The 110,376-nt window shown below is 43.5% G+C and overlaps 5 protein-coding genes across 8 annotated transcripts in view; 3 read left to right on the top strand and 2 right to left on the bottom strand.

Moving 5' to 3' along the window:
- Window positions 1-7,929: 7,929 nt before the first annotated feature.
- On the bottom strand, window positions 7,930-11,387 carry LOC121538341 (G-protein coupled receptor 37-like 1). The gene is made up of 2 exons (XM_041846240.2): window positions 10,464-11,387; window positions 7,930-9,631 (listed from the first exon to the last, which is right to left on the bottom strand). Exons 1-2 carry the CDS (start codon window positions 11,130-11,132, stop codon window positions 8,801-8,803), a joined length of 1,500 nt encoding a protein of 499 aa, XP_041702174.2. The 5' UTR covers window positions 11,133-11,387; the 3' UTR covers window positions 7,930-8,800.
- A 9,198-nt stretch (window positions 11,388-20,585) lies between these two features.
- LOC121538342 (inositol 1,4,5-trisphosphate receptor type 3) lies at window positions 20,586-80,625 on the top strand. The gene is made up of 58 exons (XM_041846241.2): window positions 20,586-21,018; window positions 44,940-45,010; window positions 46,090-46,211; window positions 46,300-46,386; window positions 48,118-48,276; window positions 48,825-48,923; window positions 49,271-49,354; window positions 49,519-49,665; window positions 49,842-49,937; window positions 50,054-50,113; window positions 50,240-50,379; window positions 50,540-50,639; window positions 50,717-50,877; window positions 51,097-51,238; window positions 51,785-51,946; window positions 52,080-52,252; window positions 52,342-52,461; window positions 52,593-52,781; window positions 52,982-53,233; window positions 53,354-53,498; window positions 53,667-53,811; window positions 53,976-54,172; window positions 54,297-54,417; window positions 54,523-54,577; window positions 54,671-54,836; window positions 55,035-55,205; window positions 55,310-55,384; window positions 57,247-57,366; window positions 57,706-57,828; window positions 58,070-58,270; window positions 58,544-58,795; window positions 58,986-59,111; window positions 59,193-59,318; window positions 59,502-59,622; window positions 59,805-59,986; window positions 60,229-60,377; window positions 60,664-60,772; window positions 70,943-71,033; window positions 71,107-71,282; window positions 71,382-71,544; window positions 71,746-71,942; window positions 72,134-72,334; window positions 72,504-72,614; window positions 72,791-72,886; window positions 73,042-73,143; window positions 73,267-73,350; window positions 75,829-75,939; window positions 76,256-76,448; window positions 76,579-76,698; window positions 76,821-76,993; window positions 77,179-77,343; window positions 77,546-77,735; window positions 78,117-78,218; window positions 78,421-78,539; window positions 78,731-78,896; window positions 78,972-79,132; window positions 79,316-79,477; window positions 79,757-80,625. The coding sequence occupies exons 1-58, from the start codon at window positions 20,927-20,929 to the stop codon at window positions 79,874-79,876; spliced, it is 8,043 nt and encodes a 2,680-aa protein (XP_041702175.1). The 5' UTR covers window positions 20,586-20,926; the 3' UTR covers window positions 79,877-80,625.
- Window positions 80,626-81,718: 1,093 nt separating this feature from the next.
- Window positions 81,719-84,360, bottom strand: LOC121538343 (sorting nexin-21-like). Its single transcript, XM_041846243.1, has 4 exons — window positions 84,250-84,360; window positions 83,367-83,649; window positions 82,909-83,066; window positions 81,719-82,818 (listed from the first exon to the last, which is right to left on the bottom strand). Exons 2-4 carry the CDS (start codon window positions 83,635-83,637, stop codon window positions 82,048-82,050), a joined length of 1,200 nt encoding a protein of 399 aa, XP_041702177.1. The 5' UTR covers window positions 83,638-83,649; window positions 84,250-84,360; the 3' UTR covers window positions 81,719-82,047.
- Window positions 84,361-93,761: 9,401 nt separating this feature from the next.
- Window positions 93,762-100,475, top strand: LOC121538344 (deoxyribonuclease gamma). 3 transcript variants are annotated; one of them, XM_041846246.2, is made up of 10 exons: window positions 93,798-93,932; window positions 94,853-94,876; window positions 95,023-95,183; window positions 97,656-97,756; window positions 98,030-98,119; window positions 98,449-98,561; window positions 98,639-98,751; window positions 98,928-99,085; window positions 99,220-99,316; window positions 99,501-100,475. In XM_041846246.2, the coding sequence occupies exons 3-10, from the start codon at window positions 95,037-95,039 to the stop codon at window positions 99,651-99,653; spliced, it is 972 nt and encodes a 323-aa protein (XP_041702180.2). In that variant the 5' UTR covers window positions 93,798-93,932; window positions 94,853-94,876; window positions 95,023-95,036; the 3' UTR covers window positions 99,654-100,475. The 3 variants fall into 3 exon arrangements, with proteins under 3 accessions (XP_041702178.2, XP_041702180.2, XP_041702179.2); XM_041846244.2 differs by lacking the exon at window positions 94,853-94,876 and having other exon boundaries at window positions 93,762-93,864; XM_041846245.2 differs by lacking the exon at window positions 94,853-94,876 and having other exon boundaries at window positions 93,801-93,932.
- Window positions 100,476-105,018: 4,543 nt separating this feature from the next.
- Window positions 105,019-110,376, top strand: part of LOC121538345 (minor histocompatibility antigen H13) — an 11,763-nt gene continuing 6,405 nt past the window's right edge. Inside the window, exons 1-7 of one of the 2 annotated variants that reach the window (XM_041846247.2) lie at window positions 105,019-105,384; window positions 106,374-106,409; window positions 107,147-107,245; window positions 107,565-107,647; window positions 107,758-107,846; window positions 107,966-108,051; window positions 108,551-108,676. In XM_041846247.2, coding sequence (XP_041702181.1) covers window positions 105,157-105,384; window positions 106,374-106,409; window positions 107,147-107,245; window positions 107,565-107,647; window positions 107,758-107,846; window positions 107,966-108,051; window positions 108,551-108,676 — 747 coding nt within the window. In that variant the 5' untranslated portion in view covers window positions 105,019-105,156. The remainder of the gene's footprint in view (window positions 105,385-106,373; window positions 106,410-107,146; window positions 107,246-107,564; window positions 107,648-107,757; window positions 107,847-107,965; window positions 108,052-108,550; window positions 108,677-110,376) is intronic. The other variant, XM_041846248.2, reaches the window with a different exon arrangement.

Raw genomic sequence — 110,376 nt, 5'->3', positions numbered from 1 at the left:
ATTTAGTCAGCCACCAATTGTGCAAGTTCTCCCACTTAAAAAGATGAGAGAGGCCTGGAATTTTCATCATAGGTACACGTCAACTATGACAGACAAATTGAGATTTTTTTTCCAGAAAATCACATTGTAGGATTTTTAATGAATTTATTTGCAAATTATGGTGGAAAATAAGTATTTAGTCACCTACAAACAAGCAAGATTTCTGGCTCTCACAGACCTGTAACTTCTTCTTTAAGAGGCTCCTCTGTCCTCCACTCGTTACCTGTATTAATGGCACCTGTTTGAACTTGTTATCAGTATAAAAGACACCTGTCCACAACCTCAAACAGTCACACTCCAAACTCCACTATGGCCAAGACCAAAGAGCTGTCAAAGGACACCAGAAACAAAATGGTAGACCTGCACCAGGCTGGGAAGACTAAATCTGCAAAAGGTAAGCAGCTTGGTTTGAAGAAATCAACTGTGGGAGCAATTATTAGGAAATGGAAGACATACAAGACCACTGATAATCTCCCTCGATCTGGGGCTCCACGCAAGATCTCACCCCGTGGGGTCAAAATGATCACAAGAACGGTGAGCAAAAATCCCAGAACCACACAGGGGGACCTAGTGAATGACCTGCAGAGAGCTGGGACCAAAGTAACAAAGCCTACCATCAGTAACACACTACGCCACCAGGGACTCAAATCCTGCAGTGCCAGACGTGTCCCCCTGCTTAAGCCAATACATGTCCAGGCCCGTCTGAAGTTTGCTAGAGTGCATTTGGATGATCCAGAAGAGGATTGGGAGAATGTCATATGGTCAGATGAAACCAAAATAGAACTTTTTGGTAAAAACTCAACTCGTCGTGTTTGGAGGACAAAGAATGCTGAGTTGCATCCAAAGAACACCATACCTACTGTGAAGTATGGGGGTGGAAACATCATGCTTTGGGACTGTTTTTCTGCAAAGGGACCAGGACGACTGATCCGTGTAAAGGAAAGAATGAATGGGGCCATGTATCGTGAGATTTTGAGTGAAAACCTCCTTCCATCAGCAAGGGCATTGAAGATGAAACGTGGCTGGGTCTTTCAGCATGACAATGATCCCAAACACACCACCCGGGCAATGAAGGAGTGGCTTCGTAAGAAGCATTTCAAGGTCCTCGAGTGGCCTAGCCAGTCTCCAGATCTCAACCCCATAGAAAATCTTTGGAGGGAGTTGAAAGTCTGTGTTGCCCAGCGACAGCCCCAAAACATAACTGCTCTAGAGGAGATCTGCATGGAGGAATGGGCCAAAATACCAGCAACAGTGTGTGAAAACCTTGTGAAGACTTACAGAAAACGTTTGACCTGTGTCATTGCCAACAAAGGGTATATAACAAAGTATTGAGAAACTTTTGTTATTGACCAAATACTTATTTTCCACCATAATTTGCAAATAAATTCATTAAAAATCCTACAATGTGATTTTCTGGATTTTTTTTCTCATTTTGTCTGTCATAGTTGACGTGTACCTATGATGAAAATTACAGGCCTCTCTCATCTTTTTAAGTGGGAGAACTTGCACAATTGGTGGCTGACTAAATACTTTTTTCCCCCACTGTATGTACCTTTTTTGAAGGGGGATCATTACACCATTTGATTCAAATACTTGGAGTGTGCACAAGTATCTCCATTTCTAATTTTTTAAAGGCTAATGGTAGGTGTTGTTAAAGAGTACCCGCGATGTAATCTCTAATGTCAATATACAGTGGGGAGAACAAGTATTTGATACACTGCCGATTTTGCAGGTTTTCCTACTTACAAAGCATGTAGAGGTCTGTAATTTTTATCATAGGAACACTTCAACTGTGAGAGACGGAATCTAAAACAAAAAATCCAGAAAATCACATTGTATGATTTTTAAGTAATTAATTTGCATTTTATTGCATGACATAAATATTTGATCACCTACCAACCAGTAAGAATTCCGGCTCTCACAGACCTGTTAGTTTTTCTTTAAGAAGCCCTCCTGTTCTCCACTCATTACCTGTATTAACTGCACCTGTTTGAACTCGTTACCTGTATAAAAGACACCTGTCCACACACTCAATCAAACAGACTCCAACCTCTCCACAATGGCCAAGACCAGAGAGCTGTGTAAGGACATCAGGGATAAAATTGTAGACCTGCACAAGGCTGGAATGGGCTACAGGACAATAGGCAAGCAGCTTGGTGAGAAGGCAACAACTGGAAGAAAATGGAAGAAGTTCAAGATGACAGTCAATCACCCGCGGTCTGGGGCTCCATGCAAGATCTCACCTCGTGGGGCATCAATGATCATGAGGAAGGTGAGGGATCAGCCCAGAACTACACGGCAGATCCTGGTCAATGACCTGAAGAGAGCTGGGACCACAGTCTCAAAGAAAACCATTAGTAACGCACTACGCCGTCATGGATTAAAATCCTGCAGCGCACGCAAGGTCCCCCTGCTCAAGCCAGCGCATGTCCAGGCCCGTCTGAAGTTTGCCAATGACCATCTGGATGATCCAGAGGAGGAATGGGAGAAGGTCATGTGGTCTGATGAGACAAAAATAGAGCTTTTGGTCTAAAATCCACTCGCCGTGTTTGGAGGAAGAAGAAGGATGAGTACAACCCCAAGAACACCATTCCAACCATGAAGCATGGAGGTGGAAACATCATTCTTTGGGGATGCTTTTCTGCAAAGGGGACAGGACGACTGCACCGTATTGGGGGGAGGATGGATGGGGCCATGTATCGCGAGATCTTGGCCAACAACCTCCTTCCCTCAGTAAGAGCATTGAAGATGGGTTGTGGCTGGGTCTTTCAGCATGACAACGACCCGAAACACACAGCCAGGGCAACTAAGGAGTGGCTCCGTAAGAAGCATCTCAAGGTCCTGGAGTGGCCTAGCCAGTCTCCAGACCTGAACCCAATAGAAAATCTTTGGAGGGAGCTGAAAGTCTGTATTGCCCAGCAACAACCCCGAAACCTGAAGGATCTGGAGAAGGTCTGTATGGAGGAGTGGGCCAAAATCCCTGCTGCAGTGTGTGCAAACCTGGTCAAGACCTACAGGAAACGTATGATCTCTGTAATTGCAAACAAAGGTTTCTGTACCAAATATTAAGTTCTGCTTTTCTAATGTATCAAATACTTATGTCATGCAATAAAATGCAAATTAATTACTTAAAAATCATACAATGTGATTTTCTGGATTTTTTGTTTTAGATTCCGTCTCTCACAGTTGAAGTGTACCTATGATACAAATTACAGACCTCTACATGCTTTGTAAGTAGGAAAACCTTCAAAATCGGCAGTGTATCAAATACTTGTTCTCCCCACTGTATATCTATATATACATTTGCGTTATATGTCATCTTCTCTATCTGTTGTGCTGACACTCTTCTGTTACTTTAGAAACAGCAGCCAGGTTCATTAAACTAAGCAACATGGCCAGTTACATTTTCATTAGCCATGTCAATGTTCAAGCAATATCTGCAACACATGGTTTACAAACAAAATATATATTTATTGATTTTTGTATATTCTTTCCCCTTTCTTACCATTGAATTATATCATCATGTAATAGCTAATTTCTACCCAGTAATGTACAGATACTACTTGGTCAGTTTTTGTCTCATCACGAGTCATGAATAACCCATTATAAAATGTAAAATCTGTTATTCTGTGGCTGTTGATAAAGAAGTCCACTAGATAAATTGAGATTCTACAGGTGCCAGCCATATGAACTAACGATGAAGGCTTCTATCTAATTTTGTATAAACTAAACTTACATGTCTATGAATTATTTTGCATCCTACATGGCCAACATTACCTAAGTAATTGTTGATTATTGACAACAGCAACAAAATATCTTTACTTATTTGTTTGCATGCTTGGGCATAAGTATTTGTGGGACCTTTGAGAATGAACTATAAATGGTTATTTTTATGGCAAATAATAGTAAATACTGTATCTGTGTTAACATGTTTGTACATTATTGTTTCAATTAAGTTGATGGTTGTGTTTTTAATAGGACATGCTTGTGTATGATACTAACTAAAAACAATGGTGAAAACAACTTTATACATGGTCTGCAGAATTCATATGGTTATTGTTGCCAAACAGTATAGCATCTCACTGTGGCTTTGGGTTGTTGGGATGATGGTCGGTGCTTTACATGTGGTGTTGTCTGTCTGTTTCATGTGTATGAAAGAGTCAATGTGGGAGAAAGTTAGTGTTTCTGTTGCTCTCATTAAAGGTCCATGCCACGGCACTCTTCACAACATGAGGAAAAGTGCCTCTCATTTCTAATCACTTCAGTCAATGAGGAAAATAGCAGTACCTCCGCCAACTTTTACCTCATGTATGTGTGTGTAAAGGATTTCCTTAAGGGAAGATCCAAGCCTACCTACATGAAGCTTGTGAACAGCAGGGGGCAGTAGCTTCCCAGTTGCAGGTCCTTTCTGGTTGATTGAGAGTAGACTAAGGCAGTCAATCCCTCTAAAACTATTCTGAACACATACATGGTCTACATTTGTATGTGTGTGGTCTAAACTACTTCAGATCTTGTTGCCATAGTGTTATAATGAGTATTCGGAGGGCAATTTGCTAATGATAGAAGGACGTTTAGCAGGATTCATGGTTAATAACCTCAGGACTGTCACTTGGAGATTATCCACTTCTGCAGTATTTATTTAGCCTAGCAGCATGGTGAGCAGGCTACTAGTGGTTAAGGCGGCAGGTAGCTTAGTGGTTAAGAGCGTTGTGCCAGTAACCGAAAGGTCGCTGGTTCTAATCCCCGAGCCAACTAGGTGAAAAATCTGTCGATGTGCCCTTGAGCAAGGCACTTAACCCTAATTGCTCCTGTAAGTCGCTCTGGATAAGAGCGTCTGCTAAATAATGTAAATGTAAATGTAATACTATGTTGTATCATTGTATTAGTTATGTCTGTTGCACACAATGCTGCCCTGTGGAAAACTAATACCACTGACTAGCACTTTTAGTTTCAAATAATAGATTTTAGAGATCTGTTGTTATTGTGTATTTTTTCTCTGTATATTTAATTATGCAAAAATGACCATTTTAGATTTAATCAAACGCTGGTATGGAAGAGGGATTTGTAAACCAATAACTCTATACCTAAAACAGCAGGCAGGCTCTAACGTGCGTACACTACACAATTAAGGGGAGCGCTTTCTCCCCCCATAACACAATCTTTCTCACCCCCTTTCCCAGAACTGATTTTCAACAAGTCGGTAAAGCCTTTGTGTATGGCAAATCTCAGCACCAATGTGGTAAATAAATTGGAGGGCTTCCCAACCACCCAGACCCCAAAGAGGGGAGAGATTGTGGGGACCAGAGAGGTACTATGGAAGCGGTGATCTCAGAACGGGCCAGACTAAAGCTGAAAAGAAGTTACTTCCCTCTCTACTCTCCTTCCTCTCTGGGTTTAACCGCCATTGGCCATGAATACGAACGAGTTGTGACAAGTTCTGTTTGTGTCCCTCCTTGGCATCACAGCACACTATAATGAGGCTGACCAGGACTTGCTGTCCAGAGAAAACAAGGTGGTCCGGTGGCTATAGAAGCCTGGGGTCCGGAGCGGACCGGTGTGTGTGTGTGTGTATGGACGTTGGTGCTCGGGATCCGCGCCAACCTCTGATTCAGATCAGTTTGTGTTTCTCGGAGGGCCAAGGCTCTCTGTCAGGCCTCTGCCATGACAACAGGGGTGAATAGTTTTGAGAGCTCCCCCCCCACCATCGTCAGTATTCCCACAGAACAAAACAAACATTGTTCCCGCATTAGGGGGAGGTGAGGCAGCTCTGTGTTCATAAGTGGGGACATTCAGGTCATATTAGTCTGCGTTCACTGAGCCAACCCAAAGAGGACATGCACCATGAGAGTGTCTGAGACAGCCATGAGAGCCATTCACAGTCTGAAAACAATCAAGCACTCTCATATACACCTTTCAAACCAAGACGTTTTGCTGCCAACTTTAGCATGCCGCCAACTTTGTGCCAACTTTTCCTTATATCTGAAAGGTATTGCCGGCAACAAAGCTTGTATGTTTATTTCCGCCAACCGACCTAGTCATGATTGCGATAATATGTTTAAAACTCCTCAGTATAAATGTCCCCTATCATCTTACCTGCTTTGGCACGTATTAAACCATGACCATTTTATTGTTCTTCTCCTTCCTCAACTTGTCATTGTCATTATGAAAAAGTATAATCAAAACGGCAGTCTGGCCAAAATAGCAACGTTACCTGCTCTATTTTTTGCAACGGTCACAACAACAAGGTAAAAGTTGAAAGTCTCTTCCTCAATTGCCATGTAAGTAATGTCTATATAAAAGGTGAATGCCCACAAGAAAGAGGTAAAGATGGGGCTGTTTGAAAGGGGATCATATGAACATTGCCCAATTGTTTTTACAGGCAACATACTGCGAATCCTATGTGAAATAAGTATTACAGTATTACAAGCTTGCACACAAATAGCACACACTGGCAGTGGCAGAAAATAGGTCCATTTAAATTTCTGCACTCTTGTCTTTTGTGTTTCACAAATATAATACCAATGATTTCTCCACAATTACTTCATGCTTAGCATTTCATGTTTGCAGTAATGTGACAATGCAGGGGAAAACTGAAATAGTTTCGTATTCAGCCATGTACTTATCAATCAAATGAGCCAAGATCTCGGGCTTGTACAAGTACATAATATGTTCTGATCTATGTTGATACCTTCTATCCTATTTCTGCTTGTGATGCCAGCTTGGTATGTCATCATGTACAGTCAACTTTTCATCCTGGAAGGACTCATTCTATTTATTCACCTGTTGCAGTGCTTCATAAACCGTCCCTCTCCCTCAGTCCTTGTATATTAGTGGACTGGCGTTGGATGTTGTGACAGGGGCTGTCTGTTGATTTGTGTTGGTGGCTTCATTAAGGAAACAGAGAGTGGACTGTTAACTGTGCAGTCATTAGTGGCCAGGGGAGCTGAAGAGCTCTGTGCTCACTGCTAATGAGGCTCCAGCACCTCTCTCTCTCTCTCACAGTCATCTGCCCAGGCCCTGACAGCCTCTGAACAGGCTCCAAGACCCAGGGAGAGAAACTCTAAAGAGGTCAACCCCCCGAAAAAATACCCTCCTCTGTCTAACCCCTTCAATCAGTGCATCTTTTAAGGAACCAGACTGTCTCAGCAGATTCACACTGACTTCTAAGTCAATCACCATTGGTTATTGGTAGGCCCTATTGGCTTACAGGTGATCGTTTGACATGCTTTCCAATCAGGTTTGCTTGAGTTTCATTGTATGTTGGAAAAAAATATTACAGAATCCTGGTGTCTGTGCTGTGGCGGTGATCTCTGATTGAACCTACCCCATCCATCAGAAAATGATCATGTCACCAAGCCCTTGTCCATCTCCATTTTTAAAAAAGTGAAATTAAACAAATTAGAAACATTTCTATATCATTCATTTTCTTTCTAACTTTCACCACAACGTTAGAGAACATGCAGCAGCACCCCATTTTGATTTGGACAGTTAAAACCCCCTGTTTCCAGGGGAACCAGACAGGGTGAGAAAACGGTGGAAAGCCTGCCTGGCTTTGGCCAGTCTGCAATACACGTGAATTTTGGGACGGTAACCTGGCAACTCAACTGTAGTCACAGGGCATTGATATTCAGAGTGTAGGGTTCCATCGGCCCCTGGAGAACAATGATACCCTTATGAGAGCAGCTCTGCTGCTGTCCAAAGCCTGAATTAGTGAGAGGAAAAATATGCTCCAGCTCAGAGGGAGGACCCCATTATTGAGTTTCAGAGGGTCAATGGGATGCTCAGTCAACCACTAATCCCCCAAAATCCCTTCAGCTGGTTGAGCAATCAGTTACACATTTTTAAACTAACTTTTTTGAAGTCTCTCTAGGAGAAAAATGACAAGCGGTGATCAATTATAAACCTTTATTGGATAAATTAACATCACTACAGCCGGTGGATTTACATCTCAGAACATTTTTTTTCTCTTATTCACAAAATTATGTCTGACTTCCCTCTTAACCTTCTAATAACCTTGACCTCTGTACAGTGACTTTTCATGATTATCTGGTCAAATATTTTTTTATTATTCACAGCACTTTGATTTGATGGAAATTACTATGGCTGAACCATCTCTCTTCATTATTAATAAAACTCAAAGTAATAATGTATACAATGACACAGGATGGCTAAAGATGAAGTAGCTCCATCTGGAGTTTGGGGGGGGTGGGGGGTGAAGAAAATCTTGTCTGTGTTGGCTAGAGAGCAAACACACATTGATTAACAGATATGTAAATAGGCTGTGACATCAAAAATAATTATCTCAGTGCCCCACACTCTGGGGCTCCAAGGGAATGTTAGTTAGTCAAAGCTATCATAATAATCTAACATAATACTCAGTTTATCTTCATCTAATAATCCTTAGAATAAAAACATTGGGGTGACAATTCTACAAAGATATTAAATGGAGCTCTTCTCCTAATCTGCACTTAGTCAGTCTTAAAACTGGATGGGTGTGGTCTCTATTTGGAGAGACATTACAGACTTTAAGGATACAGAGAAGGTGGCACTGACAATGGTCCCAGTCCTCTGACTAATAACAATGAAAAGGTGTGTCCATGGAGAGATCCAGCATCTGATCCCTGTGTGGTGTGCCTGGGGAGGAAAGTGGGGTGAGGTTGAGGTTGGAATGTTCACTGCTGAAAGGTGAGTTGCTTTGTTACCACATCTAATCAGGTTAGGTGATAGGATGGGGGAAAAAAGGCAGGCAGGAGAAGCCAGTTCAGCTGATCGACAGGATGGTGGAGCTGTCCTTGGCTTTGTCAAAGAAGATGGAGGAGGACATCTCGTTGGTGCTCTTGAGTTTGGCCTCAGTGCCAGGGGAAGAGGAGCTGCCGGGTTGGCACTCCTCACAGCAGCAGCAGCAGCAGTCCATGAAGGCCTGGCCCAGGGACTTACAGAGGCACAGCAGCAGCAGCGGCGTCACCGACGACTTGAAGAACAAGAAGAACTGGTTGATGAGGGCCAGCAAGGTGGCAGTGTTTTCAGAGATGGGCATGGCGGTATATGCCAGAACGATGTTGCACGCGTTCTCTGGCAGGGCGCAGACACCGTAGACCACGGCCAGGGCCATCACGGTGCAGTTGAGCTGGCGCTCCACCTGTTGGTTGTGTTGTATCTTCTGCTTCTTGGAGGGGGAGCGCTCCTCCAGACGCTCAGGGATACTGTCATGGGACACGTGGCAGGTGGCCAGCTGGCACAGCAGGGTGAAGACCACGGGCAGGCAGAAGTAGCAGCCAAAGTACCACCACATGCGGCACTCGTGGTAGTTGATGACCAGGGCGTAGATGGACTCTGGAAGGTTGGTGGTGGGGTTCATGGTGCAGGAGTCCATCAAGGCCCCCGTGGCTGGAGACACGGCCTGGCTGAGCTGCCATAGCAGCAGCTCTGGGGCCGCCAGCACCATGGAACCCACCCAGATGACCAGCAGCTTGGCCAGGACGGACTGGCAGCGCTCTATCCGTCGGGTCTTGGGCTGGGAGCTAGTGGTAGCATTGAAGCGGTCGATACCCAGGGCACACAGGCTGAAGGAAGTCACCCCTAGGGAAGTCACCTGGAGGGTTAAATGAAGTTAAACTTGTTAGCAATGCTAGAATTTTCATGGCGTGCTGTTGCTTCTGCAAAATCATTACTACAGATGCTTATTTTTGTATGACAGTTGTGATCTTTTGACCTACAAATGTGGATGGAATGAGAGAAATGTTTTCACACCTTGCACACACCATTTATTAACAGCATGGTTTTATAGCAGAATGTCACTGGAACTAGAAATATCCCCTTAAGACTATGAACCAATCACTCACAAATGACCCATCCCAGAGAACAGATCAAAGAGAGGAGAGTATTTCATTGGACATTTCAATTAGAGAACAGTTTCAATATGGAAGCAGTCTTTCCAACCTGTTACATTAGCTTTAGAGATATAAAATTATGAGTTTGTATCGTAGTTTGACAAGATACAATTGTACATAAAATGCATGGCTTACATACAACTATGTCATTTGTTGTTTATTAGCAAACAATAATCAGTTAATAAACTTTGGATAACCATACAATTGTACTATAAATATTACATTGGTAAAAGTTTTAAACATTTACAACATTTTACATTTCACAATACTATGTGGCCCATAAACATTATTCAACCCATAAGCTTATTTTACTGGCTGATTTGCAACAATGTCATAAATCAGAGTAAATATCTAATAATGACATTGTCAAAAGAACAAGAAAATAAATGGAGGGTTGTTTTAGGCAACAACATGTACTAAACTTGTCATTGGGGACTCAGAATCATAGCCATGTTCATTAATCATTTTCATACAAGGCCACATTGATTCCACCATGGCGAAAGGGGAGGGGTGTGGTAAGGGAATCAAACCCACCTCCATATATGGTACCACTCTGCATGAGATGTCCCCCAGCAGCCTCTTATTGGTGAGCTCATTGAAGACCACCACAGGTAAACAGAAGCAGAGCACCAGGAAATCCCAGAAAGCCAGGCTGGCCAGGATGTAGTTCCAGGCACTCCTCATGTAGTAGTTGTGCCAGACAATGCACATCACAGCCAGGTTCCCTATAATCCCCACAGCGAACACCACCAGAGACAGGAACATGACAGCGTAGGCAGTGTAGGAGCTGTCAGTCACTGGGTACAGAGGGTTGTGGATGTGGGTGATGCCCCTCTCTGTGGTGCTGGTATTGCCCTGGTCCCCATCTGTGTTGGCCCCAGTGGCTCCAGTGTCTAGGGTTGAGTTAGAGAACTGGGTGGCTCTGGGTGTGGTGAAGAACTCATTCTCATAAGACTGTGAGAAGGTAGACTGAGGTTCACCTGCGTCTGTGTCCTTGATCTCTGCGGCCCGTGGTGCTCTCTTGTGCTGCTTGTCAAATTGCAGTTGTTTTACATCCTCATCGCCATAACCATGGCTTTGAATGACTTGAATGTCGAGATTTGACATATCCTTTTCAACAGATGCACTGTTTGTCTGTGGAATTTTTTTTGCATCGGAAGCCCACACAGTCAATAGTATCACCAATGAAATAAAGGGAATCATCGTGAGATGAGTAGCCTGAAAAGTGGCTTTTCTTTCAATTCGAAAACTTGCCAGCTTTGATCACTGCAGGAGACGTGGTAAAAATGAGGCCCCTCAGCAGAAGTTCATTTAGGAGAGGAGAAGAAGGTGCCAATCCGTGGTGGGATGCTGAAGCTTGGGGAACTCTCTCTCTGCGTCCTGTGGCTGCAGTCCCATAGGCACGTCTGTGAGTCTGTTAACAAGTACACTGCCTGCTCAGACATGGGTAGCTGGTCCCTTTGAAAAGGGAAAGACAACAGGCGAACCCCGTCTGTTTTTCTCTGTGGACCCCCAAAAGTGCCCTCTGCTGGTAAAAATACTTGGACCTATCAGTTGCAGTTTCATGCTTTTCCTTTAGGGGGCAGTATCTATCTAAAAAGTACATCAATCCTCAATCCCTAAGATTCCCATTCATTTCAATATCACTTTGTGGTGGAATCCCTCAGAGAATAAAATGTCATGCAAACAATGTGTTATCCAATGTGTTATCCAAAGGTGCCGTATATTTTGATAGTATAGGAAGCGTGTCCTGTTTCAAAATGCACATGAACAGTTCAGCTCCCCCTACTATACCTACAACAGTATCAACAGGAAATGCCCATAGGAAAGGTGGAGTTATTTACTTAATCTACAATCAGTTGGAATGTGGGTTAGGGATTAAGGTTAGAGGTTAGGTGTTAAGGTTAGGGTTAGAGGTTAAGGTTATGGTTAGGGTCTGAGATACTGTATATAATGACGAGATGGTGTCCGTCCTAACAATGGGAGGCGTTGTCCCAAAGGCGGAAAGACTGGCCACTTGGTCTTGGTCTGCTTGGTCTGCTTGATAACCAGACCAATATAAGCAGACCAAGTGGGGATTTTTTGTATTCTCGCGTGGACATATTTTGACGGGGGTAGACCCTCTAGCTTCACCTCTTCCTCTCTGTTACGGTTAGGGGATGGGTTAGCTAACATGCTAATTAGTTGCAAAATAGAAAAAAATTAGTAAGTAGTTGCAAAGTTGCTAATTAGCTAAAATGCTAAAATTGTCCATGATGTGATTCGAACATGCAACCTTTGGTCTGCTAGACATTCGCTTTATACGCCCACCCATCCTTCCCGTAACCTTCTGTATTATGTAACCATTGCAAATGTAACACATCCTACTAATTGGAGGGACATACATTTAAATGTACTATGTTACGTCTTTGAGGACAGGCTGCACATTCCCACTGCACTCAATGCTTGAAGCAGTATGATCATTCCTTGTTTGTAAAGAGGGAGGTGATGGGATGAGTCTTTATCTCTCTGTAAATAAATGGGTGAGCAGGTTCCACAGTAAACGTGACTTCCTAAGCCTCAGATACTGTATGTTTCTAGTGTCCATTGAGGCAGAGAGCATATTTTACAGTTGACAAAGTATAAACACCTTTCATGAAGGGGGGTATGGAACTCACTGTCAAGCCCAAAATGTTACCTAGTAGGCTATAATTGTCTCTTCTGTTCCAAATTGACAAAAATATGTTGGTATTTTCACTCTTACATCTGTGTTGGCCGATATATTTTATAATATAGTTTCTCTTGTACCTATATATGGTGGTCATTGGCTGCGGGGGCAAGACCGAGGCTTTTTCATGGGTCATCTGTGGCAAGGACCCCAGAGAGGCTAAGTTTTGGGGTCAGACTGAAATGCGTAATGCTATGCCCTAATGAGGCAGTCTGCGTGTCTCCCCAGCAGGAGAGGCCTTTTATGGTTGCTGTGCCAATAGAGAACTAAGAACGTGGTCACTGCAGGGCAGACACATCTATGCACAAGAAAAATCTCTAAAAAAAACGGTTCACCTTTGGATATAAAGAGATGGCCTCGCTTAACTGTGCTATGTAAAATAAACTTACCAAAATTAAAAGGATTTAAAACGCATTACATATCAAAATTCTAAATCTGGAGCACTGGTGATAAGGTCTCAAGTCAGTTACATACATAAACACAGATCTAGTTTATTTTGTTTAGTTTCATAGTCGAAGCCCTCATACATCTATAGTTTTGAATGCAGTGCATCAAATCACAATAGCAAAAGTTAACTCCCAGGTGTACTAATAATGACATTGTGTAGAAAACAATGGGTCTCACTTTTGAGTGACCCAAACATAACCTCAGTGATTCCAAAGTCGCTGACTCCAGGTGAACAATCAGCTAGTTCCTTCCTTTTCTCGCATTGGTTGTTTTAACAGTCAACTGCCCCTCTGTAACACATGAAATACATGCTGTGGAATGTCTCCCACCCATTCTCTCTCTCTCTCTCTCTCTCTCTCTCTCTCTCTCTCTCTCTCTCTCTCTCTCTCTCTCTCTCTCTCTCTCTCTCTCTCTCTCTCTCTCTCTCTCTCTCTCTCTCTCTCTCTCTCTCTCTCTCTCTCTCTCTCTCTCTCTCTCTCTCTCTCTCTCTCTCTCTCTCTCTCTCTCTCTCTCTCTCTCCAATTCAAGGGCTTTATTGGCATGGGAAATATATGTTAACATTGCCAAAGCAAGTGAAGTAGATAGTAAACAAAAGTGAAATAAACAATAAAAATTACCAGTAAACATTACACTCAGAAGTTCCAAAAAAACAAAGACATTTTAAATGTCATATTATGTATATATACAGTGTTGTAACAATGTGCAAATAGTTAAAGTACAAATGGGAAAATAAATAAACATAAATATGGGTTGTATTTACAATAATATAATAAAATAATATGCCATTTAGCAGACGCTTTTATCCAAAGCGACTTACAGTCATGCGTGCATACATTTTTGTGTATGGGTGGTCCCGGGGATCAAACCCACTACCTTGGCGTTACAAGCGCCGTGCTCTACCAGCTGAGCTACAGAGGACCACAATGGTGTTTGTTCTTCACTGGTTGCCCTTATCTTGTGGCAACAGGTCACAAATATTGCTGCTGTGATGTCACACTGTGGCATTTCACCCAGTAGATATGGGAGTTTATCAAAATTGGGTTTGTTTTCAAATTCTTTGTGGATCTGTGGAATCTGAGGGAAATATGTGTCTCTAATTGTGATGAGTGTGATAGAAGGAGTCAGGCACAGGAGGGTAATCACCGAATGCAGAGTTTATTCCGTTGTACACAAATACCGCTGGTTAGCGACAAGGCACAGGGGAAAATCTACCCTGGCAATACAAGGTAACGGTAGCTCCAACAATAACAGGCACAGGGGAAATATCTACCCCGGCAATAATATGGTACGAGTAGCTCCACCGAGCTACACTACTCTCACAAATAAACAATCACTCACAAGGAATGATGAATAATGGAGCGGCAGTGGCTAGTAAGCCGGTGACGATGAACGCCGAAGCCTGCCCGAACAAGGATGGGAGGCAGCCTCAGCGGAAGTCATGACAGTACCCCCCCCCCCCACCTTGACGCGCAGCTCCAGCAGCGCGCTGACCCTAGCCTCGGGGACGGCCAGGAGGACGCGGAGCAGGGCGAGCCGGATGGCGACGGTGCAAATCCCGCAACAGGGAGGGATCGAGGATATCCCTCACCGGGACCCAGCACCGTTCCTCCGGACCGTACCCCTCCCACTCCACGAGGTACTGAAGGCCCCCCACCCGATGCCTCAAATCCAGGATGGAACGGACAGAGTATGCCGGGGCCCCCTCGATGTCCAGAGGAGGTGGAGGAACCTCCCGCACCTCAGACTCCTGGAGCGGACCAACCACCACCGGCCTGAGGAGAGACACATGAAACGAGGGGTTAATATGGTAATCAGGGGGAAGTAATAACCTATAAGTGACCTCGTTGATTCTCCTCAGGACATTGAACGGCCCCACAAACCGTGGGCTCAGCTTCTGGCAGGGCAGGCGGAGGGGCAGATTCCGGGTCGAGAGCCAGACCCGATCCCCCGGTACGAAGACCGGGGCCTCACTGCGGTGACGGTCAGCGTTGGCCTTCTAACGACACACGGCGCGCTGGAGGTGAACGTGGGCAGCGCACTGTATGACCGATACCTGGGTGAACAGAGGAGGGTGACGTGTGTCCAGAAGATCAGATGATCACGGATAAGAACAGGCACGTACCGCAGTCCACTGGACACTGAGGTGGAGATGGATCTGTGTGTAATGCCTTCCCTATATCTGTGTCCATCGCCCATACTACCGGCGCCACAATGCAGGAGGCCAGGAGTATGGGGGTGTTGTCTCTGGGCCTCTCCTCTGTGTCATACAGCCGGGACAGTGCGTCTGCCTTCACGTTCTTCTAACCCAGAATGTATGACAGTGTAAAATCAAACCGGGTGAAGAATAGGGCCCACCTGGCCTGGTGAGGATTCAGCCTCCTTGCTGCACGGATGTACTCCAGGTTACGGTGGTCCGTCCAGACGAGGAAAGGGTGTTTCGCCCCTTCGAGCAAATGCCTCCACATGGTCAAAGCTCAGACAACAGCCAACAGCTCCCGATCACCAACGTCGTAGTTCTGCTCCGCCGGGCTGAGCTTCTTAGAGAGGAAGGCACAGGGGCGGAGCTTGGGTGGCGTGCCCGAGCATTGGGATAGGACAGCGCCTATCCCTACCTCGGACGCATCCACCTCCAGTACGAACGGTAGTGATGGATCGTGGTGGGCCAGTACCAGGGCTGAGGTGAACAGACCCCGCAGTCTCCTGAAGGCCAGGTCAGCCTCAGCAGACCAGACGAGCCGGGACGGCCCACCCTTCAACAGGGATGTAATGGGAGCTGCGACCTTGCCAAAGCCCCGGATAAACCTCAGATAGTAGTTGGCAAAGCCAAGGAAGAGCTGCACCTCCTTAACCGTGGTTGGAGTCGGCCAATTACGCACGGCTGAAATGTGATCTCCTCCATCTCCACACCTGACGTGGTAATGTCGTATCCGAGGAAGGAGACGGACTGCTGGAAAAACATACACTTCTCTGCCTTGGCATAAAGGTCATTTTCCAACAGTCGGGCCAGCACTTTGCGAACCAGGGACACATGCTCGGTGGGCGTAGCGGAATACACCAGGATGTTATCGATATAGACCACCACACCGCGACCAAGCATGTCCCGAAACACCTCGTTCACAAAGGACTGGAAGACGGATGGAGCATTCATCAAACCGTAGGGCATCACCAGGTATTCATAATGCCCCGTGGTTGTGCTGAATGCTGTCTTCCACTCATCCCCCTCCCAAACACGCACCAGGTTGTATGCACTCCTGAGATCTAGTTTAGTGAAGAAGCACGCCCCATGCATTGACTCAATCACTGAAGGAATGAGGGGAAGAGGATAACTCAATCTTATCGTTTCCTTGTTCAGTGATCGATAATCAATGCACGGGCGCAGACCACCGTCTTTCTTCTTCACAAAGAAGAAACTCGAGGAGGCGGGTGAAGTGGAGGGACGTATATACCCCTGGCTCAGGGACTCTGTGATGTATGTTTCCATAGCCTCCGTTTCAGCCTGTGACAGGGAGTACACATGACTCCTGGGAGGTACAGTGTCTACCCGAAGGTTTATCGCGCAATCCCCCGCCCGATGAGGTGGTAATTTAGTCGCTCGCGTCTTTGAAAACGCGTGCACCAAATCGAGGTATTCGGGGGAAATGCGCACGGTGGAGGTACCGTCTGGAATTTCCACCGTGGTTGCACCAACGGAAACACCTAGACACCTACCCTGACACTCTCGCGACCACCCTGTGAGAACCCTCTGCGGCCATGAGAAGGAGGGGTTGTGGAGTGCTAGCCAGGGGATACCTAATACCACAGGGAAAGCAGGAGACTCAATAATCGAAAAAGTAACCTGCTCACAATGAGTCTCCTGGGTGATCATGGTGACTGGTACAGTGACTTCCTTTACAAACCCGGACCCTAATGGTCGACTATCAAGTGCTCTGATGGGGAGTGGAATGGATAGGGGAACCAATGAAATGCCTTGACGGCGTGAGAATGCCCCATCCATAAAGTTCCCAGCTGCGTCTGAATCGACTAGCGCCTTACACTGGGGAACTACCATGTGATCGGGAAAGTGGATAGGTAGGGTACAGTGCGCAGCAGAGGGCTCTGAACGAGTGTGGATGTTCGATACCTGGGGTGATGCGAGAGTGCCCTGCCTTTCCGCCTCCAGGCCCAAAAGAGCATTGACTATGACGTGTGGTGTACTGTCCCTTCGTGCCACCAGAGTGGCACTGTCGTCCTCCGCTCTCTCGGACGGCGGCTCCACCCAGCTCCATCAGCTCGGGATCCGAGTCGTCCGGGGTGGAAACGGGCAGACCCCTACCAGAACGTCCTCTGGCTGCCAGCAGGTTATCCAAACGGATGGCCATGTCCACCAGTTTCGTGAAAGACAACATGGTGTTCCGGCAGGCTAGCTCCCGTTGGACGTCCTCCCGCAGATGGCACCGGAAATGGTCGATCAGGGCCCGCTCGTTCCACCCGGACCCCGCTGCCAGAGTCCGAAACTCCAACGCGAAGTCCTGCGCGGTCCTCGTCCCCTGCCTCAGGTGGACCAGCCGCTCGCCCGCCTCTCGACCCTCGGGCGGGTGATCGAAGACCGCCCGAAAGAGGCGCGAACTCCCTGTAGTCCTCCAACGCAGCTCCTCCTTCGTTCCAAACCGCGTTGGCCCACTCACTCCAGGGCTTTCCCTGAGAGGCAGGAAACGAGGACGGACAACTTCTTCCGCTCCGATGGCGCCGGCCTGATGCTGGAGAAGTAAAGCTCCAGTTGGAGGAGGAATCCTTGGCAGAGAGCCGCCGTCCCGTCGAACGCCCGTGGTCGGGATATCTGGATCCCTCCGGGTGCTGGGGTGTAGGTGGCTGGATCCGGTTGGCCAGCTGGTCTCCACAGATCGGGTCCTCTCCTCTCCAGGCGTTGGACGACCTGAAGAACCCGATCCCCCAAGCTGGCCAGCATCGTGGAATGCTCCTGGACCCGTGCCACGACTCCAGGCATGCGCTCTTCTCCCGCTGACTCCATAGCGGGTGGGTGATTCTGTGATGAGTGTGATAGAAGGAGTCAGGCGCAGGAGGGTAATCACCGAATGCAGAGTATATTCCGTCGTACACAAATAGCACTGGATAGCGACAAGCGAAACAGGCACAGGGGAAAATCTACCCTGGCAATACAAGGTAATGGTAGCTCCAACAATAACAGGCACAGGGGAATGTTCCCCAGGTCCAGTGGACCTCTATGGGCCTCACACTCCTTCATTGGGCCTTTCTCTCCATCACTATGGAGACAAGACTGAGGAACCTTGAAATGCAAATGGTCACCATGGACACATTCACATGGGCCAAGAAAAATAATCAAATTCGCTGCCTGGTGTACAGGTATGGCCCAGCCCGGGACATCAATGTTAAGGGAGTTAAAGGCAGTCAGTTACAATGGCCTTTCAATGCCAGCGCTAACCAGAGGAATCATGGAGAAAATACAGAGGGTCTTCTGGCTGGCATTACAGCGTGGAAAATGTTCCTGGTCGAGAAAGCAAATCAAAAGGATCGCACATTTTTGTGAGACGGCCTAACTGCCTTGTGAAATCAATATTTCATGAAAAATCTAAAAGGAAAGAACTGCATGTTTATAGAGTTTTATTTTGAGCAGACTGCAAGAAAGTACTTCAGATAAGGTTGGAAAACTATTGTTGTGTGAAGTGATAAGTTAACTGGCACATTGTTAGAAATGTCATTTTCTCAAACACTGACCTTTTGAATGGCCAGATGAGACGTCAACCGATTAGAGCTTCCCTCTAGAAAACCATGAAAGAGAGGCTATATTTGGATGAAATAGGCTTACATATTGTGCTGTGTGAGGAAAGCAGCAAGACGTCTCTTACAACAACTTGGCTCAGCCTCAAATTGTTTCACGCATTGACTGCAACAGGAAGTCCAGGCCGAAGGCAGAACATGATTTGCCAGCCACTATATGAGTTGTCAACAATCAACACAACCCCAGAGGCTGTAACGTGTTTGCTACATCAGCCTAAATGTTGTTCAATACTTTATCATGCTTTTACTAAAGCAAATTATGAAGATGTAGTAACCGAGAACCGTAGATGGTAAACTATGGTAAGAGAGTGACATCTGGAATAGTAAACCTCCAGCAGATCATGGCAACAGGTTGAGATTCAGATTAAAATTGTCAAAGACTCCAGCCACCCTAGTCATAGACTGTTCTCTCTGCTACAGCACGGCAAGCGGTACCGGAGCGCCAAGTCTAGGTCCAAAAGGCTTCTCAACAGCTTCTACCCCCAAGCCATAAGACTCCTGAACAGCTAATCATGGCTACCCAGACAATTTGCACTGCCCCCCCACCCCCACCCCGTCCCCCTTTTTTACTCTGCTGCTACTCTGTTTATTATTTATGCATAGTCACTTTAACTCTACCCACATGTACATATTACCTCAATTACCTCGACTAGTCGGTGCCCCCGCACATTGACTCTGCACCGCTACCCCCCTGTATATAGCCTCCCTACTGTTATTTTATTTTACTGCTGCTCTTTAGTTCTTTGCTTTTATTGTTTTTGCTTAACACTTTTTTTTATTTGTTTTACTTTGCATTGTTGGTTAATGGCTTGTAAGTAAGCATTTCACTGTAATGTCTACACCTGTTGTATTCGGCGGCATGTGGCAAATACGATTTGATTTGATTTGATCCTTTTAAATAATTCCAGTTAAACAGGATTAGTCACTATAGGCTGTATAAAAGAGAAAAGAAAAGGCAAATGTCTGAATCCCACTACATCACTCTCTCATAGACAGTAGCCTAGTGCAGCAGTGATCTTAAAGAGATACTTCGGGATTTTGGTAATGAAGCCCCGTATCTTCTTTCCCAGAGTCAGATGAACTCGTGGATACCATTTTAACTAGCGTTAGCGCTGTTGCTAAATGGTGTTAGCACAATGACTGGAAGTCTATGGTAACTGCTAGCATACTTCCAGTAATGCGCTAACGCTAGTTAGCGGTGGCTCGCGAAACTACGTCTTAACATTCCTTCATACTGGATGCAGTGACATAAAAATGGTATCCATGAGTTCATCTGACTCTTAAGAAGAAGATAAAAGGCTTTAATTAATTGCCAAAATCCTGAAGTATCCATTTAACCCCCTACAAATATTGCTGTTCATAGGAAACTCAATAAATTAAATGTCAATGTTATCTCATAATTATGGTTTATTCGTTTAATGGTTTAAATTATGGTTTATTGACAGGATTTCAATACTTTGACTGATAATGGCTCTATATGATCACGTAGGCCTAATCATGTTCACTGAATAAAAACGTGAATGTTGACTCTGACACCCTTGCACCCTACATCATTTTACCAATTCTCAGTGCATTATTGTATGTAGGAAAGAGAGTGTATGAAGGGGTGTGTGGATCTTTCTCGTGTACTTTCTAATCTACACTGTCAGAACAGGCTACTGCTGCTCACTAAAGGAGTTATCATCATCACACACTTCCTGGTTCTAATGCTTTCTGTCTTCAGGTGCAGTGTCAACATGAGGATTTCGCTGACACATTTTGACTTTCTCTGCTTTCATTTACATTGGGTTATCATTGCTCATTTTCGGGTTTAAACTTTATTTAATAGAACATAGAAAACGATTATTTGAATGAACTACATTGTCCTCCTCGATGCATTACAACAAAATCTAAAGTAGCTCGAATGAGGGTTCTTAGCCCTCGGTGAGGAAGAGCAACATTCGATACGCGTAGCACTCCAAGAAGTTGTTGCAGTCAAGTGGAGAAGACAGAAGGGGGACAAAGTTTGTATTTCAGTTTATCATTTTCAAGGGGAAAGACACCTAAGATGTCGGATTCAATGTCCAGCTTTTTGCACATTGGGGACATCGTTTCCCTTTACGCAGAGGGCTCTGTCAATGGTTTTATAAGTACACTTGGGTAAGTATTTGCATGTCCCTACAAACACTTTTGTACTACCTTGCCTGTGGTTAATCCTAAACAAGTGTACAGCCTTGTCATTTTGACAGATTATAATATACATGTACCTTCATGTCAACATACCGGTAACTACTCCATCCGTTGTCCTTACTCTGACTTCGAGACTCATATCCCCTTCATACACAAGCAAAATCCCACTAATTTACCATGCCTGCTTTTTTATACCAGCCTTTTCGTATATCTGAAAGGGGCAGGGGGTAAATAACATGGTAAATTAAAAGCCACCTAAAGAGCTAGTAAATTAAATACAGGTATTGGGTCTGTGTGAATGGTTCTCTGCTTTTTTGCAGGTAAATTCATTAACACTTCCAAAGTTTAACACCTCCCTAATTTGAAATGTAAACAGCCACCACGGTTTAACAACACCCCAACAGCTACAATTGCCAGTTACCCACTGATATGTATAAAAGTGGTATACCTTCAATAAAATAAGGGGCTGATTGAAAGGTGGTCATATAAGCAATCTCGCTGACACTTCTTGTAGCCTCTGTGTCAAGTTCTGTGCTGAGAGAGAGAGAGATTTGATTTAGGCTTCGCTCATGTTTACTCAGTCAGCACAGTAAGCTATTGTAACAGTTTCAGCCATATCAGATAGTCATTAGATACTTCTGAGATTTAGAGTGTCTCTCAAGGAGACCCTCATTTATTTAATCAGCTAATGACAAAATAAGGTAGACCCTGCCTCAGTATGGCTAAAGTGGGCCGTGGAGTCTCAGTTCCACAGTATTAATGGTGGATGACTGATCTTTAGATAGTCTATAACCATATGCAAACATCTGTTCTCTAGAAAATAATTTTTGTTCAGAGAGCTCATTGTTGAGCTGTATTTCACAATGCAATGCATTTGAGTAGCTCAATTATGAGCAGAGTTGCACTATGTTGTTGTTGATGAATACTGTCGTTACACCTGATTTTGTGTATATCTCAAATAGTGCTGCATTTCCTCAATAGTCAGAGACATGTAAAGGTTGAAAACATATCTTAGACCTTATTGGTTTAACACTGATCTTTCTCTGTCAGTGAAAGGTGTGAAAACATGGCTGCACTATTTACAACTTTGTCTCTAGACAGCTATATACACTGAGTGTACAAAACATTAGGAACACCTTCCTAAAATTGAGTTGCACCCCCCTTTACCCTCAGAACAGCCTCAATTCGTCGGGGCATGGACTCTACAAGGTGCTAAGCATTCCACATGGATGCTGACCCATGTTGACTCCAATGCTTCCCACAGATGTGTCAAGTTGACTGGTAGGGTCCTCTGTAGCTCAGTTGGTAGAGCATGGCGCTTGCAACGCCAGGGTTGTGGGTTCGTTTCCCAAGGGGGGCCAGTATGAAAATGTCTGCACTCAATAACTGTAAGTCGCTCTGGATAAGAGCGTCTGCTAAATGACGTAAATGTTAAATGTAATGTCCTTTGGGTGGTGGACCATTCTTGATACACACAGGAAACTGTTGAGATTGAAAAACCCATTAGAGTTGCAGTTTCTAATGTTTTGTACACTCAGTGTATTTTTGCCTGACAGTGGTCTATGTTGTTGTTTATGTTCACATATAGGCTACACTGCAGCCCACCTCCCCCCATCCCAACTCTACTTGATCATTTGCATAAATGAAAATACTGTAGTAGGGATTATGGCAGGAAAAGGAAATGATGCCAGTGTGTCCTTTGTAGATTTCCAACGGAGTGGTGCTCATGTCACTTGGGACTTAATAGCTCTCTATTCATAGTGCTTCCTGTGGTTTCCCCAGTTGCTGCTGGAGCAGGAGCAGCATTGTATGTGGTCTGACGCCCTCTGTGCCCACCTGGCAGTGCCCGCCGCACCCAGACCTGTCCTGCCAGGCTCAGCAACTGATACAGTTCCAGGTCGGCCTTTGATGCCTGTTCAAACAGCTTCTTGAGAAGTCACCTCTTAGCGACACTTAGATAATTAACTTCATACTGTTCAAAGTAGGATACAAGTGTCTGGCTGAGTCATATTTGTAACAATATGGAGTCAATGTTTAACTTATTTATAATCTGTGGAGACAATTGATTCCTTCTGATGGAATGATGGTGAAATGGATAGTAGCCTATAAGTGTGGCTCTAAAATGTAAAATCGGATCGTAGCCCTAGTTTGCATGAATTTAAATACTGGGAATGACTTCCTTTACTTGTCTGTCGAGGACACACATTTGACTGTCTAACAACATAGGGCTGCCTATTATAAATCTGTAGGTCGGCTAAAGCCGCTTTAAGTGTGGTTTACTGCATAACACATTATGCCTGTTAGGGCTGGGAAATCGAGAGCTTGGGACTATAAGGTGGGGTGGGTGGGGGGCTAGCTGACTAGTGGTGGCTAGTCAGCAGCCTGATGGTCTGGGGGTAGAAGCTATTGGCCAGTCTGTTAGTTTTAGCCATGATGCTCCTGTACTGAGTGATGGAAGCGGGGAGAACCGGCCATGGCTCAGATGGCTGAGGTCCTTGATGATCATCTTGGCCTTCCTGCGACACCTGGTGTTGTAGGTGTCCTGGAGGGCAGGCAGTGTGCACCCAATGGTGCGTTCAACTGAGCATACCACCCTCTGTAGTGCCTTGCGGACAGCGGTGGTGGAGTTGTCATACCAGGCTGTGATGCAGCCCGACCGTATGCTCTCCATGGTGCTCTTGTAGAACACTGTGAGGGCCCTCGGGGACAGGACGAATTTCTTCAGCCTCCTGAGGTTAAAGAGTTGCGAACTTGATGATGGAGTTGGGACTGTGTGAGGTCACTCAGTCGTGGGTATACAGGGAGTACAGGAGGGGACTGAGGACGCACCCTTGTGGGGCCCCCGTGTTGATGATCAGTGTGGAGGAGGTAATGTTGCCTACCTTCACCACCTGGGGGAGGCTCGTCAGGAAGCCCAGGTCCCAGTTGCATAGGGAGGAGTTCAGTCCCAAGGCTGAGAGCTTTGTGGTGAGCATAGAGGGCACTATGGTATTGAAGGCCGAGCTGTAGTCGATGAACAGCATCCTCACATATGCATTCCTCTTGTCCAGGTGAGGGAGGGCAGTGTGCAGTGCAATGGCGATTGCGTCGTCTGTGGATCTGTCGGGGCAGTAGGCGAATTGGAAAGGGTCAAGTGTGTCGAGGAGGTGATGTAGTCTTTGACTAGCCTCTCTAAGCACTTCATGATGACAGAAGTGAGTGCAACGGGTCGGTAGTCATCCAGTTCAGTTACTTTCCCTTTGTTGGGCACGGGGATGGTAGTGGACATCTTGAAGCAGGTGGGGATAACGGCTTGAGCTAGAGAGAGAGCATTTCAGAAAACACAACAGCTAGCTGGTCTGCACATGCACTGAGGGCGCGGCTAGGGATGCTGTCTGGGCCGGCAGCCTTGCGAGGGTTAACACGTTTGAATTACTTGCATACGTCTTCCGTGGAGACTGTAAGCACTTAGCCCTCGTTGTCCTCAGGGGCTCTCCTCGGCAGCTCAGAGTCGTTTTGCTCGAAGCATGAGAATAAGGTGTCCGCGGTGTGACTGGCTTTCTTTTTGTAATCCGTGATAGTTAGAAGCCCCTGCCACATACGCTTCATATCCGACCCGCTTAATTGCTCCTCCACTTTTTCCCTATACTTGTCTCGCATTCTTGATCGATCTGCGTAGGTCGTATTTGTACTGTTTAACCATACAATTGTCTCCGGTCACCTTGCCTTGTTTATAAGTAGCATCTCTCGCCTTCAGTTTCCCGACAAGGCTGCCATCAATCCACGGTTTTTGATTCGGATACGTTTTGAAAGACACCATCGGTATCACATCATCCATGCATTTTTTTAATGAATACGGTGATTGAGTAGGCGTATTCATTGATGTTACCCTCAGAGGCGACCCGGAACATATTCCAGTCCACATGATGAAAACAATCTTGGAGCATGGATTCTGATTGGTCAGGTCTGTACAACGCTGGTCTGACCAATCAGAATCCATGCTCCAAGATTGTTTTCATCATGTGGACTGGAATATGCTCCGGGTCGCCTCTGAGGGTAACATCAATGAATACACCTACTCAATCACCGTATTCATAAAAAATATGCATGGATGATGTGATAAGTCTTGGTTTGTAGGCGGGGAGGAGCAAAATGGAGTCATGGTCAGATTTGCCGAAAGGAGGACGGGAGATGGCCTTATACCCTTTTCCTTAGGGTGCTTTTTAGTTGTTCAGTTTTTGTTATAATTTAGTTTTTTATCCTCTTATGTTTGTTGTGTAGTAAATATTTCAATTTTTATTTATTGTATTTCATAGCTTTTTCTTGTGAAGCACATTGCGTTGCATTCCATGTCTGAAATGTGCTGTATAAATAAAGCTTGATTTAATAAATAAAGCATGATTAGGCGTGTAGCAGTGGTCAAGCATAGAATCTCCGTGGGTTGGACAGTCAATGTGTTGATAGATATTCGGGAGCACTGTTCTCAAATTACTTTTGTTAAAGTCCCCCGCGACGATGAACGCTGCGCTTTATCTGTGTACACGGTGTCCAGTTTGTTCAGGGTCCAATAAAGATCTTTGAGAGCATTTTTGGTGTTGGCTTGGGGTGGGATGTACACAGCCGTGGTGATAATCCCTGAGAACTCTATCATAAAGTAAAAAGAGAGACATTTGATGACCAAGTATTCCAAGCAGAAGCTCGTAAGATGCTGTACGTTTCCCCCGTCGCACCACTTGTTATTGGTCATAAAGCAGAGCCCTCCGCCTTTTTTCTTGCAAGAGAGAGCCCTCTTCCTATCCGCTCAATGAACTGTAAAACCAACTGGTTGTACATCATCCGTTTTGATGTCGGAGGAAAGCCAGGTTTCAGAAAAACAGAGTATGTTGAAGAATCTGATGTCCCTCTGGAAGGAGATCCTCACTCTGAGTTCGTCAAGTTTATTCACTAATGATTGAACATTGACGAGTAGTATGCTCGGTAATGGAGGACGGGTTGCCCGGCGTCTCAATCTCACTAAGCCCCCCCACGTCTGCCTCTCCGTCTGCGTCTTCGTTTACTACTCTCCGGTAGGACTCCCAGGAAACCCGGCGCCTCACTGAAGAAGCTTGACCATTGTTCCGCCGTCTCCGGGAATTGGGGAAATTCGGGTGGACGGTGGGTACCCAGCGATTCATATTCCAAAAGTTCTACCCGGGTGTTTGAAGTAATGCACGAAACAAACTGGGTAAGAAAATTTGAGAAAAACAGTAGAATAAAACAGTAGAAAAAGTAGAAACCTGCAATGTTTTGTAGGAGCTCGAGGTGAGGCGCCATCCGTCCGCGCCATCTATGCGCCACCACGATACTTAGGTGCTGATACGATATGTATTGCGATTCTTACGACTCTATATGTATTGTGATTCGATATTGCGATTCGATGTTCCAAATATATTGCAATGTCTGCTGCAGAGGGACAAAAGAGAGCCATGAGAAAAGAGTTTTGATCGGTCATGGAAATAAAAATTCTGAAAAGAAATTGTCTCACTTTTTAAAAAGAAGATGGAGAACAAGCTATGAGCTATGTGCAGGTAAAGCCAACTAGTGCAAAAATAATATTGCTATACTGTCAAAAATAATATTGCGTTATACGTCAAAAATATATCCCTATGTAACTGTATCGATTTTTTCCCCCATCACTAATGCCTGTAATGACAAAAGAAGGATGAATGAGTTGTAACTATTTTGATACCATCTCTGCGTCTATGCTTCTTGAGTTACATACACATGTGAGAACACAGTGCAGTTCTCTGTGTTATGAATGAAATAATCAGGGACCTGACATAGGTTTCTAAGGTGTCACAGACCTGAAAACCTCAAACATACAACTGGTGCAGCCTTGACAAAGCCCTGATTTTCTGTTGTGTGGTGTTTTACTTCAGGCCTGCTCTCTTCTTGTGAGGTCTGCTGCATTCAATCACACATAAGAGATGCTTTGCATTCTCAGTCTCAGGTAAAGCACTGCCACCCACTGATGGTAGCCTAGTCAAATCATACACCACTGATGGTATTCACACTACAATTTAAATATATAAAAAGATCTTGCAAACATGTTTTTTTGTACATTGTGTCTATCATGTTCAATTGTAATTAGTATGCTTTGTTTAGGCCTAATTGATTGAACAAACCGTTTTGTACACTACCGGTCAAAAGTTTTAGAACACCTACACATTCAAGGGTTTTTCTTTACTTTTACTATTTTCTACATTGTAGAAAGACATCAAAACTATGAAATAACACATATGGAATCATGTAGTAACCAAAAAAGTGTTAAACAAATCAAAATATATTTTATATTTGAGATTCTTCAAATAGCCACCCTTTGCCTTGATGACAGCTTTGCACACTCTTGGCATTCTCTCAACCAGCTTCACCTGGAATGCTTTTCCAACAGTCTTGAAGGAGTTCCCACATTTGCTGAGCACTTGTTGGCTGCTTTTCCTTCACTCTGTGGTCCGACTCATCCCAAACCATCTCAATTTGGTTGAGGTCAGGGGATTGTGGAGGCCAGGTCATCTGATGCAGCACTCCATCACTCTCCTTCTTGGTACAATAGCCCTTACACAGCCTGAAGGTGTGTTGGGTCATTGTCCTGTTGAAAAACAAATGATAGTCCCACTGGTCTAATGTCCATTGCTCGTGTTTCTTGGCCCAAGCAAGTCTCTTCTTCTTATTGGTGTCCTTTAGTAGTGGTTTTCTTTGCAGCAATTCGACCATGAAGGCCTGATTCACACAGTCTCCACTGAACAGTTGATGTTGAGATGTGTCTGTGACTTGAACTCTGTGAAGCATTTATTTAGGCTGCATTTTCTGAGGCTGGTAACTCTAATGACCTTATCCTCTGCAGCAGAGGTAACTCTGGGTCTTCCATTCCTGTGGCGGTCCTCATGACAGCCAGTTTCATCATAGCGCTTGAAAGTGTTTACGACTGCACTTGAAGAAACATTCAAAGTTCTTGATATTTTCCGTATTGACTGACCTTCATGTCTTAAAGTAATGATGGACTGTCATTTCTCTTTGCTTATTTGAGCTGTTCTTGCCATAATATGGACTTGGTCTTTTACCAAATAGGGCTATCTTCTGTATACCCCCCTACCTTGTCACAACACAACTGATTGGCTCAAACACATTAATTTGTGGAATTTCTTTCCTTCTTAACTTTTAAGAAGGCACACCTGTTAATTGAAATGCATTCCAGGTGACTACCTCATGAAGCTGGTTGAGAGAATGCCAAGAGTGTGCAAAGCTGTCATCAAGGCAAAGGATGGCTATTTGAAGAATCTCAAATATAAATTATATTATGATTTGTTTAACACCTTTTTTGGTTACTACATGATTCCATATGTGTTATTTAATAGTTTTAATGTCTTCACTATTATTCTACAATGTAGAAAATAGTACAAATATAGAAAAACCCTTGAATGAGTAGGTGTTCTAAAACTTTTGACCAGTAGTGTACATATATACAGTTGAAGTCGGAAGTGGTAGCTCAATTGGTAGAGCTTGGCGCTTGTAACGCCAGGGTAGTGGGTTCGTTCCCCGGGACCACCCATACGTAAAAATGTATGCACACATGACTGTAAGTCGCTTTGGATAAAAGCGTCTGCTAAATGGCATATTATTATTATCTTAGCCAAATACATTTAAACTCAGTTTTTCACAATTCCTGACATTTAATCCTAGTAAAAATTGGATCACCACTTTATTTTAAGAATGTGAAATGTCAGAATAATAGTAGAGAGTGATTTATTTCAGCTTTTATTTATTTCATCACATTCCCAGTGGGTCAGAAGTTTACATACACTCAATTAGTATTTGGTAGCAATGCCTTTAAATTGTTTAACTTGGGTCAAACGTTTCAGGTAGTCTTCCACAAGCTTCCCACAATAAGCTGGGTGAATTTTGGCCCATTCCTCCTGACAGAGCTGGTGTAATTGAGTCAGGTTTGTAGGCCTCCTTGCTCGCACATGCTTTTTCAGTTCTGCCCACAAATTTTCTATAGGATTGAGGTCAGGGCTTTGTGATGGCCACTCCAATACCTTGACTTTGTTGTCCTTAAGCCATTTTGCCACAACTTTGGAAGTATGCTTGGGGTCATTGTCCATTTGGAAGACCCATTTGCGACCAAGCTTTAACTTCCTGACTGATGTCTTGAGATGTTGCTTCAATATATCCACATAATTTTCCTTCCTCATGATGCCATCTATTTTGTGAAGTGCACCAGTCCCTCCTGCAGCAAAGCACCCCTACAGCATGACGCTGCCACCCCCGTGCTTCACGGTTGGGATGGTGTTCTTCGGCTTGCAAGCGTCCCCCTTTTTCCTGCAAACATAACGATGGTCATTATGGCCAAACAGTTCTATTTTTGTTTCATCAGACCAGAGGACATTTCTCCAAAAAGTATGATCTTTGTCCCCATGTGCAGCTGCAAACCGTAGTCTGGCTTTTTTATGGCGGTTTTGGAGCAGTGGCTTCTTCCTTGCTGAGCGGCCTTTCAGGTTATGTCGATATAGGACTCGTTTTACTGTGGATATACAGTGAGGGAAAAAAGTATTTGATCCCCTGCTGATTTTGTACGTTTGCCCACTGACAATGAAATTATCAGTCTATAATTTTAATGGTAGGTTTATTTGAACAGTGAGAGACAGAATAACAACAAAAAAAATCCAGAAAAACGCATGTCAAAAATGTTATAAATTGATTTGCATTTTAATGAGGGAAATAAGTATTTTACCCCCTCTCAATCAGAAAGATTTCTGGCTCCCAGGTGTGTTTTATACAGATAACGAGCTGAGATTAGAGCACATTCTTAAAGGGAGTGCTCCTAATCTCAGTTTGTTACCTGTATAAAAGAGACCTGTCCACTGAAGCAATCAATCAATCAGATTCCAAACTCTCCACCATGGCCAAGACCAAAGAGCTCTCCAAGGATGTCAGGGACAAGATTGTAGACCTACACAAGGCTGGAATGGGCTACAAGACCATCGCCAAGCAGCTTGGTGAGAAGGTGACAACAGTTGGTGCGATTATTCGCAAATGGAAGAAACACAAAATAACTGTCAATCTCCCTCGGCCTGGGGCTCCATGCAAGATCTCACCTTGTGGAGTTGCAATGATCATGAGAATGGTGAGGAATCAGCCCAGAACTACACGGGAGGATCTTGTCAATGATCTCAAGGAAGCTGGGACCATAGTCACCAAGAAAACAATTGGTAACACACTACGCCGTAAAGGACTGAAATCCTGCAGCGCCCGCAAGGTCCCCCTGCTCAAGAAAGCACATATACATGGCCGTCTGAAGTTTGCCAATGAATATCTGAATGATTCAGAGGAGAACTAGGTGAAAGTGTTGTGGTCAGATGAGACCAAAATGGAGCTCTTTGGCATCAACTCAACTCGCCGTGTTTGGAGGAGGAGGAATGCTGCCTATGACCCCAAGAACACCATCCCCACCGTCAAACATGGAGGTGGAAACATTATGCTTTGGGGGTGTTTTTCTGCTAAGGGGACAGGACAACTTCACCGCATCAAAGGGACGATGGACGGGGCCATGTACCGTCAAATCTTGGGTGAGAACCTCCTTCCCTCAGCCAGGGCATTGAAAATGGGTCATGGAGGGTATTCCAGCATGACAACGACCCAAAACGCACGGCCAAGGCAACAAAGGAGTGGCTCAAAAGAAGCACATTAAGGTCCTGGAGTGGCCTAGCCAGTCTCCAGATCTTAATCCCATAGAAAATCTGTGGAGGGAGCTGAAGGTTCGAGTTGCCAAACGTCAGCCTCGAAACCTTAATGACTTGGAAAAGATCTGCAAAGAGGAGTGGAACAAAATCCCTCCTGAGATGTGTGCAAACCTGGTGGCCAACTACAAGAAACGTCTGACCTCTGTGATTGCCAACAAGGGTTTTGCCACCAAGTACTAAGTCATGTTTTGCAGAGGGGTCAAATACTTATTTCCCTCATTAAAATGCAAATCAATTTATAACATTTTTGACATGCATTTTTCTGGATTTTTTTGTTGTTATTCTGTCTCTCACTGTTAAAATAAACCTACCATAACAATTATAGACTGATCGTGTCTTTGTCAGTGGGCAAACGTACAAAATCAGCAGGGGATCAAATACTTTTTTCCCTCACTGTAGACACTTTTATACCTGTTTCCTCCAGCATCTTCACAAGGTCCTTTGCTGTTGTTCTGGGATTGATTTGCACTTTTCGCACCAAAGTACGTTCATCTCTAGGAGACAGAACGCGTCTCCTTCCTGAGCGGTATGATGGCTGCGTGGTCCCATGGTGTTTATACTTGTGGAGGTCTTGGCTGATTTCTTTTGATTTTCCCATGATGTCAAGCAAAGAGGCACTGAGTTTGAAGGTAGGCCTTGAAATACATCCACAGGTACACCTCCAATTGACTCAAATTATGTCAATTAGCCTTATCAGAAGCTTCTAAAGCCATGACATCATTTTCTGGAATTTTCCAAGCTGTTTAAAGGCACAGTCAACTTAGTGTATGTAAACTTCTGACCCACTGGAATTGTGATACAGTGAATTATAATTGAAATAATCTGTCTGTAAACAATTGTTGGAAAAATTACTTGTGTCATGCACAAAGTAGATGTCCTAACCGACTTGCCAAAACTATAGTTTGTTAACAAGACATTTGTGTGGAGGGGTTGAAAAACTAGTTTTAATGACTCCAACCTAAGTGTATGTAAACTTCCGACTTCAACTGTAATGTTGTGTTTTTTTGGTGTGGTTGTATCTTAGTTTTCCAACCTCACCTGCACACCTTTTTTTTAACCTTGATTTTATCTACACTGTTTTGTCTTTCACTTGTCTTCTTTTGTGCAAATTAATTAAATGACCCTAAAGTGACTCGAAAAAAAAATACATTCCTGAGGCTGAGTGATTCATGTGCAATGCAAATGACAAGGGGAACAAAAACAAATTCAGTACCAGGTGGAACACTACAGACTCTAGCCAAAGTAATGAGTCAATAATAGGTAGAAAACACCCCTACCTGGCTGCTAGGTAACTCTCATTTATTATGTGGAGGGGGATATAGGGACATTAACTGTAGACAACCCTCTGCATGCTAACATAATTATACAGACAGATGGTAAAGATGTAGGATTAGCTTGGCCTTTCAGACAGGCTTTTTTTAAAGCATTAACCCTTTTTGCATATTTCCACAGCATTGTGTGAGCCTGGCCTGCCTTGTGTGTATCATCTACAGTCATGGAACTACAGTGGGGAGAACAAGTATTTGATACACTGCCGATTTTGCAGGTTTTCCTACTTACAAAGCATGTAGAGGTCTGTCATTTTTATCATAGGTACACTTCAACTGTGAGAGATGGAATCTAAAACAAAAATCCAGAAAATTATATTGTATGATTTTTAAGTAATACATTTGCATTTTATTGCATGACATAAGTATTTGATCACCTACCAACCAGTAAGAATTCCGGCTCTCACAGACCTGTTAGTTTTTCTTTAAGAAGCCCTCCTGTTCTCCACTCATTACCTGTATTAACTGCACCTGTTTGAACTCGTTACCTGTATAAAAGACACCTGTCCACACACTCAATCAAACAGACTCCAACCTCTCCACAATGGCCAAGACCAGAGAGCTGTGTAAGGACATCAGGGATAAAATTGTAGACCTGCACAAGGCTGGGATGGGCTACAGGACAATAGGCAAGCAGCTTGGTGAGAAGGCAACAACTGTTGGCGCAATTATTAGAAAATGGAAGAAGTTCAAGATGACGGTCAATCACCCTCGGTCTGGGGCTCCATGCAAGAGCTCACCTCGTGGGGTATCAATGATCATGAGGAAGGTGAGGGATCAGCCCAGAACTACACGGCAGGACCTTGTCAATGACCTGAAGAGAGCTGGGACCACAGTCTCAATGAAAACCATTAGTAACACACTACGCCGTCATGGATTAAAATCCTGCAGCGCACGCAAGGTCCCCCTGCTCAAGCCAGCGCATGTCCAGGCCCGTCTGAAGTTTGCCAATGACCATCTGGATGATCCAGAGGAGGAATGGGAGAAGGTCATGTGGTCTGATGAGACAAAAATAGAGCTTTTTGGTCCGAACTCCACTCGCCGTGTTTGGAGGAAGAAGAAGGGTGAGTACAACCCCAAGAACACCATCCCAGCCGTGAAGCATGGAGGTGGAAACATCATTCTTTGGGGATGCTTTTCTGCAAAGGGGACAAGACGACTGCACCGTATTGAGGGGAGGATGGATGGGGCCATGTATCGCGAGATCTTGGCCAACAACCTCCTTCCCTCAGTAAGAGCATTGAAGATGGAGTCGTGGCTGGGTCTTCCAGCATGACAACGACCGAAAACACACAGCCAGGGCAACTAAGGAGTGGCTCCGTAGAAGCATCTCAAGGTCCTGGAGTGGCCTAGCCAGTCTCCAGACCTGAACCCAATAGAAAATCTTTGGAGGGAGCTGAAAGTCCGTATTGCCCAGCGACAGCCCCGAAACCTGAAGGATCTGGAGAAGGTCTGTATGGAGGAGTGGGCCAAAATCCCTGCTGCAGTGTGTGCAAACCTGGTCAAGACCTACAGGAAACGTATGATCTCTGTAATTGCAAAGAACGGTTTCTGTACCAAATATTAAGTTCTGCTTTTCTGATGTATCAAATACTTATGTCATGCAATAAAATGCAAATTAATTACTTAAAAATCATACAATGTGATTTTCTGGATTTTTGTTTTAGATTCCGTCTCTCACAGTTGAAGTGTACCTATGATAAAAATGACAGACCTCTACATGCTTTGTAATTAGGAAAACCTGCAAAATCGGCAGTGTATCAAATACCTGTTCTCCCCACTGTACCAATTATAATAGGCTATACAGTAGATTACCACAAATGGGCGATTCCACGCCAGCAGGAGCGGAAATATTTTTGGTTTCTCCGATTGTTTTGGCAATTCTCACATAAAAACTTCATTGCGAGGAAAGATGTTTGAAATGCTTTTTACATTTTTACAAACCATTTTAGTGAAAATCATGATGAAAGTGGCCAGTTTAGGCCCATTTTAGACTGAGTGTACAAAACATTAGGAACACCGTCCTATTGAGTTGCATCCCCTTTTGCCCTCAGAACAGTCTCAATCTGTCGGGGCATGGACTCTACAAGGTGCCGAAAGCGTTCCACAGGGATGCTGGCCCATGTTGACTCCAATGCTGCCCACAGCTGTGTCAAGTTGTCTGGATGTCCTTTGGGTGGTGGACCATTCTTGATACACATGGGAAACTGTTGAGCGTGAAAAACCCAGCAGCGGTGCAGTTCTTGACACACTCAAACCGGTGTGCCTGGCACGTATTACCATACCCCGTTAAAAAAGGCACTTAAATCTTTTGTCTTGCTCATTCACCCTCTGAATGGCACACATACACAATCCATGTCTCAAGGCTTAAAAATCCTTCTTTAACCTGTCTCGTCCTCTTCATCTATGCTGATCAATAAGGGATGCTAGCTTTCACCTGGTCAGTCTATGTCATGGAAAGAGCAGGTGTTCCTAATGTTTTGTACACTCAGTGTATGCTTCACGTAAGACCCTATGATCTGTGAACCGTACAGACAACATCTTGGTGTCATTATACTCCTTATAGTTTGCTCTAAAATATGGAGTATGTCTTCATTTATTCAACATAAAAAAATACCCTTTTTGATTTAGTTCATTTTAAGACATATTGTTTGGAACAATATTCTCTAAAAGCACATCAAATTTCCAGAGTCGGCTTTCTGCTAATTCTGTGTGGGCTCTCTGATAATTCATACTAAAGGTATGATACATTTTATGAGCACCAGCATCACAGTGAATGGGAAAATTCTAAGGGAACTGCTGGTGACTTGCTGAATGTGAAATCCTTAAGGAGGGCTCTGATTGGTTAATGACCTATAATGTACATTTCTATGTATAAAATGGTCATATCATTAAAGTACCAGAGAGCCCACTCTGGAAATTTGACGTGTTTGAAGAGTAACTTTATATTGTTTCAAGCCATATGTCTAAAAATAAGCTAAATCAAAAAGGGTCGTTTTGAATAAATGAATGTGAAAATGTGTATTTCAGAATCTATACATACTCCAAGATGTTGTCTTTATCATGTACAGTTCACAGATCAACCGAGTTAAGAAGGAAGCCTGTATCTTTATAGTGACTGGGTGGATTGATACACCATACAAAGTGTGATTTATAACTTCACCATGCTCAAAGGGATATTCAATGTCTGACAAAATGTGGAAAAAGTCAAGGGGTGTGAATACTTTCTGAAGGCACTGTAGTATAATTCAAACTCTCTTTGGCCTGATAAGATGCTAAGAATTTACTTTAAAGTGGACAGATGTGACTGCCTAATGAAGGTATACCCTGAGTCTTCAGGGAGACAGTAATTAGGCTCATTTGATTTCAGATGTGTATATAGCATTCTGAGCTGCTGTGGATGGTAGTTTCTATTGATTAATTTTGTTTACTGACAGCTTGTGGAAATCCATAGCAGTGAGGGAGGTTAAATAAGGAAATAATAAGGAAACCAAGACGAGTAAATACAGACTACCATGATCATGGCTTTTAATACACTCTGGGTCAGACATGTCTTTCACCGTTTCTTTCTGAATCAAATCAAGTGACAAAACTGTCCTTTTGAGGCCATGTGTAATTTGATAAAATGGCATGGTAATACAATCCAATCTGCTTTATTGATGTCATTTTGGGACACGGTTCTCTTTATCCTGCTTCATCACTGCACTCAACAATATATGGATAACAAGAGAACTGGAATAATGTAACTCAATAATGTTTATTAAATTGGGTTGTTTTGGCTGTAATCCTGGAACCCAGAACCAAATCTCACATGCACGGTGACCATCTACAGTACCTTGCAAAAGTATTCATCCCCCTTGGCGTTTTTCCTATTTTGTTGCAATACAACCTGTAATTTAAATGGATTTTTATTTGGATTTCATATAATGGACATACACAAAATAGTCCAAATTGGTGAAGTGAAATTAAAAATAACTTGTTTAAAAAAATTCAAAAAAATAAATAACGGAAAAGTGGTGCGTGCATACAGTGAGGGGGAAAAAAGTATTTAGTCAACCACCAATTGTGCAAGTTTTCCCACTTATAAAGATGAGAGAGGCCTGTAATTTTCATCATAGGTACACGTCAACTATGACAGACAAAATAAGAGAAAAAAAATTAGGAAAATCACATTGTAGGCTTTTTAATGAATTTTTATTTGCAAATTATGGTGGAAAATAAGTATTTGGTCAATAACAAAAGTTTCTCAATACTTTGTTGTATACCCTTTGTTGGCAATGACACAGGTCAAACGTTTTCTGTAAGTCTTCACAAGGTTTTCACACACTGTTGCTGGTATTTTGGCCCATTCCTCCATGCAGATCTCCTCTAGAGCAGTGATGTTTTGGGGCTGTCGCTGGGCAACACGGACTTTCAACTCCCTCCAAAGATTTTCTATGGGGTTGAGATCTGGAGACTGGCTAGGCCACTCCAGGACCTTGAAATGCTTCTTACGAAGCCACTCCTTCGTTGCCCGGGCGGTGTGTTTGGGATCATTGTCATGCTGAAAGACCCAGCCACGTTTCATCTTCAATGCCCTTGCTGATGGAAGGAGGTTTTCACTCAAAATCTCACGATACATGGCCCCATTAATTCTTTCCTTTACACGGATCAGTCGTCCTGGTCCCTTTGCAGAAAAACAGCCCCAAAGCATGATGTTTCCACCCCCATGCTTCACAGTAGGTATGGTGTTCTTTGGATGCAACTCGGCATTCTTTATCCTCCAAACACGACGAGTTGAGTTTTTACCAAAAAGTTATATTTTGGTTTCATCTGACCATATGACATTCTCCCAATCCTCTTCTGGATCATCCAAATGCACTCTAGCAAACTTCAGACGGGCCTGGACATGTACTGGCTTAAGCAGGGGGACACGTCTGGCACTGCAGGATTTGAGTCCCTGGCGGCGTAGTGTGTTACTGATGGTAGGCTTTGTTACTTTGGTCCCAGCTCTCTGCAGGTCATTCACTAGGTCCCCCCGTGTGGTTCTGGGATTTTTGCTCACCGTTCTTGTGATCATTTTGACCCCACGGGGTGAGATCTTGCGTGGAGCCCCAGATCGAGGGACATTATCAGTGGTCTTGTATGTCTTCCATTTCCTAATAATTGCTCCCACAGTTGATTTCTTCAAACCAAGCTGCTTACCTATTGCAGATTCAGTCTTCCCAGCCTGGTGCAGGTCTACAATTTTGTTTCTGGTGTCCTTTGACAGCTCTTTGGTCTTGGCCATAGTGGAGTTTGGAGTGTGACTGTTTGAGGTTGTGGACAGGTGTCTTTTATACTGATAACAAGTTCAAACAGGTGCCATTAATACAGGTAACGAGTGGAGGACAGAGGAGCCTCTTAAAGAAGAAGTTACAGGTCTGTGAGAGCCAGAAATATTGCTTGTTTGTAGGTGACCAAATACTTATTTTCCACCATATTTTGCAAATAAATTCATTAAAAATCCTACAATGTGATTTTCAGGATTTCTTTTTTTCTCAATTTGTCTGTCATAGTTGACGTGTACCTATGATGAGAATTACAGGCCTCTCTCATCTTTTTAAGTGGGAGAACATGCAAAATTTGTGGCTGACTAAATACATTTTTTCCCCACTGTATTTGATCCCCTGCTGATTTTGTACGTTTGCCCACTGACAAAGAAATGATCAGTCTATAATTTTAATGGTAGGTTTATTTGAACAGTGAGAGACAGAATAACAACAACAAAAATCCAGAAAAACACATGTTATAAATTGATTTGCATTTTAATGAGGGAAATAAGTATTTGACCCCCTCTCAATCAGAAAGATTTCTGGATCCCAGGTGTCTTTTATACAGGTAACGAGCTGAGATTAGGAGCACACTCTTAAAGGGAGTGCTCCTAATCTTAGCTTGTTACCTGTATAAAAGACACCTGTCCACAGAAGCAATCAATCAATCAGATTCCAAACTCTCCACCATGGCCAAGACCAAAGAGCTCTCCGAGGATGTCAGGGACAAGATTGTAGACCTACACAAGGCTGGAATGGGCTACAAGACCATCGCCAAGCAGCTTGGTGAGAAGGTGACAACAGTTGGTGCGATTATTCGCAAATGGAAGAAACACAAAAGAACTGTCAATCTCCCTCGGCCTGGGGCTCCATGCAAGATCTCATCTCGTGGAGTTGCAATGATCATGAGAACGGTGAGGAATCAGCCCAGAACTACACGGGAGGATCTTGTCAATGATCTCAAGGCAGCTGGTACCATAGTCACCAAGAAAACAATTGGTAACAGACTACGCCGTGAAGGACTGAAATCATGCAGCGCCTGCAAGGTCCCCCTGCTCAAGAAAGCACATATACAGGCCCGTCTGAAGTTTGCCAATGAACATCTGAATGATTCAGAAGAGAACTGGGTGAAAGTGTTGTGGTCAGATGAGACCAAAATCGAGCTCTTTGGCATCAACTCAACTCGCCGTGTTTGGAGGAGGAGGAATGCTGCCTATGACCCCAAGAACACCATCCCCACCATAAAACATGGAGGTGGAAGCATTATGCTTTGGGGGTGTTTTTCTGCTAAGGGGACAGGACAACTTCACCGCATCAAAGGGACGATGGACGGGGCCATGTACCGTCAAATCTTGGGTGAGAACCTCCTTCCCTCTGCCAGGGCATTGAAAATGGGTCATGGATGGGTATTCCAGCATGACAATGACCCAAAACACACGGCAACAAAGGAGTGGCTCAAGAAGAAGCACATTAAGGTCCTGGAGTGGCCTAGCCAGTCTCCAGACCTTAATCCCATAGAAAATCTGTGGAGGGAGCTGAAGGTTCGAGTTGCCAAACGTCAGGCTCGAAACCTTAATGACTTGGAGAAGATCTGCAAAGAGGAGTGGGACAAAATCCCTCCTGAGATGTGTGTAAACCTGGTGGCCAACTACAAGAAACCTCTGACCTCTGTGATTGCTAACAAGGGTTTTGCCACCAAGTACTAAGTCATGTTTTGCAGAGGGGTCAAATACTTATTTCCCTCATTAAAATGCAAATCAATTTATAACATTTTTGACATGCGTTTTTCCGGATTGTTTTGTTGTTATTCTGTCTCTCACTGTTCAAATAAACCTACCATTAAAATTATAGACTGATCATATCTTTGTCAGTTGGCAAATGTACAAAATCAGCAGGGGATCAAATACTTTTTTCCCTCACTGTAAGTTAACTGGCACATTGTTAGAAATGTCATTTTCTCAAACACTGACCTTTTGAATGGCCAGATGAGACGTCAACCGATTAGAGCTTCCCTCTAGAAAACCATGAAAGAGAGGCTATATTTGGATTAAATAGGCTTACATATTGTGCTGTGTGAGGAAAGCAGCAAGACGTCTCTTACAACAACTTGGCTCAGCCTCAAATTTTATCACGCATTGACTGCAACAGGAAGTCCAGGCCGAAGGCAGAACATGATTTGCCAGCCACTATATGAGTTGTCAACAATCAACACAACCCCAGAGGCTGTAACGTGTTTGCTACATCAGCCTAAATGTTGTTCAATACTTTATCATGCTTTTACTAAAGCAAATAATGAAGATGTAGTATCCGAGAACCGTAGATGGTAAACTATGGTAAGAGAGTGACATCTGGAATAGTAAACCTCCAGCAGAGCATGGCAACAGGTTGAGATTCAGATTAAAATTGTCAAAGACTCCAGCCACCCTAGTCATAGACTGTTCTCTCTGCTACAGCATGGCAAGCGGTACCGGAGCGCCAAGTCTAGGTCCAAAAGGCTTCTCAACAGCTTCTACCCCAAGCCATAAGACTCCTGAACAGCTAATCATGGCTACCTGGACAATTTGCACTGCCCCCCCCACCCCCACCCCGTCCCCCTTTTTTACTCTGCTGCTACTCTGTTTATTATTTATGCATAGTCACTTTAAGTGTGCAATCTAAGTGTCACATGATCTGTCACATGATCTCAGTATATATACACCTGTTCTGAAAGGCCCCAGAGTCTGCAACACCACTAAGCAAGGGGCACCACCAAGCAAGCGGCACCATGAAGACCAATGAACTCTCCAAACAGGTCAGGAACAAAGTTGTGGAGCAGTACAGATCAGGGTTGGGTTATAAAAAAATATCAGAAACTTTGAACATCCCACGGAGCACCATTAAATCCATTATTAAAAAATTGAAAGAATATGGCACCACAACAAACCTGCCAAGAGAGGGCCGCCCACCAAAACTCATGGACCAGGCAAGGAGGGCATTAATCAGAGAGGCAACAAAGAGACCAAAGATAACCCTGAAGGAGCTGCAAAGCTCCACAGCAAAAAATGCCAAAAATGCCAAGGGGGGTGAATACTTTCGCAAGCCACTGTATGTAACAGCCTGTCCAATGACTTTGGAAATACTGTTGTCTACATACTAGTGCTGAGCAATTAGTGCTTTTTGAGGTCGGTTAGGTTTTGGTTCGATTATTAAGAAATAATCACGGTTTTCGATTTGGGTTTAGATTATTTGGGTTGAATGCTGTAACAACACAGAATGAAAAAAGTAATAAAAGTCCCATGATGGTAGTGACTGCCCATTACTGCTTATCAATATTTGCAGTGTTGACCCTTCTTTTTCAAGACCTCTGCAATTCGCCCTGGCATGCTGTCAATTAACTTCTGGGCCACATCCTGACTGATGGCAGCCCATTCTTGCATAATCAATGCTTGGAGTTTGTACGAAGTTGTGTTTTTTTTTTGTCCACCCGCCTCTTGAGGATCGACCACAAGTTCTCAATGGGATTAAGGTCTGGGGTGTTTCCTGGCCATGGACCCAAAATGTCAATGTTTTGTTCCCCGAGCCACTTAGTTATCACTTTTGCCTTATGGCAAGGTGCTCCATCATGCTGGAAAAGGCATTGGTCGTCACCAAACTGTTCTTGGATGGTTGGGAGAAGTTGCTCTCAGAGGATGTGCTGGTAACATTCTTTATTCATGGCTGTGTTCTTAGGCAAAATTGTGAGTGAGCCCACTCCCTTGGCTGAGAAGCAACCCCACACATGAATGGTCTCAGGATGCTTTACTGTTGGCATGACACAGGACTGATGGTAGCGCTCACCTTGTCTTCTCCGGACAAGATGTTTTCCGGATGCCCCAAACAATCGGAAAGGGGATTCATCTGAGAAAATGACTTTACCCCAGTCCTCAGCAGTCCAATCCCTATACCTTTTGCAGAATATCAGTCTGTCTCTGATGTTTTTCCTGGAGAGAAGTGGCTTCTTTGCTGCCCTTCTTGACACCAGGCCATCCTCCAAAAGTTTTCGCCTCACTGTGCGTGCAGATGCACTCACATCTGCCTGCTGCCATTCCTGAGTAAGCTCTGCACTGGTGGTGCCCCGATCCCGCAGCTGAATCAACTTTGGGAGACGGTCCTGGCGCTTGCTGGACTTTCTTGGGCGCCCTGACGCCTTCTTCACAACAATTTAACCTCTCTCCTTGAAGTTCTTGATGATCCGATAAATGGTTGATTTAGGTCCAATCTTACTAGCAGCAATATCCTTGCCTGTGAAGCCCTTTTGTGCAAAGCAATGATGACAGCACGTGTTTCCTTGCAGGTAACCATGGTTAACAGAGGAAGAACAATGATTTCAAGCACCACCCTCCTTTTAAAACTTACAGTCTGTTATTCTAACTCAATCAGCATGACAGAGTGATCTCCAGCCTTGTCCTCGTCAACACTCTCACCTGTGTTAACGAGAGAATCACTGACATGATGGCAGCTGGTCCATTTGTGGCAGGGCTGAAATGCAGTGGAAATGTTTTTTGGGGGATTAAGTTCATTTTCATGGCAAAGAGGGACTTTGCAAGTAATTGCAATTCATCTGATCACTCTTCATGACATTCTGGAGTATATGCAAAATGCCATCATCAAAACTGAGGCAGCAGACTTTGTGAAAATGTGTATTTGTGTCATTCTCAAAACTTTTGACCACGACTGTACTGCCAAATTCTCTAAAACGACATTGGAGGCAGCTTTATGGTAGAGAAATGAACACTCAATTCTCTGGCAACAGCTCTGGTGGACATTCCTGCAGTAGGCATGCCAATTGCACGCTCCCTCAAAACTGTGTTGTCTGACAAAACTGCACATTTTATAGTGGCCTTTTATTGTCCCCAGCACAAAGTGCACCTGTGAAATGATCATGCTGTTTAATCAGCTTCTTGATATGCCACACCTGTCAGGTGAATGGATTATCTTGGCAAACGAGGAATGTTCACTAATGGATGTAAACATATTTGTGCACAACATTTGAGAGAAATAAGCTTTTTGTGCGTATGGAAAAATTCTGGGATCTTTTATTTCAGCTCATGAAACATGGGACCAACATTTTGCGTTTATATTTTTGTTCAGTATAGTTAATAACCACGTTTTATGCACTAAACTATGTAGAATATTGGCCTGTTGGAAACTACAACTCCATACTACATCGCACAGTTCAGGCTGGATCTGATTTATCTCTAGAGAAACTGTTCATTTTGCGCATTGAGCTCACAGAGAAAACTAAAACTAAATGGAATTCAAATAATTGGACCAAGGTAGGTAAATTAGTTGTTTAAAAAACGAATAATAACAGAAATGTTGGTTCATCGTTCAGCACTACTACATACCTTATGTCATATCAGGAAATGACATATGCTTTGTGGACAGGCTATTGGTAAAATATAAACAACTCTAGTGTTCAGGCTACATGGTCATAATACCATGTCAACAATTTTTTAGCAAAGAAAAAATTACTGCCTTCAGAAAGTATTCACACCCCTCGACTTGTTCAACATTTTGTTGTGTAACAAAGTGGGATTAAAATTGATTTATTTGTAATTTTATTCTCAATGATTTACACAAATACTCTGTCATAGTGGGAGAAAAACTAACATTTGTAAAAAAAGAAAAGAAAACTAAGACTAATATCTAGATTACATAAGTATTCAACTCCTTGAGTCAATACATGTTAGAATCACCTTTGGCAGCGATTTAAAGTATTTCTGGGTAAGTTTCTAAGACCTTTGCACACCTGGATTGTACAATATTTGCACATTCTTTTTAAAATTCTTCAAGCTCTGTCAAGTTGGTCATTGATCATTGCTAGACAGCCATTTTCAAGTCTTGCCACAGATTTTCAAGCGACTAAGTCAAAACTGTAACTAGGCCACTCAGGAACCATGCTTGAAAATATGAAGAGTGGTACTCAGTGATGTGTTGTGTTGGATTTGCCCCAAACATAACGCTTTGTATTCAGGACATAATGTTTATTTCTTTGCCAGTTTTACTTGAGTGCCTTATTGCATACAGGATGCATGTTTTGCAATATGTTTTATTCTGTACAGACTTCCTTCTTTTCACTCTGTCATTAAGGTTAATATTGTGGAGTAACTACAATGTTGTTGATCCATCCTCAGTTTTCTCCTATCACAGCCATTAAACTCTGATCAAATGTAACTGTTTAAGTCACCATTGGACTCATGGTGAAATCCTTGAGCGGTTTCCTTCCTCTCCGGCAACAAGTTAGGAAGGACGCCTGTGTCTTTGTAGTAATTGGGTGTATTGATACACCATCCAAAGTGTAATTAATAACTTTGCCATGCTTAAAGAGATATTCAATGTCTGTTTTTTTAAATCTACCAATAGGTGCCCTTCTTTGCAAGGCATTGGAAAACCTACTTGTGGTTGAATCTGTGTTTGAAATTCACTGCTCGGCTGAGGGACCTTACAGATAATTGTGTATGTGGTGTACACAGATCATGTTAAACACTATTATTGCACACAGAGTGAGTCCATGCAACTTCTTATTATGTCACATTTTTACTCCTGTACTTATTTAGGCTTGCCATAACAAAGGGGTTCAATACTTATTGACTCAAGACATTTCAGCTTTTCATTTTGTATTTTTTTGTAAATATTTTGAAAACATAATTCCACTTTGACATTATGGGGTATTGTGTGTAAGCCAGTGATACAACATTTCAATTTAATGAATTTTTTATTCAGGCTGTAACACAACAAAATGTGGAAAAAGTCAAGGGGTGTGAACACTTTCTGAAGGCACTGTATGTTCCATAGATTAGAACGAGACCTTTTGAGAGAAATCACAAAATTGAGTTCTACGTATATTAAATCAACGTGTTTATGCTATTCACTCTGCACTCTGTTCATGTAAATGTTAAGGATCTGATGATCTTTATTACAATGCAACCCTATGTCACTAACACTCACAGTGGCTCATGATAAATAGCTGCTGAAGTCGGACCATAATGAGACATGGAGCAAATCCAAGTGGAAATCAATGTAGAAGGTTTCTAAATTGTCGCCACCGCTGCAAAAAGGATGATGTTATTTTTTTCAAATGTATATATTTCTGCCAAGATGTGCTTTTAAAAGGATAGTCATTGGCTCAATGACTAGAAGTCTATGGGAACAGCTAGCATGTCATTGTGCTAATGGTAGTAGCAATGTCCCACCCTTGCCACCACTGCTGAAAACACATCCTAGGGGAAACACTGCATATGTTGCCATATGTATACCAGGAGTATTCAAATCTTACCCTACGAGGTCCGGTTTTCTGTTCTACCTGATAATTAATTGCACCCACCTGGTGTCCCAGGTCTAATTCAGTGCCTGATTAGAGGGGAAGTATGAAACAAAGCAATGGAACTGGCTTCAAGGTCCATATTAGAATTTGAGGGCTGTATACAAACACTGCAGTGCAATTATTTGACTAACTGTTGATATGATCTGCTTTGTGTTGTTTTTCTCCCCAGGTTGGTGGATGACCGATGTGTGGTAGAACCAGCTGCAGGGGACCTGGACTATCCCCCCAAGAAGTTCAGAGGTCAGATGAGTATTAAATTATTTATTTAGGCCTACAACGTAAAGTGTGTGCAGGTGCTTGTGTGTGTGTCTTTGTCGGAGTGTCATGTATGTGTGTGCATGCATGTATACTTCCCTGTGTGTTTGTGAGTGATTGCTCATGCAATGCATGTTATTGTGTGTCTGCTTCTGCCTCTGTGTGTCAATGACTGTGGCATATGGGGAATGTACTGTTCTCTGCCCACTCTGCCTGATATTGGCACCAGAGAGAACAGACTCCAAGTCAGAGAGCAGCCAAACACCCAGAACATTTTCCGCTGGCTGGCCTCTGAAGGGGGCCGAAACCCACACTTCACATTCAGAGTATTTCTGATCAAAGGTTAATTGATGTCCTACTCTTGGATCTTAGTTTAAACAGAAAAGTTGACAATCTACATAAATGTATGTTGACCCAAAAGTCTCAGCAACAGTGTCATAGTCTAATTACACTCTAATTGTTTCCCATGTAATGATTTTATATGAATAGTATTCTGTCAGTTGTTTACATGATTTCCCTATATAAAGATTTATCCTGCCACACATTGACTTGATCAAAGAAGCAATTTCAATATTTGCCGAGGGGTGAGTGACATGGACATTTTAAAGATGTTTGTCGTTTTGGTGGCGCTAGAAGCTTCCTGCCAGGCCTGTGTGGCAGATAACAACTACTGTACTCACAAGGTACACTGACAGCCAGCTGATAAAGTCCTTCATCTCCAGTATTAGGCTCCTTTAAAAACAGGATATCCCTCTGAGGATAGGAAGTTAATATTGACCAGACGCCCAGATCCACTCTCTCCTGTGGTGGGTGTGGAGCAAATTACTAACCGCTTTTTAACAAGGACATTTTTATTTTTATGTGGAAGCGATATATACTTGCTCAGACAGTGACCCAGCACTGCAGCCATCTTGGTATAGTAATCAATCTGCGATAAGTGCAACACTAGCTCTCCCCCCCATAATACAGGTATTTAAGTTCGGAACCAAAACATCTATTACACTGAATACTCACCAGTCCCCTGAATAGCAATCTTGACCCTTTACCACACTCTTTTGTCTCAGACTGCCTCTTCAAAGTGTGTCCCATGAACCGCTACTCTGCACAGAAACAGTTCTGGAAAGCCAAGCAGGCCAAGCACGAGAAGGACAAGATCGCTGATGTTGTGCTACTTCAGAAACTACAGGTAAAAGATACTACCAAGGATCATACCACTAGGTTAGATGCAGTACACTGGACTGACACTGATGCAACCTTTTCCTTGTTCTCCACAGCATGCTTCTAACCTGGAACAGAAACAGAATGAGACAGAAAACAAGAAAGTCCACGGAGATGTAGTAAAATATGGCACTGTCATTCAGGTAAGGTCTGAGTTCCCAGCAGCACTGTTTAGGTAAGCAGACCCTCAGGTGTTCAACAGCTTACGCTTCTTACTACTCTGGTGAATGGAATTACTGTAAATCTGTTGTGATGTCATGGGATTAGGGCGCTATCAATTAATAGCTGGTCTTGTACCTGAGGCGATGCTTGAGCACACCTGCACATTCTTAGTGTGAAGAGTCTGCAGAGCACCAAACAGAATGGGTCTGGTAAGGGATTGAGGTTTGAGCACACCTGCACAGTATCGGTCAGGGATGGGTCCCAGAACACCTGTGTTTTAATCACTTGCAGTAAGTATGCAGCATCACTCACTTAATGGGAGTTATTGACTTCCGAGTTACAGGGATTGGTGTGATAGTCAGTCAGGTGATTCACAATCCAATCTTCCTGATCATGACTGCTAATAGCTGGTTCATAACGGCATGTTTCTGCATGTCATCCCTGTATGGAAACCTAGACAGTCAGTGTGTCAGGTTGTCATTACCATAGCCAGGTGAAGTCAGATTTTCCTCTAGGTGTGTTCATATTCTAAAGAGATTCTAAGTGTTGAGAGATAAGACTGCAAAGATTTCCCAGTGATCCCTGCCGCTGGGCATTCCACATGAAATGCCTTTTTTACTACCATGTTGTAAACAACATAATGCAAGAGTGTGTCAAATCATATGTAGCAAAGCCTAAATTACTGCATATATAGTACTAGTCTGTATCAAACCAAGAACAATAATATTTGTCTGAACTTGAATGATAACATATTTAAGAGTTTTGTTAATTTCATAGATAGGCAACAGTTGATAGTCATCATCAGACATCTCTAACCCCTGTTTTCATCACAGAAGGCGCAATGAAGAAAATTTGATTTAATGATTCACAGGAAAATGTACAGAACCGTGTTCAATATGGCATGAGAAATGGATGTATTGACTGAGGTCTAGGGGCCAGGATTCCCACTCACTGGACCTGTACCTGGTCAATATTGACTCTGAAGTCTTATCTTAACACAAACAGAAAGGGCTGTGCACTTACAGAACCATGGGACATAAAGTTAAGGGTTAATGTTAAGAGCCCTCCCTTTTCCGGGCAGACATTATAGGTGTGGTTCCTTGTGACTCACCTGTGTAGTGTAGAGTTCCTCCTGATTCAGACAGGCTGAGTTGGGAGAGGGAGGGGAAGGGTTGTAGACAAAGTGGGTGTCTCTCTCTCTCTCTCAGGAGATCAATAACTGTAATCTGTTAATGGCTGTGCATGTGCACACAGCACACCAATGACAAGCATACAATACAGTACAACTAACCTAGTGAGTCACTTTATCTTCCAGGAAGTAAGTCCTACTGTATAGCTTCCTCAGGTCTCCCCCAGTCCTTTATTCTCCTTAATATCCTCTTAGCATAAGCTTTAGTGAAGAAAGAAGTGCTATTTTCCATTCATTCTCTCTCTTTGAAATGAGAAAAATGTCTGTAGAACATAATCATCTCTGAATGATAACAGCAGGGGGATCCTCTCTGTTGATGCATGGTTTTAGTACTATTCATCTTGGTCTTCCAGCCATGCTTTCTTAAGTGGTTCCCTTCCTGGCTGGCTCGTTCCCATTGTTGAATGGGATAGTGAGCTATTCTAGCTACCACCATAACAGCACAGACACAATATGAAAGTGAGCGAGTGCAGGTTTAACAGTGGCCTGTTTTTCTGTGTGTGTGATGTGCCCTGGCTGGCAGCTCCTGCATATGAAGAGTAATAAATACCTGACTGTGAATAAGCGTCTGCCTGCCCTGCTGGAGAAGAATGCCATGCGGGTCACCCTGGACGGGACGGGGAATGAGGGCTCCTGGATGTTCATCCAACCCTTCTGGAAGCTAAGGGCCAACGGAGACAATGTAACTCACCTAACTCATATTACAGCACATACTCAACTGACATTAATGCACAGTTGCATTCAATCACATACACACATTCACTAATGCATGCAAACTCACAAATCTCAGACAATCTATTGTTAAAGGGGCAATCTGCAGTTGCTACATCCATTTTTGGACTAATGAATTAATGATATGTACCCATTTGATTATTGAAGAATATAGCTTATAAATGCCTCATAAGCTTAGTTCAACTGTCATATCCTATCAGAACCCATAATATAAGCTTATATCAACTCCAAGGTTTGTAAACAAAGTAAATATAAACAAACACTATATAGCCTCAAAACATGGTTAAAACAATACGTTTGATAACATGGATGGCCAATCCTTGCATCCATAGCTCTGTCTATGGATTTGAGAGTGGTTACATTTCTCCAACCCCATCCCTCAGCTTTTTACCGAAACGGGTGGGGAGACGGCATTATTGTTTCAACTGCTTATTTCCGCTTTAATTCTTGTGCTTCTTGTGGAATTGTTGTTGTGCTTATTTCTATGTTCTTCTGCAGGTAGTGGTAGGAGATAAAGTTATCCTGAATCCAGTGAATGCAGGCCAGCCTCTACATGCCAGTAACTATGAGCTCTCCGACCACGCTGGATGCAAAGAGGTAAGAGAATCATAACCACACTGTCTGATTAATCCATGACAAAATCTGTCTGGAAGAGTGAGGCTTCTGACTGTGTCACTTCCCAATTGCAAAGAACCAACGGTTGTTACTGCCAGTAATGATAAAAAGCTTTACTGTTAATCTCATAAACCCCACCTATTTCTACAATTTATCTTCTTAAAATTTGATTTTAACCCTAACCGTAACCAAACTTCTAACCTTATGCCTAACCCTAACCTTAAACCTCATGCATTTTGACGATATGGCGAATATTGACTTAGCAGCTTGCCCATCTAGTGGGAACAGGTGTGCTGTGCTGAAGCTGATGTATGTGTGTCCCTCTGTAGGTTAACTCTGTGAACTGCAATACTAGCTGGAAAATCAACCTGTTCATGATGTTCAGTGACCACAAGGATGAAGTCTTGAAAGGAGTAAGTCTCCTTTAACATTGATGTGTATAATACTGTATCTGTCACTATTTATATCATTGTGATTGATTCTTCATCACTTTCACACCCTAACCCTATCACAATAATAGCATTATAACCTCAAGCTTTAGATGGTTTGATATCTCTTTGCTGGTGTGTCTGGTCAGGGGGATGTAGTGCGGTTGTTCCATGCGGAGCAGGAGAAGTTCCTGACCTGTGATGAGTACAAGGTCAAGCTGCATGTGTTCCTCCGAACCACCCTGCGCCAGTCTGCTACCTCTGCCACCAGCTCCAATGCCCTGTGGGAAGTGGAGGTTGGTACACACACGCACAGACACACACACACACAAGCACGCAAACCTACACACGCACGCACACACACATTATTGGCTTTATCCTAGTATAGTTTCAATATGCTCTGTTGTACAGGAGCTAAATGGCCTAAGGTATGATGATTGAGGTTTGTTTCGATGATGTGATGTGTTCCAAGGTGGTGCATCATGATCCATGTCGAGGAGGGGCTGGACATTGGAACAGTCTGTATCGCTTTAAACACCTTGCCACAGGGAACTATCTTGCAGCTGAGGTAACATTATAAAGTATTGGACCATGGATATTGGTCACCACGGTGCTCTGGTTATTACACGGTCTGCATTGATGCAGAGTCATTTTAGAGCACATGTGTTGTTGTGGTTGCTTTAGGAAAATCCGGGTTATAAAGGTGACAGCGTTGAAATCCAGACTTCGGTGAGTGAAGATACGGTACGCATACTTTTTTTGACCTCCCAGTACTTCTGTCTAGTTAGTCTAACTCATGTCAGTGTAATGCTGTCATTCTGATGACAGTCAATGTGCTAAACCCTAACCCTTGACCCCTGCCCTCTGTAGCTGGACAGTAGAGGAAAACTAAAGATTTTGGGTGAGAGGATAAAGTACAAGCTGGTGGCTGTGCCTCATGGGAATGACATTGCCTCCTTGTTTGAGCTAGACCCCACCACTCTGCAGAAAACAGACTCCTTTGTGCCAAGGTACTGTACTGTAGCATTTCAACTCACTATCAGCCTCAACCCATCTGCACAGACTGTACAATACAGTATATACAACTGTATATAGCTATTTATAAAGCAGTAAAGACTTGACCTACAGTATGTTTCACTGGCTCTCTATTGTAAACTTTCTTCCTCTCAGGAATTCATATGTGCGCCTCAGACACCTATGCACCAACACATGGATCCAGAGTACCAACGTGCCCATAGATATCGATGAGGAGAGACCAATCCGGCTCATGGTAAGAACCATGTCACTTGATTTACTGTGACACTGAGATCAGTCAGACTCAGTATATCTGTTATATCCTTTTTTCAGCTGGGCACCTGCCCTACCAAGGAGGATAAGGAGGCCTTTGCCATCGTGTCAGTGCCAGTGATGGAGATCCGGGACCTGGACTTTGCCAATGATGCCAGTTTCATGTTGAGCACCATAGTGGACAGGTTCAATGAGGGCTTTATCAGTCCCAATGACAGAAGGTAAAGTATCTGCAAAAAAGGCCCCAAATGAATCTATGAAATCAAACTACTACTAAAAAGCCAAACTTTTCCCCTGTGAGCTCTATGTTATACTTGATTAAAGCCAGCTGTTTTACAGCTGATACTATAATCCAGTCAATGGCGTAGGTCCCTGGCCAGACCCAATGGGCCAGACCAGTAACAGCTGTGTCCGACCGTGTCCTGTGTTTGACCCTGCAGGTTTGCCATTAAGCTGCTGGAGGACCTGGTGTTCTTCGTGGTGGACACGCCCAACAGTGGCCAGGTTGTGCTGGATGTGGCGATGACCAAGGCCAACCGCGAGAGACAGAAACTCATGAGGGAGCAAAACATCCTCAAACAGGTCAGAAGATCCACTTTAAACAAGCCTCCCTAAACATCTGGGTTGCATTAGACCAAGGATGAGCAACTTTGATGGGGAATGGGGCCCAAAATAATTCTACTCATTTTGCCATGGGGCGGAGATAAAAATTTGCTGTTTTACAGCAAATTTCCTGCAATTCTATACATTTTGCCATAGGGTGAAGGCAAATGCAGTTTTTGATATGATAACTGATGATTAATGGGCCCCACCCCGGTCAGTAATTCGACCTTGCTTACTACAAGTTTAGATAGCTGGCCACTAGACTAACGTATCAATAAATAAATAAATAGCTGGCATGGGCTAATTGAGTGACTGCTAATGCACAGACAATTTTCAAAATTGCGCCTTGTGTATTCTATTATTCTAACTCTCAACAGTAAGTTGAGACCCCGACTGAGTCGCCCCCCCCCCACGGGCCGCCTGCATTAGACTGATGATGACATATAGGTTTATCATTTCTTGTCATTATATCCATGTTGTCACATGTTCCCTTGAATAGTTCTCTATTATTTTGTCCCTCCAAAGATCTTTGGGATCCTGAAGGCCCCTTTCAAAGATAAAGGGACAGAGGGCCCATTGCTGCGATTGGAGGAGCTGTCAGACCAGAAGAATTCCCCCTACCAGTACATGTTCCGTCTCTGTTACCGGGTGCTGCGACACTCACAGGAAGACTACCGCAAGAACCAGGTACACCACATTGTCTCGCATACTTTTTTCCTTCCATATTCCTGTCCCCCTGTCCATTATCCAAACTGAACTATTGATTCCTGGGCCTTCTTTACTGCCACGACACATTAGTCTCACTCTTTTGCCCCATCAGGAGCACATAGCCAAGCAGTTCGGGGTGATGCAGTCTCAGATTGGCTATGACATCCTGGCTGAGGACACCATCACTGCTCTGCTGCACAACAACCGCAAGCTGCTGGAGAAGCACATCACCAAGACGGAGGTGGAGACCTTCGTTAGCCTGGTCCGCAAGAACAGGGAACCCAGGTGAGGAGAGAGACCGCCTGACTATATAATATCTATGTACATTCGAAACTGTTGTGGTGTAACTCAAACATTGGCCTGTATCTCCTCAGGTTTCTGGACTACCTGTCAGATCTGTGTGTGTCCAACAACATGGCCATTCCTGTCACTCAGGAGCTGATCTGTAAGTGTGTGCTGGATCCCAGGAACCAAGACATCCTCATAAAGACTGAGTGAGTGGTACTTCCCTTTTACTAAACACGTGCACACACACTTACCTAAACATACATATTACTATACATGCAATGGCCTCTGTATGTGTGTATGCATGATGTAATGTGTGTGCCTATGTTTGTCCATGTAGACGGCGTGTGGCCAAAGAGATTCCCAGTGCCACTGAATACATGGGCATGGAGGAGTATGCTGACGATGATGAGGTGTGGCTGGTCTGGACTGACAAGACCAATGAGAAGCAAGAGAAGGGCATCAGACAGCTAGCCCAGGAGGCCAGACAGGGGAACGCTCATGACGAGAACGTGCTCACGTACTACAGGTGTATACTCATCAATGACGTAACATCAGTATCCTTATCATTTCCTAGAAATGGGAATGTACTGTAACTAAAGGTCCCATGCACAAGTTATCTTTTAAAAAGTAAATTCTACTGATCTGAAATGTTTAAACCATGATGACCTACTTTGATGACATTTTGTCTATGCTTCATTCACTAACCTTCCCCTTTTATTATGGTAGGTACCAGCTGAAGCTGTATGCACGGATGTGTCTGGACCGCCAGTACCTGGCCATAGATGAGATCTCCAAGCAGCTGGATGTGGAGCTCATCTTCCTGTGCATGATGGACGAGACACTACCCTTTGACCTGCGCGCCTCTTTCTGCAGACTGATGCTGCATGCGCACGTCGACCGAGACCCCCAGGAGCTGGTCACGCCCGTCAAGTTCGCCCGTCTCTGGACAGAGATCCCCACTTCCATCACAATTAAAGAGTATGACTTCAAACAGTTTTCCCAGATTTTGTTTTGCGCATAATGTCATTTTATTGTAACAATGAGATCTAACTGGTTGTGGTTGTATTTCTATATTTCTATATCTCTTCCCTTTCTCAGTTATGACTCCAACATGGATGACTCGCGGGACAATAAGAAGAACAAGTTTGCCAACACCATGGTGTTCATGGAGGAGTACCTCAACAACGTTCTCAATGATGACTTGCCTTTCGCTGACGAGGAAAAGAACAAACTGACCTATGAGGTATCAATTCTGTCTTTTCTCATTCCTATTTCTACTTACAGTACTGTGAATACCTCAAGAACGCTGCTGCCTATATTTGGTAATGCGACGAGAACTCTCTGGCTCTCTACCACTTGGCCGGAGAAGCCCTGATAGAATGATAACTGATAGAATGTTTTGTCCCCTCAGGTAGTGAGCTTGGCCAGACACCTCATCTACTTTGGCTTCTACAGTTTCTTTGAGCTGCTAAGGTTGACACGGACCCTTCTGGGAATCATCGACTGCATCCCCAACCCTTCACTCATCAACCCCATGTTCCAGGACGATGGCAGTGGTAAGATAATGAGAAACACCTCTACTCTGCATTTAACATTATTATGAGAGAACTACCACACAGCACCATTTTATAAAACAAACCAGCACAACAGACGTTCAGATTCAGGTTTCTCATGGTTTTCACCATTGTAGCAATGATGCCACTCCCACTCTGTCTGTTAGGGAAGAACATGAAGCGTTCCATCCATGGTGTTGGCCAGATTATGTCCACCATGGTACTGAGCAGGAAACAGTCCATGTTTGGAGGTCCAGGCCGGAGTGCTTCCAACATAGAGGGCCAGAACCGCAGCAAGGACAGCATCGACAAACAGGACGTCACTGTCATGGACACCAAGCTGAAAATACTGGAAATTCTGCAGGTTAGAGCTTACTAGAACCCAGTACATCTCATGAAATGAGGCAGAGATGTGACATAGCACTGTTGAGTTTATCCTTGTGAAATATTAGAGCCATTCATGTTCTTTATCTCTTGTTGATATGCAGTTTATCCTGAATGTCCGCTTGGACTATCGGCTCTCCTTCCTGCTTTCTGTCTTCAAGAAGGAGTTTGTTGATGTTTATCCCATGGCAGATGCCGATGCTACAACATCAATGGAGCAAACAGGTAGTGCAGTGCCCATTTAAGGGACCCATTGCTCTCCACTAACCATGCCTTATACAGTATTAATCTCTCCATCTAAATACAACATTCTTAACTCTCTTTCAACAGCCACCATCAACCTGCAGCACATAGGAGAGCAGGCAGAGGCCATGTTTGGTGTGGGGTAGGTTCAGTACAGGGTTGTAGTCCCTCACCAGCACATGTTATGGTGTTTCCCCATGTGTTATGATAACCTGTGACTGTGTCCTCCTGTCAGGAAGGGGAACAGTATTCTGGAGGTGGATGATGAGGGAGGTCGTATGTTCCTGAGGGTGCTGATCCATCTCACCATGCATGACTACCCTCCTCTGGTCTCTGGAGCTCTACAGCTGCTCTTCAAACACTTCAGCCAGAGACAGGAGGTGTTGCACACATTCAAACAGGTAAGGAGACACAACTATCTGCAATCACTGATGGCAAACAAAGGCACGGCCAATAATGACCTGCACTCCAACTTGGTACAGTATCTGCTATTCCCTTTCTTATACAGTATCTATATATATTATTTATATCTTTGTTTTCTGGTCTCTCTCATTCACCGTCTCTCTGAAATACTCTCTCTGTCTTCATGTTGGCTTCAGGTCCAGTTGCTGATCTCGGGCCAGGATGTTGATAACTACAAGCTGATAAAGAGCGACCTTGACCATCTCCGCACCACGGTGGAGAAGTCTGAGCTCTGGGTGGACAAGAAGAGCAGCTCTGGAGGAGGGGAGGGGAAGAAAGACAAGAAGGACAAAAAAGAGAATGTAGAGGTGAGGGTGAGATACGCCTTCTCCATCGATGATAAGAAAGTGTGTAATAACGTGTAGTAGCTACAAACTACTTCTTACTAACAGTACTTCTGATTTCCTTTTAGATGGCCTCAGAGGATGCGACCCCCAAGAAAGAGAAGTCTGAAAAGAGCAATGAGAACTACCAGAAAGTCAAAGATGTGTGTTAGCATGTCCCATAGGCACTGTTTTTGTGTCTATATATATATATATATATATATACACAGGTGCAGCTCAATAAATTAGAATATTGTGGAAAAGTTAAGTAACTTCAATAATTCAATTGACAAAATGAAACTCATATATATCGTGGATTAATTACACAAAAAGTGAAATAGTTCAAGCCTGTATTTGTTTTAATCTTGATGATTACGGCTTACAGCTCATGAAAACCCCAAATTAAGTATCTCAGAAAATTAGAATATTGTGAAAAAGTTCAATATTGTAGACTCAAGGTGTCACACTCTAATCAGCTAACTAACTCAAAACACCTGCAAAGGTTTCCTGAGCCTTTAAATGGTCTCTCAGTCCAGTTCAGTAGGCTTCACAATCATGGGGAAGACTGATGACTTGACAGTTGTGCAGAAGACAGTCATCAACACCCTCCACAAGGAGGGAAAACCTCAAAAGATCATTGCTAAAGAAGCTGGCTGTTCACAGAGTGCTGTATCCAAGCATATTCATGGAAAGTCGAGTGGAAGGAAGAAGTGTTGTAGGAAAAGGTGCACAAGCAACAGGGATAACCGGAGCCTTGAGAGGATTGTCAAGCAAAGGCCATTCAAAAATGTGGGGGAGCTTCACAAGGAGTGGACTGAGGCAGGAGTCAGTGCATCAAGAGGCACCACACACAGACGTATCCAGGAAATGGGCTACAACTGTCGCATTCCTCGTGTCTAGCCACTCCTGAACCAGAGGCAACGTCAGAAGTGTCTTACCTGGGCTAAGGAGAAAAATAACTGGTCTGTCGCTCAGTGGTCCAAAGTCCTCTTTTCAGATTAAAGTAAATGTTGCATTTCATTTGGCAATCAAGGTCCCAGAGTCTGGAGGAAGAGTGGAGAGGCACAGAATCCAAGTTGCTTGAAGTCCAGTGTGAAGTTTCCACAGTCAGTGATGATTTGGGGAGCCATGCCATCTTCTGGTGTTGGTCCACTGTGTTTCATCAAGTCCAAAGTCAACTCAGCCGTCTACCAGGAAATGTTAGAGCACTTCATGCTTCCTTCTGCTGACAAGCTTTATGGAGATGCTGATTTCATTTTCCAGCAGGACTTGGCACCTGCCCACACTGCCAAAGGTACCAATACCTGGTTCAGTGACCATTGGATTACTGTGCTTGATTGGCCAGAAAACTCGCCTGATCTGAACCCCATAGAGAATTTATGGGGTATTGTCAAGAGGAAGATGAGAGACACGAGGCCCAACAATGCAGACGAGCTGAAGGTCGCTATCGAAGCAACCTGGGCTTCCATAACACCTCAGCAGTGCCACAGGCTGATCGACTCCATGCCACGCCGCATAGATGCAGTGATTCATGCAAAAGGAGCCCCAACCAAGTACTGACTGCATGTACAAGAACATACTTTTCAGAAGGCTGACATGTCTGTATTAAAGTTCCTTTTTTCACTGGTCTTATGTCATATTCTAATTTTCTAAAATACTGAATTTGGGGTTTTCATGAGCTGTAAGCCATAATCATCAAGATTAAAACAAATACAGGCTTGAACTATTTCACTTTTTGTGTAATTAATCCACGATATATATGAGTTTCACTTTGTCAATTGAATTATTGAAATTACTTAACTTTTCCACAATATTCTAATTTATTGAGCTGCACCTGTATATAGTATTTTATTCCGGATCCCCATTAGCTGCTGCTCCAATCACAATTACATACAATAAAACGATACATAACACAACACATTATTAGGCACTACTCTACCATAACATATCTACAATACAAAATCAATAATACAGCACTGTTGAGTAGTGTTTGGCCATATTTCTGAAGACATTCTCTTTACCCCAGATCTTGGAGCGTCTGAATAAGATGTGCAGCTCGGGTGTGTGGAAGAAACAGCAGAGACTCCTGAAGAACATGGGAGCCCACAAAGTGATGCTGGACCTGCTGCAGGTGTCGTACGATCAGGTGAGGGATGTACGGGAACTGTGCCATACACACATAGTTTGGGCGGCAGGTAGCTTAGTGGTTAAGAGCGTTGTGCCAGTAACCGAAAGGTCGCTGGTTGTAATCCCCGAGCCGACTAAGTGAAAAATCTGTCGATGTGCCCTTGAGCAAGGCACTTAACCCTAATTGCTCCTGTAAGTCGCTCTGGATAAGAGCGTCTGCTAAAATGACTAAAATGTTTTTTTTTAATAGTCCAATACTAACATACTGTATCTACTAACACACCCCGGTGTTGTCATTTCAAGTCACTCAAAATAACATTACCTCGCTGTCTCGCTCACGCACTTTCCTGGTTCTCAGCATGACACCAAGATGCAGGGGATCATCAAGAGCACTCACCTGTTCCTGCAGAAGTTCTGCATGGGGAACCTGGAGAACCAGATGCTCCTTCATAAGAACCTCAGCCTCTTTCTCAACCCAGGAGTGAGTGAATTCACACACAGCTTTTATTGCCTTGTTTTCTACTTCCTGTTTTCATCAAACATAATAATGTCCTTTCCCTCCCTCCCTCCCTCCCTCCCTCCCTCCCTCCCTCCCTCCCTCCCTCCCTCCCTCCCTCCCTCCCTCCCTCTCTCTCTCTCTCTCTCTCTCTCTCTCACCCTCCCTATCCCCTCCCTCTCTTTCTCTTTCCTCCCTTTCTCTCTCTCTTCCCCCCCCACCCCAGCTCATGGAGGCAGAGACAGTGCAGCACATCTTTAGCAATAACTACCAGCTGTGTACAGAGATCAGTGAGAACGTGCTGCAGCATTTCATCCACTGCCTGGCCACTCACGGACGCCACGTACAGTACCTCAACTTCCTGCACACCATCATCAAGGCCGAGGGCAAGTACGTGAAGAAGTGCCAGGACATGATCATGACTGAGGTAAGACAACCTCCCACGCAACCTGCTTTTAACTCTGCCATTTTCATTGGTATGGAGTCCTCTAAAAGTTGTAAATAATGCTGCAGTTTTTAAATGTTTATAAACATCTCAGTGGAACATCTAGTCTGTCTTACAATCAAAGGTTTGTGTGAAACCCTGATGAGTAATTGAAAATAACAGATGAACCACCTCCAGCCACTCACAAGCCACATTAATCATATCAGCAATTATGTAATTGTTTATCCCATACGGTGTGCTTGCTTTCCCCTCTAGTTAACCAATGCTGGGGAGGATGTGGTGGTGTTTTATAATGACAAGGCGTCATTTTCCACCATGCTGGAGCTGATGGCAGAGTCCAGGGAGGGGGTTCAGGAGAACAGCCCCCTGCGCTACCACATCTCTCTGGTGGAGCTGCTATCTGCCTGCGCTGAGGGCAAGAACGTCTACACAGAGATCAAATGTACCTCACTGCTGCCCCTAGAGGATGTGGTGAGAGTGGTCACACATGAGGACTGCATCACAGAGGTATGTCTGAAATGGAACAAGTATACAATTAGTTAGTAGCCTACATTGTCCTCAGTTAGAAAACACACAGCAGCATGCAATGATATGCAGACATACAACTGCAAAGGTAATGAAAACTTTATCATTACAGAATGTACAGAGGCCTGAGACAGCTATGTGTGTGTGTTTATGTGTCCCTTGTGGTCCTCAGGTGAAGGTTGCCTATGTGAACTTTGTGAACCACTGCTACGTAGATACAGAGGTAGAGATGAAGGAGATTTACACCAGCAATCACATCTGGAAACTGTTTGAGGACTTCACTGTGGACATGGCCAGGGTAAGTCTCACTCCCCAATCAGTGGGACCACTCTCACCCACAAGTCTCATCATCTCTAACCGCTCTCTCTTCCATCTTTAGGTGTGTAACAAGAGAGAGAAGCGTCTGACTGACCCTATCCTGGAGAAGTACATCATCAACGTGGTGTTTGATACCATCAATGCCTTCTTCAGCTCCCCTTTCTCTGAAAACAGCACCTCTCTACAGGTCAGTCAGCTCAGTGATGCTGCTGCCTACTCCGAGGCTTTGTCATGATATAAAGTGTACTGTAATGCACTGTTTAGTATAGTGTGTATTTTGTTTGTATTGTGTCTGACAGTATTTGTGTAGTCATTTAATGTGTCATGAATTCTCATTGTGTGATTCTCCTTCCTCTGTGCCTGTAACCAGACCCACCACACCATAGTGACACAGCTGCTCCAGTCTAGCATGCGTCTGCTGGACTGTCCCTGGCTGCAGCAGCAACACAGAGGCCTGGTGGAGACCTGCATCCGCACCCTGGCCATGACAGGTGAGACAGGCCTACTGTAGGGCCCAGTGGTGGGCTACATTTAGGGCCACACAGGGCAAACACAGGGTCAAACTAGGGTCACATTCTTTTGTAAATATGACTTTTAAAATTTTTCTACATGGTTTGAGTGCGAGTACCTTTTGAACTCAATGATGACTTTCCCCAATCTTGTGTGTTTGCAGCAAAGTGTCGCTCCATTTCCCTGCCTCTGGACCTGGAGTCTCAGATCACCACCATGCTGAGCAGCAGTGCTCCCAACGCTCTGTCCCGCTCCAACCCCAACTACAAGAGCTCGACCCGCTCCAGCCGCCCCTCCGCCCCCAACAACCCCTGGGATTACAAGAACATTATCGAGAAGCTGCAGGTTCGACCCTTAAACCTACCCATTAATTACCCTGCTGCCTTCTCCCCCTCCTGTGTCCATCACTTTATTCAGCCAAAGCCACAACTGAATTACAAATGACATCATTCCTTGGCCTCTGTCTCTCTCTGGTTTGTTCCCTGTTCTTGAGGGTTTGGTGTTTGACACAGTGGGTATATTCCCTGTCCCTTTCTCTTTTGGCTGTGATGTAAACATTGTTCCTCTATCTATGCTGTGATGTTCAGGACATCATCAACACCCTGGAGGAGCGTCTGAAGCCGCTGGTGAACGCTGAACTGTCTGTTCTGGTGGACGTCCTGCAGCAGCCTGAACTCCTCTTCCTGGAAGGGACGGACGCACGACAACGCTGCGAATCAGGAGGCTTCATCTCCAAGTAAGGGACTGCATCTGAAATGGCACCCTATTCTCGACGTAGTGCACTACTTTTGACCAGAGCCATAAGGGGGACCCTGGTCAAAAGTAGTGCACTATATAGGGAATAGGGTGCTATTTTGAACTCAATGATGCGTCACTATGGTGTGGGGGCTCTGTGTGTGTTGGGATCATAGTGTTTATTTACCAACACAGTCACTGGAATTTACAGATACAAATATTTACTCATGCAAACTCACTGCAAAGTACAATAAAGAGCATTTTTGGCATGGTTTTTGTGAACCCAGACTGATTCAGCACACTAAAGCCCTGATGAGCTCAGAGGAGAAGCTCTGTATCAAGGTTCTGAGGACCCTGCAGGAGATGCTCATACGCACACTGGACTTTGACGAGAAGGTAAAGACTTATGACCAGTCAGTGTAGGTCTTGGAGATCAACCAATAGAATATCTGAGTGTATTTAAAGGTCCAGTGCAGTCAAAAACGTGATTTTCCTGTGTTTTTATATACTGAACAGAAATATAAACGCAACATGCAACAATTTCAATGATTTTACTGAGTTACAGTTCATATAAGGAAATCAGTCAATTTAAGTAAATGGATTTGGCCCATCAGCTGTCCGGGTGGCTGGTCTGCGGTTGTGAGGCCGGTTGGACGTAGGGCTGTTGCGGTGACCATATTACCGCCACACCGGCGGTCACGAGTCATGAAGGCAGTCAAATTCCACATGACTGTTTAGTCCTGTGTAGCTCAGTTACATTTACATTTTACATTTACGTCATTTAGCAGACGCTCTTATCCAGAGCGACTTACAAATTGGTGCATTCACCTTATAGCCAGTGGGATAACCACTTTACAATGTTTTTTTTTTTTAATTTTATGGGGGGGTGGGGTAGGGTAAGGGGGGGGGTAGAAGGATTACTTTATCCTATCCCAGGTATTCCTTAAAGAGGTGTGGTTTCAAGTGTCTCCGGAAGGTGGTGAGTGACTACGCTGTCCTGGCGTCGTGAGGGAGCTTGTTCCACCATTGGGGTGCCAGAGCAGCGAACAGTTTTGACTGGGCTGAGCGGGAACTGTGCTTCCGCAGAGGTAGGGGGGCCAGCAGGCCAGAGGTGGATGAACGCAATGCCCTCATTTGGGTGTAGGGACTGATCAGAGCCTGAAGGTACAGAGGTGCCGTTCCCCTCACAGCTCCGTAGGCAAGCACCATGGTCTTGTAGCAGATGCGAGCTTCAACTGGAAGCCAGTGGAGTGTGCGGAGGAGTGGGGTGACGTGAGAGAACTTGGGAAGGTTGAACAACAGACGGGCTGCGGCATTCTGGATGAGTTGTAGGGGTTTAATGGCACAGGCAGGGAGCCCAGCCAACAGCGAGTTGCAGTAATCCAGACGGGAGATCACAAGTGCCTGGATTAGGACCTGTGCCGCTTCCTGTGTAAGGCAGGGTCGTACTCTCCGAATGTTGTAGAGCATGAACCTACAGGATCGGGTCACCGCCTTGATGTTAGCGGAGAATGACAGGGTGTTGTCCAGGGTCACGCCAAGGCTCTTCGCACTCTGGGAGGAGGGCACAACGGAGTTGTCAACCGTGATGGCGAGATCATGGAACAGGCAGTCCTTCCCCGGGAGGAAGAGCAGCTCCGTCTTGCCAAGGTTCAGCTTGAGGTGGTGATCCGTCATCCACACTGATATGTCTGCCAGACATGCAGAGATGCGATTCGCCACCTGGTTATCAGAAGGGGGAAAGGAGAAGATTAGTTGTGTGTCGTCTGCGTAGCAATGATAGGAGAGGCCATGTGAGGATATGACAGAGCCAAGTGACTTGGTGTATAGCGAGAATAGGAGAGGGCCTAGAACTGAGCCCTGGGGGACACCAGTGGTGAGAGCACGTGGTGCGGAGACAGCTTCTCGCCACGCCACTTGGTAGGAGCGACCGGTCAGGTAGGACGCAATCCAAGAGTGAGCCGCGCCGGAGATGCCCAGCTCGGAGAGGGTGGAGAGGGAGGATCTGATGGTTCACAGTATCAAAGGCAGCAGACAGGTCTAGAAGGACAAGAGCAGAGGAGAGAGAGTTAGCTTTAGCAGTGCGGAGAGCCTCCGTGACACAGAGAAGAGCAGTCTCAGTTGAATGACCAGTCTTGAAACCTGACTGGTTTGGATCAAGAAGGTCATTCTGAGAGAGATAGCAAGAGAGTTGGCTAAAGACGGCACGCTCAAGAGTTTTGGAGAGAAAAGAAAGAAGGGATACTGGTCTGTAGTTGTTGACATCAGAGGGATCGAGTGTTGGTTTTTTGAGAAGGGGTGCAACTCTCGCTCTCTTGAAGAGGAGAAGGTGGCAAAGAGCTTCCTAGGGTTAGAGGCAGATGCTTGGAATTTAGAGTGGTAGAAAGTGGCTTTAGCAGCAGAAACAGATGAAGAAAATGTAGAGAGGAGGGAGTGAAAAGATGCCAGGTCCGCAGGGAGTCTAGTTTTCCTCCATTTCCGCTCGGCTGCCCGGAGCACTGTTCTGTGAGCTCGCAATGAGTCATCAAGCCACGGAGCTGGAGGGGAGGACCGAGCCGGCCGGGAGGATAGGGGACATAGAGAGTCAAAGGATGCAGAAAGGGAGGAGAGGAGGGTTGAGGAGGCAGAATCAGGAGATTGGAGGGAGAAGGATTGAGCAGAGGGAAGAGATGATAGGATGGAAGAGGAGAGAGTAGCGGGAGAGAGCGAGCGAAGGTTGCGACGGCGCATTACCATCTGAGTAGGGGCAGAGTGAGTAGTGTTGGAGGAGTGCGAGAGAGAAAAGGATACAAAGTAGTGGTCGGAGACATGGAGGGGAGTTGCAGTGAGATAGAAGAACAGGATCTAGTAAAGATGAGGTCAAGCGTATTGCCTGCCTTGTGAGTAGGGGGGGACGGTGAGAGGGTGAGGTCAAAAGAGGAGAGGAGTGGAAAGAAGGAGGCAGAGAGAAATGAGTCAAAGGTAGACATAGGGAGGTTGAAGTCCCCCAGAACTGTGAGGGGTGAGCCATCCTCAGGAAAGGAACTTATCAAGGTGTCAAGCTCATTGATGAACTCTCCAAGGGAACCTGGAAGGCGATAAATGACAAGGATGTTAAGCTTAAATGGGCTAGTGACTGTGACAGCATGGAATTCAAATGAGGAGATAGACAGATGGGTCAGGGGAAAAATAGAGAATGTCCACTTGGGAGAGATGAGGATTCCTGTGCCACCACCCCACTGACCAGATGCTCTCGGGGTATGCGAGAACACATGGTCAGACGAGGAGAGAGCAGTAGGAGTAGCAGTGTTTTCAGTGGTAAGAGCATGGCATTTGCAACGCCAGGGTTGTGGGTTCGATTCCCACGGGGGGCCAGTATGAAAATGTATGCACTCACTAACTGTAAGTCGCTCTGGATAAGAGCGTCTGCTAAATGACTAAAAAAAATAATGTAGTCACGGTACTTAGGCTTCTCCAAGCTCTGATGCTGCTGCTGGTCATTAGTAGCCTACCAAACTTGCTAACTGCCTTGTACTCAGCACTCTATTGTCCCTCGAATCACTCTGACATCAATGCAAATGTATTCGAAAATCTAATCAAACACTTAATGAGATCCCATTAGCTCATGTTGCGCAACATTTCTATAGGCTATGCAATTGCGGGAGAAAACAGAGTGTTGGCAGCTTATACATTTACATCATTTAGCAGACGCTCTTATCCAGAGCGACTTACAAATTGGACAAAGTCGAGGATCCCATCATCTTTCTATAGTCTAGGCCTACTATATTTATTTCTCAACTTTCCTAATATTAAGCACATTGCTTATATTTACAACAGGAGTATAGCCTACCTGGCTGGCATGAAAATAAACCATGGGGAAAAAGCGTCCTCCATTCGCTATTTAAGTGCAGAGATTACATGTATTTTTTCCCGTTGCCCCTGTTTCGATACAGGTGCATGATAATGGTCAATTCTAAATCAAAACAAATGTCACATGTATTATTTAGTATATGTAAAGACAAGATTAAATCAAGAATAGTCTGATGGGTGACAATATTAGCCTATCACTTGTGAATTATATACACTGCTCAAAAAAATAAAGGGAACACTAAAATAACACATCCTAGATCTGAATGAATGAAATAATCTTATTAAATACTTTTTTCTTTACATAGTTGAATGTGCTGACAACAAAATCACACAAAAATTATCAATGGAAATCAAATGTATCAACCCACGGAGGTCTGGTTTTGGAGTCACCCTCAAAATTAAAGTGGAAAACCACACTACAGGCTGATCCAACTTTGATGTAATGTCCTTAAAACAAGTCAAAATGAGGCTCAGTAGTGTGTGTGGCCTCCACGTGCCCGTATGACCTCCCTACAACGCCTGGGCATGCTCCTGATGAGGTGGCGGATGGTCTCCTGAGGGATCTCCTCCCAGACCTGGACTAAAGCATCCGCCAACTCCTGGACAGTCTGTGGTGCAACGTGGCGTTGGTGGATGGAGCGAGACATGATGTCCCAGATGTGCTCAATTGGATTCAGGTCTGGGGAACGGGCGGCCAGTCCATAGCATCAATGCCTTCCTCTTGCAGGAACTGCTGACACACTCCAGCCACATGAGGTCTAGCGTTGTCTTGCATTAGGAGGAACCCAGGGCCAACCGCACCAGCATATGGTCTCACAAGGGGTCTGAGGATCTCATCTCGGTACCTAATGGCAGTCAGGCTACCTCTGGCGAGCACATGGAGGGCTGTGTGGCCCCCCAAAGAAATGCCACCCCACACCATGACTGACCCACCGCCAAACCGGTCATGCTGGAGGATGTTGCAGGCAGCAGAACGTTCTCCACGGCGTCTCCAGACTCTGTCACGTCTGTCACATGTGATCAGTGTGAACCTGCTTTCATCTGTGAAGAGCACAGGGCGCCAGTGGCGAATTTGCCAATCTTGGTGTTCTCTGGCAAATGCCAAACGTACTGCACGGTGTTGGGCTGTAAGCACAACCCCCACCTGTGGACGTCGGGCCCTCATACCACCCTCATGGAGTCTGTTTCTGACCGTTTGAGCAGACACATACACATTTGTGGCCTGCTGGAGGTAATTTTGCAGGGCTCTGGCAGTGCTCCTCCTGCTCCTCCTTGCACAAAGGCGGAGGTAGCAGTCCTGCTGCTGGGTTGTTGCCCTCCTACGGCCTCCTCCACGTCTCCTGATGTACTGGCCTGTCTCCTGTGAGCGCCTCCATGCTCTGGACACTACGCTGACAGACACAGCAAACCTTCTTGCCACAGCTCGCATTGATGTGCCATCCTGGATGAGCTGCACTACCTGAGCCACTTGTGTGGGTTGTAGACTCCGTCTCATGCTACCACTAGAGTGAAAGCACCGCCAGCATTCAAAAGTGACCAAAACATCAGCCAGGAAGCATAGGAACTGAGAAGTGGTCTGTGGTCACCACCTGCAAAACCAGTCCTTTATTGGGGGTGTCTTGCTAATTGCCTATAATTTCCACCTGTTGTCTATTCCATTTGCACAACAGCATGTGAAATTTATTGTCAATCAGTGTTGCTTCCTAAGTGGACAGTTTGATTTCACAGAAGTGTGATTGACTTGGAGTTACATTGTGTTGTTTAAGTGTTCCCTTTATTTTTTTGAGCAGTGTATTATCACTTGTGAATGATGCCCAGCATAAGAAACAATGCCTTTTTTGGCAACGTTTTTCTAATCATAGTCACACACCTCATGTAGCCTAGCCTAGCCCATAGGCCTATATGTGTTAAAATGGCCAAATAACTTCTTAAAATTAAGCACATTAATCTGCTTTACAAGGGGTGTAGATCCTAACTGGCATATACAGTGGGGGAAAAAAGTATTTAGTCAGCCACCAATTGTGCAAGTTCTCCCACTTAAAAAGATGAGAGAGGCCTGTAATTTTCATCATAGGTACACGTCAACTATGACAGACAAATTGAGAAAAAAATCCAGAAAATCACATTGTAGGATTTTAATGAATTTATTTGCAAATTATGGTGGAAAATAAGTATTTGGTCACCTACAAACAAGCAAGATTTCTGGCTCTCACAGACCTGTAACTTCTTCTTTAAGAGGCTCCTCTGTCCTCCACTGTTACCTGTATTAATGGCATCTGTTTGAACTTGTTATCAGTATAAAAGACACCTGTCCACAACCTCAAACAGTCACACTCCAAACTCCACTATGGCCAAGACCAAAGAGCTGTCAAAGGACACCAGAAACAAAATTGTAGACCTGCACCAGGCTGGGAAGACTGAATCTGCAATAGGTAAGCAGCTTGGTTTGAAGAAATCAATTGTGGGAGCAATTATTAGGAAATGGAAGACATACAAGACCACTGATAATCTCCCTCGATCTGGGGCTCCACGCAAGATCTCACCCCGTGGGGTCAAAATGATCACAAGAACCACACGGGGGGACCTAGTGAATGACCTGCAGAGAGCTGGGACCAAAGTAACAAAGCCTACCATCAGTAACACACTACGCCACCAGGGACTCAAATCCTGCAGTGCCAGACGTGTCCCCCTGCTTAAGCCAGTTGTTACGGATACAGGTATCCTGTGTCTTTTTGTGTTTTTCCTCTCCTTCTGCCCTAATCACAGGTGTCCTGTATGTTCCTGATTGGTGGTCGTTGGGGTGTCTGCTGATTGCTAAGGTGGACCAATCAGTGAACATTCCTCTGCATTGCACCACCTGTTGCTGGTTTTTCAATCACACATCCCATTGTTTCAAAAGCCGGTCAGTTGTGTTTGTTGTTAGAGACTATTTCCGTATGTGAGTATGGATACTGTGGTGTCCTGTGTATTGTGTACTCACTAAGTTGCTGGTTACTCTGTTTGGTAATTTTGTTAGAGACTATTTCCGTATCTAAGTATGGATACTGTGGTGTCCTGTGTTGGTGTACTCACTAAGTTGCTGGTTACTCTGTTTGGTAACTTTGAGAGACTATTTCCGTATGTGAGTATGGATACTGTGGTGTCCTTTGTTTTGTGTACTCACTCATTTGCTGATTACTCTGTTTGGTAACTTTGTGTGTTTCTGGGAATAGGGGAGTTTAAGCAAGTTGCCCTTGGGCGTGCATTACCCGTAGGAAGAAATCTGTCTAAAAACACTAGTTAGACCTGAGCGGACCACCCACTGTACTTTTGTATGATTAGCAGTAGCTTAGCGGTTCTTGAGGCAGGCAAGATCAGTTTAGGTTTTTTTTACACTATTGTTTCATTTCTTGGGTCCTGCTCAGCCCTTTTTCCCAAACCTTTACCGTGTGTTCAGCAATAAACCTTTTATGTTTGACGGTAGTTTATGGTTGTTGTGTAGTTTTTGTTCTCACTGTTCCATGTCACGCTTATAATTTGCATGAATTATGTTACGGGTCTCTTCTCCATCCACCCTAGACGTTTAAAGCCACGGGGTTCGTAACACCAGTACATGTCCAGGCCCGTCTGAAGTTTGCTAGAGTGCATTTGGATGATCCAGAAGAGGATTGGGAGAATGTCATATGGTCAGATGAAACCAAAATATAACTTTTTGGTAAAAACTCAACTCGTCGTGTTTGGAGGACAAAGAATGCTGAGTTGCATCCAAAGAACACCATACCTACTGTGAAGCATGGGGGTGGAAACATCATGCTTTGGGGCTGTTTTTCTGCAAAGGGACCAGGACGACTGATCCGTGTAAAGGAAAGAATGAATGGGGCCATGTATCGTGAGATTTTGAGTGAAAACCTCCTTCCATCAGCAAGGGCATTGAAGATGAAACGTGGCTGGGTCTTTCAGCATGACAATGATCCCAAACACACCGCCCGGGCAACGTAAGGAGTGGCTTTGTAAGAAGCATTTCAAGGTCCTGGAGTGGCCTAGCCAGTCTCCAGATCTCAACCCCATAGAAAATCTTTGGAGGGAGTTGAAAGTCTGTGTTGCCCAGCGACAGCCCCAAAACATCACTGCTCTAGAGGAGATCTGCATGGAGGAATGGGCCAAAATACCAGCAACAGTGTGTGAAAACCTTGTGAAGACTTACAGAAAATGTTTGACCTGTGTCATTACCAACAAAGGGTATATAACAAAGTATTGAGAAACTTTTGTTATTGACCAAATACTTATTTTCCACCATAATTTGCAAATAAATTCATTAAAAATCCTACAATGTGATTTCCTATTTTGTCTGTCATAGTTGACGTGTACCTATGATGAAAATTACAGGCCTCTCTCATCTTTTTAAGTGGGAGAACTTGCACAATTGGTGGCTGACTAAATACTTTTTTCCCCCACTGTATAAGCAGCGCGTGAGTTTCAAGTTTAGGGAAGATCATTTTCACCATAAAAATGCACCTTTATAATAAAAGCATTACTTGCATTTGCGGTCACTTTTGATAATGGTGTTTTCCGCTAATGGGACATTTGTGCTTATAGCCTACTACCATGTGCGCATGGCTGCGCTTATAATGTGAAGAAATAGCCTAATAGTTTATCAACATTTTAAGCTAAACGTTCTGAAGGTTTTTTGATGCTAGTGGTTGTATTAATTTGGGATCTATCGCATCCCACAACTGTCCCAGACTATGTTTGGAATATTTATTTCTCGCACAGAATAGAATAGCTCGACTTTTGTACTATGGGGGATAGTAGATTGACATAGGCTACTGCTTTTGCTGTTCGTTAGGCCTACTCATCTTGTTGGCTGACGAAAAGTAAATGTGGACAGTTCTTCCAATATCTTCAATATGCACCTCGGAATTGGATAAGGACGCGCGCAGTTGTGTACCCGATGTGTCTGTCTTCACTTGTAGCCTGTGAGAAAGACCTGATCACGTGACGGAGGCGCTTCGGATTGCGCAGCACACTCCGGGAGAAGGGCACAACGCAGCACTCCGGGCCGCAAATGTAATTGTTTTTGTTAGGGTGCATTACGGCCACAATGGGGATGCCACCGTGAAATTCGAGGCATTATCAAGTGCTTGTGTAACAGTGTTGCTTCCGTCCCTCTCCTCGCCCCTACCTGGGCTCAAACCAGGGAGCCTCTGCACACATCGACAACAGTCACCCTCGACGCACCGTTACCCGTCGCTCCACAATTACTTCAAGGTCTCAGAGCGAGTGACGTCACCGATTGAAACGCTAGCGCGCACCGCTAACTAGCTAGCCATTTCACACCGGTTACACTCACCCCCCTTTTGACCTCCTCCTTTTCCGCAACAACCAGTGATCCGGGTCAACAGCATCAATGTAACAGTGTTGCTTCCGTCCCTCTCCTCGCCAACTAGCTAGCCATTTCACACCGGTTACACTTGTCATATTGTGAATGAGAGACTATTGGAGTGTGTACAGCCTGCGCAAAAAAAACAAAGCAGAGCATCATTAGTCTCATCATGCAGCCTTACAATGTATTAAAAATCAAAACATATAGCCCAACGTTTGTAGAACAACTAACGTTACATTAATAACTCTAAATTAAGCATATAGGAGTACCTATTTCTTTGTTAACCGCTCAACACAGAATAGCCGCATGTGCGCACTCCCTCAAATCGTTTGGAGAAAATATTTATATTTTATTCAGCTTTGTTCACTTGTGTTCTTCATACTATACAATAATATAAAAATTATGCCATGGAATTCTAAGCAAATCTTGTCTGCTACATGAAGTAGTGTAGCCCACAGCCATTTGGCATAGCCAATATCAGGACCTAACATAAGGACAACTCAGAGTATGCTATTATTTTCTTCTGAAATGGACTACATTTTCTTCATATCATGCTTCTTTAGACCTGTCTAAAATAAATAATGGATTTATTGTGAAGGTGTAGGCTATATTACATGGATTTATTATACTTTTTCAAATGGCTTGTAGGCTATGTGTGGAAGCCAGGATATGCCACACCTGTCAGGTGGATAGATTATCTTGGCAAAGGAGAAATGTTCACGAACAGGGATGTAAACAAATGTGTGCACTACATTTGAGAGAAATACGCTTTTTGTGTATATAGAAAAATTCTGGGATCTTTTATTTCAACTCATGAAACATCACACCAACACTTTACATGTTGCGTTTATATTTTTGTTCAGTATATATATTTCCACACCTGGTTGGAATATTACTGTGAAATGGTGAAAATTATGATAATTGCTCTTTTAGTGTAAGAGCTGTTTGAAAAGACTGTCTGAAATGTCTGCTTGTTTTGGTGAGATTAAGTTTTGGCCTGCCTGGTGACATCAATAGACCAATAAGAAAGAGAGTTCAAAACGTCTCTGCCAATAACAGCTAGTTTTCAGTTTTCCCCTCCCCACTCAGACCACTCCCAGACAGTCCTATAAAAAATTTTGCTTGAGAAATTGCTCTTTGCTAATAAGCCATTTGTTTTTAATTAAAATGGGAAAAAATAAATAGTCTCTGTAAGGTACTTACTTAATTGTTACCCAGAAATGATTTGATATTGAGATTAAAAGGCTGCATTGGAACTTTATGAAGGTGCTTATTGAAGTACAATTTGGGTAAGAAACTATCCAGTTTGCGTATGCTAACCATGTCTCTGTGTGACTGAATGCCTCTCCAATCAGGGCATTGCACTGAGGAAAGTGCTGCTACAGAACTACCTCTTCACCAACAAGAAGAACAACAAGGGAGATCTGGTTGAACATGGAGCAACAGGTTTGTTTATATTAGGCTTATAACATGATCATTACTGATTATGTGTATATATTTACAGTGTGTTAATGTGTAGGTGCTGAACAGGAGAGAGATTGGGCAGCTGTAGTTGCAGTCCAGTGTCGCCTGGACAGGGAGGGTGGCACAAAGCTCTTTACTGACCTCGTCATGAGCACCAAGAACGACAAGATCTTCCAGGAGAGCATCCAGCTGGCCATATGTCTGCTGGAGGGGGGGAACACAGAGATCCAGGTTAGATGTAACACATATAGCCTACTGTATGGAGGTGCATGGTGATTCTTTCCTTATAATAATGCACTGATCCTCTTCCTTTCCGTGGATTTACTTCAGAACTCCTTCTACAAGCTGATGATGGGGGACAACAAGTCTGAGAAGTTCTTCAAGGTTCTCCACGACCGGATGAAAAACGCCCAGATGGACATCAAGGCCAACGTATCAGTCAGCGTGGGAGAGATGAGTAACAAAGCCAATGACAACAAAGACCTGGACACCAGTGAGAGGGACACTAATCTGATCTTAGATAGTCAAATGCAGGTTTAGACTGTAGTGATTATAAAGATAATGATGGTATTTTATGAAAAACAATGATTCTGTGTCAATAACTACATAAGTCTATGGTAAGGATATTGTTGGTGTGTTTGAACTATCATTTCACTCTATTCATGGTTCCCTCCCTGGTATTTGTTCCTGACAGGCTCTGGTGGGTTGGTTCTACCTGCGACTACTCTGCCTCTCTTGGCCCCCTCCATTGGCCAGGTCCCTGTCACTGCCCTGGCCTCAGAGCCTGAGCAGAAGGAGGTGGAGACAGAGATGGGCCCTGCAATCATCATTATGAAACCCATCCTGCGCTTCCTCCAGCTGCTCTGTGAGAACCACAACCAGGATCTGCAGGTGAGAGGAAGAACAAGCACCACGTATATGGCTGATACTGCTAATACTGCTCTCTGCTGAGGTCTAAACAGACAGATGTCATTATACAGAACTCATCTGTGAGGTAGCTACTAGCTAGGGGTAATAAAGCTGTTATGGTCTGTTTGCCCTATTGACCCTACAATACTGTTGTCCGACCATCCTTCTCCCAGAACTTCCTTCGCTGCCAGAACAACAAGACCAACTACAACCTGGTGTGTGAGACACTGCAGTTCCTGGACATCATGTGTGGCAGCACCACGGGAGGCCTGGGCCTGCTGGGTCTCTACATCAACGAGAGCAACGTGGGCCTCATCACCCAGACCCTGGAGACGCTCACAGAGTACTGCCAGGGCCCCTGCCAGGAGAACCAGGTCAGATAGCCACACACAGAGTGCTACGGAAATTATTACTTTAGACAGAAACTTTGATAATACCGCCAGGAATTAGGTTTATTCAAAATTCCATGAGGTTTCAGACAAATAACACAGGGTTGTTTTGTCATAATGATAATAACTTTCTAGGTGTGCTTTGTTTTTGTAGACTTGTATAGTGACCCATGAGTCGAACGGCATCGACATCATCACAGCCCTCATACTGAATGACATCAGTCCTCTGTGTCGTTACCGCATGGAGATGGTGCTGCAGCTCAAGGTTCACTTCACTTACTGTTCTCTTTTATAAATACAGATTTTTGTGTCCGAACTGGTCTGTGTCCTAACTGGTCTGTGTCCTAACTGGTCTGTGTCCAAACTCCTCTGTGTCCAAACTGGTCTGTGTCGTACCTCTGAAATGACATGGTTGGTGACAGTGTTGTCTCCTGTTTCCAGGACAACGCCTCCAAGCTGCTGCTGGCTCTGATGGAGAGTCGCCATGACAGCGAGAATGCAGAGAGGATACTGTTCAACCTCCGACCTCGGGAACTGGTCAGAGCAAATATCTCTTTATTTTTCTCTCTCTTTTTTTCTCCTCATTATTTTTTATACTAACTAGCCTCTAAAACGGCAATTGTATACACATATCAAGGTGCAGCACACTACAGAATACACCAGTCAACATTAGTATCACACTCTGTCCCCAGGTGAAGGTGATAAAGAAAGCCTACCAGCAGGAGAGTGAATGTGAAGGTGGAGAGGTTTCACCTCAAGAGGTCGGCCACAACATCTACATCCTGGCACTTCAGGTACAGCTCCCGTTCAGATTAATGGAGGATATTTATGCACTCCTATAATAACGTAATAAGGTAATGTTAGAGAATAATGCTTTCACATGTTATGCTTATGATTGTGGGCCATGTTTTCATCAGCTGGCGAGGCACAATAAGATTTTACTCAATCTGCTGAAACCTGCAAAGAGGACCAAGGAGGGAGAGGAGGGCATATCCTCTATGGTGAGTCTCTCTCTCTCTCTCTCTCTCTCTCTCTCTCTCTTTCTCCTACTCTCTCTCTCTCTCTTTCTCCTACTCTCTCTCTCTCTTTCTCCTACTCTCTCTCTCTCTCTCTATTCCCTTCCCTTCTGGGCAGAATTATTTGCAGCCTTTCTGAAGTGTGTTTATTTGAAGTCAGGGTATTTGTCCAAGGCAAGCTTCAGCATATCTGGTCTTCTCATTAGAAGAGGAAGTTGTCCACTGAACAGCCTCATTTCACATTACCTCGGTACTTCTGTGCTGCAGCTGCTCGCATTCATGGCAGCAGTGACTCACTGCAAACTTTGTTTAACAACGGATTTTAGCGTCACATGGGGATATTTTCATATCTGTATTATAAAACTGGTTGTTTGGATCCTCGATGCTGATTGGTTGATATGCGGGAATTGTGGGACAACAACTTGCGCAAAATACCATGACGTGTTAATGTCATAATTCCACTGTTCCGCAGCCCAGGCAGGAAATTCATCAACCATATCTCCCTCTGGAAAAAAGCATCTACACATTATTTTTTTCCATGCTACTGTTTGGTTTGCAACAGTTGGGGGTTGTATAAACCTACATGTCTGGCTCTACGACCTGTGTAACAATATATCATTTTACAAAAGCAATCTCTCCTGTGCCAGTAGGCTAGCTAGCCCAAGAATGATAGTGAAACAAATAATTCACCATCGAATCCGTAAACAGAAAACTGAGAATTCCATTCATACATTAACCAGCCTATGTAGGCCTATTAGATATTTATTAACCTCCAAAAGTCTAAGCCTTGGGGTAGGGGTTCTACTAAGCTAATATATGAAATTGTTTTAAGATGGTCACACCATGGATCATTTAGCGATTTGATTTAGAATTTTAGGACCCCTGTAGGTTTAAAAAAATATGTAGTTAAAAAATATATATAAAATATTGAATTTGGCCTTTACTACTATAGCCCATAGAAACGCATTGAATAACACATTCATGAATGGAAAAACAGACAGTCCAAAAACAAATCGTAAGGAATAAGGTTTTGAAGTGTCTGTCCTATATCTAGGAGACATAATAAAGCTCAGGAAATATATATATATTTTTTTACACATATAAGCCCTTTATTTTTTTTGCCACAAAACGACCTCCATACTTCCATTCATTTTTTAAAAACTGGTACCTGGTTACCTTCAGAGGAGTCCCTTGACACGTATGGGGGTCATAGAGCAAAACGGAGAACACCATCGTGTTTGTCATAATATGGTCATATTAGTAAGTAGGCCAAACCGTTCGGACTTGCAGACATTTTTATGAGAAGACCGATTTTTGGGATGTCTCCTGGTCTGACAAACAGGGCTGTAGTGGAAGGCTGAAATAGGCTGATGCAGTGTGGACTGAGATGCAATTTAAATTGACGGATTTAGATGGGGATTATTGTATTATGTTACCGAGTCAATAGACTCTTAAGGATTTGTTAAATCATTATTTATTGAAGTATTTGTCTCGTCATCATTGAATCTCTGCTAGCTAACTACATGCCAATGATTTTTTTTCCGCATAGCAACGTCAAATGAATAGAATGATTAGAATTAACAACTGGGTCAAAATATGAGAAAATAACTAACGACCAGCCCGCTTGGTTAGCAACTTCAGAATGCGAAAGTTATCCAATGCGGGAGGCAAGGGAAATAATGGCTGTGAGTGGCCATCGGTGTGAGAGCTCACTCAAGAGTTATTGGCAGCCCCTAACATGGAGAACAGAAAGCGCTGGAGTGCCATTTTAGCCGGCAACGACGTGATTGGGACGTCCCATTCTCAGCCAAAGAAGAGGCAAACAAACACTGGCTGTCACCAACCAGCGCCAGGACCACGGACAGTTCTTCCACTCGTGTGCCATCAACGGAAACGTCACTATTAACATCACCAGCTAGCTTGGTTAGCTCGGACTCGCCAACCATAATAGTTGTTGCCTATGTAGGCCTATTGGATATTTATTAAACCATAATTTATTGAAATTCTTGTGTCTCATTATCATTGAATCTCTGCTAGCTAGCTACATTCCAATGATTTGTTCAGCATAGCAACGTCGAATAAATACAATTATTAGCATTAACGACTGGGTCAAAACATGACATAGTAACTAACCAGCCCGCTTGGGTAGCAACTTTAGAATGCAAAAACGAATGTACTTGTTAAAATAATGTTTTTAATGAAAACATGTCATTCATATTTTTATAAATCTGTTGGCAACCGTTTTATAAAAGCAATAAGGCCCTCGAATTATCGTGTGACATCTCTCTCCTAAGGGCAGTTCCCGGCCCGAGGCAAACCGAGTTATCACACGATAATCCCCGGGTTCTCATGCCTTATTGCTTAAGTATATCATGTGGAGGTAGAAAGCCAGGTTGTTTATATCCACTGATGATGCTCTTTAGTATTGTTGTTGTTAATGTTTGTCCTGTTGACTTCCTGCAGTTGAACCTGAACAACCGGCCGCTCTCACAAATGTTGAAATCTACCGTGCCGGTAGAGAGTGAGGAGCAGGACCCACTGGAGTTCTATGATCAGCACACTTCACAGATAGAGGTCTCTACACTTCTCCCTCAACTCACCCATACTACAGTAGTCGATCTTGCTAATTGTAAATAGTCTGAAGTTCATTTCAACTGAAGTGCCCACTGCAAAATGTATTGAATAATAATAATAATATAATAACAATAATAATATAATTTAGCAGATGCTTTTATCCGAAGTGACTTAGTCATGTATGCATACATTTTATGTACAGGTGGTCATGGGAATCAAACCCACTATCCTGGTGTTGCAAGCACCATGCTTTACCAACTGAGCTACAGAGGACCAAAAGACCCCTGTCCTAACTTGTCCCTTCTCGTCCGGTCAGATTGTACGTGAGGACCGCAGCATGGAGCAGATCGTGTTTCCCATTCATCCCATCTGTGAGTTCCTGACGGAGGAGTCCAAGTTCCGTGTGTTCAACACCACAGAGCAGGACGAACAGGGCAGCAAGGTCACACACTTCTTCCAGCAGGCCTCCTTCCTCCACAACGAGATGGAGTGGCAGAAGAAGCTCCGCAGTAAGCCAGGCTCAGCTGATCCTCCTGTCTAGATATTTTCTACTGGCCTCAACGTTTCCTCCTCTCTCTCTCCTCTATCTCATGTTGTGTGATGATCGAAGAAGGCTGAAGAGTGTTGTTTGTGTTTCAGGTATGCCGGTGCTGTTTTGGTTCTCTCGCAGGATGAGCACATGGGGCAGCATCTCCTTTAACCTGGCCGTCTTCATCAACCTCATCATCGCCTTCTTCTACCCCTACGACTCAGGCCAAGGTGTGTGTGTGTGCATGTGCGTACGTGCGCTGTGTACTTATTGAAGACAGTAATTATGAGAAACTGAGACACGTAAATGTTTTATATATTAATGTCTTCCCGTTGTGATTGCTGTCCTTCAGGTGCGATAGATGACTCGATGCTGTCCATGCTGTTCTGGGGCTTCCTGGGTCTGTCTGTCATGGGCATGTTCTCCAAACGCTACGGCCTCAGGCCCTTCACTGTGGCCCTCATACTGCGCTCCATATACTGCTTTGGCATCGGCCCCACTCTCATCCTACTGGGCACCCTCAATGTAAACCTCACTTATGAGTGAAGGAGACTAAGTGAACATTTAAATTAAGTAGTGGTTAGGATTGGCCTTTTAGGCCAGAGCCGGTACTGTTAAACATATTGATAAATATGAACCTTGATGATAAGCTCAATATCATCTATGAAAACATGGTGATCGAATGACTGTTCATCTGTTCCACTCCACAGCTGATAAATAAGATAGTGTTTGTGGTGAGCTTCGTGGGCAACAATGGGACATTTATCATGGGCTACCGTGCGATGGTGATGGATGTGGAGTTCCTTTACCACCTGGCCTATGTTCTGACCAGCACCCTGGGGCTCTGTGTCCACGAACTCTTCTACAGCTTCCTGGTGGGTAACCCTCATGACTCACAAATATATGTTGTTAATAATATTACTGGTATTAAGTACCAATCACCTGGCAATAAATTCCTTGGCATGCACACACATCTAAATACACTTACACATACACAGACCCTTACAGTAGATAACTGGCAGGATTTCCCTACTGTATGTCTACTCTAAAAGCATGGTACCTTTGTTCTGTGTGCAGCTGTTTGATCTGATCTATCGAGAGGAGACCCTGTTCAATGTGATAAAGAGTGTGACCCGTAATGGGCGCTCCATCCTGCTCACTGCCCTGCTGGCCCTCATCCTGGTCTACCTGTTCTCCATCGTGGGCTTCCTCTGCCTCAAGAACGACTTCATCATGGAGGTGGACCCTCTGCCTCAGATAGACTCAGGTACTGGACCATCAGAGACTAGATAGCCTCTACTAGCAGTCAGCGTATGGAAGGTACAATAAGACATGGTCAATCAAACATGTATGGTCGGTGTATGGCAGGGCTCTCCAACCCTGTTCTTGGAGAGCTACCCTCCTGTAGGTTTTCACTCCAACCCCAGGTTTAACTAACCTGATTCAGCTTATCAACCAGCGAATTATTAGAATCAGATGTGCTTGAAATGGGTTGGAGCTAAAAACCTACAGGACAGTAGCTCTCCAGGAACAAGGTTGGAGAGCCCTGGTGTATGGTATAGGGTTGTAATGTATGGTATAGGGTTGTGATGTATGGTATAGGGTTGTACTATATGGTATAGGGTTGTGATTGGGTTCTCTTCTACAGGAGGACATGGCAATGAGAAGGCGTCCCAGGACTTCCTGAACTCCTGCAGTGGAGATGGAGTCAGCTGCACTGCCGAGGCAGGACTCCCTGCTGAACCTGATGGTTAATCTCTACTTATTAAATCATATATTGCTGCTTTGATTCTTAACAGTCATCCCCATCATATGACAGGTTTGGATAGGAAATAAAGGTTAAAGAAGAAAAATATTTAGTTTGGATGGGTGTCAGATGATGAATTGTCAAATATAATGTACTTGAAATCTGGTGTGGGAGGTACGTAGATAAACAATTCAAGTTTTTGCAGAGGAGAACAATTCGGAGCGGGCCTGTGACACTCTGCTCATGTGCATTGTCACTGTGCTGAACCACGGGCTGAGGAACGGTGGTGGGGTGGGAGACGTGCTACGCAAGCCCTCCAAAAACGTAACAACCAAGACACAACACACACTCTTACTAGACTTACTATCCATCTCATACACAATCAGTATCACATCATGTCAAAGAGCACAAATGTTCCACAAACCAACATATTCACTGTACATTGAACAATTGCATTGTATTATGACCGAACATTTGAGAACATGTCATTAACAACGTCATTGCGTACCCTGTAGGAGCCACTGTTCCCAGCCCGCGTCATCTACGATCTCCTCTTCTACTTTATCGTCATCATCATCGTACTCAACTTGATCTTTGGTGTCATCATCGACACCTTCGCTGACTTGCGTAGTGAGAAACAGAAGAAAGAGGAGGTCCTCAAGACCACCTGCTTCATCTGTGGTAAGTGATAGAGATTTTACTGTTATTAGCTCATTTTATGCATTCTGAACATTCAACCTGAAACTCTCCCTGCAGGTCTGGAGAGAGACAAGTTTGACAATAAAACGGTGTCTTTTGAGGAGCACATAAAGTTGGAGCACAACATCTGGAACTACCTGTATTTCATCGTGCTTGTTCGCGAGAAGAACAAAACTGACTACACAGGTCCAGAGAGTTATGTGGCACTCATGATAAAGGTACAGTAAGCAGGTTTGATTCTAGTTTCATTGGAAACACACCCACATCTAGACTATTTCTCACTGAAACCATTTTACAACATCTGGTTATTGAAAGTAGCATTAGATACCTTTGTCTCTGGGGTCATCTATTGCTAGGAGAAGCACTGCCACTGACTCTACATGTCCTCTCCGTCTCCTCAGAGTAAGAACCTGGACTGGTTCCCCCGCATGCAGGCCATGTCCCTGGTGGTGACGGATGGAGACGGGGAGCAGAATGAAATGAGGAACCTGCAGGACAGACTGACGTCCACTATGAACGTGGTCAGCCAACTCACAGGACAGCTAACAGAGCTCAAAGAGCAGGTAAAGGCAAAACACAGAGCTTGCCAGTGCATACACAATATTTGGTTCTGGTTGCCCAGATAACACAGCACACAAAAGACAATACATATATTCACAGGATATCTTATCCAGGGCAAGAAACATGACCTGTATAATGATATGAATGATGATGACGACCTATTTGGGAGAAAAAACTAACTAAGTCTGGTGTACAATTAGGTGAACCTATGTAGTCATGATATAGGCTAGTGTTTCCAACAGGATGACCCTGGCCTGGCTGACATAGTGTTTCTTGTGTAGATGACGGAGCAGAGGAAGAGGAGGCAGAGGATGGGCTTCGTGGAGTCAGGAGGAGCTGGTGCAGCTAGTATATCCCCCAGTGCTGCTGGAGGAAACCACCAGATGTACAACAAACCCTGATGTCCCATCTTACTGCCAAGCCTATCCATCCATCCAATACTTTCAGTGTTGGAATCATCAATCATGTGTTAAACATAGTGGCAATGTTCCTAGTTGTGACTGATGCTGAGAGGACTGAGTTACTGCTGTTGGGTTCTTTGTAAATCCATGTTTTTCTTCTTTAAGGGCCCCTTCAGTACTTCCAGTAGTCTGAAGCAATAGAGGAACATCAGCAATCTTTGGGAAGATCTCAATTGCATACTCCTCACATCCTCTCCCCTCATCTCCTTCTCAAAACCCATTGGATGAGAAAGCCAGAGGTCCCGCCCCTCTGACCTTCTCCTCCAATGGATTGAGGAGGAGAGAGGACGCGAGGATTATGCAATTGAGCTTCCCCATGTTCTTGGTCCATGGGTGTTTGTCCTCACAGCCATCTATTAATGGCATTTGCACTGTTGCTGTGACAGACATACCTCAGATGAGGAAATAATGGGTAATTGATTCCTGCGAAGCATCCATCCTTTTATTAGTCATGTATTTATATAGTAATATTAATATACACTGATTAATACAGTAGGCCCATGAGTACCACAATGTTTGAGTGTCTGAAGCATGCATGTGATTTGGTTTGGAACACATTTACTTGTCACAGGGCCATTGGCCTGGTTAGAGAAGCGTCTCCATTGCACTGCAAGTGCTTGCATTGAAAAATAGATGCCTTGAGAGATTATCTTCTCTGACAGGCCTCAGTAAAATTAATTTGATTTTAACTGTTTCAGTGTTTTCACTTCTTTACAACATGCCAGCATAGTATGCCATATCTTCCAAATGAAAAATTAAGTCAAACCTTTTTTGGGGGATAGATTTATTAAACAAAATACATATTGCAATCATTTTAGAAATCTGTATATAATGTATTTATCTAAGTATAAACATTGAAGTGTTAAAAGGCTACAGTTCACAATAAAGGTTTAAGACAGGCACTTTCAGAGAAAGACGTAACATTTTTAAATGCATTGTTGCAAGTGTTTAGCATTTAATCTAGGCTATTGACAAAATAATTTTCTTAGGTTAGTTTGAAATTGTGTCACTCAAGCAAATAAAAAAGTATGAAGACTATTCTTTCACAGAGCAGGGAGGTAAACCTTTTTTGCACCATCACAGGATTGTAGATCTGCTTTGAAATGTAATTAGTGATACAGGAAGTATTTCAGTTACTGCCTGCAGTATGGCAAAAATACAGTTAAGTCATACCTCTAGTCTAAAACATGCACACTTCCAGCAGTGGATTCATTTTCTTATTTGGCTCCATTCTTCTGCCCTCTCACTCCCTCGTATCACATATGAAGGGAAACAAACCTGATAATCTGAATTATTTTCCCTCATGTAAGTCTTTGACATTAGTGACTCAAATCAAATTAGGTACACAGGCTGCATACTCAAGAAGCATAATACTATATCAATAAAAACATCGGAATAATCTGGGCTATTAATTAATTCCCCAAGGATGATTAAAATTCCTTGCTGTAAAGTCTTGAGTTTACAGATTTAACAAGTAGGAGTGCTGTCAGACATGTGGTCCTTTAATTATTTAATGTGTAAACAATAAAATAATATCCACCCCTAACAGGTAGAAAATAATTTTACACTATTCATTCTTTGTCTTACTTTGACTTGTACAAAGTTTCTGTAAAATTACTGTTCCCTCAAAATTAATTTTTCTAACCTTTTGTCATCCTAAAGTTATTAATCCACTCAAATCTCAATAAGATTGAATGGCATAATTAAAAAGGTAAGAAATAAAAAGGTTTTAAAAAGCAGCAACATTTTGAAATAGTGACCAATTATTTGCTGTTAGAACTGTTTTGGAAAAATACACATTTAATAAAAAGTTGTATTTCTTTCAAAGCAACTATCAAATATAATGTGGATAAAAATTACTTAAGTGTTTTCAATTTACAAGGTAAAACAATCCAAGCAAATACTTATAGACAATCTATAACGTGTGATTGTTTTCTGCTTATTGTGCATGACTTGGTCAGTTGAGTGTATTCATTAGAATGTCAGAAACAGTTCACGGACTCCTCTAGAGTGCTGTGGAAAATACATGTCAAGAGACCAAAGACCAAATCCCCCATTACTAGGTTACATGAAGTGCTTTCCTCATAACTATGAGCACCATTATCTTTGTGTTAAGTGGTGTCGTCCCTTTTGATCTTGGTTTTAGCGTCTCCCTCGCTCTCCACCAGGGTCTCCTTCATCAGGTACTCCTTCAGGCTGGGCTGGTTCCCTACATCAGCCCCAGAGTCCTGGATCTCCTGCAGCAGCACCTCCCACTGCCGCTTATCCTTAGAGATCTTCCATGACAGTCTGACATTGGTCTGGAGGAGAGGAATGAGCAGTGGGTGGAAGTGGTGTTGCTGCAAGGCCTCCGGTGAGGGAGCCAGGACCCTCAGGGCTCGGTCACAGTGCACCTGGGCCTCCCCCAGCTGCTCCAGCTCCTGGAAGCAGGTCACCAGGGCCAACAGGGTGAAGAGCCAGTGGGTGCCCTGCTGGTGATGGGGCTGCTGCTTTGCCTGCTGCTCACAGCCTAGCTTCTCCTGGAGCCTCAGGCCATTGAGCAGAGGGCCCAGGGCCTCCTGGTAACGGCCCACACGCATAAGCATCTGGCCAGCCTGCAGGTCACCCAGGTAGAAGAACTCCAGAAAGGTGGGCGAGCGCCGCAGCTCAGCCAGCGAGTGCAGGTGGGTCAGGTACTGCTCAAACGCCCGGCTACGCTTGGCAATGGTCTCAGCCACAAAGTTTTTACGCAGCTTCTTGCGGGGGAAACCGACTCGCTCCATGTCGTCCCTGTGACGACGGCGAAGGCAGCTGTGCAGGCGCTTAAAGTCGGTGTATCGCCGGGTGATGGCGGCGGGGGTTTCATCAAACATCCCAGACTGAATCACATGGATGGTGTAGAGCTGAGGAGGAGGAGAGGTACACTGTCAACAAGATGACACACACAGGCTTAGCCAGGCACTAGACATTAGTCTCTGCTGTTTCACACTTACCACATACTTGGAGGAACTCTCTTGCACCACACTGGCATCAGTCACTTCAAACACCAGCTTCTGAGGCACACTGCGGCTTCGTAAGCTCCTCCAGCTCTCCTGCAGCTGACGTGTGAGCAGGGATGAGCCTCCAGGAGACGGGCCCTCTGGGCTGGTGTCTGAGGAACAAAGACAGATACACGTCAGCTCAGCTAAGACAGCCCTAAAACCACTCATCTAAACTGAGAAAGCTCACGTTTGCACAGACTGAAAAACTTGAAGTGAAACTTGCGGTTTCAAGAAAGCAGAATACCATGGAATGAATGCTATTGTTATTCTGGTCAGACTGTTTCAGTTGACTAATAGTATAGTACATTAATATTTATACAAAGGCATACATATCACAGTACTGGATAAGTGTACCCCACCATCTGCCTGCTATGGGAGACCATTGTAGTGAATTATAAGGTCTACAATACCTGTGCTGCTGAATCCATCCTCCATGGACTCTCCAAGGTAGTCTGAATCACTGTCTGGTCCTGAGGCCTCACCTGGATCTTCTGATTCCAGGGCACTCTCCCCATCAAAGCAGAGTGTTCCCCCAAGCCGCTCTGATAGACACTCTGTATCGTCCTCTAACTCAGAACTCTCTGGGAAGCTTTCCTCTGTTACAACAATTGGCTCCTTAGAGACTACTTCTCCTTCTTTGAACAGTGTCCGTCGCAGTCTGTCCATGAGCTTAGAAGCCATCCCAGCAGACCACTAGGAAATAGTTTCAGTCAGTTCATTTGATGTCAGATATAGTGTACAAGAGTGTACAACCTACAAGAGTCAGCTTATAATAGTCAATAATCACATAATCATTATTTCTTATGGCAATGTGTCAAATCAGCCAACTCTGACAAGCTAACGTCACTACGGTTACACCCCCAACTAAAATGTTTGGATGGAAACATTGCAGTTTATCAATAATGCAAATATTGAAGCCAGACAAAACTGAGTAGGGGGGCGGGGTCTAAATAAAGAAAATAGCTAGTTTTATAGTTAGCTAGCTAGCTGGCTGTTCTTTGAATATTGCCTTTGCCTTTTAACAGACATGCATGCAATATTGAGAAACAAGCACTCCAGCGTGTAAAAGCATTGTCAGCGACTTGAACAAGAAAAAAAACAAGCTAGCTAACTAGTATCAGCAGACAAGCCAGTTACGAATACAAAATAGGGTAACTTAACGAGCTAGCTACAGTAGCTAGCTAGTCAAATTAGCTTGATCAGCTAGCTACGGATAACAACGTACTTGAATTGATTTAGCTAAACCTAGCGGGAAAGCTAACATGTATAGCTAAAGTCGCAAATCTTACTCACTGTTATAATGGATCCGTAAAACTCCCTTAGCTATTTCATCAGCATTATGCAGCTTCAGAGTCTGACCCAAATTTATTTAAATAGTGTCATTGCGTCCCGCAATTCGGGGCGTTCCTGCATGTGGGCACTCCTGCATCAGGAAATGCTTACTTATGGGCCCTTCTCAACAATGCAGAGATAAAACAATATATATATGCACACTACCGTTCAAAAGTTTGGGGTCACTTTGAAATGTCCTTGTTTTCCATGAAAACATACATGAAGTGAGTTTGAATAGGAAATATAGCAAAATACATAGGCAATGTAGTCATTCACAAGGTTAGAAATAATGATTGTTAATAGAAATAATGATTGTTAATAGAAATAATAATTGTGTCCTTCAAACTTTGCTTTCGTCAAAGAATCCTCAGTTTGCAGCAATTACAGCCTTGCAGACCTTTGGCATTCTAGTTGTCAATAGTCAATATCATACTATCCAGGTCTGTGCCCAAACAGTTTGAGCTTCTACTTCTAAAAATCCACCTTTCCAGAAATAAGTCTCTCACTGTTGCCGCTTGCTACAGACCCCCCTCAGCCCCCAGCTGTGCCCTGGACACCATATGTGAATTGATTGCCCCCCATTTATCCTCAGAGTTCGTACTGCTTGGTGACCTAAATTGGGATATGCTTAACACCCCGGCCATCCTACAATCCAAACTAGATGCCCTCAATCTCACACAAATTATCAACGAACCTACCAGGTACAACCCTAAATCCGTAAACATGGGTACCCTCATAGATATCATCCTGACTAACTTACCCTCTAAATACACCTCCGCTGTCTTCAACCAGGACCTCAGCGATCACTGCCTTATTGCCTGCGTCCGTAACGGGTCCGCGGTCAAACGACCACCCCTCATCACTGTCAAACGCTCCCTAAAACACTTCAGCGAGCAGGCCTTCCTAATTGACCTGGCCCAGGTATCCTGGATGGATATAGATCTCATTTCGTCAGTAGAGGATGCCTGGTTGTTCTTTAAAAGTAATTTCCTCTCAATCTTAAATAAACATGCCCCATTCAAAAAATACAGAACTAAGAACAGATAGAGCCCCTGGTTCTCCTCAGACTTGACTGCCCTTGACCAGCACAAAAACATCCTGTGGCATACTGCATTACATTTTTGTCATTTAGCAGACGCTCTTATCCAGAGCGACTTACAGTTAGTGAATGCATACATTATTTTTTTCATACTGGCCCCCCTTGGGAATCGAACCCACAACCCTGGCGTTGCAAACACCATGCTCTACCAACTGAGCTACATCCCTGCCGGCCATTTCCTCCCCTACCCTGGACGACTTGTGCACCACCCCATGGGTCACCCCATGGGTCTCCCGGTCACGGCCGGCTACGACAGAGCCTGGATTCGAACCAGGATCTCTAGTGGCACAGCTAGCACTGCGATGCAGTGCCTTAGACCACTGCGCCACTCGTGAGGTTAGCATCAAATAGCCCCCGCGATATGCAACTTTTCAGGGAAGTTAGGAACCAATATACACAAGCAGTTAGGAAAGCAAAGGCTAACTTTTTCAAACAGAAATTTGCATCCTGTAGCACTAACTCCAAAAAGTTTTGGGACACTGTAAAGTCCATGGAGAATAAGAGCACTTCCTCCCAGCTGCCCACTGCACTGAGGCTAGGAAACACTATCACCACCGATAAATCTACAATAATCGAGAATTTCAACAATCATTTTGCTACGGCTGGCCATGCTTTCCACCTGGCTACAACTACCCCGGCCACCAGCTCTGCACCCTCCGCTGCAACTTTCCCATGCCCCCCCCGCTTCTCCTTCACACCAATTCAGACAGCTGATGTTCTGAAAGAGCTGCAAAATCTGGACCCCTACAAAATCTGGACCCCTTCATCTGGGATAGACAATCTGGACCCTTTCTTTCTAAAACTAGCCGCCGAAATTGTCGCAACCCCTATTACTAGCCTGTTCAGCCTCTCTTTCGTAACGTCTGAGATCCCCAGAGATTGGAAAGCTGCCGCAGTCATCCCCCTCTTCAAAGGGGGTGACACTCTAGATCCAAACTGTTACAGACCTATATCCATCCTGCCCTGCCTTTCGAAAGTTTTTGAAAGCCAAGTTAACAAACAGATCACCGACCATTTTGAATCCCACCGTACCTAAACGATATTATAACCGCGATCGATAATAGACAGTACTGTGCAGCCGTCTTCATCGACCTGGCCAAGGCTTTCGACTTTGTCAACCACCGCATTCTTATTGGCAGACTAAATAGCCTTGGTTTCTCAAATGACTGCCTCGCCTGGTTCAGCAACTACCTCTCAGATAGAGTTCAATGTGTCAAATCGGAGGGCCTGTTGTCTGGACCTATGGCAGTCTCTATGGGGGTGCCACAGGGTTAAATTCTTGGGCCGACTCTTTTCTCCGTGTATATCAATGATGTCGCTCTTGCTGCTGGTGACTCTCAGATCCACCTCTACGCAGACGACACCATTTTGTATACATCTGGCCCTTCATTGGACACTGTGTTAACAAACCTCCAAACGAGCTTCAATGCCATACAACACTCCTTCAGTAGCCTCCAATTGCTCTTAAACACTAGTAAAACTAAATGCATGCTCTTCAATCGAACGCTGCTGGCACCCGCCCACCCGACTCTCGACGGGTCTGACCTAGAGTATGTGGACAACTACAAATACCTAGGTGTCTGGTTAGACTGTAAACTCTCCTTCCAGACTCACATTAAGAATCTCCAATCCAAAGTTAAATCTAGAATCGGTTTCCTATTTCGCAACAAAGCCTCCTTCACTCATGCTGCCAAACATGCCCTCGTAAAACTGATTATCCTACCGATCCTTGACTTCGGCGATGTCATTTACAAAATAGCCTCCAACACTCTACTCAGCAAATTGGATGTAGTCTATCACAGTGCCATCCGTTTTGTCTCCAAAGCCCCATATACTACCCACCACTGTGACCTGTATGCTCTTGTTGGCTGGTCCTCACTACATATTCGTCGCCAAACCCACTGGCTCCAGGCCATCTATAAATCACTGCTAGGCAAATCCCCGCCTTATCTTAGCTCATTGGTCACCATAGCAACACCCACCCGTAGTATGCGCTCCAGCAGGTATATCTCACTGGTCATCCCCAAAGCCAACACCTCCTTTGGCCGCCATTCCTTCCAGTTCTCTGCTGCCAATGACTGGAACAAATTGCAAAAATCTCTGAAGCTGGAGACTCTTATCTCCCTCACTAACTTTAAGCATCAGTTGTCAGAGCACCTTACCGATCACTGCACCTGTACACAGCCCATCTGAAATTAGCCCACCCATCTACCTCATCCCTATATTGTTATTTATTTTTGCTCATTTGCACCCCAGTATCTCTATTTGCACATCATCTCTTGCACATCTATCATTCCAGTGTTAATACTAATTGTAATTATTTTGCACTATAGCCTATTTATTGCCTTACCTCCATAACTTGCTACATTTGCACACACTGTATATATATTTTTCTGTTGTATTTTTGACTTCATGTTTTGTTTTACCCCATATGTAACTCTGTGTTGTTGTTTTTAATCGCACTGCTTTGCTTTATCTTGGCCAGGTCGCAGTTGTAAATGAGAACTTGTTCTCAACTGGCTTACCTGGTTAAATAAAGGTTAAAAAAAAAAAAAAAAATGTTGAGGTAATCTGAAGAGATTTCACCCCATGCTTCCTGAAGCACCTCCCACAAGTTGGATTGGCTAGATGGGCACTTCTTACGTACCATACGGTCAAGCTGCTCCCACAACAGCTCAATAGGGTTGAGATCCGGTGACTGTGCTGGCCACTCCATTATAGACAGAATACCAGCTGACTGCTTCTTCCCTAAATAGTTATTGCATAGTTTGGAGCTGTGCTTTGGGTCATTGTCCTGTTGTAGGAGGAAATTGGCTCCAATCAAGCGCCGTCCACAGGGTATGGCATGGCGTTGCAAAATGGAGTGATAGCCTTCCTTCTTCAAGATCCCTTTTACCCTGTACATACAGTGGGGGAAAAAAGTATTTAGTCAGCCACCAATTGTGCAAGTTCTCCCACTTAAAAAGATGAGAGAGGCCTGTCATTTTCATCATATGTACACGTCAACTATGACAGACAAATTGAGAAAAAAATTTCCAGAAAATCACATTGTAGGATTTTTAATGAATTTATTTGCAAATTATGGTGGAAAATAAGTATTTGGTCACCTACAAACAAGCAAGATTTCTGGCTCTCACAGACCTGTAACTTCTTCTTTAAGAGGCTCCTCTGTCCTCCACTCGTTACCTGTATTAATGGCACCTGTTTGAACTTGTTATCATTATAAAAGACACCTGTCCACAACCTCAAACAGTCACACTCCAAACTCCACTATGGTCAAGACCAAAGAGCTGTCAAAGGACACCAGAAACAAAATTGTAGACCTGCACCAGGCTGGGAAGACTGAATCTGCAATAGGTAAGCAGCTTGGTTTGAAGAAATCAACTGTGGGAGCAATTATTAGGAAATGGAAGACATACAAGACCACTGATAATCTCCCTCGATCTGGGGCTCCACGCAAGATCTCACCCCGTGGGGTCAAAATGATCACAAGAATGGTGAGCAAAAATCCCAGAACCACACGGGGGGGACCTAGTGAATGACCTGCAGAGAGCTGGGACCAAAGTAACAAAGCCTAACATCAGTAACACACTACTCCGCCAGGGACTCAAATCCTGCATTGCCAGACGTGTCCCCCTGCTTAAGCCAGTACATGTCCAGGCCCGTCTGAAGTTTGCTAGAGTGCATTTGGATGATCCAGAAGAGGATTGGGAGAATGTCATATGGTCAGATGAAACCAAAATATAACTTTTTGGTAAAAACTCAACTCATCGTGTTTGGAGGACAAAGAATGCTGAGTTGCCTCCAAAGAACACCATACCTACTGTGAAGCATGGGGGTGGAAACTTCATGCTTTGGGGCTGTTTTTCTGCAAAGGGACCAGGACGACTGATCCGTGTAAAGGAAAGAATGAATGGGGCCATGTATCGTGAGATTTTGAGTGAAAACCTCCTTCCATCAGCAAGGGCATTGAAGATTAAACGTGGCTGGGTCTTTTAGCATGACAATGATCCCAAACACACCCCCGGGCAACGAAGGAGTGGCTTCGTAAGAAGCATTTCAAGGTCCTGGAGTGGCCTAGCCAGTCTCCAGATCTCAACCCCATAGAAAATCTTTGGAGGGAGTTGAAAGTCCGTGTTGCCCAGCGACAGCCCCAAAACATCACTGCTCTAGAGGAGATCTGCATGGAGGAATGGGCCAAAATACCAGCAACAGTGTGTGAAAACCTTGTGAAGACTTACAGAAAACGTTTGACCTGTGTCATTGCCAACAAGGGGTATATAACAAAGTATTGAGAAACTTTTGTTATTGACCAAATACTTATTTTCCACCATAATTTGCAAATAAATTCATAAAAAATCCTACAATGTGATTTTCTGGATTTTTTTTCCTCATTTTGTCTGTCATAGTTGACATGTACCTATGATGAAAATTACAGGCCTCTCTCATCCTTTTAAGTGGGAGAACTTGCACAATTGGTGGCTGACTAAATACTTTTTTGCCCCACTGTATCTCCCACTTTACCACCACCAAAGCACCCCCAGACCATCACATTGCCTCCACCATGCTTGACAGATGGCATCAAGCACTCCTCCAACATCTTTTCTTTTGGTCTGCGTCTCACAAATGTTCTTCTTTGGGATCCGAACACCTCAAACTTTGATTTGTCTGTCCATAACACCTTTTTCCAATCTTCCTCTGTCCAGTGTCTGTGTTCTTTTGGCCAGTCTGAGATATGGCTTTTTCTTTGCAACTCTGCCTAGAAGGTCAGCATCCCGGAGTCGCCTCTTCACTGTTGATGTTGAGACTGGTGTTTTGTGGGTACTATTTAATGAAGCTGCCAGTTGTGGAGCTGTGAGGAGTCTGTTTCTCAAACTAGACACTCTAATGCAGGGGTGTCAAACTCATTTTAGCTCAGGGGCCACATGGAGGAAAATCTATTCCCAAGTGGGCCGGACCGGAAAAATCATGGTATATATAACTTAAAAACAACAACTTCCGATTGTTTTCTTTGTTTTAATACGATCAACATACAACATAAAGCTGGAGCCTGAGGACAGTGTGTCCAAAATAGTACAAGCACAACATCACTATTAATCATAAAACACGTCAAGTTTATTAGAAAATTCTAAAGAAAAAGAACACACAAACACACAATGCCTCAGTGATTAACATAACTGTTTCACAGATCACAGAACTATATCAGGGTGTCATTTCTCAGGCAGAAATGTAGATATAAATAATGAAATCCTGTTCCCCAAACAAGTGCAAGAACCACAGAGTCAAGAATAGGTTAAATATACAAATACAATTAAATCAATTAAAAACAATAGCACATCAACATAAAAACATATAAACATAAAGCTGGAGCCTGAGGACAGTGTCCAAAAGCACAACATCACTATTAATCATAAAACACCTCAAGTTATTTGAAAGTTCTGAGGACAAAGAACACACAAACACACAATGCCTCAGTGATTCACAGAAGTATATCACAGATCACAGAACTATATCAGGGTGTCATTTCTCAGGCAGAAATGTAGATAAAAATAATGAAATCCTGTTCCCCAAACAAGTGCAAGAACCACAGAGTCAAGAACAGGTTAAATATACAAATAAAATCAATTAAAAACAATAGCACATCAACATAAAAACATCAACATAAATCTGAAAGCGTTGCTCAAACTCCCGTAACAGTCCCGTTATTTTATCTTTGAACCGCTTCATGTCTGCCACATGTTGGGTCGCGCACACATTTTTCAGACAGGGGAAGTGAGCTGCATCACCACCGGCAAGTTGCGTCTCCCACAATGACAGCTTCAACTTGAAAGAACGTATGCTGTCATAATACTGCGTGACAACTTTGTTGCGCCCTTGCAGCTGTTTGTTCAAGTTATTCAGGTGCTCTGTAACATCCACCATAAATGCAAGGTCCTGCATCCATTCTGCGGAATGAAATTCTAACACTGGTTTGCCCTTTTCTTCCATGAACTGTTCAATTTCTTCTCGTAAATCAAAGAAACGCCTCAGCACAGCACCTCGGCTTAACCATCTTACCTCAGTGTGGTATGGCAGGCCATAGATGTGGTCTTTCTCTCTGAGAAGGCTGTCAAACTGACGGTGATTCAGGCTTCTGGATCGGATGAAATTAACAGTTTGGATGACCACCTTCATGACGTTATCCATCTTTAATGACTTGCAACACAAAGCCTCCTGGTGCAAAATACAGTGAAAAGTCAAAAATCACGTCCTCCATTTGCAGATTGCACTTTCTCTCTGAACTTTGTCACAACGCCTGCTTTTTTCCCGATCATTGAGGGCGCACCATCTGTAGCCAGGCTGACAGCGCGGGACCAGTCCACTCCGACCCTGTCCAGCGCGCCGACGAGTGCGGTAAAAATATCAGCTGCTGTCGTTGTATCTGTCATCGGCACCAACTCCACGAACTCCTCGGTGACGGTCAATGTGTCATCAACTCCGCGGATGAAAATGGCCAGTTGTGCAACATCTGTAATGTCCGTGCTTTCATCAATTGCAACCGAAAACGCAATAAATGACTTTACTGAAAGATCGGAAATCCTGTCTGCAACTGTGTTTCTTGTCAGGCTGATATTTGCAAAAGCCTGCCGCTTTTCAGGGCACACAATCTCCGCTGCCTTCATCATGCATGTTTTTACAAATTCACCCTCACTAAATGGTTTTGAAGCCACTGCGATTTCATTAGCAATGAGGTAGCTAGCTTTCACTGCAGCGTCACTGATGTCTCGGCTGTGAGTAAACACAGACTGCTGTTTCTTCAGACCCGCCAACAGTTCATTCACCTTTTCTCATCTCCGCTGTCCTTGAAAGTTGTCATATTTGTCGGCATGAAGACTCACATAGTGGCGACGATGGTTATATTCTTTCAGCACTGCAACATGCTCTGAACACACCAAACATACAGCTTTCCCATTCAATTCTGTGAATAAATAGGATGACCATTTTTCTTGGAACACTCTGCACTCTGCGTCCACTTTGCTCTTTTTTGACAGAGACATATTGGGGCAATGAGGGTGCCAAAGCACATAATGTTAAAAGTAGAAGCCGTAATAAATATCGCGGGCAAAACAAAGTAGCTCATTGGCTGCACGTGCTTGACCTACTTGCTCTGCCCCGGTATAAACAGTTTGCTTGCTTAACACAATTGCTATTGCGCCATCCAGTGGACGCAATTGGAACAGCAGTTTATTTTATAGAAAAATTGCAGCGCATTTTTATACTTTACAAAAAAAAAAAAATCAAAATCATCTCGCGGGCCGGATTAAACCCGTTTGCGGGCCTGATCCGGCCCGCGGGCCGTACGTTTGACACCCCTGGTATAAGCTAATGATGCATCATGTATGACATTCCTGGGAGTGTGTAAACTTACATTTTGTATTACCATATCATTTTTGTATGTTCTCTATAGTTATGTACTAGAAAATGTATCAATTGACCAATTCGGCACATTTGGGCAGACTTCATACAAAATAGTCCGGGTATTGCAATGGTTCACTGGATCAATCTGAAACTTTGCACACCCACGGCTGCCATCTAGTGGCCAAAATCTAAATTGCGCCTAAACTGCAATATTATATTAACATTTACATTTTAGTCTATTGTGGCCTTTCTCTTGCGTTTCAAAGATGATGGAACAAAAAAACAACAAAAAAAAACGTTTTTTTGTTTGTATTATCTTTTACCAGATCTAATGTGTTATATTCTCCTACATTAATTTCACATTTCCACAAACTTCAAAGTGTTTCCTTTAAAATAGTATCAAGAATATGCATATCCTTGCTTCAGGTCCTGAGCTACAGGCAGTTAGATTTGGGTATGTCATTTTAGGCCGAAATTGAAAAAAAAGGGTCCGATCCTTAAGAGGTTAAGCAGACCGGAACTGTGACCATTGTTCATGATTAAACATATTTGAAAAGTGGTCATAACTGACTCAGATCTGTGTAGTTTGTTCACTCTCTGCTTTCTGTTACCCCTGAGAGACCTTTAAAAAAATAAAAAAATACAGGTAGATTCCAGCTTCACACAAACAAAAAGAGGAGGTGGGACATACATGACAGGAAGATGTGTTGAAAGTGTGGTGAAAACCATAGAGAATGATAGAGGCCTCTAGTGGCCAAAAGAGTGTTAGCATGGACAGCGCCATTGAGGGCTTCCACCATTTTAACGTAGTCAACTGAGTGGGACTTCCAACTTCATTGGCTGATCCCTCCTGGTGACCCGGTTGGAGTCATGTCCAACAGGGTCATCAGGAGGGATTAGCCAATTTTGAAGAAGAAAGTGGACTACTTCAAAATGTAGATTGCTTCAATGGCGCTGTCCATGTTGTCACGGACACTATAATAGCACAGATACAAAGATGAGGCCTCTATCTATCTCTATGGGTGAAAACGGATTACCCAATCTACACCCAGTGACAGCCATTGGGGAGTTTGGGCAAGGTGTGTAAAGATTAGCCTAATATAACACTTGGGTGTGCCTGGTATTTACCAAATTCACATCAAAGAAGGTAGGCTAATGCTATTCTCTGTAAAAATATTTTATCTTCACCTTGCTCACCAGAAGCTTCTAAATGTTCGTCTGATTCAATGCCTTTGTGTATTGTACAAACACTATCATGGAGACGATTGCTCTTTTTGAGTCTGCATTTGACTGTAGGCTTTTGAGTCTCAGCTGTATGCTGTGGTTAGTCAATTTTCCTCTGGTGGGATTGTTTAAAGAAACAATTATTGAATTGATCAGACTTATATCTAAATTTAATCAGGGCCATGTTGGGTATGTTTGATTTGGTAAACACTTCCTCTGGAATGTTCGTCATTTCTAGAGGTTTCCCCTGACCTTGTAACACAAAGATCATATTGGGACTCTAGGTTGTTGAATCCAAGCTTCTGTTTTCAACTTTAACAATGACTTCCCAACTGCAGAAACAGCCTGGAGTGGAATTCTACCACCAGTATACTGTGTCAGGGCTGGGCTAGGGCTTATTCAGAAAGCAGGACAGCTGGTTGGATTGGTGTGCTTCCTCTCCATTGTTCAACAACACTGTCAAATGTGACTGAACACGCAAGGACACAGTTTCTCTTTCCAACAGGTCAATTTCAAACTGATTGTATCACTATTATGGAATCACTGTCAATAGCGGAGCACAGCAATAAACGGTTTGCTTCTCTAACAAAGACTAGTTAATACATTGCTTGAGTGAAGCTTAATTTGAGGATTGTGAATGATTTACCTGTGTGAACAACTAATTCAGATTGACATTCACTCACTACCCTGGAGTTGACAAACACATTGATAATGCAGGACACAGCTCCAAATGAGTAACTGACATTCAAGAAAAACTAGTTTAGGGTTTATATTGCAGAGCTGTTTACACACAACTGTGTCGCAGTCCTGAATGAAATCATGGACTCATTAATTCCTTCACAGGGTGCCACAACTTCTACCTAGCAGGTATTACATTAGGAATCTGTTTTTCTTTTAACAGAAAAGTTGGTGATGAACTGTGATCTGAGTGATTACCATTTTAATGACTCACAATGTATAGTAAAAAAGGAATATGTGGATGCCCAGTAATCTCACGTCTTTTCTGTTAACAGCGATCAGCTCAGTCATGAGTTGCCCCTCTCCTCTCCTCCTCTCCCTCCTTCTCATTGGTATTTATGGGCAATGTTCAGGATTTAAGATATGTGCCTTCAACATCCAGAACTTCGATGCCACCAAATCAGCCAACTACAGGGTGATGCACACTCTGACCAAGGTGACTCTTGTTGTCTTTTCAGAATCATACTGGCTTACAAGAAGGGAACTGTTGCTTTTAGGGAAGAGTGGCTCAAAATAAGAACTACGCTTTTGTATAATTTCAGCCAGTAGCTTTGAAAGTAGTGCTCACACGCCAAAACGGGTCCCCCGTAAATTGTGCACAGTTTTGTAGGAAATTCTTAGTGAGCGACCTTGACCAAGATGACTCGGGTGGAGAACTGTTTTCTAGAAGGACTGAATTCTGTTTTCGATCTGTACTTAAATTATTTTGTATAACTTTCTATATGTATTTAGTACTTTTTATATAGTTGTGGTCTGCTTTTTGTTTTGTATTTACAGTATAGTGGTGTCCTGTGTATCATTCCAAAGTAGTTACATGTTGTATATATTTCACATTAGTTTGCTGGTATAAGTTGGATATATTCAGTGTAACTTTGGAGAGGCCGCCATTGTTACTTTGTCTCTAAAATTGATAAATTTTTTATTTTCCTCATCAATCTACATACAATACCACATAATGACAAAGCAAAAAAAGGTTTTTAGAAATGTTTGCACATTTATTAAACATAAAACTATCACATTTACATAAGTATTCAGACCCTTTACTCAGTACTTTGTTGAAGCACCTTTGGTAGCGATTACAGCCTCGAGTCTTATTGGGTATGACGCTACAAGCTTGGCACACCTGTATTTGGAGTTTCTCCCATTCTTCTCTGCAGATCCTCTCAAGCTCTGTCAGGTTGGATGGGGAGCGTCACTGCACAGCTATTTTCAGGTCTCTCCAGAGATGTTTGATCGGGTTCAAGTCTGGGCTCTGGCTGGGCCATTCAAGGACATTCAAAGACTTGTCCCGAAGCCACTCCTGCGTTGTCTTGGGTGTGTGCTTAAGATCGTTGTCCTGTTGGAAGGTGAACCTTCGCTCCAGTCTGAGGTCCTGAGTGCTCTGGAGCAGGTTTTCATCAAGGATATCTGTACTTTGCTCCGTTCATCTTTCCCTCGATCCTGACTAGTCTCCCAGTCCCTGCCGCTGAAAAACATCTCCACAGCATGATGCTTCCACCAGCATGCTTCACCATAGGGATGGTGCCAGGTTTCCTCCAGACGTGACGCTTGGCATTCAGGCCAAAGAGTTCAATCTTGGTTTCATCAGTCCAGAGAATGTTGTTTGTCATGGTCTGAGAGTCTTTAGGTGCCTTTTGGCGGGCTGTCATGTGCCTTTTACTGAGGAGTGGCTTCCGTCTGGCCACTCTACCATAAAGTCCTGATTGGTGGAGTGCGCAGAGATGGTTGTCCTTCTGGAAGGTTCTCCCATCTCCACAGAGGAACTCTAGAGCTCTGTCAGTGACCATTGGGTTCTTGGTCACCTCCCTGACCAATGCCCTTCTCCCCTGATTGCTCAGTTTGGCCGGGCGGCCAACTCTAGGAAGAGTCTTGGTGGTTCCAAACTTCTTCCATTTAAGAATGATGGAGGCCACTGTGTTCTTGGGGGACCTTCAATGCTGCAGAAATGTTGTACCCTTCCCCAGATCTGTACCTCGACACAAGATTAGATTAAGGTTGTAACGTGACAAAATGTGGAGAAATGTCAAGGGGTCTGAATACTTTCCGAATGCACTGTATATCATTACAATTATGCTGATTTCGACTGGCTGTCTTATCCCGACTCCCGACACGTTCATTACAATGCAACAGCTAGGGATCGAATTTGAATATTGAAACAATATTGCAAATGTCGGAGAGACTGACAGCAATTGTATTTATTAATACAAATCTCCGATGTTGAAAACTAAATGTTAGTCTAAATGCTTTTTATAGTGGAGATCTAGTTTATAAATTGCCTGGCTAGGCTGAGACCGTGGATTGCGCAGTCAGATTGAACAGAGTAAATAGGCATTTTAACGACATAGCTTTAGCCGGTGGTAATTTGTGGAATAGACACCAGCTGGAATACGGTTTTAACCAATCAGCATTCAGGATTAGAGTCACCTGTTGTATTACCTGCTGTAGACAACTAGCTAGCCATGTGCTTTTTTTCTCATGACCAAAACATGCAGTTTTATTTTTAGCTGATATGGGAATGTTTTAGGTTACACCGGCAAGTATCCAAATATTTGCCAGGTTATTTTTTCATTATGAATATGATTATTTCTGTAGCTAGCTTTGTGTTTTTAGCCAGGCTAAAGCCAGGTTGCCACCTAGCTGCTACTACTAGCAAGGGAAGGCGACTCTTCCTTGCTTTCACAAAATGAAAATACAAAAATAAAAACTTTGCTATCGCCCCCTTGTGAATGGGACCGATGAGGATATCATGTTACCAAAAAGGTGTCCACTATTCCAAAAATCCCACTTCACCCGCATGCATGTAGATCAACGGAGTGAAGCTTGTAGTAACCTTTAATCCACAACTATATAATATAGGTATCTTTCAGTGATTGTTAGACATTCCTGTTCTGACCTTTGTTGTCCACAGATTGTGTCTCGTTGTGACATCTGTCTCCTTCAGGAGGTAAAAGACCTACAGGGCAAAGCCACCAAAGCTCTGTTGGGGAGGCTCAACAGATACAGTACCAAGTACAGTAGAATCTATATACTGTAACAAGTATCTAATACTCTACATTTTAATCATTTAGCAGACCAGATGCACCGTTCAATCATGCATGCTATATATATATTTTATTATTGTTGTTTTATTATCTTTATGATTGTTTTTGCCCCCTGTAAAGTGTTTTGAGGCTTTTGTTAAATGCACTTAAATTCTTATTTGATTATACAGAATCATTATTTATGCTTGACTTTGTTTCACTTAATTTATGGACTCAGACCCCTTTGTTCATTCCGTCTTAGATATGATGACAACTATCACTATAAATATGTTGCCAGTGGAGGTCTGGGGCGAACACCTGAAGACCAGGAGCAGTATGTCTATCTGTACCGGTAAGGGACACCATTATTTTACATGATATATTTGAATCCCCGAGCTGACTAGGTGAAAGATCTTTCAATGGGCCCTTGAGTAAGGCACTTAACCCTAATTGCTAATGTAAGTCGCTCTGGATAAGTGTCTGCTAAATGACAAAAATATGTATGTATTTCAGAGCTCTTACTTCACATTAATTTATAAATACTATTCTCATGACGTAAGCTTGCAATCATTTAAAACATCCTAAATATGCTGCCTCCCCTGTCCAACCCTTGAAATATCGGGCACCCTGCTTGACTTTAAGCCCAAGTGAATGATGCTATAACTAACCGCCTCTCCACAGGAATGAGACTGTAAAGTTGACAGATCGGTACCAGTACGCTGACAAAAAGGAGGGGGGTGTGGATTCTTTCTCCAGAGACCCCTTTGTTGTTAGATTCCAAGCCAAGGAAACAGGTTGGTTCTTTTTAAGTTCATGAGAATTGAAATTCAATGTGTATTGTTTTGATAACTAATGATCTTCCTCTGAGCAGTGATAGGAGACTTTGCTCTGATCCCACTGCACACTACGCCCTCTGACGCAATCAAGGAGATTGACAAGCTCTACGATGTCTTTGAGGAAATCAAAATGAAGTGGAATACTGAGGTGAGGCATGACAAGACTGGGAGAACAATTTAAACTACCTGTTGGTGTTTTTTGTTGTTTGGTTCTTTTTCATAATAAAGTGTGCCAGTAAGATGAATGCAGTTACTGTTTTATCTTTTATGCTATATGATTCACATATCTAACTTTCACCAATGTAATGCCACTCTGTCCCATAGAAAGTGATGTTCCTTGGAGCCTTCAATGCTGGTTGTGGGCACATCACAAGGCAGGACAAGGCAAACATCAGACTGTTCTCAAACCCTGGATTCTTCTGGTTGATCGGGGACAAGGTGGACACCACTGTTGGAGACCTCACCAGCTGTGCCTATGACAGGTGGGTGGAAATTAGAAAATGAGCTACACTGAAATTATACATTCTTTGAATGAGGGAATTTTGATGATAGACCATCTGCATTGATGGATCCAATAACATATTGCTCTATTTAATTGACACTTTGTTTTTCTTAGGATTGTGGTACACGGACAGCCCTTCCTGAAGGCCATCAAACCTTATTCAGCTCGGGTCTTCAACATCGCCAAGGAGTATAAACTCTCAAAGGAAAGGGTAATACTCTTTTCTCTTTACAAACATTATTTAATGTTTTCTTTAGCCTTTCAAATCCTTTTCCATCTCCAAAAAAGCCCCAGGAGAAGCTGTAACATGCCAGACATGCCAAAGTTGTCTTTTTATGTCTGTTTCCTCTGTCATAGATATCATGACACAGAATAAACTCAGTTCGTCATTTCAGGTTCTGGAAGTGAGTGACCACTTCCCTGTGGAGGTGGAGCTGAAGACTAAATCGTCAGGGCAGCTTCAAGCTCAGGTTCAGCCTCTCCTCCTAATCGCCGTCTCTGTCATCACCTACGTCCTGCACATCTTACCTTCGACCAGTGTGGTGTGAGGAGGACTGAGGGCCTTCTCAGGAGTATGGACCATAGAAATAGAATTGATTCTAATTCTATGGTATTGACATCTAAAACTTCCACGAGCAGCTGGTCCTCTCATGCAGGGGTTCACAAACCTCTCTTTGGGGACACCTAGATGCTTTACAATTTTGTTCTAGCCCTGAACTAGCTAACCTGATCAATCTAATCAAGGTCTTGATGAGTATGAAAAATGTATGCACTCACTAACTGTAAGTTGCTCTGGATAAGAGCGTCTGCTAAATGACTAAAATGTCAATGTAAATTAGCTGACAAGTTTAATCAGGTGTGCTAGCTCTGGAATATATCAAATATAGGGAACTGCTGGGGGTCTCCGAGAAGAGGTTTGAGAACCACTGCACAGTGATGATTCCATCTTTGGCTGGTCCCATTGAGATTGCATGAAGATTGAAGACATTTAGAGGCAGCAACATTATCACTACACAAGTTAGTTGACGGCATAATGTCCCTCATCTCCTCTTTCCCAACATATCTATGAATTTGCTCTGGTGTTGGGTTGCTGATCCCAATTTGCTCTGACATCTGGTTTCAGGTATTTGGCTCTTAATATCTTGAATGGAAGGCTACAGCTTTCTGAAGCCCCCACTTCTGTCAATAATCTTTGTTTTTAATAACATTAAATGTTATACTTTGTAAATGAATGGTTGTAAATATTTCAAGTTACATTTTATAGGTTAAGACATTCTATGATAATGTGGTTTCAACATTGTCACTAAATGTGTTTAAAATGTTCAATGCCTGTACTGTACATATTATTTGAATAAAATATTAATTGAAAACTGTAGACTATAATTTACCTAGCTAGGACACTTTTTGAAATGGGATTAGGATGCCTCTGAATTGATCTCTATCAATGAAATAAAAAAATGTATCAGCAAGTTAAAAGAGATCTCCAGAGAATGATGGCCTTATTATAGATATTTTCAGGAGGATATTGTTGAATTTATATTTAATGTCTTTAAGGAGGCAATTGATTTAGGGGTCCTGCCTGTTTCTATGATAACCAAACAAAGATCCTATGATAGAAAATTGGAGACTAATCACATTAATGAACAATGATGGAAAGATACTTGCATCCATTTTTGCAGAAAGACTTAAAGGTCTTGACAATCATTGATGATACCCAGTCTGGTTTTTATGAAGGGCAGACGTATTTAATAATATCCAACTAGTATTGGACTTGATAGACTACAATGAGCACATTATGGAAGATCGCTTTATTTTATTTGTAGACTTTTACAAGGCTTTTGATACAGTTCTATTTTCTTTTTGAGACTTCAATTTTTTGGTTTTGGTCAATATTTTCAAAGTGTAATTAAGACAATTAATAATAGTAACAGCTCTGTTAAATTATCCCATGGAACCTCAGAGATTTGATATTAGATGCGGAATTAAACAAGGATGCCCAATTTCTCCTTATTTTTATTGGTCACCAGTTATGGCACTTCATATCTACAAGGATAGTTTTAGGGCTATTCAGATACAAGATAAAGAGAAAATATTCACATTTGGCTGACGACGCCACCATTTTTTTTTGAAAGATCATAATGAAGTCAGGAAAGCTATTGAGTGTATCAATGCCTTCTCACATGTACAGTGGGGAAAAAAAGTATTTAGTCAGCCACCAATTGTGCAAGTTCTCCCACTTAAAAAGATGAGAGAGACCTGTAATTTTCATCATAGGTACACGTCAACTATGACAGCCAAAATGAGAAAAAACAATCCAGAAAATCAAATTGTAGGATTTTTAATGAATTTATTTGCAAATTATGGTGGAAAATAAGTATTTGGTCAATAACAAAAGTTTCTCAATACTTTGTTATATACCCTTTGTTGGCAATGACACAGGTCAAACGTTTTCTGTAAGTCTTCACAAGGTTTTCACACACTGTTGCTGGTATTTTGGCCCATTCCTCCATGCAGATCTCCTCTAGAGCAGTGATGTTTTGGGGCTGTCGCTGGGCAACACGGACTTTCAACTCCCTCCAAAGATTTTCTATGGGGTTGAGATCTGGAGACTGGCTAGGCCACTCCAGGACCTTGAAATGCTTCTTACGAAGCCACTCCTTCGTTGCCCGGGCGGTGTGTTTGGGATCATTGTCATGCTGAAAGACCCAGCCACGTTTCATCTTCAATGCCCTTGCTGATGGAAGGAGGTTTTCACTCAAAATCTCACGATACATGGCCCCATTCATTCTTTCCTTTACACGGATCAGTCGTCCTGGTCCCTTTGCAGAAAAACAGCCCCAAAGCATGATGTCTCCACCCTTATGCTTCACAGTAGATATGGTGTTCTTTGGATGCAACTCAGCATTCTTTGTCCTCCAAACACGACGAGTTGAGTTTTTACCAAAAAGTTATATTTTGGTTTCATCTGACCATATGACATTCTCCCAATCCTCTTCTGGATCATCCAAATGCACTCTAGCAAACTTCAGATGGGCCTGGACATGTACTGGCTTAAGCAGGGGGACACGTATTGCACTGCAGGATTTGAGTCCCTGGCGGCGTAGTGTGTTACTGATGGTAGGCTTTGTTACTTTGGTCCCAGCTCTCTGCAGGTCATTCACTAGGTCCCCCCGTGTGGTTCTGGGATTTTTGCTCACCGTTCTTGTGATCATTTTGACCCCACGGGGGTGAGATCTTGCGTGGAGCCCCAGATCGAGGGAGATTATCAGTGGTCTTGTATGTCTTCCATTTCCTAATAATTGCTCCCACAGTTGATTTCTTCAAACCAAGCTGCTTACCTATTGCAGATGCAGTCTTCCCAGCCTGGTGCAGGTCTACAATTTTGTTTCTGGTGTCCTTTGACAGCTCTTTGGTCTTGGCCATAGTGGAGTTTGGAGTGTGACTGTTTGAGGTTGTGGACAGGTGTCTTTTATACTGATAACAAGTTCAAACAGGTGCCATTAATACAGGTAACGAGTGGAGGACAGAGGAGCCTCTTAAAGAAGAAGTTACAGGCCTGTGAGAGCCAGAAATCTTGCTTTTTTGTAGGTGACCAAATACTTATTTTCCACCATAATTTGCAAATAAATTCATTAAAAATCCTACAATGTGATTTTCTGGATTTTTTTTTCTCAATTTGTTTGTCATAGTTGACGTGTACCTATGATGAAAATTACAGGCCTCTCTCATCTTTTTAAGTGGGAGAACTTGCACAATTGGTGGCTGACTAAATACTTTTTTTCCCCACTGTATCTGGTTTATCTCTGAATATTAGGAAATGTGAATTATTTGTGTTGAAAAGATGTGACTTAAACTCAATATGTAATATCCCTGTAAAATATGTTATCACATATCTTGGTATTAAGGTTTGCAAAGATCAGAAAGTAAGGGCCAATTTAAATTTTTCTCCTATTGTAGAGAAAATTGGAAAGAGATTTAACTCCTGGTTATTAAGAGATCTTTCTTTATCTGGACGTGTACTTTTGTCAAAATATGAAGGTCTGTCCAGATTATTTTATACCTCCCTTGCCTTGGATGTTCCTCTGTCAGTAACTAAAATGGTTGATACTAAATTATTTCACTTCATATCGAGGAATAAACCTCATTATTTAAGAAAAGCGGTAATATGTAGCACCCAAAGTGAGGGAGGGTTGAATGCTCTGGATTTTAAAACCTCTAATATAATCTTTAAGATCAAATGGATACAAAACTATTAAAGAAGTAAGGATTGCATTTGGAATATAATCCCTAATTTAATATTCCAACAGATTGGTGGTCTTACTCAAATGCAACTTTGATGTGGGTAAGATCCCTATTAAGCTTGCTAATATAAACAAGTACTTCTAACTTGGAACCTCATGTACAAACATAACTTTTCCCCACATAGATATAGAATCTGGAATAATAAAGACATTAGATACAAAAACAAGTCTGTTTTTTCCAGAACTGGTTTGACAACAGCATTATCTGGGTTACACAGTTATTGAATAATGATGGACAACTATATGATTATCCAGAATTCATGAGAACACACGATTCTACATTCACTCCTGAGGAGTTTCAAATAGTTGTTAGAGCTGTCCCTAAATGTGCTATTCTTCTTTTAGGAGAATATAACAATACTCCCAAGTGCGACTGTTGAGGATTTTGTAGCCTCAATTCAGCTAGAAGGAGTTGACATTTTAAACTATAAATGTAATTACATATATATAAGACAACCAGTGGTGCAAAGTACTTAAGTAAAAACACTTGAAAGTACTACTTAAGTAGTTTTTTTGGGTATCTGTACTTTACTATTTATATTTTTGACAACTTTTACTTTTACTTCACTACATTCCTAAATAAAATAATGTACTTTTTACTCCATACATTTTCCCTGACACCCAAAGTACTTGTTACATTTTGAATGCTTAAATCAGGACAGGAAAATGGTCTAATTCACACATTTATCAAGAGTACATCCCTGGTCATTTCTACTGCCTCTGATCTGGCGTACTCACTAAACACATGTTTCGTTTGTAAATGATGTCTGAATGTTGGAGCGTGCCCCTGGCTACCCGGAAATAAAAAAACAAGAAAATGGTGCCGCCTGGTTTACTTAATATAAGGAATTTGAAATGATTTATACTTTTACTTTTGATACTTAAGTATATTTTAGCAATTACATTTACTTTTGATACTTAAGTATATTTAAAACCAAATACTTTTAGACTTTTACTCAAGTAGTATTTTACTCTGTGACTTTCACTTTTACTTGAGTCATTTTCTATTAATGTATCTTAACTTTTACTCAAGTATGACAATTGGGTACTTTTTCCACCACTGAAGATAACTCTGTCAAGATGTTACTATTCCCTCTGCTAGAATATACTGGAATGCAGCCCTAGGACAAGTGAACTGGAACAAAGTCTTGTTGTTGTCTGGAAAATATAGTATATCTAATAAGGTGAAAGAAGTATCATACAAACTCATTCATATAATCTACCCTGTAAAGACCTTTATTGTACACAGATTCAAAATTGCTATTGATAACAAATGTGTATTTTGTGGTTGTGACCCAGAGACTCTTGACCATTTATTTTGGGACTGTTCTTATATCAGAAATTATCAGTAAGTGTAAAAACAAAAAAGCAATATGTACCATAAAACTTTTTTACTCATCGAAAATGTATCTCGACATGTAATTCCTGTGTATATGTTAGGTTTATGTACTCTTGTTTATATATTTCTGTTTTTGTATTTGTTTTATTGTTCATAAACAAATATAAAATAAAATGAATTAAGGATGTCTCCGCTCCAAAACAAACCTTCCATACCACTAGGCGGCGTTAAGTACTGGTTTGAAACAATATATTGACAGCAAGTGAACCAACAAGGAAGTGGTGTTTCAATTGGCAAAGACATAGGAAACGTGGCCTTAGCAAAAAGAGAGCGTTCTTAAATGAGAAACGAGCAGTCTTTATAGACCGAAAACAGTGTACACGTGTCCTTTGGGTTGGACAACTTGTAAACATGGCGGATGTTGATCAAGGATCGGTCTTACCCAGCGAAACTTCACCTCTCGTTCTGGACGGCCTGAATACAACCGACTCAAATGGTACCGACGCTGTCAACGCGACTGTGGCCAAGTTTGTGGCGACACCGGAGGGAACGGCTCTAGCATATGGCAGCCTTGTATTCATGGCTCTGTTGCCCATCTTCTTCGGTGCACTGCGTTCAGTCAGCTGCGGCAAAAGCAAGGTAACGTTAACATTATTGCAATTTACAAGTACCTAGCTAACTAGGTAGTTTACGCAGCTAACAGTGGGAAGCTCTAAGTAACTGTTGGTTCCTGTTGTTGGGCCATAAACAAAGGATGCAACGATCCTCATTCACCTGTCCAGTGTCTCGCATACAAGTCTCGTGCAGCACTAGCCAGATGTCACTCACATTACACAGTCAGTGTTTCTGTTCCATATCCAGACAAGTCTGATGTAGCTAGCCATTTAGCTAGGCATGGCTAGTTAGTTAACAGCGGTAATGAATGACTGGCAGGCCTTGACTGGGGCTGTCATTAACCATATGTTAACCCGATTTCCATGAGCGTTTGCTTGCTTAGTTTGCTAGTTAGATTAGTTTGTTTTTTCTTGAGGGTGGTCAATGTTATTTTTAATCATGACATTTAGCTAGTTGGCATGATGTTATTCATTCATTTCAGCAAGGGTGCCACTGCCAATTGTTTAGCAGGTGATGGAGAGACGTGTGCAAGGGTTAGGCGATTTTTATTTGTTTTGACGTGAGTGGATACGTTTAGGTAAATCCATTTCCATTGCTTCTCAGTTAAATTCTATCGACGCCCTAGCCTAATCTTTTCTCTGAAGCTCTTCTGACACTTGCTCAATGTATAGTAGAAATATGCAAATCATAGTTTCATTTTCATAACTACACATGTCATACAGCCATCACTTCTGGTCTTTTAGTCAGTGGGTGGAGGGAAAGGGATGACGATGCATGACTTGGTTGTCTGTTGACATGACTGATAACAGGCTTTTTGAGTGGCATGAAATTAATTAACTTTTCTGGTGGTTGTGAACTAACTGGCACTCTTCTGCAGTGCTTCCTGTGTGGTGTTGAAGTGTGGTTGGTTGCTGCCTCATCTGGAATCTTTCCTGGTGCTTACTATAGATTACCTACTATACGTTTACTGTATACCCAGCTTATTACTTTCTGTACACTTATTTCATCCTTAGGTTGCTGGAGAAAATGGTTGCGATTATGAGTACAGAGTGAGTATTAGAACTGACACTCAGAACACACACTGTCAGTCGACAGTATTTTTATTTTAACTTATTTTTCTCTCATACTGACACCTCATTGTTCGTGGCAATCTTGAAGATGCTTCATGACAGTGTGTCACTATGTGTGTATGTCTCCCATTTGTGTGTAAAATCATTTAGGTTATTAGGCACCAAGTGTCAAGGTGTGGGCCTCGGCTTAGTCCTGCTTTGCGCACAATCAATGAAGATGTGGGTCCTGTCGTGTACAGGCCAAATTGATACTGAAGGTGATATGTTAAAGGGCTCTATCTAGTATCAACTGGAGATGTGGTCTTTAGAATTAGATGGAATGAATCGCTCGTTCGTTGCAGTCCTGTCTTGTTACTTGCTGCTCATTGCACCACATTGACCCATTTTAATTATATTCCCTGTGCAGATTAGCTCATTTGATTCAGATGGGTTTATCTCTAGTGGGACACGAACATGTGACCTAACTACTTATTTTGTGAAGAACTAGAATTCGTCTGCGATGCGTTGAGCCACTAAAGGTTATGACTGTGTTTTAGTAAAAGAGGCAGGTTGATATTGAGACAGTCTAGAGCTAGTACTTCTAATGCTTTCTCTCTGAAGAGGAACTTTGGCAATGTGCATTGAGAATGTTCATGCTTTTGTATGTTTTGAAGGTACTTAGGAAGTGTGTGTATTGCATACTTGTCCACTCAACCCTTGTTTCTGTCTCTTCCCAGAACTCCTCAGACATGCCAGAGACCATCACAGGCAGAGATGCTGCACGGTTCCCCATAATCGCCAGCTGCACCCTCTTCGGCCTCTACCTCTTCTTCAAAGTGAGCATTATCACCCCGCAAACACTTCTTATGCTTTGTACTGAAGAATGTTCTGCATTATTACATTTTAATAAGCTACTGCTTTCCCCTCCAACAATCTCCCACATATCGATGTACCTCTCTTTACTGTACTGTCTGCTGTATCTGTGTTACTCATTGCTTGCACCCTGTGCTCACATCATGCGTGCTGTCATTATTAATTCACTTTTTTCAGCTCTCTGATCAAGAGAGAGAGACTAGTGGTGGGACACTGTGTTGCAAAGGCGGAGAGGGGTGTAATTAGTAATACTAAAAAATGTTTTCCTTGTTTCAATCATAGATTTTCTCACAAGAGTACATCAACTTGCTGCTGTCAATGTATTTCTTTGTCCTGGGGATTTTAGCATTGTCTCATACAATGAGGTGAGAGGCTTGATTGTTTCATATCACTTTATTAAGATCTCCTTTCACTTTAGATGACTTGGATTATATAGCCTGTCTCAACATCATTTCTGCCTCTCTATCTCAATTAGTCCCTTCATGAACAGGATCTTCCCTGCTAACATTCCCATCAAGCAGTACCAGCTGCTCTTCACTCAGGGCTCAGGAGAGACCAAAGAAGGTAGGGATGAAATGGATTGAAAGAGCTAGAAACAGTAATATGGTAAAATACCCTGTAAAAGCACATGTATGGTTTATGAATAGCTGGATGTTTGTCACTGTTGACCATCCCTCCCACAGAAATTGTCAACTATGAGTTTGACACCAAGGACATGATCTGCCTGGTCATCAGCACTGTGGTTGGGGTCTGGTACGTCCTCAAGAAGGTCAGTTAAAGCTACACTACAGCATGTTAATATAGTGTGTGTCTTTAGTTTTTTTATGGCATGGCAATTTAGTTTGGAGTGTAGAGGATGATGGTGTTACAGTGGGTTTTCACCAACAATGAATTCTGCAGGAGAAGTTCCGCCCCCATTCATTTTCAACGAGGGCACGCAGAGAAATTTGAACCCTGCTAGAGAAGCGGTAGAAAAAGTAGAGCTGTACTTTATGCAAATTTGAATTGTTGGAGCGACGTGTTGTCAAGAGGAGGCGCCGCCTCTAGTCAAAACCCAATGTTACACAGTTGGTCCTAGATAAAACCAACTGAAGATAAAATGTTGAAGTCACCAAGTGGTCAGGCGCACTAACAGAGCTGTAATTCGCTGCAGAAAGTTCCCTCAGTGTTTCTTTCAATACTCTCTATGGGTGGGTTCATCTGTGTTTGTCTTCTGTTTGGGAGTTGTGGATGTTTTTGTTTGATCATGTGCACTTTGGTTCTTCCAGCACTGGATTGCCAACAACCTCTTTGGCTTGGCGTTCGCCCTGAATGGGGTGGAGCTTCTGCACCTAAACAATGTCAGTACTGGCTGCATCCTGCTGGGGGGGCTGTTTGTGTATGACGTCTTCTGGGTAAGTCTGCCAAATAACCCCAACACTGCACTACGGGGTGTAGCCTATCTAACTTTGATAAACAACCAAAAATAACTACTGTTTTTGGTTGTTGAGTCAATTAGACCATTCACATTTCAAGCTTATCTTTCTAAAAAATATAGTTATTTCTTAATATTTTGGCAAGATAGCTGGCTAACTCATTGATGCTGCTTTGTACAGTCGTGGTCAAAGGTTTTGAGAATGACACATTAATTTTCACAAAGTCTGCTGCCTCAGTTTTTATGATGGCAATTTGAAGAGTGATCAGATGAATTGCAATTAATTGCAAAGTCCCTCTTTGCCATGAAAATGAACTTAATCCCCAAAAAAACATTTCCACTGCATTTCAGCACTGCCACAAAAGGACCAGCAGACATCATGTCAGTGATTCTCTCGTTAACACAAGTGAGAGTGTTGACGAGGACAAGGCTGGAGATCACTCTGTCATGCTGATTGAGTTAGAATAACATACTGGAAGCTTTAAAAGGAGGGTGGTGCTTGAAATCATTGTTCTTCCTCTGTTAACCATGGTTCCCTGCAAGGAAACACGTGCCGTCATCATTGCTTTGCACAAAAAGGGCTTCACAGGCAACGATATTGCTGCTAGTAAGATTGCACCTAAATCAACCATTTTATCGGATCATCAAGAACTTCAAGGAGAGAGGTTCAATTGTTGTGAAGAAGGCTTCAGGGCGCCCAAGAAACTCCAGCAAGCGCCAGGACTGTCTCCCAAAGTTGATTCAGCTGCGGGATCGGGGCGCCACCAGTGCAGAGCTTGCTCAGGAATGGCAGCAGGCAGGTGTGATTGCATCTGCACGCACAGTGAGGCAAAGACTTTTGGAGGATGGCCTGGTGTCAAGAAGGGCAGCGAGGAAGCCACTTCTCTCCAGGAAAAACATCAGGGACAGACTGATATTCTGCAAAAGGTACAGGGATTGGACTGCTGAGGACTGGGGTAAAGTCATTTTCTCTGATGAATCCCCTTTCCGATTGTTTGGGGCATCCGGAAAACACCTTGTCCGGAGAAGACAAGGTGAGCGCTACCATCAGTCCTGTGTCATGCCAACAGTAAAGCATCCTGAGACCATTCATGTGTGGGGTTGCTTCTCAGCCAAGGGAGTGGGCTCACTCACAATTTTGCCTAAGAACACAGCCATGAATAAAGAATGGTACCAGCACATCCTCTGAGAGCAACTTCTCCCAACCATCCAAGAACAGTTTGGTGACGAACAATGCCTTTTCCAGCATGATGGAGCACCTTGCCATAAGGCAAAAGTGATAACTAAGTGGCTCGGGAACAAAACATCGAAATTTTGGGTCCATGGCCAGGAAACACCCCAGACCTTAATCCCATTGAGGACTTGTGGTCGATCCTCAAGAGGCGGGTGGACAAACAAAAACCCACAAATTCTGACAAACTCCAAGCATTGATTATGCAAGAATGGGCTGCCATCAGTCAGGATGTGGCCCAGAAGTTAATTGACAGCATGCCAGGGCGGATTGCAGAGGTCTTGAAAAAGAAGGGTCAACACTGCAAATATTGACTCTTTGCATAAACTTAATGTAATTGTCAATAAAGGCTCTGTCGTAACCGGCCGCGACCGGGAGACCCATGGGGCGGCGCACAATTGGCCCAGAGTCGTCCAGGGTAGGGGAGGGAATGGCCGGCAGGGATGTAG

This window comes from Coregonus clupeaformis, chromosome 24, assembly GCF_020615455.1.
Source record: "Coregonus clupeaformis isolate EN_2021a chromosome 24, ASM2061545v1, whole genome shotgun sequence".
Classification (NCBI taxonomy): domain Eukaryota; kingdom Metazoa; phylum Chordata; class Actinopteri; order Salmoniformes; family Salmonidae; genus Coregonus; species Coregonus clupeaformis.
This window is presented reverse-complemented; position numbering and strand designations above follow the sequence as displayed.

Excerpts from the sequence above, each read along its gene's own strand:
- LOC121538343 (XM_041846243.1), bottom strand. The coding sequence starts at position 83,637 with ATGGCTTCTAAGCTCATGGACAGACTGCGACGGACACTGTTCAAAGAA. Across the intron at positions 83,067-83,366 it reads GGATGGATTCAGCAGCACAG|ACACCAGCCCAGAGGGCCCG; the intron begins GTATTGTAGACC and ends TTTGTTCCTCAG. Across the intron at positions 82,819-82,908 it reads AGAGTTCCTCCAAGTATGTG|CTCTACACCATCCATGTGAT; the intron begins GTAAGTGTGAAA and ends CCTCCTCCTCAG.
- LOC121538341 (XM_041846240.2), bottom strand. The coding sequence starts at position 11,132 with ATGATTCCCTTTATTTCATTGGTGATACTATTGACTGTGTGGGCTTCC. Across the intron at positions 9,632-10,463 it reads GAGTGGTACCATATATGGAG|GTGACTTCCCTAGGGGTGAC; the intron begins GTGGGTTTGATT and ends TTAACCCTCCAG.
- LOC121538344 (XM_041846244.2), top strand. The coding sequence starts at position 93,783 with ATGAGGCCTCTATCTATCTCTATGGGTGAAAACGGATTACCCAATCTA. Across the intron at positions 98,120-98,448 it reads CAGTATGTCTATCTGTACCG|GAATGAGACTGTAAAGTTGA; the intron begins GTAAGGGACACC and ends GCCTCTCCACAG. Across the intron at positions 98,562-98,638 it reads ATTCCAAGCCAAGGAAACAG|TGATAGGAGACTTTGCTCTG; the intron begins GTTGGTTCTTTT and ends TCCTCTGAGCAG.
- LOC121538342 (XM_041846241.2), top strand. The coding sequence starts at position 20,927 with ATGTCGGATTCAATGTCCAGCTTTTTGCACATTGGGGACATCGTTTCC. Across the intron at positions 57,829-58,069 it reads GCCTCTTTCTCAACCCAGGA|CTCATGGAGGCAGAGACAGT; the intron begins GTGAGTGAATTC and ends CCCCCACCCCAG. Across the intron at positions 59,623-59,804 it reads CCGCACCCTGGCCATGACAG|CAAAGTGTCGCTCCATTTCC; the intron begins GTGAGACAGGCC and ends GTGTGTTTGCAG.